This window comes from Lepidochelys kempii, chromosome 2 (genome assembly GCF_965140285.1).
Source record: "Lepidochelys kempii isolate rLepKem1 chromosome 2, rLepKem1.hap1, whole genome shotgun sequence".
Lineage (NCBI taxonomy): Eukaryota > Metazoa > Chordata > Testudines > Cheloniidae > Lepidochelys > Lepidochelys kempii.
The window spans coordinates 250,789,891-250,911,786 of NC_136381.1; the positions used below are offsets into that span (position 1 = coordinate 250,789,891).

General features: G+C 41.9%; 1 protein-coding gene across 4 annotated transcripts; it reads right to left on the reverse strand.

Annotated features, from left to right (window-relative positions):
* Positions 1-19,049: 19,049 nt before the first annotated feature.
* On the reverse strand, positions 19,050-118,051 carry DNAJB6 (DnaJ heat shock protein family (Hsp40) member B6). Of its 4 annotated transcripts, XR_012157621.2 has the most exons (11): positions 117,935-118,051; positions 94,809-94,904; positions 92,189-92,298; positions 87,421-87,480; positions 85,905-86,015; positions 75,697-75,828; positions 74,889-75,030; positions 70,955-71,025; positions 29,401-29,601; positions 27,380-27,471; positions 20,633-20,722 (listed from the first exon to the last, which is right to left on the reverse strand). XR_012157621.2 is itself a non-coding variant. In XM_073334548.1 (10 exons), the coding sequence occupies exons 2-10, from the start codon at positions 94,871-94,873 to the stop codon at positions 20,640-20,642; spliced, it is 975 nt and encodes a 324-aa protein (XP_073190649.1). In that variant the 5' UTR covers positions 94,874-94,904; positions 117,935-118,050; the 3' UTR covers positions 19,050-20,639. The 4 variants fall into 4 exon arrangements, 3 of the variants coding, with proteins under 3 accessions (XP_073190649.1, XP_073190652.1, XP_073190651.1); XM_073334548.1 differs by lacking the exon at positions 27,380-27,471 and having other exon boundaries at positions 19,050-20,722; positions 117,935-118,050; XM_073334550.2 differs by lacking the exons at positions 20,633-20,722; positions 27,380-27,471 and adding an exon at positions 21,062-21,088.
* Between the last annotated feature and the right edge of the window lie 3,845 nt (positions 118,052-121,896).

The window sequence follows — 121,896 nt, forward strand, 5'->3', positions numbered from 1 at the left end:
GAGAACCTTTCCTTATCCCAAGACTGCTTATTTTGCTTAAGAGCCTTTAGTAAGGGACCTTGTCAAAGGCTTTCTGAAAATCTAAATACACTGTATCCCCCTTGTCCACGTTTGTTTACCCCCTCAACGAATTCTAGTAGATGATTTCCCTTTACAAAAACCATGTTGACTATTTCCCAACAAATTATGACAGTTTTCAGAGTAGCAGCCATGTTAGTCTGTATCCACAAAAAGAAAAGGAGTACTTATGGCACCCTAACAAATTTATTTGAGCATAAGCTTTCGTAAGCTACAGCTCACTTCATCGGATGCATGCAGTGGAAAATACAGTGGGGAGATTTACATACACAGAGAACATGAAACAATGGGTGTTACCATACACACTGTAACAAGAGTGATGGTAACATGCATTGTTTCATGTTCTCTGTGTATATAAATCTCCCCACTATGTTTTCCACTGCATGCATCCGATGAAGTGAGCTGTAGCTCATGAAAGCTTATGCTCAGATATATTTGTTAGTCTCTAAGTTGCCACAAGTACTCCTCTTCCAAATTATGTTCATCTATGTGTCTGACAAATTTATTCTTTACGATAGTTTCGACCAATGTGCCCGGTACTGAAGTGAGGCTTACTGGCCTGTAGTTGCCAGGGTAATCTCTGGAGCCCTTTTTAAAGATTGGCATCACATTAGCTATCCTCCAGTCATTTGGTACAGAAGCTGGTTTAAATGATAGGATACAGATGGCCGTTAGTAGTCCTACAGTTTCACATTTTAGTTCCTTCAGAACTCTTGGGTGAATACCATCAGGTCCTGGAGACTTATTGCTGTTTAATTTATCAATTTGTTTCAAAACCATCTCTAATGACACCTCAATTTGGGAAAGTTCCTCAGATCTGTCACCCAAAAACAATGGCTTGGGTTTGGGAATCTCCCTCGCATCCTCAGCCATGGAACCTGATGCAAAGAATTCATTTAGTTTCTCCACAATGGCCTTACCATCCTTGAGTACTCCTTTAGCATCTCAATCATCAGTGGACCCACTGGTTGTTTAGCAGGCTTCCTGCTTCTGATTTATTAAAAAAAATTTGCTATTACTTTTGGAGTCTTTGGCTAGCTGTTCTTCAAATTCTTTTTTGGTCTTTCTAATTATATTTTTACACTTCATTTGCCAGAGTTTATGTCAGAGTTTATGTCAGAGGCTCTATTATAGTGTCTTTAAAAAGTTTCCACGTAGCTTGCAGGGATTTTACCTTTGATACTGTACCTTTTAATTTCTGTTTCACTAACCTCCTCATTTTTTGTGTAGTTTCCCTTTCAGAAATTAAATGCTACAGTGTTGGGCCGCTGTGGAGTTTTCCCCACCACAGGGATGTTAAATTTAATTATATTATGGTCACTATTACCAAGGGGTCCAGCTATAGTCACCTCTTGGACCTGATCCTGTGCTCCATTTAGGACTAAATCAAGAATTGCCTCTCCTCTTGTGGGTTCCAGGACTGGCTGCTCCAAGACACAGTCATTTAAGGTGTAAAGAAACTTTATCTCAGCATCCCTTCCTGAGATGATATGTACCCAGTTAAAATGGGGATAGTTGAAATCCCACATTATTAATTATTATTATTATTATTATTGAGTTTTTTATTTTAATAGCCTCTCTAATCTCCCTGAGCATTTCAGAGTCACTAACACCATTCTGGTCAGGTGGTCTGTAATATAGCCCTATTGCTGTATTCTTATTTTTCAAGCATGGAATTGCTATCCATAGAGATTCTATAGTACAATTTAGTTCACTTAAGATTTTTACTTCATTTGATTCTATGCTTTCTTTCACATATAGTGCCACTCTCCTCCTCCCCCGCCCTCCACATGACCTGTTCTGTCCTTCCGATATATTTTGTGCCCTGATATTACTGTGTCCCATTGATTATCCTCATTCCACCAGGTTTCTGTGATACCTATTATATCAAGATCCTCATTTAATACCAGTTCACGTATTTATATTCACCTCCAGAGGTGACTCCAGGTGCTTTACGAATGTTTAAAAACAAACAAATTCTGTTTTATAGATGAACAATCTCAAATTTACATTTGAAAGAAAACGTAAATAAATATTACCCACACAACAGCATTTAATATTAAATGACTAGAAAAGTGGCCTCTTACTTAGAAACTACATTATTGGTTTTTTTTGTTTTTTACACACACTACTGTAAGTGTACGTAATGCTTTACAGAGCATGGAAAAAAGACAAGGGATAAATTCTGCTCTCAGCTACATGCATGTAAAATCAGAGTAATTCCACTGAAGTCTATGGAGTTACTCCAAATTTAGGGTCAACTCTGCCCTGAAATGTGTGTGCCCCACCAGCATGAATAGGCGTTGTGCACAGATGTAAGAGTAACACCAACACCTAGTTCTTATTACAGTGTATTTCAGGGTAGAGGAGACAGGTGGCCCATTGGCTAGAGCACTGGCCTGGGACTCAGGAGACCTTGGTTCACTTCTCTGCCCCACCACCAGGGTAAATTGCTCTTTGTGCCTCAGTTTCCCATCTGTACATTCACGATAATGGTACTTTTAAAGAGTGTAGAGTTAAAAAACATTAAAGATTGTGAATGGCTCAGCAAATGGGGGCCACACAAATACTATAGATAGATCTCAAAGCCCTTTCCCTTTACAAAGGAGGGAAGTATCACCCCTGTGCTACAGGTGGGGAAATGGAGGTCCACTGACATACTCAGCATCACCCAGAAGGGCAGTGGCAGAGTCAGGAATAGAATCCCGAGTTCTACAATAGTGCTATACCTCAGAGGGCAGAATTTAGCCTTGAATGCAAGTGTGACTGGGGGTAGGACTGGTTGAAAAGTTTTTCAGAACAGTTAGATGGAAAATTGTGTCTGCTTTCCATGGAAAAGTTCATTTTTTCCAACCAAGTATTTCAGACAAAAATCTTTCAATTTTCAAGTTGTTGCTGAAAACTCAAATTTGCATGGAAAAATTTTGGATCAGTTCTCAGTAAGAGCAGAATTTAGCCCAGAAATGGATCACTGAGTCCTTTACACAACAGCAGCAGCATGAAGAAACCACATGGGTATGGTGAGATCCAAATATCCACATTTACTAACTATATACACACCACATGCAAGGTCAAGATACAAATATACACAGCGGCTCTGGCTGGCTTCTAAAGAACAGATCACGGTGAACAACACTGTGAACTTGCAAGGAGCCCACTGAACTCAGTGGGGGTTGATCTGCACTGAGCTCACTGTAGGATTGAGGCCTAACTCGGAAACATGCACCGCATGCACCACCATACCGTCAGCCCCACACGTTCAAGAATCGTTAGCCAGAGCTCTACCTTGTAGCATTTTATTTGCTTTCTGGTTTTTGAGCCTGTAGGGTTCATGTTTCCAAGCTTTTCTCCAGAACTATGAGGGTTAGAAACCCACTTTTTAAAAAAAATTAAAGCTGAGAACTTTCATGTAAACATGTGACTCCAGGTCTCTAAGATAAACACAGAGAGCGCACACGCGCGCAACACATCACTGTTATGAAAATTCAGACTGGCCTTTTTTGGCCAACTTGCCCTTTCACCAACGATTTTAAAAGACTGTGAGCAGCTCCTCAGATGTCACGAATGAACATTGCTCCACTGACAAGCTGAGGATCTGGTCTTGACTGTACAAACTCAGGAGAAGCTGGCTGTCCAGTAGGTCCTTTGCTGGGACAAATTCATTAGAGGATCTTCCCTGGGCCCATTCCCACTGCTGCATGAATCTCTTGCCATTGGATTGGCATCACGTTCTCACAAAGTGCATGGGGCCTGTGGTCAGACAGCTGTCAGATGGCTCTGTCATCTCTCTGTAAAGCCATCATTCCTCAGAGAAGAGGATTACCTTTTTCTGTAACTGGTGTTCTTCAAGATGTGTTGCTCATATCCATTCAACTTAGGTGTGTGTGCTTCTTGGAGTGGCATGCATATGCCACGGTATATACGGTGCTGCCGGCTCCCCCTCAGTTTCTTCTTGCTGGAAACTCCAACCGTGGAGAAGAAGGGTGGGTTGTGGACTGGACATGAGCAACACATTTTGAAGAACACCAGTTACAGAAAAAGGTAACTGTCTTTTCTTCAAGTGCTTGCTTATGTCCATTCAACTTAGGTGACTCCCAAGCAGTACACCGTGGAGATGGGTAGGAGTTTAAGGACGTGTAGATTGCAACACAGCTCTGCCAAATTCAGCGTCATCTATTGCTTGCTGAGTGATGGCATAATGGGCCGTGAACATGTGCACTGAGGACCACATCATGGCTCGACAGATGTCCTGGATCAGGAAGTGTGCTAGGAAGGCTGCTGAAGATGCCTGCGCTGTGGTCGAATGGGCTCGGACGACCGGTGGTGGAGGGACTCCCGCCAACTCATGGCGCTGCAAATGCAAGAGGTGATCCCACTAGAAATCCTCTGCGTGGACAACTGGAGACCTTTCATTCTATCAACTGTAGAGATGAGAATCTGAGTCAATTTACAGAAAGGCTTTGTCCGATTTAAGTAGAAAGCCAGGGCCCTTCTTACATCCAAAGCCTGAAGGCACCAGTCTCATCGGGCTTAGGACAGAAGACCAGAAGGAAGATGTCCTGGCTCACGTGGAAAGCGGACACCACCTTGGGAAGGAAGACCGGATAGGCCGGAGCGGGACCTTGACCTTATAGAAGACCGTGTATGGCGGTTCTGAGGTCAGGGCTCACAGCTCAGAGACTCACCTTGCTGACATCACTGCCACCAGAAAAGCTACTTTCCATGATAGGTGAAATAGAGAGCAGGAGACCAAAGGCTCAAAGGGCGGGTCCGTGAGCCTGGACAGAACCAAGTTGAGATCCCACTGAGGGACCAAATTTGTGGAAAAAGTCTCTCAAGGCCTCTGAGGAACCTGACTGTCATGTCATGGGAGAACACCATCTGTCCCTGGATTGGCGGATGAAAGGTGGAAATGGCCGCCAGATGCACCCTAATAGAGAAGTGTGCCAAACCCTGGTTCCTCAAATGAAGAAGGTAGTCTAAGAGCGACTGCACCAAAGAATGCGAAGGGGAGATGCCCCATTCGGCTGCTCCGCAGGAGAACCTTGTGCACTTCGCCAGGTACGTCTGCTGAGTCAAGGGCTTTCTACTCTCGAGGAGGACCTTCTAGACTCCTTCCAAACAGGTGCGTTCCTCAGGCTTCAGCTACGCAACATCCATGCTGTGAGGTGGAGGGAATGAGAGGTTGGGTTGCAAGAGTCGACTGTGATCCTGTGATAGCAGGTCTGGACGGTTCAGCAGGGGCCACGGAGGGACCAATGCCAGGCTCGACAGCGTCCCGAACCGGTACTGGCGAGGCCATGCCAGGGCGATCATGATAACCTGAGCCTGGTCTCTCGATTTTTGCAAGGACCTTGCTGATGAGCGGAATTGGGAGGAGTGTGTACATCATGCTTCCTGCCCACAGCAGAAGGAAGGCATCAAAGAGGGAACCCTTGCCCAGACCCCACCTGAGGCAAAACCTGTGACACCCCCTTTTCTGCCTGGTGGTGAACAAATTCACTTGGAGAACTCCTTACCTCTGGAAGATCATGCCAGCTACCTCCGGGTGGAGCATCCACTCAGGTGAGAGGCAAAATCCCTGCTTAGGTGATCTGCTAGTATGTTCTTAGTACCCGGAAGGTGAAACGCGTCTAGATGGATTTTGTGGTTGATGCAGAAGTCCCAGAGATGTAGTGCCTCTTGGCAGAGGGCCGAGGATCATTCTCCTCCTCGTCTGATGTAGAGCATTGAATCTATGTTGTCCGTCAAGACGCTGACCACTCTGCCCGACAGGTGAGGCAGGAAAACCATGCATGCCCTGTGCACTGCCCTGAGCTCTTCAACATTTATGGTGTAGCCTCATTTCCTCTGGGGACCACATACCCTGTGTCTGGAGAGCACCGAGGTGTGCCCCCTAGCCAAGGTCTGAGGCATCCGAAACCAACTCGACTGAGTGAGGAGTGCTGACAAAGGGAAGTCCTTCCAGGACTCTTCCAGGGTTGGTTCACCATCGCAACGAGGTAAGTACTGTCGCGGGGATGGTAACAACATTCTCCAGGTGGTCCCTGGTCTGGGAGTAGACCGACACCAGCCATTGCTTCAGGGGTCGCATCCGGAGCCTGGTGTGGCCCATCACATATGTGCAGGCTGCCATATGACCCATGAGGCTCAGGCAAACCCTGGCCATGGTCGGGGGAAACGCAGAGACTTTCCTGATGAGGTCCATCAGTGCCCTGAATCTCTCCAGCAGCAGGAATGCATCCGATGAAGTGAGCTATAGCTCACGAAAGCTTATGTTCAAATAAATGTGTTAGTCTCTAAGGTGCCACAAGTACTCTTTCTTTTTCCAGTAGCAGGAACATCCTGGCGCAGGTTGAGTCGAGCAACACTCCAATGAACTCTATCCTCTGTACCAGAACTAGCAGTTTTTTTGTCATTTAGCAAGTGGCTAACAGCATCGTGACATCCCTTTGGACCTAGATCTGCCTCTGACTAGCGAGTTGTTGAGGTACAGGTAGATCTGGACACCCCGACATCTGAGGTAAGCAGCCCCCACCGACATGCACTTGGTAAATACCCACAATACTGTCGCTAGGCCAAATGGGAGGACCGCATATAGATAGTGGTTGGGTCCTACCGTAAACCAGAGGAAGCGTCTGTGTCACATCGCCATCTTCAAGGGAAAGTATGCTTCTTTCAGATCAAGGGTGGCATACAAGTCTGCCGGATCCAGCGAGGCAATGATGGAGGCCAGGGAGACCATGCAGAACTTCAGCTTCGCTAGGAAGCGGTTCAAGTGTCGCAGGTCTAGGATAGGTCACAGGCTGCCATTGGCCATTGGGATTAAAAAGTAATGGAAATAGAACCCCTTGTTCCTGTACGCTGGAAGAACGATCTCCACCTCACCTAGCTGTAGTAACCCCTCTAGCCTCCTGTGCAAGGAGACTTTTGTGAGAAGGGTCCCTGAAAAGAGGGCGGGTAGGAAGAAGGGGTAGAAAGCAACTGAAGGGTGCAACCCTGCGCCACTGTACTGAGGACCCATTGGTCCAATGTTATAGATGTCCGCACAGAGAGGAAAGAAGAAAGGTGGTTGGTGGGCCGAGCTCGACTGAGAAGCCTGTTGGCGAAGACACCGCTTGTAGCCTCTGGGTTTCTTATGGAGAAGCTCCTGACGAGGGTGGCTCCCCAGCCCTGAGGCTGCTGTGGCTTGAACCATTTGTGGGAAGGGCTGGGAACATACAGGCCCAACATTTTAAGGGTCATGTAGGAGTCCCTGATGCCATGGAGTTTATTGTCCATCTGTTCCACAAACCGGGCTTGCCCATTGAACGGAAGGTATTGCATCGACTGCTCAGCCTCTGTGGACAAGCCAGAGAGGAGCAGCCAGGATGCCCAGTGCATGGCGACGGCCAAGACCATGGTTCGAGTGGCAGCATCCGACACTGCCTGGAGCGTTGCTCTGGCCGCAGTTGTGCCCTCCTCCATGATTGCTCAGAACTTCTTCCTAGAAGAAATCAGGGAGGGAGCCCTCAAACTTGGCCATGGCTTGCCACATGCTAAAGTCAAAGCGTTCCGGGAAGGCCTGATGGTTGGCCACCCTCAACTGTAGACTAGAGAATGAATAAACCTTACGCCCAAACAAGTCCAGTCTCTTGGAGTCTTAGGGGTAGCCCTGGGTTGTTCCCTGTGGTTAACCGCCTCTACCACTAGGGAGTTGGGAGCAGGGTGGGTGTACAGTTACTTGTGGCCTTTGGATGGCACAAAGTACTTGAGCTCAACCCACTTGGAGATGTGGGGGCAGCGAGGAGGGAGTTTGCCGCAGGGCATTGATGATTTTTGAGACCCCTTCATGAAGGGGCAAAGCCACCCTGGCTGGTGTCGTGGAACAGAAGACATCAAAGAGAGAGTCCCAGGGCTCCTCTAACTCCTCCACCTGAAGACCCAGGCTGGTGGCAACCCTCTTCAGTAGTTCCTCAGGAGGGAGCCCCGTTAAGGCCTTGTCTGGGGATGACAAGGAGGATGCCAGTGCCATAGGGTCCTCCACAACTATTGGTGGCCCAGTGGCTTGCTCCCCTACTCCCTTTTGGACCTGCGGGGTCCTTGCACCCAAGGCTTCATGCACCGGAGGAGGGCGGTAGAGAGAGGCAGCTGGTCTCTCCGAGGCTCCAGACACTGAGCGGGTGGCCTGGGGGGGCTGAGTGAACCCTGATGTGTTCCATGGGTACCACGGTGCCAGCCACTGTGCCTGAGGCCACAGGGCCGGTTTCAGTGCTGACAACGTAGCTGGTACCGTGGCTTGTCCCACCATCAGGAAACCTCGCTCCAAACCAGGGCTGGATCTTGAGCGGTTGCTCTTCAGGCAACCAGGACAGAGTGGAACAGTGGCTCTTCCCCGACCAATGCAGGTCACTGCACCTGGAGTCCGATCTGGAATGGGATCGTGGGGACTGGTGGCGCTTGACAGATCTGCTACAGCCTGGAGCTGGCCATCTGTGTCTCATGCTTGACGAATGGTACCGGGATGAGGAGCGGGACTGGGAGTCTGAATGGACTCGGTGCTGGTAAGTGCCCGCACCTGGTGATGCCCTCCTAGAGGGATCGGTGAGGTGCAAGGAACAGTAGCATCGATCCCTTGATGGGTCTCTGGAGCGGTACCATGGTCTTGGAAATACCAGGTGCAAGGACCAGTACTCCGGCTGGGGGGCGCATGCCTCCAGAGGTCTGTGCCCGGTAACTGGCGAGTTGCGCCTTGAGCATCTCTGCCTGTGCCCAAGGTCCAGGGACTGAATGGGGCTGCGCTGGGTCTGCCTTTCACAGTCAGATGCATGGTGGCTACGGGAAGGCAAGTGCTGGTGGGACGTCCCCCGCCAATGGGAACGGTGCTGCTGGGGTGAGGACTGTGGCGGTGTGAACGCAGGTTTACCCTGTGAAAGGGGAACCTCAGGAGCCAGTGTGGGTGGCACCGGGAGGGACATGATCTCCTGTGCCACCTGCAGGGCCTCCGGCGTGGGTGGTACCCGGAGCTGGCGGAGGCCTCTGCCACTATCCAGGGTGGCTGGCAGGGAGCAAGCTGGGCTACACTGCTCAACAGGAGCTTGAGCCCGAGATGGGCGAAGAGTTGCCCGGCCCTGGACCTTGCTCGCACCATGTCTTATCCTTTCCCTTGCGGGAGGTTGGAGACTGACCTTGCACTGTCTTCTTGGTCGGAGCCATGGATGGGAACTGGCACTAGCCAGTGGACGGTCCTGGTGGGGTGCTACGTACCAAGGTCACGGTGCTTGGTGCCGTGTCAGAGTGTTGCTGCAGTACCAGGGTCAGGACTGACTCCATAAGGAGCACTCTTAAGCGAATATCGTACTCCTTCTTAGTCCTTGGCTTGAAGGACTTGCAAATCTTGCACTTTTCACTAATGTGCCCTTTGCCCAAGCAACGCAGACAGCTGCTGTGTGGATCACTAATGGGTATGGGCCTCTTGCAGCGATCACAGGGTTTAAAGCCTTGATATGGTCTCTCACAGTATTCTTGCCAACAAGTTAAAGAAGTATGGGCTGGATGAATGGACTATAAGGTGGATAGAAAGCTGGCTAGTTAATCGGGTTCAACAGGTAGTGATCAATGGCTCCATGTCTAGTTGGGGCACTCTGCTTGATACCGGCTGCCAAGGGTCAGTCGTGGGGCCAGTTTTGTTCAGTATCTTCATTAATGATCTGGAGGATGGCGTGGGTTGCACCCTCAGCAAGTTTGCAGATGACACTGAACTGGGAGGAGAGGTAGATACACTGGAGGGTAGGGATAGGATACAGAGGGACCTAGACAAATTAGAGGATGGGACCTAAAGAAATCTGATGAGGTTCAACAAGGACAAGTGCAGAGGACGGAAGAATCCCATGCACCGCTACAGGCTGAGGACCGAGTGGCTAGGCAGCAGCTCTGCAGAAAAGGACCTAGGGCAGGGGTAGGCAACTTATGGCACGTGTGCCAAAGACGGCACACGAGCTGATTTTCAGCGGCACTCACACTGCCCCAGTCCTGGTCAATAGTCCAGGTGGCTCTGCATTTTAAATTTAATTTTAAATGAAGCTTCTTAAACATTTAAAAAACCTTATTTACTTTACATACAACAATAGTTTAGTTTTATAATAGACTTATAGAAAGAGACCTTCTAAACACTTTAAAATGTATTACTGGCATGCGAAACCTTACATTAGAGTGAATAAATGAAGACTCAACACACCACTTCTGAAAAGTTGCCGACCCCTGACCTAGGGGTTATAGTGGACAAGAAGCTGGATATGAGTCCACAGTTTGCCCTTGTTGCTAAGAAGGCCAACGGCATTTTGGCCTGTATAAGTAGGAGCATTGCTGGCGGATCGAGGGACATGATCATTCCCCTCTATTCGACATTGGTGAAGCCTCATCTGGAGTAATGTGTCCAGTTTTGGGCCCCACAATACAAGGATGTGGAAAAATTGGAAAACGTCCAGTGGAGGGCAACAAAAATGATTAGGGGGCTGGAGCACACAACTTTTGAGGAGAGGCTGAGGGAACTGGGATTCTTTAGTCTGCCGCAGAGAAGAATGAGGGGGGCTTTGATAACTGCTTTCAACTACCTGAAAGGGGGTTCCAAAGAGGATGGAGCTAGACTGTTCTCAGTGGTACCAGATGGCAAAATGACGAATAATGGTCTCAAGTTGCAGTGGGGAAGGCTTAGGTTGGATATTAGAAAAAACTTTTTCACTAGGAGGGTGGTGAAACACTGGAATGCGTTACCTAGGGAGGTGGTGGAATCTCCTTTCTTAGAAGTTTTTAAGGTCAGGCTTGACAAAGCCCTGGCTGGGATGATTTAGTTGGGGATTGGTCCTGCTTTGAGCAGGGGGTTCGCCTAGATGACCTCCTGAGGTCCCTTCCAACCCTGATATTCTATGAACGGAGCATGCTCCATCCCAAGGCAAAGTCCCATTCAGGACCTACAAAGTCTCTAACTATAGCTAAGGGCATTAATAACACTAACAGAAAACTATATACGCTATAATAAAAGAATTACCGAGTTCGTACAAACGAGAAAGCAACAGCACTAGCTGAAGCAGCAAGAGTTCCAGCATCGTCACCGGCAGCAAGGAGGAACTGAGGGTGGGGTGGGGGGCGCGGGAGACGGTCCCCTCTGGATACTGCTGAGGAAAAAGACTTCCGGCACCAGTGCAAGTGGTGAGCACACACACCTAAGTTGAAGGACATGAGCAAGCACTTGAAGAACTGGAACTTCCACCCGAAGGATTAGCAAGATCCAGGCCTAATGGCTAATTCTAGGCATTCAGTCATGCTTATGGATGTCCTTAGGTATGTGTCCCTCCTCCTCAGCCCAAACTCCTGCTACTAGGCAGGAGCATTCTTCTGGCTGGTCAGCCACACTCCCATTGATACAGGAGCAGCAGATACCCCCTGTACTCCCTTTCCTGCCCATAACTCTTGGCTTCATGGGCCATGTTGGAACAAGTCCTTAAAACTACAGATGAGGTTTATTTCTGTCATTTAAAGTTCTTTTAATAAAATCTGAATTGTAACCAAAAATGCTGCATCTGTGCTGTGCTAAACAGCTGTGCCTTCCTCTTTATCACAGGTAATGACATTATTCCAGTAAAGCGCATGCCATGATTGTAAGACACAGACAGCTATTTGTTGCTGCTCTCATACATCAAGTTCACTTTCTGAACAACAGGAAGAGTCGTTGTTTCCGGCCAGGCAGTGTCAACTGGTAAGAGGAGCCAGTCAGAGCAACTGTCATTTTTGTTTCCTAAAACAAAAAATTAAGTTTGTTCACTGAGTAGGATGAATGTTATTGATCAAGGGGAAACCAGAGATCAAAAATCAAAAGGAATTACGGAATGACGTAGGAGACACGCCACGAAAGGTCTGTCAACCCTTCTATTATCCAGGCCCTCCCCCAGCACCTCATTTTTCAGGATCTTTAGCCACCTGTCCTTATTCTCCTTAGACAGGAGTCGCAATGGGTTAATGGACTGAACTTTTCGTCTCTGGAGGGGGGAGTTCAAACTGCTGCAAAAATTAATCGAATTGTCCCCACCCCATGTCTTCATTTATCAACTCCACAGGGCATGTGGCAGGATTGGCAATTTCTACCTCAGTGAAACCTAGGGCTGGAAGAGTACGGAGTGCTGAAAATCAGCAATAGGATGTAGTAGCAGAGCTAGAGCAGGAGAAACTTGCTTCATACCTGCCTTGGTCTTGTGAAAGCGAGGGATTAATAACATGGGCGCTAGTACTGAATTCACTCACATTCAAAATAAAATATAATCTGGGCTGGAATTTGGTATACATATGCTTATTCGCCAAGTTAGCCACACACGTTTAAATGTTCAAGAAATGCATGCACAAGTGTAACCAGCTCTTTGCATATGCCATCATGGCAAATACATTGCATTGCACAAAGGCAAAACATCTTGCTGAAAGTCTCCCAGAATATCAGGGTAGAGGCAGGAATAGAGCCCAGGTCCAAAGTCGGACACTCCAGTGGGCCACACTACTTTGTACAGCCGTATGTATGGCATGCATCAGCATGTGTGCACCCTCTCTAAGCATTGTGGCCAGCAGCCATGTAAATGCAAAGCATGCCTAGAAAACTCTTTCCCGCTTTGAGTTTCTTCCACTTCCCGAACCAGACTATACGATACCAAGCCAGCTTTAGCCCTTTGGGCAACTCCTTTGATTTTCTAAATTTGACCCTAATATTTTAAATGGGGCTTTAAATTCTAAGATACGCAGGAAAAACAAATGAAGTCATACGTGGGGTAGGACATTTGAAACAGCACTGTAAAGATTAGTGCCTTCTCCTAGGGTCAAATCCTGTTCATTTTAGTCAGAGGAATAGGCATAAAGCAAGCCTTTAATAAACAGAGGCAACCTGGGCCACTTTCGGACATGCAAATGGACACATTTTAATTTGGATGACTCAGATCCTAAGAAAGGTGAATTCTAGCTGACGAGGGGCCTTTACACATGCAGATGGGAAAAGTGTGTGAGGTAGACCATTGTTAAACAATCTTTTATTTAACTTGCTAACCACGCAGAGCAAAAAATTCACTTAGTAGCATAGGAAATATCTAGTCATTTTGGCATATTTGTTTCATAACTGGGGTTGGTTGAATTGTTCCAGCTTTGTCAGCTGACGCACCACAATAAAACATGATACTAGATAGAACATGATACGAGTGAGTCAGTCACATTCCATCCCTTAATGTGACAGAACACACTGGCTGAACAATGTTTTCCTAAGCACTCATGATGGGAAAAAGGCGTTGTTCTGAGGAAAACGTCATCTTGTTGATTTGAGGGGGAAGAAAAAAAAACCAATGTCATCCACCAAAAAAAGGCCATGGTTCAGCTGTGCATTCATACATTTTTCAACCCAAAAGTCAAACCCCACCATTTTACAACCGCAACATGGAATATTAAATCTGGTGGGTTTTTTTTTTTTCCCCCGTTACATTCAGAAACCTCCCCAGAGCATTAGGCCAGTCTGCACTAGAATTGAAGCTATGCTAGGCAAAACTATATTTAAACTAGAGATGGATCAGAAGCAGAACTTCAGACTGAAACACCTTCTGAAAACTGCAGCTCTTGGAATCACCTTTGGCTTTTGGATCTGGATGCCAAATAGACAAATACTTCCGCAATTCAGGAGTGGAAATTAAGCTCAGTCTCTTGGCCCTTCCCCCTGCTTTCCATATCTTCCCCACAGACCCTTGCTTTTCTAGGAAACTAGGTCTGTAGTCTGGCCACTTCTCCTTCAGCCTCTCCAGGGGGGCTGCCAGGTGAAGCAGGCAGCCCTGAAATCCAGTGGGGCAATAGCCAACAAACACAGGGGAATGGCATGGCCAGATCACTTCAGTTAACAACTACCAATGTAGGCTGGATAAAAAGGCTACTAAATTGGCCTAATGTTCCTTGGAAGTGGCAGCACTACTGTCATTTCTGTACCCATAGCTCAACAGAAATTCAGGAAGCAATAGCAATGCTTGCTAGTTAGCATTCCAAGTATTGCCTATCTGATGAGACAGCTGCATAAATGGACATTCCAAAAGGAGGAACAAGTAACCTTTCCAAGGATTATTAGCACCTGACAGTCCCAGAGGTAGTTCTCATAGTCATAACCCTTTATTTCCTAGGATCAACCAGGCTGGCATTTTTCACATTACCTATTAAAGAATATTTACTTTGTATGCCTTGTGCTGTGACTGTCAGCACTCAAGCTGAGCAAGGAGATACTTGGCCAATACCACATGTGAGACATTTAAGGAGCCTTTAGATGCTGCAGGAGGTGATGTTCATAAATCAGTAGGTGGTGCTCCGAGTCAGCAGTGAAGGAATACCCAACATAGTGTTTTTGAGGAATGGGGGAAGTGCAAATTGTGTAATGAGGGTATCAGCTTTTGTACGAGATGTGAAAAATCAAAGCTCCTGATCATTTGTGGTTATGACGGAGTCCCATGGAGTATTTGTAAGAGTTGAGGCGTTAGCCAATGCTACAATTTCAGTCTGCTTTCTTAAATTCCCTGGAGCCCCTGTAGTTCCAGTTAGATACACCATTCTCCACTTCCCGTCTCTAATTGGTGTGGAGCATTTGTTAGTCAGTGCTGTTATTAGGTCCTGTGCTCAAATTCCAACTACAGCATTGGAAACACTACATAAATAGCCTACACGGGGGCAATACCCAGCTTACAACAGCGGGGCATGGTTCAGTGCCTCTAACTGCCCGTTTGTCATTGGAGACATGGGCAGCAAACACCCTGACAATGCAAAAGGTTCCAACCAACCCACCTTTACTGCAGGTTACTCACATTAGTGTGCACACCCGACAGCCACATCCAGCCCATTTCTGCTTCTTGTTATATAGAACTTTAGTATAGAGTGCAGCTGCTTTCAAAGGATAAAGAGCATGTTCTTTAGTAGAGACAAAGTAGGCGAGGTAATATCTTTTATTGGACCAGTTTCTGCTGGTGAGAAAGACGAGCTTTTGAGCTTATCCAGAGCTCCTCTTCAGGTCTGGGAAGGGAACTCTGTCATGGTTCTTTAGCAAAATACATATGAGTTTCTACTGAAGGAAACAAAGGATCAGAGAAATGTTATCTAGGCAGAGCTATGCTTCAGGTCGGTGTACAGCACATGTCAAATATATATTGAACCCCAAAAAACAGCTGATAAACTTGTGACTCATCAGGGGCTGCTAAAGCCAGGATCTATGTCTTGTTTGAGAGTACAAGACAGAGGGCAGGTTGTTCCCATCAAATGTCACAAAGTCCCATGTACTTCATGGGACCTAAACTATGCAGCAAGAGGCCCCACACCCCCACTCCCTTGTACTCCACTGTGGCTGGCTAGACATTCTGCATCCTCATTTAAAGTTAAAACTATTGCAGTTTTCTGAATTAAATAGGAAGATGAATATATGCAATACAATAGTCCATGTCATTTTGGATACTTTTAAATAAAGCATTTTCAGCTTTGCACATGGCAAAGATTTTCATAGTTGCACAGTCCTAGTGTAGAAATTGGCACAGGGGAAGCAAGAAGTTTTGGCAGTTGGATGGAGACAGCTGAAGCTGTTGGCAGCAACAGAGGTATGGGAGACAGTTCAGGATAAGCACATCTGGAAGAAGTTTCTTCTTAAACGATGATCAGTTAAATAATTAACGTGGACAGGGACATGTTTGCGATTAGGTTTCAGAGTCAACACTGCTCCCCTGAGAGGAATGGGGGCAGTTGGCTCATCTCAATATTGTTTCAGGATGTAATATTAAATGAGGAGAGGGTGCTAAAGTCACTGATGACCAACGGGATACCTTACAAATCTGACATTAAAAAGTTAAAGATTTCTCATAGAAAAGGGGTTAGAAGAAGAATGAGAAACTGAACTAAGCTCACACAGGACAATTGAATTTGCTGCAGTTTCAGACCTAGGTACCTACTCTTGTGCCCCTGCTGGGGACTGAGGTGCCCAATTTAAGCAGCCAAATCTAGAAATGTGAAGGCAGCTTCCTTTCCTTACCCAGTGACTCCTAAAACTAGACTGACAGGCAGCATGATTAGTGGCCTGAGAATTCCAGTAAGAGCCATGAGTGGAGCTCCCACATTGACTCATGGATGGCCTTGAGAAATCACTTAAAACTGTTTAACTCATCTGTCAGAAAAGGGGGATAATTCAATTTACCTAATCCCCACAACACCCTGTTTGGAAACTGTAAAGTGCCATTATTAGTTTGTTCTGTTTTCTGCCCCAATGCAAGAGTCAAAGAGAAGGGAAAAGAGTCAATATAGAGGAAAACATGGGAAGTAAAACTAAATTGTGCACAAAGCAATGTGATAAAAGATTAAGACTGCCTGCAGAGGATTGTGTATCAAATGATAGGAACCAAGATCTGAAATGCAGCTATCATACTCATTTAGATTATCTATTTCTCAGATTCAGGAGGATCAGACTGGAGAATTAAAGTGCAATTAGAGATGTAGAAACATGCCAGGGAGAAAAACACCGGGCATTAAATGTAATAATTAACCAAGTCTCAGACTCAGAGACCAAATGCATGCTCGAATCGGGCGGTAGGTATCCTGAAATCCATGGTGGAGGGCAGGTGGGTCACAGCAGTTATGAATTTAAGAAATAGTTTGGAAAAAGGCAATGTAGATCAATCTTCATTTTACGTTACAGGTAGGGGATATATGTTGCATGTCTTTAGGTGTCTGACTTCTCCAACAATAGCCTTTTCCATAAGAAAAATGTGAAAGTGGCATCTTTAGAAACACACAGTACATTCCGAATCCACAGAAAGGTCACAAACTCTTCCTGCAAAAGGGAAGCAAGGAGGGGAGCCTCGGTAGGGGCTTCCATGGTGACCAAATAAAACTGACTTATTTGAGTCACTGTAATGAGTCTTCACAACACTCAGCCAATTCAAACAAGTGAACGCACAGCTGAAGGCAGCAACACCGATCACCCAACACTGGAAGTTAATTTGGGAAATATGCCCCTGCCCTGTAGCAGAAACATTTGCTGAGACCGTTCTGCTAAGATCAAGTGCTGCCCAATCTCCCAACTGACCGAACATCAAGCAGCCCTTGAAGCAGAGGGTGTATTGTTGGCTGGAGTCATGGAATCCCAGTGGCCCAGCACTAGGCAAGAAAACCCCTCCCCAGGTTTAGGAAGGGCTGTGGGATGCAGCAAGTCTTTTCTACTTTGCACTTAAATGCACTCCCCTTTCCTGCACTTGAGCCTACATTTATGCTGAAGCATAGGCAAGAGCTCAGTCCTTTCAGTTTTACAGCTAACCACCAAGGGCATGCTGACACGCTCTGTACCTCGGGGGAGCGTGCTGTAGTCCCCATATTCCTCATTTACATATAAACGTGATCTTACATATAAAGCATGCCTTGTAAGGTATCAAGGGAAAGGTTACGATCTGCTGAAAGTCATTCTCTATCCATGTGTGTGTATCATTAATGCACATGAAGTTAGAGAATTGTATTTTATGGTTGTCACTAAAGCATGCTGTAAACTGGCAATGGCTCACCTGCATGAGGCCACACCAGAGGAATTGCTCAACCTTGCTTGGAGAGACTCAGCAATGCCCTCCAGACATGCCTGGACTTGTGTCCTAGTCCTACAAGCACATGGACTGAGGGAATAAAAGACAGAGTGGACACATACTGGGCCCTTTTCCTTCCCCCACCTATGCTGCAAGCAACCAAGACACTGAGAAGAATACAAGACTCCAACACAGGAGATTGGCCTAGGTTTAAGGAACAAACCTGTATATTAAGGACTGCAATATCCAGTGGGGTGAGAAAAACTCCTTTATCTAGTTGCTGCCCAGTCTAATGGGGTTGAGAGTTTAGACTGCGTACTTATATTTTCTTTTGGTAACCACTCTGACTTGTTATGCTTTGACTTAAAATCTATCTTTATAGTCAATAAATCAGTTTATTCTACCTGAAGCAGTGTGTTTGGTTTGAAGCGAGTCAGAGACTCCCCCTTGGGAGAAAGCCTGGTACATGTCAATTTCTTTGTTAAATTGACGAACTCATAAGGTTGCAGCATCCAGCGGGCATAACTGGACACTGCAAGATGGAGGTGCCTAGGATTGTGTCTGGGACCGGAGATATTGGCTAGTGTCATTCGCTTGCAACTAGCTGGGAGCAGCTTACATGCCAGAGGCTTTGCATGAACAGCCCAGGAGTGGGGGTTCTCAAAGCAGAGCAGGGTAAGACTGGCTCCCAGAGTCAAGGATTGGAGTGGCCTAGAAGATCACCGGTCCAGATAACACCAGAGGGGAATATCACACGTGCCATGCAACTTCTTAAGAAATTTCTCTCTCTCTCTCATACACCCCCACCAACCCACCCATCCTGCAGCCAGCATTTGAAAATACTCATGAAAACTTTTCTTAAATAATGATGCAGTAACTATTGTTACCTCTTCTTGTCACCCTTCTGTTACTGTAACATACACGTGTAAGCCATTAGTACTCACCATTTGAAAGAATCTCAAAGTGTGTTGTGGGGCAATTTTTCCAAAAACAAAAAAAATCCCCAAATGGAACAATCTTCAAAATCCCACAGAATAGCTGAATTCAAAGTAATCATGTGGTGTTAATATGAATGCCATGCTTACAGCAGGTGCATTTCCATCAGAATGAACTCTGCAATATTTCTAGTTTTAGCAGTATTAACTATTTTAAGTGTAGGGAATCTCTTTGGAAATGATACTCTCTAAAACTAGAATTAACACTGTGTTCCCACTGTAGCATGTACAAATATACGGTATACTGTTAATCTTTGCTAAAAAACCAATCCTTGTGGGTACTTGAACGTCTTGTGAATGTATAGCCTTCATTTTCTTTAGTACCCGATGCTTAATACAGGTATAGCAAACTGATGTCAGAACACAACTATTTTTTATAGTTAAAAATGACAAAGAATAAAGAGAATTGTCTTTATTTTTAAATATTAGTAACACCGCACAAAACAATTATGTGGTACTTAAGTGACAAACAAAAACTGTTCTCAATCTTAAATTTCAGATAAACCTAATTTAAGTACCCTAACAATCTGCATATGGTTACATTTTCCTAATGCAAGCATCATATGCTAAACCATCCAAATATTGTAGATTACCAAGATTTCTCATATTTTAACAGTCATTCTAGAACAGCAGATTTTACTTCTCTTTAGCATCTTCTTTACATCGTGTGCATTGCTACATTTTGTAAATACCAAGGTGAGTGAATTTCTCCAGGAAATTTGGGTTTCCAACAGTGCCAGGTTTAAGTCAGTTACATCACCAACATAAAAGCAAAAAGAGCAGAGACAAAAGAACAAAATGAAAACATGTCCGATAACTAGTATTCATAGGTTAGAGAGAAAAGGCAACCCACTGGCAAGGAACATGCAGGAAAGTAGTTAAGACAATAGAAAGATTCTACTTAGTGCTCAGTTAAAAGGTTAGGAGAAGCAGTGTGACATGCACATGGAACAATTATGGGAAGCAAGGAAGCAATCTTGCCAGACTCCAAATATTTCTTTTAAAGTGAGGAAAATGTTTCCAAACTTAAAAGTTTAGTCCTGCCATATAACTGATGTAAAATATACTTTCCTCATGTGTGACTGACATTCTAGATATATATTTCTGCAAAGAATTACTTGCTAGAATCATATGGAACCTGAAAACGTGTTCAGGATCTGAAATCACTCTGCAGAAATCAAGGGTAAATTTAAAGTAAATTAACATTTAGATAATTTGTCTGGAGAGACTTTGTAGAAATTGAAAATGATGAAAAATACAAGGAATGATTTCACTCAGTGACTCACCAGGAGTCTACCATGCATAATGAATCAGTATGAATATTTACAGGAGACCAGAATCACACTGGCTTTCTTAAATCACCAGATGTAACTTCAAAATGCAACATAAATGTGACAGCATATTTAAATCATCATAACAGAAATAATTTTTTCTGCCTAGGTTAGAAAAAAGTTAATGTAAAATGCAATTATGAAGTTTACATACTTATTACTAGATTGTTTCTTAAAACTAGTTTCTAAAGGCTTAGTCCTACTCTCACCGAAGTCAATGGGAAAGCTTCTATTGATTTCAATAGGAATAGGATCAAGGTTTAACTCAGATATGTTAACAGGCCTGAGGATACCAGAAGGAGTAGACCTAAAGAGACATTGTTACAACCCCTTATATCCTAGAGGAAAACACAAGACTACAGTAGATCTAGTTGCCGGGAAGGAAGAAGTAAGTGATTCTGCAAGATTTTCCAAGTTTCAAACACAATGCACCTCTAACCAAGATCAGCCTACTTTGAAGTCCCCAGTCTGACTGGCAAAAAAGCCACTCTGTGCTGCTAAAGGGTAATACAGTGCAATTTTAGTTTTAAACACAAGTCCTCTTCCTTACTAAGAGTGTATACAATCAAAATAAAATATACACAAAAAAGTGTGCTCAAATGTAACAACAACATATGGTATCATTGTAAAGGTATTGAATATCGGAGGAGTCCATTTTAGTGATTCCCTTTGGTTGGCTTCTTCTTCTTCTGTTCCTCTCTCTGCTTCTGCTTCCTCCTCTTGCTGCCTTCTTTGTGTCCTGAGGAGATATGGCTTGTAAAACACAGTTCATAATATTCAATTGACTTTTCCTTTATAAATGTACACATTCTCTGAATGGTTTAGATATTCTTTCAAGAAGACTTGGTCTAATTTGGTTTGTTTCTTTAGTTACCAGTTTCACTAAGTCTAATACAAAGCTGGAAAAAAAAAGCTTAGGTATCTTTGAAGTTTGGAAAGATGTAAAAACAATCAAAAAACTTCAAAGCCATTCAGGAAGAGCCTCAAAAATAAAGAACTTACAAAATGGACACAAAAATAAATAAACCTAGAGTATATGCAGACAGTGCTATTGCCTATTCACAGCATTTGAACTTACCATAGTACTTGCACTGTCTTCCTCATTCTAAGGATAGAAAATAATCTTGAGTAAGAACGATTTGCTATATGTTAACATTTACTGGAGCCCACTGTGTATGCCGAACATCAGTCTGTGCATGCTTCATCAGCTAAACTAGGTGGATTTATATTGTATGCCTTGTGCAAGAGAACAAGGATTAGATATCAGGACTAAGCTACTTATAAACTCAAGTAACTATCTAGCTCCACTTCAGAGGAGCATATGCAAATGAAGTCTTTGTTTTTGCAGCACCTAATATGCTTTTTCCCTGATTTCTCCATCAGGCCATGTGATCACACTGCAAGAGTGGCCCTAGCCATTGTATCAGCCAGGGTGGAAAATCTTTTGGCCCCACTTCCACCAGCCAAGAAAAAGAGGGCAGCCAGAGTGGAGCAAAAAGGCGAAGCAGTACAGCACCGCCTAGAAGTTAGTGCCTGGGATGACTGTCCTGCTTGCCTACCCCTAGAACTGTCACGGTCACACTATCCCATGCATTTAAGGGAGATGTGAAAACCAGAAGTAAGAGCTAAGTAAGTAAGTATTAACCATTGTGCTTTACAATCTCTCTTGTGGGCTCTATCCTTAAGTCCTCTTAAAAGTAAAATGCCTCTTTAAATCAATGGGAGTTTCGCCCACCTCTCAACTGCAGTACTTAAGGGAAAGTTTCCAACTTTAAGTCAGCAGAACGATACGGTATTCTTTTGGGCCAAATTCACTTCAGGAACCAGCAGACAGCTTTTGAATTTGCTGGAGTTGAACCCATTTATGCCAATGGTGAATTTGTTCCTTGGCTATTATTTCAGCTCCTACACTGTGTACAGCAGCATTATTTCATAATATATGCTTAGTAACCATAGGATTTAAGAAACTGTGCTCCTTATTTAATATTCTGCCATGTGCTATTAGCCTGGGCAAGTTAAAGAGGAAACCAGTTTTGCTATGTAAAGGATGAGAAAAAACAGCAGTGTTCTGAGTGGAACTTGTGGAGACACTGACTAAGCTTTCCCTATTCAAACGCACCATACCACCTTGATGTCCACAGATGTTGCCACTAGACACAGGTTATTGAACATGTGCTTACTACTAAGAATGAAGCACCATCAACAACACTTTGCTTCATGTATTAAAGTAGTTCACTCTGAAAATCAAGCCCCTTCACCAACTGCACTTGACCTACAATTGTAAAAACTCCTTGAGTTGCCTTATAGCTGAATGCAACAGACCAGAGGGATCTTATCTCAGAAGGGCACTAGCAGCCCTCTTAGAATAGAGGAGAGAAGACAGTGCAGAATAAGGTGGTCAGGCGAAGAATCTCCTATAAAAAAGAATCAGTTAGCAATGGGCTGAATTCACAAGATTTCCCCTTTTAGTGAGAAAAGCAAAATCAATAGCATAATTAGCCACTCCAAACTAGTCAGTTTAATGACTATGTTAGCAATGATATTCTGAAAGAACCATTACAACCTAATGATTTACATCCTTATTCTCATTTTCCCTTCACAAAAGAAGGTCAGTAATTCTGAAGGGGCTTTTACATACAGGCGACACTGATTCTACATGGCTTTTAGAAAAAAATCCTCATTCAAAAACATAGGAAGGAACCCTATATCTCTTAACCAGGATGCAGACAATCCAATATAAGTTAACTTGTTGTATATGGATACAATATGCTTCATTACGTAAATAATTGACCAAAACTAGCACTAAATGTTAGAATAGATGGGTACTAAGGAATTGAGACTGACAGCAAGATCTCTGACTAGTCTCTGGAATGATCTCTCACGGGAAACAGTGACATTTAAAACTAAACCGCCAAAACACTACAATAAGGACCATTCCTGGAAAGACAGGACTAATGGGTCTTCTCCATTTCTAAGCTTCTGTGATGAAGTCCTTCTCCCCCCGTCAAAGTGGGCCAGAGTCTCTGCTGGGATAAATCCACGTCGCTCCACGGATAGTGGTGCTATGGTCATTTGCACCGCAGAGAATCTTCCCCAAACAGGCAGAGTAACTCCTAATGAGACAAGGTGCTCAGCCCTTTAACTCTTATACAAAAAGAGTCCCACTGACCTTCTCAACTGAAGTGTATCTAGTAATCTTCAATGGGATGCAAGATTACCCCCAAAGTCAATGGAAAATGAAGTTATTTGAATGACCAAGCAGCAGAATTTAACAGCAGGCAGGCAGATTACAAATCGTGGTGAAATGACGACACTGCTGCTTCATTAGTTAATATTTGATTAATTTGAAAAATATTTGTCTCTGGAGAGTCAGAGACAGTCAGTAGCCAACAAGATGAGAAGTCACACAATCAAGATTTGGTGAAATTGGCTCAGGGTTTTTACAGTCTCTCTTCAGTCAAATAGTTTGTTTTGTGGGGGAACAAGGGGGAAGAGAGGAGAGATAAAATTCTCACATCCCGAAGTGACCATGGTACTTTTCTAAAGGTTAGGTATTGCAACACAGAGATTACACATGGATAGAGAGGCTGTAAAGGTGGTTTGTCAGAGCTTCCCAAAGCCTATTTAAAGACAGATGGCAGCCACTAACTTGGTGCTTTCTTGCTTTTGTCAACTGACAAACAGAGCCAGGTGAAGCAGTCCAGCCAATGTAACCATCAAACTGTGACCCATTTCTAGAACCTGAAACCTTGGTTACATGCCACTATCTCCTCACCTGTCCTTTCTACTTCATGCCCCACCTGTACCCACTTCTCCACAAAGCTTCCACCTAATGGAAGACTTCAAAAGACTGTGAAAGCAGTTTTATCCTTAAAACCTACTGAAGTAAAACTGAAGCTTTCTGACTTCAAACACCGCCCCCCCCCCATTCCCATCAGGGATCAATAAATCTGGCAGCCTCTTCACTGCGTCCAAGGCTGCCTCTTACTTTAGTCTTTCCAATGCTCTGGGTCCTCCATTTAAGTGGGCTTCAGAGCACACAATGTTTCTGAATCTCTAGAAGGCATGAGATAGATGTATTTAGTCTAGGGCTTCAAAGCACATCACACCCTTGAGAAGCAACAAGGAGTGATGTATGGACAGAGTGTTTACCTAAATATACTAGTGCCCTGCAGAGAGCACTACTACCCAGCTCCCCTACGGTCCTCTTCATCCTGATAGAATCAAGTGGGGGGGGGGGGGTGAAGGAGGAAAAGAGGCAAAAGTAGGAGGTGCTGAATCCTTTGCTCTGCTAAGACAGCAGAACTGTGGGATGGTGAGAGCAGCCCCATTCCCTCTCCCCTCAGCCCACAGAGAGGAGAGTATACCAAGTAGATTGGCAGCCAGCAACAAGGAACAATACACTCAGCAGGCTGGTTTCACTGCCTGTAACTAGTACAAAGTGCATCCCCTAGAGCAGCTTCTTTACCTCTTCCTGCCCCCCAACCCATTGTGGTCAGCAGAAAAGAACACATCCTGATCTTTTTACTTTGGCTTTACCACAGAGAATCTCGGGGAGGCAGGGTATGGATGTGAATCACGCTTTCCTCAGCTCCAGGTTGGCAGCATTGCTCCCTGGCTGCTGCTACAGCCTGCTTGAAGTATGGTAGCAGCTGCTCTCCTGTGTGGGCAGAGGGTGGGAAGGTTAGCCAATGGATTCAGTCACTGGCTCACTGCCTCTAGTCCCAGAGAGAGAGAGACATTTAAGTACTGCTCAGACTCTCATGAGGGTGGAATCCCTCTGCACAAAATCTCCCCATGAAGTGAAACAGCAGTGGCTCAGTTCTGCACATAGGGCTTCCTAGGCTGACATATGACTGTGTGAGGGGCAGAGGCGATTGGCCTATAAAAAGAAAATATTTTCTATTATGCTTTAAAATATATTTGATTAAGTCCAAACTCATCAAATGCTAACAAGGTGTGATTTGAAGGTTATCATTACTTTATTTTGTTCACACCTTCCTATGAGCCATTAAAGCCCTCACCTCTAATAAGTTATACCACAAACAATAATTTAGGTATGATTTGATTCAGAGAGACATTTTAACACCAGGAGGGTGTTTAACCCCCTACATAACACAGGCCATAGAATTTCACCCACTAATTCTTGCACCAAGCCAATAACTTTGTTGAGCTATAGTGTATTATTTAGGAAGACAATCTTTATTCAAAGACTTCAACTGATAGTGAATATACTTTATCCCTCGGTAAGTTGTTTCAATTGTTCACTACCCTCACTGCTCAAATGCTGCACCTTATTTGTAAGCTGAGTTTACCTAGCTTCATCCTTTGAAGTAATTTAGCATCACTTAAGTTAAACAGGCTTTTAAGCAAAAAAGCTTTAACCACCTATTTAGGCCTTCCCTTTACATTCTTAACCAAGCTACGGGTTACCTATTTTTCATAGTCAGCCTAGCAGAATTGCCATGAAAATGTAATGACCTGAACAAAAAGTCTACTTGCCTGCCTTTTGCAAAGATGATACTGCTAATGAAGAAACTCAGATTTTTTTTTTTTTTTTTTTTTTTAAACTCACCCTGGGCAAGCAGAAGCTTGCAATGCTATGCAGCTTAGGAAGCCCTACCCCCACAAGGGACTCAACATAGCGCTCCATGGGGGACAATTGTGCAGGGGATGCCACCCTCATGAAAACAAGAGAGCAGTGCCTGAAAACAGCTCCCTTTGAGCCCAGGCCAGGAGGCAGCAAGCCAGTGACTAAATCCACTGGCCAATTTTCCCACTCTCTGCCCACAGAGGAGTGCAGCTGCTACCACATCACATGCAGTCTAGCAGCGGTTAGGGAGTATTCATTCAGCTCTACCCCTGCCTTCCAAAGATTCCTGGGGTTAGGTCTCTATTCCCACCTTCTTCCCCTCCCCCACCCTCCAAAAAACCCCTCCAGCAACTCTGCTCATGCAGCTTGCCAAACATTTTTCCATCCATTGTACAGCTGAATCGAAATACCTTGGTAAATTAGAGAGTAATAAGTTGGGGGTAACATTATTTGGTGATTTTACTACTTAGTAACATAATTCATGATATTTGCAAAGAAAGAGACTGCATTGTGGATACAGTAAATTCTAGGAGCTTGACTTCTCACGTGAGGAATCCATGCCAGAATTAGATCAAGATTAGTTAAGCTAGGTTTTTTAAATGGTTTCCTTTTCAATAATGCCAGCAGATGAAAATGGGTGTTAAGTAATGAATGGATTAGGGTTTAAGATATAGGTTAATACAGGATACTTTATCACTCAAAAGGGAAAACACAAACCTTGCAGTATTAATTTATAAGTTAAGAACTTTTAATTTATATGTATTATTTACACACTATTTTTAACAATAAAACATTTAAACCACTTCACTAGGCAACTCAGCTTTTTAAAGTTCAAACTCTGATATACCTGGAGAGTATTTGGACTTCAAACAGTTCTATAACCAGAATAAGCTCATTTGATATTTGTGAGGTAAATGTGGTTTCAACATGGATTTCTGTATTCTAAAAGGCAGCTAAGCCATCTATCCACTAAAAATCATTAGTAATGTGAGAGTTAACACATTTCTATAAGAAGGCAACAAGAAGCTGATAAAAATGTGAGTGCAGATTTGTTCCATCCCAACACCTTTCACACAAACAGAACATAATTTGGGTTACAAATTGTCCCACTGAATGGGAAACTCGCACTTAATTTCTCCCAACCACACTTATCACGGATTTTTTTTTTTTTTAATTTGCAACAATCTTGCACAATGGCCACAAATCTAATCTCACTTTTGAAGCTTGTTTGAAGTTATTTGGCTTCAACAAAAATAGTTAACTAAATTATTTTACCTTAGTCTTATCTCAGGCGTTGTGCTGCAGCAGTGGTTCTTAAACTGTGGTCTGTGTCCCACTGGTGGCAACATTGTGCTAGCTTCTCCTCCTCATTTCAAAGCTGATTGATGTCAATGGTAAGACTTTCATTGACTTCAATGGGCTTTGGATCAAGCTCTAAAAGATGCCAATAGTACATTAGATAGTTTCTTAACATTTTTCCATGAGAGCAATTGATGTAGCTGCCACAGTGATGTCTGGGATCCCAGCCAGAGTGGAGATCATCTGCATAACCAAGGATGTGAGGGGCAGCAGGTGCACACAGAGTCCACTTCCTATCATAAAGGCTCATTATGCAGAGGTTTATAACCTAGCGGTAAGAAATGCATTCTTGGCTTAAACTTCAATTACAAAAAGTCTTAATGGAGAAGGGTGGGAGGTTTTTTGTGTTTTTGGAACTTTGAATCCTATCATGTAAACCTACAAACAGCTTATTGGGCAATCATGGTCTGCCAGGGGAACAAGCAGTAGCTGTAAAATACTTACAGAATGACAGTGAAGTCCTGACCCCACTGAAGTCACTGGCAAAAAACTTACTTTAATCAGTCAGGATTCCCCCCCACCCCAAGTCCTTCCATCTGTTGAATGAATATGAAAAAAGTGGCAAGGGATTATATGAGAGATGAGAAGATTCTGTAGAGCAGACAGTGACCTATAGTTACATTAGTCATGTTTAGGTCTGTGTGCACATATACTTGGGACTAACTTTAATTACAGCCTAATGGACATAGGGGTGTAAGGAGATTTGCAACTAAAAACTTTATGTAAATGGTGTTAAGGTTGCAACAAGGAAATTCAAATGTTTTGTCAGAAACTTGGATACTGCTTAGAAAATGTTCAAATCCCATTCCAGTTAGAGGAAATGGAATCTGAATTCCCTCAAAGGTCAGATCTAGGGTTTGGGAAGTCACAGCCACAGGGACAGCCACACAATTCAAATCCAGATTCATTTCAGATCTTCAGCTCCAGGGTTTGGTTCAGACTCATCCCTAGAAGAGTTTTTGCTACATCATATATACACGTTAAAAGCCCGATTCTGCAGTCCTTATGCAGGCAAAACTCCCAGGGACTACAGGATGCCAGGATCAGGAAAAGGAGGTTTCTCAAACATTCACTCATTTCTGCCGATTTCCCAATCTAAAGTAATTCTGTGTTTGACATCTCTTGGGCTGCATGCAAGACAATGTCACAAGCAGAGGATCATAGGTGGAGACACAGCAGGAGCGGAGGCACTTAAGATAGGTTTTTTGGTCCATCAGTGTTGATGAGCAGGGAAATCGGATCCATAAATAGAAATATTTCCGCCAATGTCTTGGGTATTTTTAGGGAGTCATCACCTCTTCTACTAGGCCCTATTCAAGTTCATTTGCTCCTTAAGGCAAAACTCTTGTTGAAAGCTATGGCAGTGGGCCTGCTTCAACATGGCCAAAATGAAGGGTCTTTTTCAGCAACTAAAATCTGCTGACCTTGGGTAGGCAAATCTCCAGCTAATTTTAATCGGGGTTTTGTCTTATATTGTGCCGAGGACGGCAGGGCCAGGTTCTATGCATGGCCAAGGACTTGCTATTCAGACAAACTGAAGTAGTCAAATGGATTTTGGTGTCCTAGCTACCAAACTTATTGTAGCCGTAAATATTACAGGAGGCAAGAATACAGGGGGATCTAATCAGATCTAGAATCTGATGGTGACAGGATCACATGGTCAAAATTATGGCAAAAAGTATCCCTGGCAATTGTTGGGCTTCCTTATTTACGTTTGGAGGCTGCTCAGTTCTCAGCACTAGATATCAAGATGCACAATCCATGCAAAGCACCTTTGGTATATCCATGCTACAACTGGGAGCCAGCCTCCCAGCCTGGGTAGACAGACCTGTGCTAGCTTCATTCATGAAAGCATACTAAAAATAGCAGTGTGGATGTTGCAGTGCTGATGGAGACTTAGGCTAGCCACTCAAGCTTAGACCCAGGGAGCTGGAGAGCCCGAGCCACAATGGTCACACTGCTACTTTTAGCATGCTAGTACAAGTCTACCTGGGCCAGGAGACTTGCTCCCAGCTGCACTGTAGACTTAGGCCTCAAGGAATTCCTACTTCCAGAAACAATACTCAGTTGCTGAAGTCTGGACTTATTCTCATATGGGGAAGGAAAACCAAGCAGTTTATTTAAATAAATATGAAAGCACACTGTGATTAGTTAAGGACTTCCTGGTCTTTAAAGGCAAAAGGCATGGATATTTTTTGATAGCATTACTTTTTGCTATTTCTACAGGGTCATACTCACCCCTTTTGGAGGATGTGCCCTATACAGTCAGGACATTTGTGAATTTAGACTGAATTGCGGGGCACAGCTAGTACAGAATGAAAGTCCACAAGCTGGCATTCGTTACCCGCTGGGGAGCTAGCATTAAGTCAGTATACAGCAATGCTTTCTTTCTTGGGTTTTTGATTCTCTCTTTTGACTAACTGAGTCATTTTCTATACATTTCTCATTAACCTTTATGTGCACACCTGATGTATAAAAAGGGGTCTCCAAGCTGCTTGTAACCCGAGCTCTATCTTGTTCTTCCACCTCATCGTTATGATAGGCATGTTTGGGTAAAGTGGCAGGCTTGTGGGACTTCGGGAGGCGGATATTGGTAGACTGGAAAGGTAGGGCCTGTTGTCCTCTACGGCTGCACTCCTCAGCAAGAGCTTCCTCATCTGCCACACCTGAAAAGCAGACAAGTCAAGAGAAATGAGCTGGAAGCACATCAAGGCTTTAGCTTAACCTGAAACAACTGGAAATCAGGCTGGAAGTCAGGAACACTAAGTTACACCCTGGTATTGACAGACTCAGTCTGTTGCCTTGAGCAAGCCATTTAAACTCTTCATGCCTCAGTTTCTCCATGGTAAAGACAGGGATAACATTACTCTCTACCACCGGCCCATGTTACTGTCCTCTGAGCTACTGCACAAAGTCTGGGAATGTCCCCTTCCCCCCTCCACACACAGAATCTTACTACAGTGGACCCACCCTGTCAGATTCTGGTGGACAATCAAAATACTTGAGCCCGAGCAGCAGAGCACACAAGCTGAGCCCCACTGTACTGATCAAGGGCTTTTTCCTGGTTTCCCCTGCTGCAGCTGAAAAAGCCATCCCACTACAGCTCTGATTGAGGCCTCCACAGAAGGGGTAAGCACTGCAGCAGAGAGAAGCAAAGTCTACTGCCAAGAGGGAGAGAGTCTAGTTAGGCTGACTCCAGGGATGAGAAGAGGGTGAATTTGGCTCTCAGGAAGGAAGGAAGGAGAGCTGAGACTCTGAAACCGAAGAAAGAAGTGGGAGGAAACATCAGCAGGAGGGAGGAAATAGAAGAGAAAGGGGGAAAGAGCATGCATGCGCACACTTGAGAAGAGAAGAAACATGATGGAAATAAAATGAAGAGTTCAGGAAAATACATAAGAAAAAGTCATACCACTATGGGAGTTCAAGTGAATTTGCCTTGCTGCACTAGTTGTGGCAACATCAATACAATAAAGCAGAGAAGTCAGCCCCTTCTGCTGGAGCTACCATATCAAAACAACATTAGCAGTAAAAACACTGATAGGAACACAGTACTGAGGGAGGAAAAAACCCTCAAACAGGAACAGAAGGAAAAAGGCACAGAGAAGCTAAAACCTATAATGGGAAAGAAAGCTGATGACCCGAACAACAGTTAGGAAAAATACTGAAGGAAAAGAGGGAGGTAAATAGGAGACAAAGGAGCTTTTTTTGTTTAACTTTTATTAAAAAGTTACTACTTTTTACCTGATCACTTAATATTTGATTAAATGTGGCGTTTTATATGCATCAAAACTGGCATGTCACATTCTGTAAGTTTTTTCCACACTATTTCATGCATCAGCTGCATAGGGATGGGTGTGTTGCATTAGTTAATGTCTGGAAAATACTTTGAAGATAGAAAAGCACTATGTATGCATTAAGCAATAACAGTAATCCAGGGTCAGTTGTTATCCAGTTACCTAAGCAACTCTTGTGTGCTTTAAAACAGTGCTGGGATACTTACAGGTGGAAGGATTATGCGATTATGGTTTTCTTTTTAAACTCATCGTTGCATATGGAGTATTACATTTAGGGATCAGGAAGAGGAGATGGGGTATAATTTTTTACTTCTTGCATAGGACAATTCAGCTCTCAGCCACATGGAGCAACTAAAATCCTACGTAAGTGGCAGATATGTTCATCATACTTGTATTTAAGTGACTTGCTTGCCAGCAGTTTTGAACATATACCAAGTTATAGTCAGGAGTATTATAGAGGTGGCAGAACTAATCTGTCTATGCTGTACGATGTTTTGGTTAGGCCTTGGCCTCCTTCGTAGATTTAATAGTCAAACCTCCCCCTATTTGAAAGACAAGCAAGAGGGAGACACAAAAGAGAAGCTGTGTAAAAAAAATAGCCAGGTATTTCCACATGGAGGTGCAACCTGGCTGTGCCTGTTATATTGACTTTAAGAGAACGCAATTGGCAAGCTGTTCCCTAACGTTTTACTGTGCTGTCAAGAGAAGATCCCTGGCAGTATGGCTTCACCCAACAAATTCAATGGCCTTGATCCCATGTGGAGCAGAGTACCTTCAGCTGCCTCTGCTATGGAAAGCAGCTGAGAGTGCTCTTCACTATGCAGGATCAAAGCTGATGAACAAACATTAATTCAAATCTTTAGCTTCCTGCTGGAGAAACTAGAATCCTTGTGAAGGGTTTCACGTCCACGCTATCATGTGAGATGCTGTCTATGCGGCACTTGGCACAGGCACTTTACACATGTATCAGTCTCATTACACCAGGTCTGTTAAGAGGAATCCTTTTAAAAAATGGTAAGAATAGAAAATCAAACTTAGTGGAAAAGTCCAATGTACCAATTAAGCTATCATGGCAGATCAAGGGAGTTGATTTCCTAACAAATTACTCTGCAAGCTTGGTAAGAGATTCCTCCCCTCCTACAGGAACACAGCTCTCCCTTTGATGTACATCAAAATTCTCCGGTGCACATTTATAGTTTATATCTGAAAGCAGATGCACATATTAGAAATGTGCATTAGCCATTAGTTGTAGGAGTTTTATGTTTGTACCCCTTTCAGGAAAGGCTGCTTCTTACCAGCTGAAATGAAAATGGACACTATTGTAAATACTGGGGTAAGTATTACATTACCTACCTATATGCTACACAAACATGGACAAACTGAATTCATTGAACTATTCCAGCTAGGTCTCAGTCACACCCAGAATTCCAGAGTTTTGACTTTTATTGAGCCAATATGAAGGAAGAGTTTGAAAGACCCAGAATTCAGAGTACTGTAATCTCACTACCCGAGCAGCACACTCCTCAGCATGATTTTGTGCGCAGCCTCTTACACCCTAACCCCCTATCCAGCAGTTACCCTCCCTTCTTTCTGCATGTGGGTGTGTCATACAGATACTGCAGCTCACTCCAGGAACTAGCAACAGCACTAAAAAGCGTTTAACAAAGCAGCAGAAAAGTCCAACAAGTCCTCTTGGCTCCAGGCTTATAAAATGACATTTCACACGAACAAAAAAGTTTTAAAGTAGACTAAAGTATTCTGAAAGATGCCAAATGCCCTCAACTCCCACTGAATTCACTTACATTCTCGGCAAGAGATAGGCTACAACTCTCTGGCTTCTATTGAATTCCACGGCAGATCCTCTTCCTATTAGACCTCAGTTGTACCAAGTGCTGAAGGATGCTCTTTAGTTAAAACAGTAGCCTTGCATCCCGGAAATCTGGGTTTAATCAATGTCTGTGCCAGACTGTGTGACCTTGGGCAAGTCACATACTTTGTGCCACCATTCCCCATCTGTAAAATTCTCTTTATCCTTATAATTTAGAATAAGGAATTTGGGAAGGACCATCTTCAAAGAGAACACTGCCTAGCCCTTGAAGGTCTTTGGTTAGTTCTTTTAGGTGCTATACTGTGATACAAAACATTAGGAGATTTCTCTGGTACTTATTCGAGCTAGGGAAAACTATATAGCCATGTCAAGGGCATGTGAGTATGCTACTGCAAACTGCCACAGGCCCACTGAAGCCAGCTGATTTCTCAGCCATGCCAGTTGCTGTGTACCAAAAGTTGCACACAGAAAGCTTCCTAACACCTGATCTGCCAAAATCAAGTCAGCAACACACAGGTTTCAACCTGTCTGGGGCTTATCGGAGTGATGCAGCTGCAGCTGAAGCACAAAAAGGCTTAGCGTTGCTGTGGAAAAACAATATGAGATACTTAGGCATTGTCAGCAAAGAGCAAAGCCGGTAAGGGATGTTTCCAAACTAGCTCAAGCCTCTCTCTTGCCTAGAAGGGGATGGCAATCCACACTAAAACAGAGTACAGCTCAGATATGGAATGCAGCAAAACAGCACCTGTTCTGGAAATAAAAACTTATAAATAAGCCCTGCTTACTATCCTGGATTTAAGGTTTCCTCAAGGAATTTTGATTAGTGTCTCATACATTCCCTCCAACAAAGGAGCTACACCCCTTTAGAAACTAATCTTAAACCTAGTTTAGTGAGTGCTTTATTGCAAGAAATTGCATTTTCTTACATACTGCCTAGTGTAACGATGCTGAAGGACACAATGTTAAGTAACTGCACACCACAGACATCACATAAATACTGACTTAAAACTGCTAAAGAACAAATACTACTGATGTGAAATATTTACTCTAATTAAAAAAGTAAAATATACAGTTAGCGGTCTCATTAAGCTACAAACACCACCACTCCCCTTCCCTCCCCTCCCCACCCAACCACACAAACTAAGGATCTCCACAAACTTCTGTGTTCCCTATTTCCAATACAAAAGGATTTAGCTTATCTTCCTCTGAACCTCTGGACTATACATTTCACTCCACTATACATTGAGAAAAAACACATTTTTCCGTTCCTAGATTTATGACATCTGGAAGCATTTGATGCTCCTCACAATTAGCTATACGCAATACTACTAAGTGTACAGTGCACCAAATATTGTATTGATGACTGTGTCTGTACTCCAGTTGATTACTTAAGTTTTGTATTTGTTTTCCATAGTATACCAAAACAGATTAAAGCTTACTTTGCATGTGCATGCTGTATTCTTTTCTACCTACTTCATTTTTTGCAGTTGTGGATCTTTATTTTATCTGTAAAAATTCAGACAAGTGGTGAATACAATACAATAAAAGTACTGTATAAAAACAGCCATTGCAGAACATTTAAAAAATCAATATATTTGTGTGTGTGTATATATATATATACACACACACACACATATACACACACACACACACACACGAGTGTTTTCACAAACATTCAGAAGTTATTTGTCAGCTGCAATGTTTGTACTGAATAAATGAGAGCCACAGTATCTGTGTTGTTGTGGGAAAGGGTAATCTGAAAACTGATTATATCTTAGATCCTCAGTCTACTAAATACTATCAGAAGATTAAACATGCATGTTTATTTTGTGAAAACCGATTTTGGGGGGAGGGTATGTTTATCAGTAAACGTGAAATATTTAGACCCTTGGAATCAATTACTCATTATTTGCTACCCCCTAGTCAAAATACTTTCACAGTTTAAGGCTATACAGGCTGGGATTTATATTTAGAAGCACCAAACTTCTACAACTAGAACAAGGCTCCTGGTGCTTCACATATCTGAAAAATCAGAGCCACGATAGAATGTATTTAAAACTAATCTAATTAGGGCCAAATTCTGCCTTCTGTTGCAGGCAGGTGAATATACTCATTTGGCAGAATATGGTCTTCTAATTTGTTAGATCAAGGTGCTGTGTTCTAGAAGGGAAAAAGCCTTAAGTTCATTTAAGCTATCATTAACCAGCAGAGGGCAATATTGCATATCAAAGGGAAAACTCACATCTGTCAAAGTAAAAGATAGCTGTAAAGCCTTTCATTTAATAAAAACGGTGTTTGCATCCAGTAGGTACTACACATTTAAAACAGACTCTTTCACTAAATGAACACTTTCAGTGGGGATGCCACCCAGGCACAAGCCTTCATTTGCTCCTGGAAAACCCCCTCTTCCCTTGTAATTTTCTTGAAGTGAAAGAAAAAGTACTTGGTAACCAGCAGTTCTATATGGTAGGTAATATTGTACGCAGGTGGGGCACAGTGCATTAGTAATTCCGTACCTTCACGTAGTTCATTTAAAAAATCATATTCATAAGAGTAAGGTTTTTGGAGAGCAAGAATATAAGTTTTCCTGAGTACTTCACTAAAAAGTGAGTGATTATTGCATTTTAGTCTCTTCTGCATTAAGAGGTTTGCAAACAGTTATTTTAACAGACCTTCATTTAGAAGCCAAGGTAGAATAATTTTGGTTAAGGCACAGGACTGGGAGGCATGAAACCTGGGCTTGGCTCTGCCACAGGTTTTCCCCGTGTCATTCTGGACAAGTCACTTACTCTGTGCCTCAGTTTCCCATTGTAAAAGGGGGATAGTGATACTTGCTTACCTCATGTGCATATTGTGAAATTAAGTTTATCTTCACAACGCATGTTAAGGTCCTTAGACAGAAGGGGATATGGAAGTGGCAATTATTTTATTTAAATTTTCTTTGCCCTGTGGATTGCAGTTTAGAACTAGCCCTCATTTAGTAGCCATATTCAAACAGAGAACGACTATATATTACAACCACAGGTAAGTTATACAGAATTATATAGTCTCATTTCCTAGTTGCAAGCTCTCCGCAGCTCCAATGAACATTTGAATGTTCACACAACATCCATTATAAGCCTTTTAAAGGGAGGTTAAATTCTCCTCTACATAGCTACATTTTAAGAAGGCAAGATTAGTATGGGCACTGGCTAAGCATGACTGGCCTTGAAAGCACAACTTTACTGGTACAAAGTGATGTAAATATGCAACACCTACATTGGCGGGGAAGCCTAGAAGACATTGCACCATTTATTTCCTTCTCAGTAGGAAATAATGACACCGTAAAATTATCTAAGTTGAAAGAGGAGTTTGTTCCAGTAGGGAAGGGTTAGAGAATGCTTGTTATTTTCTTACATTACCAGTAGTGTAATATCCTGTCTTGAGCAACAATAGTACAAACTGGCCTATGCACAGCCCAATGGAAGAAAAATTTATTTTTTTTGAGTATGTGAAAGTACATACCCTTATTGGGAGTACTGTTAAGAATAGGGTCACATTATGACACATGGAGACATAATGCACTAATTCACAACTAAAGTTATGCTGAGGCTCAGAAATTACGAAGTGTCATAAAAGCGTCTTAAAATTAAAAGATTAATTTTTCCCCTCGACCTTACCTAGGTTCTTCTAGTGGTGCCCAGAATATTTAAGCACCTTTGTTTAACATATATTAATGTTCCTCAAGAGCTGCTGATACAACATGACACATTAAAAAGAAAACCGTGTAGAAACAATTCTGCTTCTATTTGTTTGTAGAGATGGGGTCAAAACTGGAACTATTTATTCAAGCATTGCCCCCTGGAGACTTCACTTGTACCAGTGGGGATGAATGACCAATAAGACTTTGTAAAAGACTACCAGCTTTGCTCATCTAGTTGTGTCCTTGATTTTTAACAGTACAGAGGCACAGCTGCAGTGTAGACATACCCCACTCATTAGTGCCTCTGCTCCTGATGAGGAGATCAAGAGTCCATGACTTCACAGCAACTGCTGTGAACATTAGGGCTACAAATGAAAGAGCAGATAAACTCCTAAAGGAATAAAGCTCATTTTGCCAAAAAAAATAAAAAATAAAACACAATCTGAACTATAAAGCTTTCCAAAGTGCTGTCCGCGGCTCTTTATATTCAGTTAACAGTGGGATTTTTTGCAGCAATTAACATCTTCATTAAATAGTTTAAAGACATCCCTTGGTTAATAGGAGATTCTGCCATTCTGTTGACACTTAAGTGAACTGATCAAAAATAATTAGGAGTACACAAGATGTAATGTGGTGGATCTACAACCCTTGAGCCCTGATTGACTCAAGGTCACTAAGCACAAGATGCCACCCAATGAGAGCAGTTCTAGGAATCAATAAGCTCAATGAAACACTATGGGGCTTAGTGTTGCCCTAGAAATGTTAGTTTTCATTCACCTCTTCCTAAGGATAAAAATTGTACTTTCTGGATATTGCCATGAATGAGGAGGCACACAATGGACTCAAGTGCAGCTTCTTCTCTTAGATGGGGAGCACACACAGTTGCTCTGAGACAGGACAGAGCTTTAGCAGTATAATACCCTTGGATGCACTAAGATTTATTTGTTCAAACATCTTCCGACCCAATCTGAAATCAGCACACGTAAAAAAAAGTTAAGTTATTTCAGATAAATCTGATTACAACAGCCCCTTAGAGCAGACAACTTATTCAATGAAAAAGTTACCAAAGTAGTCCTAGATTACCGTATACAGAAAAACCCAAGTGGATAAATTGGTTCTCCTGTTCCCCGCTTGAAAGCCACTTTAAAACATATATATTTAGCAGATGAAGGCACAAGTAGAAAGCAGACCATGTGAACATTAGAGATATCCTGAAACTCGGAGACACAAAACAGTATCAAGGCCAACTTTTAAAATTTCTGATTTTGGGTGCTGAATTTAGACCAAATTCTCAGAGTTGGTGCACACCCACAGGTTCCATCAACTTCAACTGGAGTTACAAGATCCTCAGTTCTGGAAAAAAGAGCAGACCCCAGCTTTTTCTAAAATTTGGAACTCAAAGTGAACCCATCCCCCCACCCCCAAAAAAGAATTCAGAGGCCACTTTAAGTTTTGAGCATAATACTTCAAATAGAGAAATGGAAAAGTCTGTGCTCAGGGTATGCTACTGCAGACTATATTGCACAAGTTCTTTTGATTAATAATTGCTATGTTTGTTTTTTAAATTCCAGGAAATGCTAATACTGCAGCAAAGTTCAAGATGAAGAGTTATAAAATTCACTTAAGTACGTGCTCTGCAGATTTTTGCTATGCTCAACAGAAGCTAAGTTTTCATTAAATCTTTTTAGAAAAATGTAGCTCTGTGTTAGGCGGGCAATGAACGTGTCTTAAAAAAGATGCTTGAAATTTGATAGATTCATATGAAATAAACAGACATTTTAAAATCTACTGCTAAAAATGCAGTTATAGCTTCTTAGCCAAAAGGGCCTGAAATCACTCAGAAGCTATCCATGGAATGTTAGAGCAGCTGCTAAGTCTGCACCATTTCTCATGGCAGCATTTCCACAAACTGTAAAGGGTATAGCTTCAACATAGCAGTTTATCTGATAAACTACAAATGAAAGTGTGAACTTTGACTGGTCTCAGATAAACTGGTCACTTTGACCACTGTGCACAACTATGGATTTTCCTTTGGGCATAAGTAACTCCACCTTAGTGCATATATTCACTATCATTGTATTCAAGAACAGAGAACCCAAAAATAATGGTTTGCTTGCAAGAACAATGTAATAAGCCTTCCTGTCTCCATGGAGATGCTGTTCACCCTCTTTGCTCAGTGGAAAACCCTTCACACACAAAACTCTGCAAGTGCACAATTTAATCCATTTCGAGGCATTTCTCTGATGCTCAATGGTTATTAGTCTGGGTAGAGATATCAGAAGGCCTTACTGTTTCTTGACCGACGTTGTATCCAGAAGCTTGCCGTGCCCTGTCTCTCTCCATCCCTTCTACCAACAGAAGTTGGCCCAACAAAAGGTATTACTTCACCCACCCTGTCTCTCTCCAATCCCTTTTGGAATTACCGCCCTGCTTTTAACCCACACAACACAGCCATAGGAACCTATTCCTATCAGGGCCACTTTCTTCATCCACAGAAAGGGACTTCATGAAGTCCAAGCTGGATTTAGAGTGGTTAAAGCTGCTCTCTCAAGGTTACCGCCTTCTGAGGTTCTGACATGGGGACCCCAGGCACGGAATCACACCACATTAAATCCTCACCTATGCAGTAGGAATGCTGCTCAGAAACACTCCCACCTCCACCAATCTTGCGGCATGTGCAACAGATGGTGTAAATTGGGGATTTCCCATTAGAGGCATAATAATGGAACCTTAGTAGCATGGGAATTCCAACAGCAATGGACCCACACTATAGATTGGAGAAGGACTTTGACAACCACTTACGAGCCAAAGGGGGTGGGGGAAGTGACTAGAGGAATGTTACTTGTAACGGACAGGGCATGGAGAGATCGGCAGTTGTGTGAATAAAACAGTAAGTCAAGAGGAGAACAGTAGGCAATCTGGGACAACGAAAAGGAGTGGAGAGTGATGAAGCAAGCACTACTGTTCTATTTCTGTCATGGAAAGGCCATTGCTTCAGCATGGTTCAATTGCTGGGAAAGGGCAGGGCTCATGGTTTCTTGCTTAACAGAATCAAAGCAATCCTCTTCCCTTCCGGCTCTGAGAGCTGGCAATGGGCTCAGTCCTTTTATCTCTGATTTCATCCCCAGCTACTCCCATGCCAGCTCACGCTGTTCCTACAGTCCTGACTTTCTGTAATGGGATGAGGGGAATGGGAATTCCCATTCTTTCCCCTTTGCTGCCCCTCTCCCCTAATTGAGCAACGTACTCCGGTTAACTTTGCAGTAAACTCACCCCTTTCTTCACCTTATTCAGCACCACAGAATAATCCCATAGATAATCCCAAAGATAATCCCACAGATTCAAAACCACTGAGATAGTGTGTTCACCTTAATACAGGCAGCATTTTCCAGACAGCCAAACAAATGCTCCTTAAAGACTAGAATGTGCACTGTAGTTTAAACCTAACATGTGTTAACATGCACGCCACTTTCAGAATGAGAAACTATTTAGAAAAGAGCAGATACAGAAGAACACATTAAAATAAAGTTCCTATTGCTTTATATTATGAAAGTTAATCAGTATGCTGGATATGAGCTGTACAAAAAACATCGGTACTAATTTAGCATGGTACAGTACTATAAGTATGGTAAAAGTTAAGGTTCTGTTCCTGTAATGTTCTCAGTAAGCAGGTGTTAGCAGGATAAGATAAAGGTTGCCTATTTGGTTTGCCTCCAGCGTGTGTTAGGCTACTGCTCATGGGTTTTCCATCTGACAGCATTTGATAACATTGAAATAGTGCAGCCTACAGCATAGAAATGCCAGCAGATGAGTGGCAAATGATTCTGAATTTACCCTTCCACTGCCAAAGTTTACTCTCAGAGGCAAAAGCTGTGAAGCTTTTCTGCTGAAGCTTTCACAAAGGAAGAGTCTTTGGGCCTGACACCCTCAAGCAGCTCTTAAGTTTACTGTAAGCACAAAAAGCAACGAAAACTTGCATTATGAAATGTAGTGACATGATTTTGCTAGATCTTGGAGAACCACATGCAACTGTCACTCCTGTAGGAGCAGTCATAATAGGCCCCAAAGAAGCTATTTTAGCTGTCCTTGTAAAGAAGGAAGGTCTCTGAGATGGCACATTGAGAGGGAGACAATATAAATCCTCATGTCTCCAGTAAGCAAGTACAGAGACCATTCTATTGACAGGCCACTGTGCGAGTTTAAGGGCTTGTCTACACTGATCCAGAGGGTATTGGGCAGTGATCAATCCAGTTGTGGGGGAAGGGGATGTTGATTTATCACATCTAGTATAGACGCGATACATCAACTGCTGAGCACTCTCCCGTCCACTCCGGTACTCCACTAGAACAAGGAGCGCAAGGTTGATAGTGCAGAGGATGAAAATATCAGTGTATCTCAAAGAAAGTCTGGAATACACACCTATACACACTTAAAACTTCCTTCACTAAACAAGGCCACTCCACTGGAGAAGCAGATTGCATCATGGAACGGGCCACCCAAGTATCCTGAGAGCCCCTGCATCGATACAGAAAAAATACACCATTGAACACACACCCCTAATTGTCACCTACTACCCTCTACCAAAACCTATACAGGATATCAAACAATGACCACCCAGTCATGAGGGGGAACCATATCCTGAAAGACACCTCTCCCAAACCTGCAAACAACCCCCCAACTGCACCAAGATCATCAGAAACAAACTCCCCACAGACCAGGACACCACTCAAAGCAGCACCAGACCCTGTCAGACATATCTTTATTGCTATGATTAATACCCTCCACAACATGGATTTTCAAGATCCATGAGTCCTACACATCCTTAACACAATGTGTGGTGTACCTCATCCACTGGATCATAGAATATCAGGGTTGGAAGGGACCCCAGGTGGTCATCTAGTCCAACCCCCTGCTCGAAGCAGGACCAATTCCCAGTTAAATCATCCCAGCCAGGGCTTTGTCAAGCCTGACCTTAAAAACTTCTAAGGAAGGAGATTCTACCACCTCCCTAGGTAACGCATTCCAGTGTTTCACCACCCTCTTAGTGAAAAAGTTTTTCCTAATATCCAATCTAAACCTCCCCCACTGCAACTTGAGACCATTACTCCTCGTTCTGTCATCTGCTACCATTGAGAACAGTCTAGAGCCATCCTCTTTGGAACCCCCTTTCAGGTAGTTGAAAGCAGCTATCAAATCCCCCCTCATTCTTCTCTTCTGCAGGCTAAACAATCCCAGCTCCCTCAGCCTCCCCTCATAACTCATGTGTTCCAGTCCCCTAATCATTTTTGTTGCCCTTCGCTGGACTCTCTCCAATTTATCCACATCCTTCTTGTAGTGTGGGGCCCAAAACTGGACACAGTACTCCAGATGAGGCCTCACCAATGTCGAATAGAGGGGAACGATCACATCCCTCGATCTGCTCGCTATGCCCCTACTTATACATCCCAAAATACCCTTGGCCTTCTTGGCAACAAGGGCACACTGCTGACTCATATCCAGCTTCTCGTCCACTGTCACCCCTAGGTCCTTTTCCGCAGAACTGCTGCCTAGCCATTCGGTCCCTAGTCTGTAGCTGTGCATTGGGTTCTTCCGTCCTAAGTGCAGGACCCTGCACTTATCCTTATTGAACCTCATCAGATTTCTTTTGGCCCAATCCTCCAATTTGTCTAGGTCCTTCTGTATCCTATCCCTCCCCTCCAGCATATCTACCACTCCTCCCAGTTTAGTATCATCCGCAAATTTGCTGAGAGTGCAAACCATCCTCCAGATCATTTATGAAGATATTGAACAAAACCGGCCCCAGGACCGACCCTTGGGGCACTCCACTTGATACCGGCTGCCAACTAGACATGGAGCCATTGATCACTACCCGTTGAGCCCGACAATCTAGCCAGCTTTCTACCCACCTTATAGTGCATTCATCCAGCCCATACTTCCTTAACTTGCTGACAAGAACACTGTGGGAGACGGTGTCAAAAGCTTTGCTAAAGTCAAGAAACAATACATCCACTGCTTTCCCTTCATCCACAGAACCAGTAATCTCATCATAAAAGGTGATTAGATTAGTCAGGCATGACCTTCCCTTGGTGAATCCATGCTGGCTGTTCCTGATCACTTTCCTCTCATGCAAGTGCTTCAGGATTGATTCTTTGAGGACCTGCTCCATGATTTTTCCAGGGACTGAGGTGAGGCTGACTGGCCTGTAGTTCCCAGGATCCTCCTTCTTCCCTTTTTTAAAGATTGGCACTACATTAGCCTTTTTCCAGTCATCCGGGACTTCCCCGGTTCGCCACGAGTTTTCAAAGATAATGGCCAATGGCTCTGCAATCACAGCCACCAATTCCTTCAGCACTCTCGGATGCAACTCGTCCGGCCCCATGGACTTGTGCACGTCCAGCTTTTCTAAATAGTCCCTAACCACCTCTATCTCCACAGAGGGCTGGCCATCTCTTCCCCATTTTGTGATGCCCAGCGCAGCAGTCTGGGAGCTGACCTTGTTAGTGAAAACAGAGGCAAAAAAAGCATTGAGTACATTAGCTTTTTCCACATCCTCTGTCACTAGGTTGCCTCCCTCATTCAGTAAGGGGCCCACACATTCCTTGGCTTTCTTCTTGTTGCCAACATACCTGAAGAAACCCTTCTTGTTACTCTTAATATCTCTGGCTAGCTGCAGCTCCAGGTGCGATTTGGCCCTCCTGATATCATTCCTACATGCCCGAGCAATATTTTTATACTCTTCCCTGGTCATATGTCCAACCTTCCACTTCTTGTAAGCTTCTTTTTTATGTTTAAGATCCGCTAGGATTTCACCATTAAGCCAAGCTGGTCGCCTGCCATATTTACTATTCTTTCGACTCATCGGGATGGTTTGTCCCTGTAACCTCAACAGGGATTCCTTGAAATACAGCCAGCTCTCCTGGACTCCTTTCCCCTTCAAGTTAGTCCCCCAGGGGATCCTGGCCATCCGTTCCCTGAGGGAGTCGAAGTCTGCTTTCCTGAAGTCCAGGGCCCGTATCCTGCTGCTTACCTTTCTTCCCTGCGTCAGGATCCTGAACTCAACCAACTCATGGTCACTGCCTCCCAGATTCCCATCCATTTTTGCTTCCCCCACTAATTCTACCCTGTTTGTGAGCAGCAGGTCAAGAAAAGCGCCCCCCCCTAGTTGGCTCCTCTAGCACTTGCGCCAGGAAATTGTCCCCTACGCTTTCCAAAAACTTCCTGGATTGTCTATGCACCGCTGTATTGCTCTCCCAGCAGATATCAGGAAAATTAAAGTCACCCATAAGAATCAGGGCATGCGATCTAGTAGCTTCCGTGAGCTGCCGGAAGAAAGCCTCATCTACCTCATCCCCCTGGTCCGGTGGTCTATAGCAGACTCCCACCACTACATCACTCTTGTTGCTCACACTTCTAAACTTAATCCAGACACACTCAGGCTTTTCTGCAGTTTCGTACCGGAGCTCTGAGCAGTCATACTGCTCCCTTACATACAGTGCTACTCCCCCACCTTTTCTGCCCTGGATCAACTGCCCCAACAACTATGTGGATGAAATCAGTCATTACACTTTAGAACGAAAGTAACAAATGACAAAACACTCCGTCATGTGGGAGAACATGTCACAAAATGGTCATTTCATATCCCAACTCTCAGTCCTTGTCCTCAAAGGAAACCTGCACAACACCCTCAAAAGAGGAGCTTGGGAATTTAAAATCATAATTCTGCTGGAAACTAAAAAAAACGTGGACTTGAGACCCCAGTTTTGTGGTTGATTACAACAATTTGTAACATTTTACTTCCTGCTCACTCTTAATTGCCCACTTCATTTTAAATAGTCTTCTACAGTATGTGTGAATCCTTTATTCTTAACCCGTCCCACCCTGTATTTAGCTTGGACACCCTAGTTACCTTGTCCAGATCTGAAGAAGAACAACTCTGATAAGCCTGAAAGCTTGTCCCTTCCACCAGCAGAAGTTGGTCCAATAAAAGATCTCGCCTACCTTGTGTCTCATATGCTGCGACCAAAGCAGCTACAACATTGCACGCTCTACAATAAAGCCTTTAGAATGGTTTAACACAATCCTTTAGGACATTTTTAGTCGAGTTTTTCTGCTCCTCTGCGGCTGTCTAACAGGAAAGAGTGAACCAGCCTAACAGCAACACCAAACACAGGAGTTCCTCCCTCCATTTTGCTTTATGATTTAATGGCACATGTATTTCAGGTCACAGTTCTGAGTCTTTATTTTCTGTCTCTTACAACTCAGTGGATAAGATCTACTGTTCAAGTAGTTCATGCGGATGTTGATCAGCTCGCTTGTGTCCAATTTGCGGCTAATACTTGTTTCTGTATCACTCAGAATTTAACTGATGTGTTGGACAAACAGGAACTTTGAGTTAACATGAACAGAACAGAGGTCCTCTAATTCAGTACAGTGCCTCATCTGTGTTTCCACTTTCTTCATGGCAGGCTTTGATTCACCACTCCTATACTAGTTAGAGGTCATACTGGAAATGGTGGTACTTTCCCAGGCTCTGTCAACAAATCATACTCCATCCACATGACACTAAAATGCCATGCCACTCAGGAGAGGTGCAGATGTATATATTAATTGAGCTGTTCTTGCATGCTTCCTCCCCCAGCAGTGAAACAGCTGACACTAACATTTAAATAGTTATTAGGCTTCAGAATTGACACCTGGTGACACCCCCACATGCAGTTCACACCTCTCAGCTATTTCAGGCAGCCTGCTGGTCTGCAGGCTCAGGAATACCCCTCTACAACCATGCAGGCTGAAGAATTTTCTAAAATTGAAATCTTAGGTTTGGGAGCACAAGGGCTATAAGAATTCAAAAACACTAAATGTCGCCAGACACTATAATCTCTACACATCCTCTACAAACTTTTCAAAACTATAGTTTCTCACAATTCTCCATTATCCACACTACTCATGCATCCTATTACTGACTCAATAGCTGCAAGACAAATGCCAGTCTCCTAATTTCATGAGCCAACTGCTGTATATTTCCTTCACATCGAGATTCACTCTTGGTCACGTTCCTTTCCTTTATCTGTACTTTCAAAAGAGCGCTTGCACAGATACATTGTAAGATTAAAATAAAGAACTTCAGGAGAAGCAAAAAGGCTATACATAAACACAAAATATTCCTTAGCCGGCCTAGAGGAGAGCTCCTGGCTTTGCGCCCCTCCCCTCCAAGAGAGGGCCAGATCAATGATTTTCAGATCTAGGATTAAAGCCTGTTGACTTCAAATTAGTTATAAAATATCTTTCACTCAGGAGATTAAACTGGTGTTCTACTTCTATCAAGGTATATATTTATACCAGCCTGACTGTTTTTAAAGTTAAAACATAGAGAAAGTGTCTTACTTAAAACTGTCTTGGAGACAGAAAATGACAATTGCACTAAGTAAAGCCACCCACATAAATAAAGTGACAGCCTGTAATCTACGAAATTTACTTTTCAACTGATAGCAACAAAGGAAATTTGTGTTATAAGAGATGATTTTAGAGCACAGTTATTTTCAGATTCTTAAGAGGTAGTGAAATAAACTTTGATTAAAAACAAAAAGCACCCAGTGATAGCTTTAACTTAGATAAGAACTTTATGATTAGCTTCACGAAAGTGTGATGAATACTGGGTTTTAGAGTAATCTGTTTTGCCAACACTAGCACAGTAAGCTGGCAAATGCCTTAATTTTTTATTTCAGTAAATTGGCTCTTAAATCAGCTGACACCTTATGGAAAGCTTGGAGAAGCAAAGAATTATACTTGCATGTTTTCAAATTCTGTATGTATTGACCCTGCTTATTGCAAACTAACAGTCTTCCAAGTTCAATAACTATTGTCATTTCAGCTTTCCTTATCTCTATGTTGAGCTTTCATCATGATGCTGCATTAACAATTGTACACATTTAAGAACAAAATACAGCCCACTTTTCACTCCCGGTTTATCGGATCTGATGCAATTTCCCTGCTAACCCAGAGGATGTGCTCCTGAGTCACCCAACCCATACTTGAATTTCTCCCAATCCCCATTTTAAGTCACTAAGGAGAACCAATTCTAGCCCCACCACCTACAAAATCAGATGTTCATGTCTCCTGAACATCCTCTCTTCAAGTGCAATTTAACCTCTAATCTCCATGCATCAACATCTTCTCTAATTCCAGTATAGAAAAACACTTGCTTTAAAAAAAAGTAAATAATTGTTTGGACCCCCACAAAAAAAATATCACATACCACCATCCTTTCAGGCAAGTGATTTTATGTTTAGGCTTCAAAGCAAGACCACCACCACCACGGCACATGAACGTGTTTATACCAGTATGATATACAACTTTTGTATAAGAAAAGTCTTCCTCCAGCCAACTGTAAAGAACTTCTGACCCATAAGTGTTCCAATTCTGGTGGATAGTTTCCTTGGTAGACTCTTCCTCTAATCGAATCCTCTAACTCGAGCATCTTGTAGGGTAGAACACATTATTTCCTTTCTTAAAGAAAACTAATTCCACAGCTTGTCATAGGCAACTACCAGGAAGAAAGACATTTTCATCTCACTTAAGAGAAAAATACTTCGAAGTCTTCAGGGGTAACTGCAGAACAAAGTTACTAAGATTTGCACAGTGTAGCAAAACTTGAATTATCACACAAAAATTGTGCACCTAATAGCCAGGAAGAGAAAAGAGTAGCAGGAATTCATTCTTAAGTCAGCTAAAAATAAAGAAAAGGAGTACTTGTGGCACCTTAGAGACTAACAAATTTATTTGAGCATAAGCTTTCATGAGCTACACAGCTCACTTCATCAGATGCATTCAGTGAAAAATACAGTGGGGAGATTTATATACATAGAGAACATAAAACAATAGGTGTTACCATACACACAGTTACCAGAGTGATCACTTAAGGTGAGCTATTACCAGAAGGGGAGTGAGGGGGGGAGGGGGAGGAGACACCTTTTATAGTGATAATCAAGGTGGGCCATTTCCAGCAGTTGACAAGAACGTCTGAGGAACAGTGGGAGGTTGGGGGGATAAACATGGGGAAATAGTTTTACTTTGTGTAATGACACAACCGCTCCCAGTCTCTGTTCAAGCCTAAGTTCATTGTATGAAGTTTGCAAATTAATTCCAATTCAGCAGTCTCTCGTTAGAGTCTGTTTTTGAAGTTTTTTTGTTGATGTATTGCCACTTTTAGGTCTGTAATCGAGTGACCAGAGAGATTGAAGTGTTCTCCAACTGGTTTTTGGATGTTATAATTCTTGATGTCTGATTTGCGTCCATTTATTCTTTTACGTAGAGACTGTCCAGTTTGACCAATGTACATGGCAGAGGGGCATTGCTGGCACATGGCATATATCACATTGGTAGATGTGCAGGTGAACGAGCCTCTGATAGGGTGGCTGATGTTATTAGGCCCTGTGATGGTGTTCCCTGAATAGATATGTAGACACAGTTGGCAACGGGCTTTGTTGCAAGGATAGGTTCTTGGGTTAGTGGCTCTGTTGTGTGGTTGCTGGTGAGTATTTGCTTCAGGTTGGGGGGCTGTCTGTAAGCAAGCACTGTCCTGTTTCCCAAGATCTGTGAGAGTGATGGGTTGTCCTTCAGGATAGGTTGTAGATCCTTGATGCATTGCAGAGGTTTTAGTTGGGGGTTGAAGGTGACTGCTAGTGGCGTTCTATTATTTTCTTTGTTGGGCCTGTTCTGCAATAGGTGACTTCTGGGTACTCTTCTGGCTCTGTCAATCGGTTTCTTCACTTCAGCAGGTGGGTACTGTAGTTGTAAGAATGCTTGATAGAGATCTTGTACGTGTTTGTCTCTGTCTGAGGGGTTGGAGCAAATGCGGTTGTATCGTAGAGCTTGGCTGTAGACAATGGATCATGTGGTGTGGTCTGGATGAAAGCTGGAGGCATGTAGGTAGGAACAGTGGTCAGTAGGTTGCCGGTATAGGGTGGTGTTTATGTGACCATCGCTTATTAGCACCGTAGTGTCCAGGAAATGGATCTCTTGTGTGGACTGGGCCAGGCTGAGGTTGATAGTGGGATGGAAATTGTTGAAATCATGGTGGAATTCCTCAAGGGCTTCTTTTCCATGGGTCCAGATGATGAAGAGGTCCAACAAGAGACTGCTGAATTGGAATTAATTTGCAAACTGGATACAATGAACTTAGGCTTGAACAGAGACTGGGAGCGGATAAGTCATTACACAAAGTAAAACTATTTCCCCATGTTTATCCCCCCCCCCCCCCCCAACAACCCCCCACTGTTCCTCAGACCTTGTCAACTGCTGGAAATGGCCCACCTTGATTATCACTACAAAAGGTGTCTCCCCCCCACTCCGACCCCGCTCCGCTCTCCTGCTGGTAATAGCTCACCTTAAGTGATCACTCTGGTTACAGGTGTGTATGGTAACACCCATTGTTTCATGTTCTCTATGTATATAAATCTCCCAACTGTATTTTCCACTGAATGCATCCGACGAAGTGAGCTGTAGCTCACGAAAGCTTATGCTCAAATAAACTTGTTAGTCTCTAAGGTGCCACAGGTACTCCTTTTCCTTTTGCGAATACAGACTAACAGGGCTGCTACTCTGAAACCTAAAAATAAAAGGTTGATAGAAATATGCTCTGGGGCAGTTAAAGCAAGATTAACTATAGAAACCACGCGTCAGAACCACATCTCCATTGATTCTGCTTGTATTCTCTTCAGTAATGGAGAGTAAAGGATCGGGAAATCAGGAGGACATTGATTTGACATCTCAGTGCTTGCACGTGTCACTCATTCATTTCAAACCTCTGTAAAGTCAAACTGGTACTGTACATACACTGGGTGTTTCTGCCAGAGTAGCTATATTGGTATAAAAATTCCCCAAGTGCAGACAAGCCCATAAGAAAAATAGTTTTAGATTAAGAAGTGCCTCAGAATCCTCTTTCAATTTTGAAGGTTTTCTGATTATATTTTCTTTAATTATGAAAATGTCTCTTCCGTATTGCTCTGCAAGACTCCTCCCTCACCCTCACACACAAGGAGAAACTGACTAAACAAAGAAATGGTCTAGAAATGTTGTCTAATACAGAAAAACTGAAATTTCTTTAATGTATCCATTTATTTGCCACAGAAGTTTACCTGCTAGTGTGTGATTTTCAAACACTAAGAGAGTGACTAGCAAAAGGAGTTTACTGTAAAGCCAGCAATCCATGAAAATATTTATCTTAAGATCTTTTCGGAACATTTTTCTTATACAGAAGTGGAAGTAGCAGCATTGTAGTTGAATTCTTAAGTCAGACACTAATGTTAGTGAAGTGTATCAAAGATTACAGTGATGTTCTTTAAGCAGATGTGTTTAGTGTATGGATTTTTTTATATGCATAGTTGTATCCATAATGTTGTACTGTATTATGGCGGTCATTTGTAGGAAAGCATATTTGCAACATGCTGTTAAAAAAAGGGCAAGCAGTTGCCCCTCAGGGTTAGTTACTTATGGAAACACTAATTTGAACAAGATTCTGGAGTACTGCCTACAGAGAGTCACACCTGGGCATCTCTATAATGGAAAAAACCTATGCAGGCAATTAACTCAGAACCAGTTCCAAGCAAGTTTTTTTGTTTTTTTAAGAAGGTTATTTTTTGAAAGGTGTGATCCAAATTTGATGCATGTGAACTGAACTGGACGAAGGTAGACAGATATTCAGGCCTAACAGGCGGAGCCAAGCAATGCCTATATATCCCCCGATTTATGGAACTGAAAATTAAAGAATGCCATGATTCTCTATTAACTCCATCCAAGTTTCTTTCATGAGCAGAGCCTCAGAAGCTTAATCTGATCATTGGGTGGAAAGGAACAAACAAATAGCGATAACAAGATTTGTCCAGCCATTCATAGTGACGCTTGATAGTCAAAAGACACTTGAAATGAACCAAGTAAGTTCAAACCAAATCCTTTGCCTTAAATCAAAAACTGCCAAAGATTCTCCAGAGCAAAATGGAAAGCACAGAATCTCTCTCTAAAAGGGAATTTAGAAATATCTTTGAAAGAGCAAGTGTTTAGTTTGTGGGAAATCTTTCAGCTCTACAATCCTGGGGTCATAGTTTTATATGTTTATTGTGGTTTACAGTTAAAAATTGATAAAAAACGTTGGAATGAGAACCAGTCACACTGTCCAGCATCTCAGCTAAAGTGTCAGAAAGGACACCTGCAATAAAGCTAAGCAATTCTTGAGAGTCCTGTTTGATAATACTGAGACATCAAGGAAAGAGCTGCTAGTGTCTTGCAGATGAACTCCTTCACGTTGCCACAGTGCCAGATCTCTATTTCATAGGCCCAAGATGACTTTTGACAATACTTTAGCTCTGACTGAATAGTCTTTATTTAAGTCATAATTTACAGAAACTCCTCAAAGAAAGCCTTTGAAACTGAGCACTGCAAATCCTTTCTACTTTTTCATTTCTCAGCCATCTCCAACTTAAGCTAAAAAAAGATTCTCATCCATTTTTGTTGCCCATGGCATTTAATCACTATTTTTGCATCAATGAACTGTTCTGCGCACGCCAATACACTAGGGTGACCAGATGTCCCAATTTTATAGGGACAGTCCTGACATTCGGGGCTTTCTTATATAGGCATCTATTACCCTCCCACCCCCCTCCCGATTTTTCACTCTACCTGGTCACCCTACAATAAGCTAGCTAAAAGCTCAATCTGGAGATACAAAGGGCTATCATTTTTCAGATGTCAGCTCTGTAAACAGATAAATTACCATAATATACATACCAGGAAGGCAGTTTTTTGTGTGTGCACACCTTGAGCACAAGTCATAACAGGAACAAGTGGGGTTTAGGAACCAGAGTGGTGTTAATTCCCTCAGTTTCCTTCTTTTGTGAAAAGATATTTAATTCTTTCAACTATTATGATCAATGCAAAACAATTTTTACCCATTATCATTTTCTCTGGCGTGACTACAGCAGAACTGATACTTGCATTCTGGCAGCAAATGCCCAGTCAGGATGAGCATATTACCCAGACTCCTCCCAGAGCAATAACTGATAATGCTTCAATGTGCTAGGTTATACTGCCTATCCTAGGCTACACACCTAGCCAGGATACACACAACTGGTGGAGAAGTGGTGCCAGGCCACGGAAAAGCAGGTAAGAACAAATGTAGTTTTCTATGGAAGGTCTGCACTAGTACAGATTCTGCGTTTGATCAGCATTCAAGGGACTGCACAATTCCTTTCCACCCACTCCTATCCCACCATCCACACTTGCATCACGTCTCATCAGATTGTACACTGTGGGGGAAGGACTGCTGTAGGCCTGGGACTTCGCTCCCCCCATACTAAACTGGCTTTGACTAGCCTTGGGTGAAACTCCGGGATTTCACCACTAAAATTAAGAAAAACGCTCCACTGCTGCTAAGGCACCCCCACCTCAGGAACGCCCCTAACAGAAGTTATAACACCCAGGGCTGTTAAGTAGACACCTACCTGCTGGGAAGTTTAAGGATACAAAGAGACCCAACAAACAATAAAATAGATAAGATAAGCTCTGACCAGCGAATTTATGCTGACCATCTGCACAAACAAAGGCAGTCATAAATAAGTTACAATTTGGGCAGGAGAGATAACATGTAAAAAAGATTTTAGCAGGGAGGAGGAAACAGGTGCCAGTACAGGATAGGTAACAAAATTTAACCAAGGGGTATTGAATAATATGATAGCTTTAATAAATCTGGAGATGGTTTGTTTTTCCATTTACATTATATAGCTAAAACAAAGTGCTTTGGGAACCATTTCCAGACTGCAGTTCATCATCAAGCTGCTGGAATTCTGTCCCTGCTGCATGTCATGGTCATGCAGAGGCACTGCTCCCCAGACGAGTGGATCCTTACTGGCCATCAGGTGAAGTTTGTATACTGGGAGTAGTAAGCATAAGACATATGTATTCTGTGCGTGTTGCTAATAAATAGATGTTTAGAGCACAGCTGTGTCAGGCTTTTTCACTGGGAAAAGATCCTGCAGACCTGTAGAGTCTTGAGCCCCATGGGAAAGGGCGGTTACTTAAACTGACCAGGTTTTTCCATGAGCCCTGTGGGTAAAGGTGCTTTACAATCCAAGCCCTTGGTAGGGAAAGGGTGGGGATACCTGATCATGATCAGAGGCTGGGGACTACGCAATTATAAATATTGCCAGTGTCTAGGCTGAAGTGAAGAAGGGATTGAGAAGGAAAAAGTGAACATTTTACCAAGAACTGTAGATTTGCCATCACTGGCAATTTTTTAAATCACGTTGAGATTCTCCGCCCCCAAAAAAGATATTCCAGTTCAAACAGGAATTCAGGAAGTCTTATGGCCTTTGTTATGCAGGTCAGACTAGACCACCACAGTGGTCCTTCTGGCTTTAACAACTATGAACAGAGTGACAGAGAAACTGGGGGAATGGAGAGAGAAGAAAGAAAAGTCCCTAGACAGGACTAAACAAGGAGTACGAGGATTGTGCACATACTCAAACTTCTTTGGTGTTAAAAGAGGATCTCTCAAGGAGGGTGGGGAGAGAATAGGTTATTTACTTCATTAATTCCATGGATGACTCCTGAAATAAGGTTCTCATGCAGAGAGAAGAAAGCGAACATGGGGCAACATCCTCCCTTTCAGGGTTCTCTCTGCATGTTTGTGGGAAACACTGTCCTCCACTAGGAGCCCTGAAGCATGATGAGCACATGCCTATTTTGATCCTGCTTCTGCGGTCAACTGGCTGCAGCAGCCTTGTGTGGAGGTAGTCTGGGCCTGCAATAAAAGAATGGCAAGAGGTTGGCAATCCGGTCCCCTCCTCCATTCTCTTGCCTTACACTTTCCTAAGGTTTCCCTCTTTTGTTCCATACCATTTCTCTGGTCTAGGCCAGACCAAAGGTCACTAAACCTAGGAGACATGGCTGCTTTGTCAAGAAAAAAAACAGGTTGGAGAAGCAGTACAACTGGGAACAATTTCTTCATTTGAATTGGTCACCAGATGCCTGAATGACAGGTGAAAGTGACAGTGGCATCCACGTGATGAAATTATATTAAAATAAATATGGAGCTAGAAGAGCCTAAGTTATGTAGACAGGATTTTCAAGAATGGATTTCTATTTTTAGGTATCTGAAAAAGTGGCCCAATTTTTAAAGGTGCTGAACACCCAGCAGCTCCTATTGAATTCCTGTGTCAATCTAGACATTGAAATGGACATGTGTTACTTAACACACACACAGAATAACCACAACTGACTAATTTTTTTAGGACACATCATACAACAGGTTGTGCACCAATATATTATAGTGGACTTTCTAAACCCTCTTAGAGAAATAAGTATCAGTCAGATTTAATATGCAATTGGAATCTATGCTTGAAATAAAAAGTTTTGCACAATTTCTCCTGATTTGTCCTATTTCTGGATGAAACTTCATTCACATATGAAAAAGGTCAATTATTGTCATTGTCTGGAAACCAGGATGAGGAGTAAGAAAATTGATTTAGTATTGGTAGACCTTTAGAAGCATCTAAAAATGCTACTTTAGAATCCCTCTTAATTGCAGAAAGATGTGCCGGGGTTTAAGTATATTTACAAATGCGAAATGCATCTAATTTACATGACCCATACCTAAAAGTTGTCCTCTAGCTCATTTTAGCCCGAGTTACAGAAAAAGTTGTACTAGATTCATATAGTCAATGTTTTGACCTTAAAGCAGATTCAAAACAATATGAACAGAGAAAACTGACAATACTGGGTATCTTGCATATGCCCGTTACTCTTTGCCACATCCTGGAGTCTGTACTACAAAAGAAGAATACTAAATGTTCTCAGTTTAGTTGTTTCCCCCTATCTAAGTTTGCAGAGAATTAGGTCAGAACCTGGGTACTAACATCAGGGTGACATTCCTGAAAGAAAGGCTTGATCAAAACAAACATTGTAAAGAATGTTTTGTTATAGAATTGCTGTTAACCATAATCTAAACATTTAAAACAATCTTGTGTTAACACATTATCACAACCAGAGCAGGTGCATATTGCAAATTTTTACAGCACATAGCGCTATAATTTTATGTATATGCCTACCTCAGTTCTACCACTAATGGATGACGAAAGTCACCATTAATGAATGCCTCCCTGGGATTATCTTCTATCCAGAAATAGAAAATTAGTGCAGAGTTAAATACTGCATAATTATTGCAGACCCCCAAAAAAGATTGAATTAAATTCTCTCTATGCATACACCACTTATATACTGGGTAAATTAAAGACTACAGCCCAAGAACAAAGTAGTGTTAATATCTGAAGCTTCTATCTCAATCTAAAAAAGTTAAGAGTTTATTTTAGTCCCTTTGAAGTTAGGAGACTAGCCAGAAACACCAAGATAATTAATGTAAAACTGAAAAAGTTATGCCCCACATTGCGTGGGTGTTCTATATCCTACATATAAATTGTATTTCAAATCACTTAAATTGGCTGTTTGCCATTAACAGGCCCATACTTGACACTTAAGACAGTAGCAATTTACGGAATTTTCTTACCACGCCTAGAAAAACTAGCAATGAACTTAGATCTGGAGTCAGATGCTAATCACTTAACAGTTAAAATCTGCTATTTACGTACATAGCTGAGAGATGTAAGACAAAACAATACTTCTGAAATGACCTTTTAGGTCTGAAAATTTTGTCCAGAAAGGAAAAAATACAATACACTGAACATTTGAGCACCCAGCCACAGTGATTTAGTGTAATAAAATATTACCATCATAGATGCAATCTTATATAAGCTTTCCAGGGACAAAGCACATATGTGGAGACAGTAACTCTTCAAGTAGCAAACAAAGTGCAAACTTTTTTTTAAATGGGAAGGCTTAAACAAACATCCTCACATTTAAATATAATCACCCTTCCATCTGATTTTTTAATTTATAGTAACAAACACCTAAGATTACTGTAATCTAGAAAACACCGATGAAGTGAGCTGTAGCTCACGAAAGCTCATGCTCAAATAAACTGGTTAGTCTCTAAGGTGCCACAAGTCCTCCTTTTCTTTTTGCGAATACAGACTAACACGGCTGTTACTCTGAAACCTAAGTTTATTTAGTGCACTTCACAACACTTTGATTAGTCTCATTTTCTTTCACTTCTTTGTGAAAGAGCCATACTTGCAAAAGGAAACATCTAGATAAGAAAATGTGATTGTAAAGACCACAAATTATGTTAAAGGGATTCAGGGACAAACAGCACCTAAGAACTTTTAAGTCCCATTAAAAGGTTGACTGTACTTGATTATATCGTTTTGATTAGTACTTTCAAGATGGCTCAAAGTCAATAAGAAACTCAAACCTGCTGCTCTAAACATGCAGTGCTTTGGAAACGTGATCTTAACAGTCATGGACAGCACTGAACACAGACAGCATTTAAGTAACATTTCAAAAACTTAGTAGTGAGTCTAACACCTTAACAGAAGCTTAGCTACCTTTAGCTCTCCAGTTCTAAACCTAGTTCAAGCCCCACTACTTGTCATTTTCTAGATGAAGTGTTGCTTGTTATGCAATCAAAGACTGACAGAAGATGAATTCGTCAATGTATACTACAGCTGTGCGGAGGATGAAAATTTTTGCCAAGAATTTGGGGATTTCAAGATTTGTTTTCATTCCAGTTTTAAATGAAACCGGAACATTTCTAAAATCACCATGAAAGAAAACGCAACAAAAAAAATAATTTCAGATTTATCAAAGTATCTCATTTCAACAAAGTCTATATTCAACATATTATATAAAACACAACATTTAAAAAAAATCAAAGAAAAGTAGTTTCAAAATGAAGTCAAATTGTTTCATCCCAAAAATGCAAAAAAGGGACATTTCAACACTCACAACTTGTTCCCTGTTCTCCCCCCTCCACCCCCAACAAAATTTCTGTGAAAGAGATACCATTTCCCAAAGTGTTTCAATTTGGGCAAAACGGTATTTTCTGCCAAAAAATTTTTGACTTTTTCTGACCATCTAAGATACATTTCAATAAACCTGCATTAAATAAAAATGACCAACTGTCCTTAAAAAGCTGGGTCACCAGTTCTGAATCACTGGGAAGCGTATGCACATTTCGTATTGATAAAAATTATTGAAATCTCTAAAAATTGTTAACATAGTTAAGTAATGCAATTGGTATAATGTATTCTCTTTCCCGCAATGTAGACACACTTTTATACTGGAAGAACTGCTTCCACACATGGGAGTTATACCACTTTAACTATAACAGTATAGTTAAGCAGTACAACTTGTGTTTAGACAAGGCCTTATGAATAAATTTAAAGATCTGATTAATGAAGTGTGGATAATATACTACGTCTGAGGAAACTTATGGTAGAAACTTAAGGTAGAAAGGTTGTATTAGTGTTCCCCTAGGCTTTAAAGGTAGTATTTGTTCCAAAAAAGTGAGGAACCTGCACAGAAATTATTTCTTCAGATTGTACTGCAAAATTCCTGTGGTTTCAAAGGTTTAAGGTTAAACACTTTCTGGAAGAAAAAAATAAGTAAATATGTACATGACTGGCTGAGTGATTGTTCTTAGGCCTTGTCTACTCACAAGCTTGTACTGGTTTAGCTAAATGAATGTGTTTTTAAAAACAAGCCTTTAAAGTAGCGCAAAGCCCTGTGGTAAGATAGGTAGGATCAGAGACTAAAACGGGGAAAAAAAGTTAAATACTTAGACAAGTTGGATGTCTTCAAGTCACCAGGGCCTGATGAAATACATCCTAGAATACTCAAGGAGCTGATTGAGGAGATCTGAGCCATTAGCGATTATTTTTGAAAAGTCATGGAAGATGGGAGAGATTCCAGAAGATTGGAAAAGGGCAAATATAGTGCCAGTCTATAAAAAGGGAACTCAGGACAACCCCAGGAATTACAGAGGAGCCAGCTTAACTTGTGTACCCGGAAAGATAATGGAGAAAATAATTAAGCAATCAACTTGCAAACATCTAGACGATAAGATAAGTAACAGTCAGCATGGATTTGTCAATAACAAATTTTGTCAAACCAACCTGATAGCTTTCTTTGACAGGATAACAAGCCTTGTGGATAAGGGGGGGGAAGTGGTGGATATGGTATATCTTGTATCTTTAATAAAGCTTTTGATACCGTCTCACGACCATCTCAAACAAATGAGGGAAATGCAACCTAGATGGAGCTACTATAAGGTGGGAGCATAACTGGAAAACTATTCCAAGAGAGTAGTTATCAGTAGTTCAGAGTCCTGCTGGAAGGGCATAATGAGTGGGGTTCTGCAAGGATCAGTTCTCAGTTCAGTTCTGTTCAATATCTTTATCAATGATTTAGATAATGGCATAGAGAGTACACACTTATAAAGTTTGCGGACGATATCAAGCTGGGAGGGGTTGCAAGTGCTTTGGAGGATAGCATTAATTCAAAATGACCTAGACAAACTGGAGAAATGGTCTGAAGGAAATAGGATGAAATTCAATAAGGACAAATGCAAAGTACACCACTTCGGAATGAACAATCAGTTGCTCACATACAAAATGGAGAATGACTGCCTAGGAAGGAGCACTGTGGAAAGATCTGAGGGTGAGAGTAGACCACAAGCTAAATATGTGTAACACTGTTGCAAAAAAAGTGATCGTTCTGGGATGTATTAGCAGGAATGTTGTGAGCAGGACACAAGAAACAAAATTTTCTGCTCTACTCCGCGCTGATTAGGCCTCAACTGGAGTATTCTGTCCAGTTTTGGGTGCCACATTTCAGGAAGGATGTGGACAAATTGGAGAAAGTCCAGAGAAGAGCAACAAAAATGATTAAAGGACTAGAAAACATGACCTATGAGGGAAAATTGACAAAATTGGGTTTGTTTAGTCTGGAAAAGAGAAGACTAAACAAAAGGGGACATAACCGTTTTCAAGTACATAAAACACTGTTACAAGGAGGAGGGAGAAAAATTGTTCTTAACCACTGAGGACAGAACAAGAAGCAATGGGCTTCAATTGCAGCAAGGGAGGTTTAGGTTGGACATCAGGAAAATCTTCCTGACAGGATGGTTAAGCACTAGAATAAATTGCATAGGGAGGCTGTCAAATCTCCATCATCAGAGGTTTTTAAAAGCAGGTTAGCCAAACACCTGTCAAGGATGGTCTAGATCAGTGGTTCCCAAACTTTAACAGTCCGTGAACCCCTTTCACTAAATTGTGAAATCTCATGAACCCCCCCTAAAAATGAGTATTTCCAGGGATTTAAGTTTAAATTTCCTCCACACTCCGCAAGGCTCCTGCTGCTGGACCCTGATGACTGCCCCAGTCAACTGAGCTCGGGCTGCAGGTCCTGCTGACCGCTGGGGCTCGGGCTGCCAGCCCCAACTGCCCGGGCCTGCTCTCCCTGGGGCCTCAAGCTGTCTGCCCTGCAGCCGGGTCCCACCTGCTGCCTCCACTGCCCAGGGGCTTCTGGCTGCCATTAGAGAAATTCTTCTGGTGAACCCCCTGTAACATTCTGAGAACCCCAGTTTGGGAACCACTGGTCTAGATAATACTTTGTCGTGCCATGAGTGCAGGGGACTGGACAAGATGACCTCTCGAGGTCCCTTCCAGTCCTATGATTCTAAGGTAAAAACCAAAATTAAGCGTCTACATAGATGAGTCTCATGAAGACAATCCTGGGAGAGACAGATATAAGAAAAAGGAAGTTATATTTCTGTAATCTTAGAAATATAAAATCCTACCAAATGTGATTAAAATAATTTGGGACAGGCTATTTAATTGTAACAGCACAAAACTTAAGGTAAGCATTCAAAGCTTTATTAGAGAAAGCTTTAAGACGTACACACACGAAGGCAGTATCCAAATTAAAATAAATATATATCAAGTGCAACCTCCCAGTCATGATCCTTTTTCTACCACAAAAGCACCACTTGGCAATAGATCTCTTCACCTCAGGAGTAGTAATGTTATCTTTTCACCCTCTGTAGCTGCAGGGTGCTCCATTGAGGGCCGAGATACAAAGAATACAAGGGCATCAGGTTCTATGAAAACTTCTTACAACTACCTTCAAGGTCCTAGGTATACCGCTGGTCCCTTATCACCATTTAGAGTTTTCTCCACTTCAGCAATACCAACAACCGCAATGTTTTGTTTGTCCACTGACAAGGAATGGTTGCTTACCTTACAATAAGTGTGGTTCAAGATGTGTTATCCACATAGATTCCACTTTTGGTGCACATGCGCCTCATGCATGCAAGATCAGATCTTTTTCCATTAGGGTTGCATTTGTACTCTAGAGGTCCCCTTGCCCCACCACACACACACACACACACCCCTTAGGGCAGAGAGGGAGGAACAGTCCCAATCATCCCTCAGTTTCTTCACACTTACAGAATCCTAGAGGGGTAGGACTCCATAGTAGCAGAAAAGCAGGAGAGGCCACGGAATGCATGTGGACAACACAGCTGAAAAAAAATCAGTTCCTGTAAAGTAAGTAGCCATTCTGTTCTTTGAGAAATTGTCCACATGGATTCCTCTTGGTGACTAACACACACTTATGTTTCTTGGGTTCTAGGAGTTATACTTACAACAGTGACTTCAGGGTGGCGCTGCCAGAACAGGCATCTGATCTGGAAGCCTCTACCAAAGAAGAGTGCCAAATGTGTGGACCGAGCTCCACGGAACTGCCTTACAAGTTTCAGAATTAGGGATTTTAGCTCAGACAGCCTCTGCTGCCTATCTGAAAGTGGAATGACTGGCTAGATGGATCTAACTGTTAACTCATAACATGTTCCTATACATTTGGAAACACACTGATAATTTTTAATATTGCTTGACCCTTTGCTGATAGTGCTAAGGCAATGAACATATTAGGCCAAGTTCCTGATTTGGAACTGTTAAAAGATAGTAAGGGAACTGCCAAACAATTTAAAGTGTATGAAGTTTATATTCTCCTGGGGTTGAATGAGGCATGGGGAAGAAAACTGGGAAATAAGTTGGTTCCTACAGAACACTGAAATAAGTTTGGGAAGAAAATTTAGATGAGGCTTGAGTGTAAACCTCATCTAATAAAACTCTATATAAGGGGACCCGTCCCTGAGCACCTCACTCTCCCTTACCCTTTAAGGTAATCAAATGACTAAAAAGGTATCCTTCACTGAGATGGTATAAGAAACAGGTTGCTAAGGGCTCAAAGGGAAGATCTATTGAAGTCCCAAGAGCGAAGGGGGCTCCTAAACTAGGGGAAAACCGATAAGGCACTTAAGGAATCTAGCGAGTAGGGGGGGAAAAAATAGTGTGGCCCTGATAGGAAAGTAACGTGCAGATATTGATGCTAGATGGACCCCTATGAATAGAAAGTGCAAATTGTTTTAAGTCTAGTAAATAGCCAGTTTTGCTGAATTGAATGCTGTAAAGGGAGAAAACAGATGCTGAGATGCCAAGCTGTAAAGGTATGACTCAACTAGACTTTTTGCTTTGGAGAAAAATATTCTGAACTTCAGCTGAACTGCTTCTCTCTATGGCTATCAGCAAACCAGCATCCAAATGTAACAAAGCTGCATGTGTAGGATATGGCTATCATTCTCAGACTGTCAGGCAAAGTAATCAGAACTGTGTTGAGCCACCAGATTCAAACACCTAAACTGCCTGGCCCAAGCCAGGACTACTGTTACCATTGATCCAGCATCTTGCCTCAGTTTCCTCAGGACTCTTAGAGTCATGAGGACTGGAGGGGTCGGGGGGTGGGTCGGGTCGGGAAGGCATACATAAGTCCCAGTGTCCAGGGATGAGAAAAGCATGAGGGACAGCCTGGAGTGGAACCCACTTTGCAGTAGAACATGACATTTCTTGTTCTGGTCTGTGGCAATCTCCACTTGCAAATGATGCTCTACAACACTGGGTTCTCAGTCAGCACCTGGGGGTTGCCCAAGAACTGTAGTGTGAAGTGATCCGCTAATATGTTCTGAACACCTGTAAAATGTGGGGCCAACAGTGTAATCCAGTGACAGATACAGCTAGTCCAGAGCCAAATGGCCTCCTGACAGAGTAGAGATGACCTAGCTCCTCCTTGTCTATAGACATAATGCATAGCTATGGTGTTTGTCAGCACCTGACATAAGGGCACCTCTTTAAATGCTCCAAGATGCAGAGAGTTAGCTTCTTGCTTCAACAGTATCTCATACGGGGTCCCTGAAGAGAAACAGAAACTGTATGCAATACACCTGTTGCTGACAATCTCTTGGTCCCACTTGTCCACAGCGATTCTAGCCCATGTTCCCCCCAAAAAGGCCATTGCTAAATACGATAAATAGGATAGAGATACTCCAAATGTTATACCAGGCTCTGAACTCTGGCAAGAAGCCTGCTATCAAGTGAGTCATAGCAAAGAAAGAGGTCATGGGTTATCTGCACTGGACCTTTGCTTCTCCTTCAGTGGCTCCAATTCCCTCCGAGTTGTAAAAGTATAAAGGAGAGGATGCTGACTGAAGGAGGTTTGTAGTCTGATGTGCTGTCTCCTTTGGTCTGGTGCATATAAGATCAGAGAAGTGGCTCTTAAGTCCTCATGAGTCGAGGGCCTCACCTGTATTTGAATTGATCACAAGTCCTCAAATGGAAGGTCCGTCTCATGGTTTGCATTCCCCTTAGTATTCCCCATGACTGGAGCCAGGAGGATCTTCACATCTCCATTGATGTGGCCATGGTGCAGGTGATTGTATGAAATGTATCCAAAGCAGCCAGCAAGGAATCCCCAGCTATCAGATGGCCTTCCAGCATGATGGATTTTAATTCTTCCATGCTCCTGCATGAGTCGTTCCATAAATAAACATGTCCCAGAGGAGAGTCATTTTGCCAGAAGCACCTGAAAGCTGGCAATGTTCCTCCTGAGACTGGCAGAGTAGACCTTTCTGCCAAACATTTAAAGTAGTTTTATTTAACAAAATTCAAATGTTGTTCTTGTACTCTAATCCCAGTTTCCACCCAAATGCACTACAACACAAATCCTGACCTGGAGAAAAAAAGAAAAGTACACCTCTATCCCGATATAACACAACCCAATATAACATGAATTCGGATATAATGCAGTAAAGCAGCGCTCCGGGGGGGCAGGGCTGCAGGCTCTGGTGGACCAAAGCAAGTTCAATGTAACACAGTTTCACATATAACGTGGTAATATTTTTTGGCTCCCGAGGACAGCGTTATATCGGGATAGAGGTGTATTCACTACTTTCAAAATAAAGATTAAAATTAAGAATCTCAAGAAGTGTAAGCTATATAATTAAATGTATATCAATACTTCACACTAAATTTAGCATAATCCTTCTGGTTCACAGAAAGACAATGAATGGTGGCAAAACACCATGTTTTAATGGTTATATCAGCCAGTGAGAATGAACCTCTTTAGGAAAAAGTACAAAATGACTAAAACCAACTAAAACTAAAAATGGCTAAAAAGACTAAAACCAGTTCTTTAAATTCAGGTTTCCTGCTAGCTGATTTAAATCTGTTTTAATCATGATCTAGATCAATTTAAAAATCAATCCACCTTGCTGCAAAGCCACTATTCTCATTTAAATCCCATATGAAACCCAGTTTCCCGTTCACAACATCCATAACTACAGAGATGTCCACTCTTAAAAAGCTGCAGTGATGCAGCTACTGTGCTTCAGGCCTGGTCTACACTGCATGGTTAGGGCAATGCAAGGCAGCTCACATCGCCCTAGCTCCGGATGTGTGACCACTTAGGCCTGGTCTACACTAAGTCTATCTAAGTTACGCTAATTAAGTTACAGAACTTAAGTTGACCGTTTAGATCGACTTCCAGCAGTGTCTACACCACACTGTTGGTGGGAGACACTCCCTTTGACTTATCACATCTTCACCAGACCCACTAAAAAAAAAAAAATTATGCTCGCTGCATCCATCGCAGCAGTGCCGATTTAGCCCATAGTGAAGACAAGCCCTCAAATTTGAGTCCCGCCAACAAGTGTCCCGCTACACCGACTTAATAACACAACCTTCCTGACTGGCAGACAGTCAAAGCTGATGCAGTGAGGTCAGCACAGTGAGTTTAGACACCACATTACTGACATCGACTGTCACTGGCCTCCATGCGCTGTCCCACAACGTCCCACACTGACTGCTCTGGTCACGGTTGTGTACACTGCTGCCCAGGGGTGAGGTAGACAGGAAGCTGCCCTTCCTCTTTAAAGCTCCACGAAATTTCTTTTCCAGCTTGGCGAGCACACATGGCAGTTCTCCCGTTGAGTGTAGCTCCCCAGCTGACCAGGCTGGCTACACGCTGCAGACGTGCTCCTGCCTGGAGAACACAGGAGATATTGGATCTCCTGGGCCTGAGGGGAGAAGAGGCTGTACAGGCACAGTGCCAATCCAGCCATAGAAATGTGGACATCTGAGCAGATTGCATGGGGTATGCAGAAGGGCTACAAGAGGGATCAGCAGTAGTGTTGCATGAAAGCCATGGAGCTACAGCAGGCGTACCAGAAAGCCAGCAAGGCCAACAATTGATCTGGTGGAGAGCTGCTAGGGGGATCCAGCTATGCAGTGAGGCAGGATGTGTTTTTGTTTCCACTGCCGTCCCGCCAGCAGAGCACGACTGAGTCTGACATAGGACAAGGAGCCTCTGGTAAGTATGTAGTTTGCTTTGAAATTATACGGATGGAACTCCCAAAGTAGCAGCTCATCTGTTGATTTGCTCCTTTTCACTTGTGCTAGAAGCAGCAATGGAACTGCTAAGAGAGACAGCGTTCCTATCCACTTTTCATTCCCCTCTAGAATTAGGCAGAGCAGTTTATGTCCACCAGGATGTTCTATGAATCCTCCATAGAGATCTCAAATGAAACTTTCGTGGAGGTACTCTGCAATCCTCTGCCGAAGGTTTCTGTGGAGGGTTGCTTCTTTCTTCTGCCACAGCAGGACACTTTCCTACACCACTCACTAAACTACTTCAGCAGGCACTATTGCAGGACACAGGCTAGCAGCACACAGTCACAGGTGTCATTGGGATGCCAACAGCAGCCTGTGTTACCCTCAGGAGTGAGATATCAGCTAAAATCATCACTGCCTGTGGAAAACTGTGCCAGTATTCAGTTTCCACAGAGAAACTGCCACTCGCTTCTCAACTGTCAGCATGGCTGATTTTGTTGTCCTTGAGCTGGAGCAAGTTCAGCACACAGATCCAGAAATGTGGCCTTGTCCATTCGAAAGTTCTGCAGCCACTGCTTGTCATCCCAAACCTGCATGACAACGTGCTCCCACCAGTCTGTGCTTCTTTCTTGGGCACAGATGCAGTGCTCTACCATCTCTAGCTGCTCCATGAATGCCACCAACAAACCTTGGATTGTTTAGATTACTACGGTATGTAGAAAGAATCTCCAGTGAATCATCATGTTCCCCATGGCTCCTCGTGCAGCTCTGCAAATACTGCAAGATTGCATGCCCTGCGCTTGCAATGCTCATGACAATAGTGCAGAGCTGTGCAGGCTCCGAGCTTCTGTCAGATATAGCAGACAGCAAGGTTTGTGCAGATTTTGAAAAGGTGCAAAAATACTGTGGTATACAGATAGAATTACAGGATGGAGAACACTGTGGACCCCATGCTCCCAGTCATCCCTATGTGACTCATTTTGGCCCCATCAGGCATTGCAAAAACTTCCCAAAACATCCTGCACTGGACAGTAGTGATTTACAGTCAGATACCTACCCACAGGTGTACTGCACATCAATACAAGCACTCCTGGTGAGGACGCGTACCACCACCAAAGAGCAAAGCGTGCACATGCACAAGCAATGTACTAACTACAATGGCTGTATGCTGACATAAAACTTAGGCAGACAATTTTGTAGTCGAGACATTGCCACAGTGAAGACACTAGCTTTGCTGACAGGAAAGCTTCTCACATTGGCACAGGTAATCCACCTTCCCGAGAGGTGGTAGCTAGGGCAAAAGGAAGAAGCCCTCCATCACAGTGCTGTCTACGCTGGCAGTTCGATGCAGTTATATTGACCTCTCAATGGACTTTCCCCATCCCTAAGCGACATAGTTATACTGATATAAGTTGCTGGTGTAGACTAATCCTAAATCTTCTATTTATCTTTGTCCATTTTGTCCATCCTTTGGATGAGCTGTCTCTCTGCACTCCCACCCACCAGCCCTTGCCTTTTTAGACTGGTACTGCCTCAGGAATGGGACAGAGTCTTCCTCTGTGTGAGGAAACCAGAAGCACATTTTGAGCACTACCGCATTCTAAGGGCTGGTCTACACTGGGGAGGGGGGTGGTGGGAAGAGGGATCAATATAAGTTATGCGACTTCAGCTACGTGAAAACATCACTGAAGTTGACGTAATTAAATCTACTTACCACAGTGTCTCGACGGGACAGCGTCTCCTGTCGATTCCCCTTGCACTCCTCTTTGAGGTGGAGTACCAGAGTCAACACTAGAACGATTGATTTATTGCATCTACACTAGACATGATAATCGACCCCCGCTGGATCAATCGCTGCCTATCGATCCAGCCAGTAATGTAGACAAGCCCTAAATATAATAAAAATAGCACAGCAGAGAAGGCAGAAATATTCCCTTTGTATAGGGAAGGCAGATAACAGAGCAAAGCAACTGTAAAAAGGTGCCAAACTCAAAAGAAGTGCATTGAGGCAATTTGATCTGTCATTCCCTTTTATTACAAATGGGAGAGTTTTACTAAATCCAAGTTCAGAACAAACAATAAATCCCACTGTAATTAGAAGCCTGAAGATATAATTTATCTTATGTGGACAACCTCACATAATGCATGTGCACTGTACAGGCCTTAACAGTCCAAAGTCTAAGATCTTTCTGGGTCTTAGCAATAAAGCAATACAAGTCCCTATTTGCAAGTAATCTTTAAGAGAAACCCATTTTCTCAAGTTGCTTAATATTATTTGAAGGATTTGGGTGAGCCAAGAGAACTGAATGAGGGGGTGAAAACCTTTTACTTGTAGTCACTTCAAACCCAGGGATAAGAAGGAAGCTATATGGTTGGTAGTCTAGGAAGTGAATTTTTGTCACAATTCAGTTCCGAAGTAAACAAGTCTTGGACAGAATGGGTAGATTCAACTGTTTTTCCCTTAAAAAGGGATAAGCCTTAAAGTTAGGGTTGCAGCTGGCTGGCAGGATAACTAATACCTATAGTGCATCCATATTGTGCAATTTTTTTATTATTTTTTATTATTATTATTAAAGCAGCAGTGCTAAGCATTGATGCAAGAGGTGTGTCTTCCCAATACTCAATCTGGGTAAAAAGAAAAGGAGTACTTGTGGCACCTTAAGACTAACCAATTTATTTGAGCAATCTGGGTAATTATTCTTCCATTTAAGTGGAAGTTTTACCACCGTCAATGGAAGCATAGCTAGGCCAGTGCTGAGTGCTTTTGAAAATGCCATCCTATATTTTAAAATAAACCTTAACTACAAGCGTAATACAACCCTGGTATAACCATTTTACTTGGATTAGTCTTGAAAGTGGTATTATGCCTACGTTGATGAAAAAACTGAAGCAGAGATGTGAATCCACTCACTATGACAACAGGACACAGGCAGACTTAGAGACTCAAGTCTCCAAACCTGCTTGACCAAAGCTGCTTCCCACAGACAATACCACACACAGAAGCACAACTATACACAAACACTAAGAAGCATCACTTTTACATAAAACCCACTGTGCTTAGCCAGGCAGACACAAATAGGAAAGTCGAATATGAGCATGAACACAGACAGGAAGGTGTCAAGCTATTACTGACTTTACTTTTGATTGAATTTTATGAAGTTAAAGTTTCATGTCAGTAGCTTTGCAAACAGTGACAATTTATTGTTACTGTAGGACACGACAAACTGCAGCAGGGACAAGTTTTTCTGAAACATGCTAGACATCAATCCCATGGTAAAATGATATTTCATCTATTGACTAGACAAAACAATTCAATTCAGAGTTATAACTGCAGCCCACACACTATGTTATACAACATATGTGCAGAGATGTGTCATTTACACCATATAGCTCAGTGTGTTTTAGATTCCTTATGGATTACAAATTAAGACTGACTACCTCAGTAAACACATTTCAAAGATTAACAAAATAGTATGTTGCCACCTAAATACATTCAGACAAAACCAAAATCATTAGTTTATGAAGCAGTTTGTGACTGTGTCCTACTGAAAGCTGGATAATCCAACCCCCCACATATTATATAGTATAACATGCAGTACTTAAATTATTGCCCTGTAAAGAAGAATTATCTAGGTTTTGCACAGAAGGGGCTGAGATGTTTCACCAAATAAAAGCATTAGTAGAATACTATATGCTACCGATACACTGAAAAGTATGAAAGTCCAGATCACAGAAAGGATAGTAGTCCTAGAAACCACCTCTAATTTTTCTAAATCTGAAGGAAGCTTTTTTTTTTTAATCTTAGTATATGTCCTGCCCTGCTTTTTCAGATGTCCAATATTTAGCATTTTATTCTCCATCTGCACGAAATTTCTTACTTTTAGGCAAAAAGCTTTAAGAGGACAAGTTTCCATTTAGTCCCATTTTACTCTACATATTTGATAAAGCATTGTACAGATATTTGCTGGAACTGAAAAAGTTTACCAGTTACTAGAAATTTTTCTATTGGCCATGCGGAAGGGAAAGCTAATGAGGCTTTAAATTTGGTGCCCGAAGTAACCCTTCACTCCTAAGGAGCAGGTCTTGCATGAAAAGAATGTATAAGTAAGAAAAGTGATGCAAAGTTCTTAAATGCACTCTAATAAAAGTGGGTTTTCAACAGAGCACAAAATAGTCATGTATTTCTGTATTACAGTAGCGAGACAATTCTAACACAGTAAGGCTACCAGAGACATGCAGTCATAGGGTCTCAGGCACAGAAGCCTAACTTATACCCTTGTGTCGCAGGTGCACAATGGATCTATATGGGGGAGGAAGGGGTGGAGGTCAGGATTTGATTTTTATATCCAGAATGAACAGCAAGTGACAATTAAAGAGTGAGGAGTATGACTTTATTCTGAAACGGCACTCTGCATGTTGAAACAATGTGGAGCCTTAAAGTCTTTACACCACTATACATGGAAGTGGGATTGCCAGTCAAGTAATAGAGCCGGGACCAAATCAAAAACAGTTATTTGGTTCAAGGGTCAACTCCCTCAGATGACTGTGTGTAGGTTTTTATTTTTTAACTACTGTGCAGGTCTTTTACCGATTGACTAATTAGAGTGATTGGACCAACTGGCCAGCTTTTGTGGGGGTAGTATTCTCTTTTTACTTGAGGAGTGCAATGTTGCCATGTTTCATAACCGCACGGAGCCTACCACTGAAAACATCAACTATGGAAATCTGAAGGCAGAGAAAGCACCATCCAGACTGGGTCGTAAGTGAAGTCACCATGTTAAGCTCTCACTATGCAATTTACAACTCAGCTTATGCCAAACAGCTAAATGAAGAGCCACATGTATTTCATAGGTAGGAGTTATAACACACTGAAGTCATGCCAGTAGAAGGGGGGTGTGTGTTGTGGCTAACATTTTCAGACCTAATTACAAATGTATTTCAAACCATTAAGTAACTTCTTGTTTTTCTGTTTAGTCATCTTTTGGGCAACAAGTGCAAGAGAGGAAAACTGACAAGGAAAATGTAGAGTTGCTAGATTACATTTTTAAAGTATATGCCAAGACCTTGTCATAGAAGCTCAAAACTTACATACCTTTTGATCTCCCAACCTTAAAGTATAACTTTTATATTTCATTCCTTCTCCTACCCTCTTTAATTGTTTGACTATAAAATTGAGGGGGAGAAAATTTTAAAATTTTGTAACCTCAGTGTTTAACCTCACTGCAGTCACCAACAATTAATACAATTTGTTAGGTTATCTGTTCTTGGTTTAAGTTGAATCAGTTATCCTGAAGAATAGTTTGCCAATTTTTTCCATCTACTTCCTGAACTTTAATTCTCAGACATTCATTAGTGTAACATCACAGACCGTATTCTCTGGAAAGGATTAACTGATCACTTCAAAACCATACACTGAGGTCTTACATAAGGTTATATAACATATCTGGAAGTTAAACTAGGCTAAATAATTCACAGTAGGCCAGATGTTCAGCGCTAGCTGCATGCATAAAACTGCACATGCATCACTTCTACATAAATACCCAGTGCACAAAATACCTGATGAAAGAGCATAAATATCTACTGTGTAAAGCAGGCATAGAGGACCCTTGCAAACCATTGCTTTTGCCTAGCTTTGAAAAATCTACAGATTTTCTACAAATCTACAAATTAGTACTTTGCCTCACTCCCCATTCCATTAATGTAAGAAGCACTTTTCTGCATTTTTAATGTTGGTTAGTAAGTGTGTAAACCAATGGTACTCAAGTCTATGCAGCTGAAGACACCGCATTAATAGCAGGTTTATATAGTTACTCACTTCCTTGACAACTTAGTTTTGAAGATGCTGACATTTATGAATCACAGTTACTCTTCCTTTTACATCAATGCCAGAACATTAGAAAACACTGCTAATATAGATATTTGGGGTTTGCTTTTCATTTACTGACAGATATAGATAATTTTGTGGAAGTCTATCTACAGATGGGCATGTTGCCCCATATAGGAAGAAAAGGACTTTTAATGCAGTGTTTTCAGAGATATTGTATACTTGTGTTCAACATCTTAGTTACAAGACAATGCAGAATATTACTTTCGGACAAGTTGAAATGTATACATTGGGGGGAAAGTGACAGTTATCCAGCCAGTTCTGGGGAAAACACCCTATAGATAGATACTTCACATATAGGTTTGGAAAAGAAACTACAAGCCATGTTTTCAGTCATATTGAAGAAAACATTTGCAAAGAAAAGCCCCTTGGCCTGAAGCTTGAAGGAAGCAGGTGTTGAAAAGCAAAATATGGTTCCCCACTTGCCCAAATCACACAGACACAAGAAGGCTACAAATGCCATCCATGAAAGAATGCACCACAAACATCAGCATTTATTCATTTTGAATTTAGCAATTGACAAAAGACCCAGCTCACCAGCTTTACTTTTTCTTGTTTTCCTAGGCTTAAACATTACATATTTAAACATTGTCAGAACTTACTAAGTTGTTGGCATTCATGCACAACTAGAAAACATCCTTAATTTATTTAAACCAGAAATGCATTACTAGGAACGTATTAACATCTTTCACTACTAAATATTAAAAAAAAGTTGAAATTATTGAAAAGTTCATCCTTGAAATGTTAATTTCACAGCAGACAAACTACTAGTTGGCTCACATTTCAAACAAAATGGGAAAAGCAAGATTCATGCTAGTGGTTAGTGTACATTTTGCCTAGCACTACTGAAGGATCACGGCTAACCTTGGATCATGTTTAATAAAAAGCAAAGTGCATACAGAAATTTACAACAATTTAAGGACAAAAAATGGTCCTACTGATGTGGTCCCAACAATTAACTCAAAAGTCTATGACAAATACCATGAGCTCCGATGAGCTGTTTATAAATACTTTAGATTAAGTACAGATACTGAAAGAGTTCGTTTGAAATCTTCAAAAAAAATGTTCCTGTTACTCCTCAAATGGTGCTTGTTATAGCTTAAAATTTCTGTTAACACGTGCGTTGAATTACTTGTTATCCAAGCGTAGCAGCTGCTCCTTACCATTTACTGTTAATGACTTTAACTGGCCATCTTCTTCAACTTCCACTCTCTCTTGTCCATTCTCAACAATTCTGTAAGACAAAAATTCATTTAATCATAGTTTTAAAGCATTTTCAATATGATCAAAGTACACCACACATGTAGATATTTAGGAAATGAAATACATTGCCAAGTCTAGGGCCAAAGCTTGGCTGATGCAACTGCAGTAAGTGAGTGAGCACATTCAACAGTGGAGAAGCCACAACAATTAGCGTCTTCTTTCCCACCCCACTGAAAAGCCTTTCTGGAAGTGACTCCTAGTCACTGCAGCTGAAGTGGCACTCTATTCTCCATAATCACAGATCTCCTCTTAGGCTGAAGTTCTCATCTCTTTCCTTTTCTCCCCACCCTCCCATTCAAAAAGCATCATATGCAATTTTAGTTTTGAGTTTCAGTTAAAAGTAGTAGTTAGGAACTGTGGCAGTTCAGGCTGACAGATGTGTTCAGCATAGTGTGTTTTATGGTGTATATTTTCCCCACAATATTACACTGATATGTTTTAGTTAAGCAGGATGAATCACCACAGAGAACATGTGCAACAGCACCAAAATAGTGCTACACAGCATGTGCTTAACAGGGCCAAGTTAAGGTTCACAAGCAGGATTAACTTTTGCATCTCTTAAATGGTTTTCACCAGGCAATCTTGACAATGCATGTAGGGTTTACCTCCCCTCGTTAAAATGTTTAATGTGCAATTCTGGGTTTGCAAAGCAGTCCATTTTATTCCCTTGTCACTGAATTATAATTGCTTGTTCAAAGCACAAACGTAAGCCATATTTAGGGCTGGTCTGTATTACATATTGTCCATAAGTAACCTGTGTTTAGAGTACAGAAATATGTAGAAGCTTTTCACTTCATAAATCAATTGATAGAATTCTGTTTTGATGATCAGACAGAGGAAGGATCTACCCAGTGAAGAATCAGAGACAATAGTTGCTGTGGTCTGTAGGAAGTTTGATGAACAGGCAGATGCGCTCTGATCAGTCAACATTGAGAAAGAGCAGGTAGTTGTCTTTGGAGAGAACAATGTTTGCTTGGGTTTTTTTCTTTAAATTATATAACTATACCCAAATTTCAGAGAGAAAGTAAGTAGTAGTAGTGGCCAGGAACTCCTCCTCGCTTGGTCACAAGATGGTAGTCTTCTTTCAAAAATATACTATTATCGTCATCATTCAAACATCACCCCTTTTCTCAGAGTGCTAGTTATGTTGAGCACAGTACATCTGTGTTCTGTATGTTGCACTGGCTTCTTATCGGCTTTGGGGAGCAATTCAGTCTTATTTCTACTAAACTTAAAGATAGAGATCCTGTCCATCCTGCACCTTAACATTTGTAACAAGTTTGCGGCCTGGGTTGTTCTAAGCATTGTTTGTTACATGTAGAGAGTTACCACTTTGTTAACCACCACCTCAGCTAACAGCATTTTGCTCCTAGACTGAAACAATTGTCTTCTGCTCTATTGAAATTCTTCCACATGGGTTTGCCAGGGCTTGATTTTGCTAACTTGCAGGGCATGATGCAAGGCCTATCTGGTTACCCAGGCCTTGTCTAAGCATCATTTTGAATGCAAACTGTAGCTCAATGACTAAGGAAAGACTGCAGTTTCTGTGTCATGGTATTTGACACTGGATAAATACCAAAAAACATTGGTGTTTTCTGGCACTGTCACTAACTCACTTTAATTACAAAAATTGTCAAGAGGTTTGTTCTAAGGGACACCTCTCCAGTTAACTTATACAGTAGAACCTTGCATTTTTGCTAGTTTACAGATTGCATAATTCAAAGAAAAACCTAGAGGTCTCGCTCCACTTCTTAAAGATTTAGTACGTGGTATTAGTAGAGTCCATTGGGCTGAGACCTCATAAGTACTAAGAACACTTCAGTTTGACAACTGTCAATTACATTTGTGATGCATATCCTTAATTTATTGCATGGTATTTTGTCACTACTTCATATTTGCAGCGGGTTTCCCCAAGGACTGGTGTAAAATAGTGAGGAGAGGTTCTGATGTGTGTAGTGTTTGAACATTCACTCACCAGTAGTGAGCAATATGTTTTTCCTGGTGGAGAACCTTAACTCCTGCTCTTAGCTTACCTGACAGATAAGACAAGACTATCTGCACTTCAAATCCATATGGTCAGTAGGGACACTGAAAAGTTCACTTTCACTGATGTTGCTTGGGAAGCCTACTGGATGGGAGGGTCAACTCAAAACAGAGGCTGGGGAAAGTTGGAGCATAGCTTAGACCATCTGCTACGCTTCTCATGCTACTTACAACCAGAAAGCTGGGGTTGGAGCAGAACAGTGGCCTCCCAATCCCCAATCAGTAGCTCCACCGGTGAAGGGAAAGCAAGAGCATACGCCTTTTCTCTTCCAGCAGCCTAGAGAGGAGGGCTTCAGTTTTCAGACGCTTACTAGCTAAAAGCCAATACTAAAAGATGCATCACCCCTGAGCAAGTTCCATTGATAGCAGCATTTTGGGAATCCCAGTATCCACTCCCTGCCCAGCAGCTGACAGGTGGCTAAGCTTCTCAGCAGGTATACCCAAGCATAAAAAGAGATCACATATATTCAGGATATAAAGGGGAAATAAAAGAATTAATGTTGTAACATGGCCTACAGCCCTCAGGCCTGTAAGATATTTAGCTTAGCCAAACAAGGCCTCAGGACTAAAGACACACTTGACATAAAGCAACTAACCAGTAAGTGACCTAGATCAAAATTTGTCACAAGATAGCAATGACCCTACATCACAAGGTATCATAAGATTGTTCCATTGCTGCTAAACTTTCTGCTATTTAGGAAATATATATTGTAATGAACTGGTGAAAGCTGGTTATAATATTTTTTTGGATTTTGAAGCCATTTCAGTGTGCTAGCCGCAAGTTATGGTGACTCAGTAATGTAAATATTAATAGAATAAGGAAAATTAACAAACGGTCCCATTTTTCATAGGCTATTCCAAAAGGTAGTGGGAGATGGAAGTTCAAATGAGGAAAAGGGGTGGAAACCTTCATAAATATGCATGAACCCCTGTGGGCATCAGCCTAACACATTATAAAAACTGTATTCTAATCTACATGCCTTGGATGACACCCACTGGTGATAACAATGACAATGAAGATGAGTATATTGACCAACTCTGTGGGGATCCCTGTAGAAGATGTGAGTGATGCCAGTCACAGGGCTAAATACATTACACTCTATCTGCTGTTGTATTTCAGTGTTTGTGGGATTACCTATCTGTTTAGTAGATTTGCTAATAAAAAGGGACTTGTGATAAACTTCAGTTGTTTGTCCTGCACGCCTCAGGTCTCATTTTAACAACACTGGTAGTCTTTCTGATGCTGTAGCTATTCAAAAAACTGAACCCTTAACTACTGTGAAAGAAAAGAAGTTAATCAATACACCAATCCATCAATTAGGCTACACAGGATGCTGCTGCTAAGGGTTTTCCCCCACTTTTGAATAAACTCTTGGCTACAGGGCATTAGGTACTTTTTGCCCAACCTCTGCATCCTTACACATACTGTAGCAGGGAACCATCCTGTAAAGGCAGGGAAAGAAAAGAGAATCAAATAGGTCTATCATTACAATTCACACAGAATTGGATATCTAAGTTATTACATTTTGGGAAACCAAAACAGTAAGGGTAAAGAAAGTTATCATCAGAAAAATATTGACAAATTCTATTACAACAACTTGCATGGTACCAAGTATCAGATGGGTAGCTGTGTTAGTCTGTATCCACAAAAACAACGAGGAGTCTGGTGCCACCTTAAAGACTAACAGATTTATTTGGGGACGAAAGCTTATGCCCAAATCTGCTAGTCTTTAAAGGTGCCACCGGACTCCTCATTTTTGTTACAACATTTATCTTGTTTATATCACTTACCTCTTTGTAGTAATTTTTCTGCCATTAACTATTTTAGTAGAAGTTGATACTGATTTGAAGCTACCCATCCCACCGCCACCAAATGACGTAGAGGAGAATGAAGTAAGGCCCCCATGTCCCAGTGAACCAAATGAAGTAAAACCTGGGGGGAAGACATAGTAAGTATTTGACTAAAGCACTGTAAACATAATTTCATCAGAAACTGTTTAACAACTTTTACTTTAGGAAGGTCTTCTGGACCATCAAATTTTGATCTATTAATTCTAGCTCCCCAATTTCAAATACCAAAGTTACTCAATTTCAGAGCTGCTAGGTAATGGTTACTCCCACTGAGTTCAAGTGGAGTTGCAAAAACTAGGCCTTTAGCATTCAACTAGGCTCCAATAATTGAGAGCACTTGGAGTTCATAATCTTGTTTAAAGGCGCACACTATTGCAGTCCCTTTTTTGGAGACCTCAAGAACACTGAACACACCCCCTGGTAAGGCAAGTAACACTGATCTAGAAACTGATGTACTGAGAGGTTAAGACTTGTCCAGTGTAATGGTGTCAGTAAAAGACCAAAAAGCAGAATAGAGTCAATTTCTTTTTAACAGGGCTTACACTCTCTTTTCATGAGATTTTAGCTATATCAAATAATACTCTACAATACCACAGCTCTATTTAAACTAGGGGACTCTACAGGTAGATGTAACAGGACTCAGTGTTGTATGAGATTTTTTAACTGCATTGTACCAATTTACTGTTCCAGAGAAACTCCCTCTCTAGCAATATTAAATTTGGCTTGAAGTTTGCTTTAGAATATTTACCTGTATCAAATGAAGAAAAGCCACTCCCAAATGCAGGAAATCCACTAAATGCAGAGAAAAATGGCCCACCACCTCTGTTTCTGTTCCCACGTTGACCTCGTCTGTTTCCAAATAAGTCATCAAAAGGATCTTCTACAAACAAAAACCAGGTTTTAATACAGGAGGTTGAAGTGATCAGTTTTATTCAGTAGTTCCTATATTTAATAAGTATGGGGACTTCTAGTAAAGAAGGAAGTTTCTTGCACCTTCCTCTGAAGCATCTGGTACTAGACACTGTCTGACAGAATCTCTGAGCACAGATTTGATTCAGTATAGCAATTCTGTGTTCCTTTGATACCTGTAAGAGACCAATATTACTCTCACACACCCCCAACTCTTTTTGGTCTCCAGAACTTTAAGTACTATTATTAAAGTAATGGCATGCTGAGAATGAAGTCCTGCTTCCTTAGTGCTGTGCCAGTTTGCAAATGACAAGTAATCAGGGGGAACATGCAGAAATTCACTTTTCAGCAGAGAAATGTGTTCCACACCAGTTATGCTATATAATCAAACCTTATCATTTATACAATAGCTATGTATGTTCATATATGCACACAAAAAAAAAATCCATGTTTTATACCAAATTCATGTAGGTTAGATACCAAATTCACGTAGGTTAGATACCAAATTCACATCAGTTAACATCTGGGTAATTAAGAACTTGTCTCCTCACATGGCCATTAACTATAAAACACACTTTGCTTTAATTGTGCTATCAAGAAATGAGGAGTTCTTTTGGTTCCAAGAGGCAACTATCTGTTTGCTATTCATCAGAATGTCAAACATCTGAAATTACAACAAGAGAAGCCCTTCTCTCCGTAGAACACCTTGTCTGTCAAGCTGCGTTTTGGGGCTTAAACTTAATATTTGTTGATGTGATTAAGTCTGATTCAACCCCTAAATATTCAAGACTTCTTGTATAATTTCATTCAAGGTTTATCCGAAAACCACGCCCACCACGACTCTGCTTAGGACAGGCTCAACGTATGTTAGTGTTCCGTTAAGACTGAAATTTAAAGGGTACTGGAAACAGGGAATTAAAATAGTCATAATACAACTTTAAGTGATCTGCAAATGTTTTAGTTTAAGTTAACTAGTTGGAGGGTTAGATGCTTAAGAGGAAATTCGGACGATAAGAACTTTATGGGAAGAAAAAAAAAAACAGCTGAAGGCAGTGCTTAATTTGTAATGAAAGAGGTCCTGGGGCTCAAGCAATTTTTATTTTTTCTTTCATAACTGGTGTAAAAAGCCCAGAGGTGCTGGGGCTATGAACTGCCAAATCTCAAGGTGCTGGGACTCGCACAAATTAACTTCAAAATGTCCTTCAGCCAGTGTTTAAACTCAAAAGCCTATAGCTGGATTTAAAAAAAATAAACTGGCAGGCCACTGGTTCTATTCCCTGGCACAAATATGATTTTTTTATGGTTATAAAACACTGGTCAGAGACTAATAAGTAAATATGGAATACCTATATGGAAGTTATTACTTCATAGAAAGTTATAGAAGAGGTGTCCAGATAAAAGGGAAATTCCACTAGAATATTACAAATAAGGAAACTGAAGTTTGAGTTTTACATCATACTAGCATAACATCAGCATTTTGCAGGACCATGATTTACACAACACAATGTACCATTAAGGTGGAGATCTTTAATGCTGAACGTATGCTATTTTGGATTTCAGTTACCATTGCAGCAGAACTTTACAAGATCCTATATTACACAGCACAGGACACTGGCAACATTTACAAAATATTTTACAAATATGAGTTATCTACAGAACAACAGTTTTAGGCAAGTTAGCCTGACCTGTGATGAAATGTTGTTGAAAAATGTAATGTTGCAAAAACAATAGTTTAAAAGTGAAATGTAAGAAGTTATTTTCCAACATACGAGGTCTGTAATAGCATTTATATTTTCTTCAACTATAGAATTCTCCAATTCTAAAACCAATCTCAGTGTGATGTTGCAGAGAATGGAAGATATTCTCATGCAGGATAAGAGTTAAGCATATACTTAAGTCCCATTGAAGGCAATATCTAAAGTTAAACACGTCTTTGCTTTCCTGAATCTGGGCCACTGTCATTTTCAGTGAATTGAAAATGATCACTGTACCAATTAGAATTCCAAGTTGATTTTAAATGAAGATCAGAAACCAAGAGCAGGTTCTCTCCCTCCCCCAGTTCCCACCTAGGCTGGAAGCCAGATTACTGAGAGCTAGTGAAATGACTACATTACAAGTTTAAAAAAAAAGAAGAAGAAGATGATGAACTGAAAGGAAATGGCATTTTTAGCCACAGTTTAAACCTCTGTTTGGTTTGCTTACACTTACTTAACATGAATGACAAAATTAACACATTTTGAATAAAGGAAGCCTTTGTTGGAGAGCGCCAATACTCTTACCCCCATCAAATATGATGTTAAGAACTCACAATAATCCCTTATAACTCTCACTGGTCCTCCCACAAAACCAAGGAATACAGACCAGACTATAAATTTGGAATTGTTTTTCTCCCCCAAAAAGCTTTCAGCTTCTCTTTTCCCATCAAAAATCCCAAAGATTTGTAACAACCTCAATGTTTAAAAAGAAAGAAATCCTTTGTAGGTTACCTTTAACACTATATGTGCGTTAGCAAATCTGACAAACTCTTGGAAATATTAAATTCTAACAATATTTTTATGCCAAGTCTTCATACTCCTGGAGTAGTAATTTCAAAGACTAGCATATGCGAGTCTTACTCCAGCATATTAGCTAGCAAATAAAGCCACTGCAGTTAACAGTGCTATAGTCCAATTTATTCCTGCTAGTTAGAGAATGACTCACTAGTGAGTTATGAAGGTCATTCACTCATGCATACAAGTGATCTATATTATATTACTGCCCACTATTATGCTTTCTATTTATAGTCCAGTTTATCTTCAGTTACCTGGCATTAAAATAAAAAAAGAAAAACACACTCATGTCAAAGCTATACTATATATTTTTATAATCCACTGCATCACTGGCCACTTACAGGTGACCTGTGTCAGACCCATTATCTCCTTATCCTGGTCACAACAGCAACACAAGCTAGGAGGAGCATGAAGGAGATGGACTATGGAAGTCTCCAGGCTCTTGCTATCACTACTCATGATACAGGGGCTTACCCTACATTTAAATTATATCAGCAAAGCTGTGTCAGTCAGGGTGTGAAAATAAAACCAAAGCCACCCCACCATACACTCAGTTGACAGAGCTACACCAATAAACCCCAGTGTAGACAGAGTTATATTGACAGAACAATGCTTCAACAGATGTAGCTAACACTGTCAAGAAAGGTGGTGTTCTGACCCCAAAAGAAGAAACTCCTTCTGCCAGCACAGGTTGCACCTATGCTAGGGGGCTATGCCAACTTAGGCTTCATAAGATAGCTGTAGATTTAGACTCCGGGTGTTTCCCCCCGTCCACGTCCCTGCCTGCTTCCATTGCTGCAACCCTGAAGCTACCCAGACCTCATTCCCCATATTTAATGCTTAGTCCTCCACTTTAAACCCTGTAGATTACACCATGCACACTTCACCAGTGCCTTACTCTCACTTAATTTTAGGTGCCACCCAAAAGACACATTACAGTCTAACACACAGAACAAGCATATTTGTAAAAAATGGAACTTGACATGCTTATGATCACGTTGCACATAATATTGCCTTTCCCTGCTCAATCTTAATTGTTTTCTTAGAATTGCAAGCTCAGAGACTTGTTTCCTTTGCTTTTGTACAGAACCTATACATGCTTCCATAACATACTGATTGTTGGCTGTAATCAGCATCAAGCTACTGAAATTCAACTATTTTGGAATTCAAAGACAGTTATTTAATGTATGTATACATAAGTTGTGGACAGATGTAATTTTATCTTGGTTTCAGACAGTAGTATAGATCAGGGGAGCACCGAGTTATGTACAAGCCCCTCCCCTCATATGTACAATCTAGGTTTTATAGTTCTCCTAAAAAATAAAAAATTTACTGAGATTATATTAGTCATTGGGAAAGAAAGAGTCAACCTGGCTTTTGTAAGGGGAAATTATGCTTCACCAATCTATTAGAATTCACTAAGGGAGTCAAGAAGCACGTGGACAGTGTGGTCTGGTTGATATAATGTACGTGGAATTTCAGAAAGCCTTTGGTGCGGGACTTTGTCAAAAGCGCTGAAGCAAAGTGAACAGTCATGGGATAAGAGGGAAGGATCTCTCATGGAACTGATTAAGAGATATTCCTACTTTTGTTTCCTAAATTATCAATTTTCACAATGGAAAGGGGTAAACAGTTAGGTTCCCCAAGGACCTGTACTGTTCAACCTATTCATAAATGATCTGGAAAAGGGGTTGAACAGTAAGGTGGCAAAATTTGCACATGATACAGTGACTGGAGTGTTACTAGACAATCTCACTGAACAGGGCGACTAGGCAATGAAAATGGCAGATGAAATTCAATGTGGATAAATAGAAAGTAATGTATACTGGAGAAAAGTCCCAGCTATACATACAAAATGGCAGGGTCTAAGTTAGCTGTTGCTGCTCGAGAAAGAAATCCAACTCATTGTGGATAGTTTGGGGCAGGGGGAGGTGGGAATCTACTCAATGTGCAGAGGCACTCAAAAAACCTAACAATGTTAGGAACCATTAGGAAAGGGATAGATATTTTTTCTTACTATCATAATGCCACTATATAAAACCATGGTACAACCAGATCTTGAATACTATATGCAGTTCCAGTCACCTCATCAAAAAAAATTTGAACTGGAAAAATACAGAGAAGGACAACAAAAATTAGGAATATACAACAGCTTCCAAACAAGAAATTAAAAAACAGGAACATTTCAGCTTAGAAGAGAGGCCTGGGAGAGGTCTATAAAATCATGAATGGTGTTGAGAAAAACAAAAAGTGTTATTTATCCCTTCATATAACACAAGAACTAGGGGTCACCCAATGAAATTAAAACAAACCAAAGTACCTCACACAATGCGGTCAACCCACAGACCTCCTTGCCCATAGGATTTGAAAACCAAAAGCACAAGTGGGTTCAGAAAATAAATTAGATATCTTTGTGGACGATAGGCTCATCAATGGCAATTAGCCAAGATAGTCAAGGACACAATCACCATGTTCTTGGGTGTCCCTAAACCTCTGACTGCTGGAAGCTGGGACCAGATGACAGGAGTGGATCACTTAATCAACTGCCCTGTTTTGGCCATTCCCTCTGAAGCACCTTGTACTGGCCACTGTTAAAAGACAGGCTATTGGGCTACACCAGGGGTCCTCAAACTGTGGGTCACGACCCCAAAGTGGGTTGTGACCCCATTTTAATGAGGTCACCAGGGCTGGTATTAGACTTGCTGCGGCCCAGGCCTGAGACCGAAGCCCAAGGGCTTCAGCCCTGGGCAGCTGGGCTACGGTTACTTGCCTCCTGCTGAGGGCAGAAGTGCTTGGGCTTCAGCTTTGAACCCCCCCACCCAGGGTGGTGGGGCCATGGGCAGGCTCGGGCTCCAGTCCCCATTCCCGGGGATGTGTAGTAATTTCTGTTGTCAGAAGAGGGTCACAATTTGTTCTCTCAATTATTTGTTCTTGTTCACAACTTTCTGAGTAGTAAGCATAGGTGCTCAAATACTTACCCCGGTGGGGGGGACGGACCTAGCCTAACCAGAAGAGGGCAAAATTTTTCAGCCAAAACACTACTCTAAATATGCAGATCCCAGTTGACCAAGTCATTTTATGCATGTGTGTTGATTCTGGTCAACTACTTTAAAAAAAAAAAAGGGGCGGGGGGGCAAATATTTTTCTTTTTGGGCTAGTACCTAGGAACCTACCAACATTTAGGCAGAATGGTGGTACCTCCCTCCCCCACTTTTCACTCAGTAACCCAGTAGTTAGAGCACTCACCTAAGATAAGAGACATGGGCCTGAGTCCCTTCTCCAGAGCAGGTACTTGAATCTGGAAATGTGGGAGGCCCAGTTTCAAATCCCTACTCTGGAGAAGGGACTTGAGCTCAGGTCTCCCACCCTCAGATAAGTGCCCTAAACCACTGGTTTACTGAATAAAAAGTGGGGGAGCAACACCACCATCCCACCTAAATTTTGGAGTTAGGCTCTTGAGTCCCCTTGTGAATATAAACCTTTGATTCCAAACCAAAATGAAGCATTCTGAATGGAACAAAAAACATTGTTTCACCAAACTGAACTATGGAAATTTTGATTCATTGAAATTTCTGGGGTGGGGGTGGGGGTGGGTGTTGTTTGAACTACCATTGACAGGGGGAGAGGGGGAAATCAGTTATTCACTGCTGTAACGCTGAATCTAATGATAGCTTACTACAGTGCCTCACATGAGGAGCCCTGCCAAGTTGCAAAATTAGATTTAAATCTATAAACGTCATCTTCCGTTGTTGAAATTAACAGACAATAGCTCATCATTGTGTGCAGTGTTGTTACCCTGTTGGTATATTAGAGAGACAAGGTGGCTGAGGTAATCTTTTATTGGACCAACTTCTGTTGGTGAAAGCAAGCTACAGAGCTCTTCTTCAGGTCTCACATATTGCTTCACCCACCTTGTGTCTATAATAGACCACAAAAGTATTTTACAGTAGTAAAAAAAATACTGTAAAAGTTTAAGTTAAAAGGAAAAAACCTTGATATTGTAGTTCTTTCAAAACGCATTGTAGCTTGGAAGTTTAATGTTAAAACCACATACACACACCTTGGCAATGGTGTATGTGTCACAAGAAAAAAAAATTCTGTAAGCAGACGGTGCCTTAAGTCACTCATAAGAGCCAAGAAAAATACATATTGTACATAGGTGTTAAAGTGGCCTCAGTTGGCGAAGCAGGGAAGACCACAGATATAGTTCTGTAGACCATCCCATCCCTAGTGTTGCACATGCTTGGAAATGGTTCCTCAGTGTTCTCTCATACACCACCACATCTAGTTTTGCTTCTATCAAATGTATTTTTTACGTTCTTCTGCTGTGTTCAGCTGTCACTATAGGTCTTCCATCAACTAAAACCTCATCCTTTTCCATTCCTGTAATTTTAAGTTGAACACTACATAGGTGTATGAAAGATTAAGCTAGGTTGACAGAAGAGGCCAATTTATTTCACAGACTTTATGCAGAGTCTACCAAAACATACTTCCGGGTACAAGATAGTCTTTGAATACCTTGTGATTGTATACTACCTACCCCAACCTGAGAAACACAGCTGTTTCACACTTATCTGCAAATGGCTGTTTTCCTACCTGAAAAGTATTCAAAACTACTTTTGATTTTTCTGAACCTCAAATCTTCACCTTCTTATATGCAGAACCCAATTGCTGGTTGTAAGTTTAGCCACAAGTATTCAGATTTTTACAAACACTGAGTTAATCTTTTGTGGGTCTTGTTGTGATTGAGAGCTGAAGAACAAACTGAATCCAGAGTGTTGATAGTGAAAATATTTGTTACACTTCTTCCCACAATCCATCTTAGTAAAGAAACAACGTAAACAGGAATCAAAACACTCTTTTAAAAATAAAGTTTATTGTTTTAACTAAGAGCTCTTCAGCAGGGCTCCTCCTCCCATTCTCCAGAGGCTTCCCCCTCTGATCTTCTACTAGGCTCCTCCCCTCCACTCTTCTAATCCTACACTGACATCCCTCCTCCAATATTTCATCAAATTCTTCCTCTGCCTATCCGACACCAAGTTCTTCCTCCAGCCCCTCTGCCGATCCGCCACTGGATTCTTCTTCCAGCCCCTCTGCTGATTCCTCTGCCATTCCTCCACTATATTCTTCCTCCACAAACCCTTCCTTTGATCCTCCATTAGACTCCTCAGGCAGCCAACTGATGACCACTGAGTAGGAATCTAAAGAAACATGCCCACTGCAATTAGTAAGTTAGTTCACCATTCTTAGCTACTTTGTCACTTACCAATATATTATGTCAATGAAGTTGCATGTCACCTTAAAAATTTAAGTCACTGTACCTATAAACTTCTTCCTCCTTTATAAGTGGCCCCATTATCTGGCCACTTAAATAGGAAAGCGGCAATAATAAATGACTTCTATATGCTAACAAAATGGTTTAATATTTGTATTGAACAGTTGTTCAAATTATGGATGCTTTGTTTTAGAAGCTGATCACTAAAATGAAGATCCCATGTGTTTAAGCATTTTTACTTTGTTATTTTTCTATATATTACACTGAAATGAAATAGTCTGAGTGCAGGGATGCACTCAGGTATTGTTTCATATTCTCTGTGTGTATATAAAGTCTGCTGCAGTTTCCACGGTATGCATCCGATGAAGTGAGCTGTAGCTCACGAAAGCTCATGCTCAAATAAATTGGTTAGTCTCTAAGGTGCCACAAGTACTCCTTTTCTTTTTAGGGATGCTGCAGTTAGTCATATGATTCCTTGAACTCAGTTTATGTTTAACTACTTAATTTCATACTCACAACAGTTGAGAAATAAATAACCACACCACTCATCAGTACCCAACTTGGAAGTAACTCCCTTTGCTCCTGGATCATTTTTAAGTGTTGCCAGTACTAAAGCTGTCATCCTCAGCTTCACTCCTTCACTAGAAGCAGAACACACTTCCTACCCAGAAATGGAGGAAGGGGAATCTAAAGAGCAATTAAAAAAACTGGGGAGGCGGGGAGGAGGCTAGCTTCTGAATAGGAAACTAAAATCTTCTGACTCCTTTCCCTTTCCTCTTCATTTCTCCCCCACCTAAGCCTTTTTTTCTTCCTGCAGGTCAATGGGGCTCATCTCCAAAAGAACTGAAATTTGTTTTTTTCCATTATCAACACGGAGAGAATCCAAGCCTCTCTTCCGCCTTAAAAAGTAAGGTAAAAGAAATACAATTAAATACATTAAAAAAAAAACAAAAAACAAAACATTTCCCTCTTCTTTAAAGCATTAGAAAACAAGCTTCCCCCCTTTCCCAGGATTTCTTCATATTTGCATGTTTTGGTAGACTCGGCACAATCTCTGGGAAATAAATTGGCCTCCTCTGTCAATCTAGCTTGATCTTTCATATTCTTACATAATGTTGGCATATATGTAAACAGAAAGGCATGGGGAGAGGAAGGAAAAATGGGTTCTGATTAAGATTGTGAAAAGATGTTGGTGCATACGTGTTAGTTTATGGGAAGCTTCACTGCTCTCGAAACAAATTCATGGTACAAATCTCTCCCGCTGCACACTCAACCTGAACTGTACATGTGTATAGTGAACATGTAGTAGACAAGCTTCCTCTGACCCACTAATGAATTTTTTCAAAGATTCCTAGGATAGGACAATGATTTGTGCTCCTTTCCCATTCAGGAGTTAATCATAAAAGTCACCTACTGTTTGCAGTAGTGTTGCATTAATTCCTCTTCAGCTCTATGGAATAACCAGGAGGTCTCATTTCACATGTCTTGTCTTTAAACAGGCAGAGAATTCTTCTTGCAATCCTCAAGATGTTACTCCTTCTGGTTCCTTTAGGCAGTTCCAGGAGTGAAAGGCTGAACACAGCATGTGTTCCTTTTGTGGATCAAAAGGGGAAACCAGCTGCACTTGCAGAGATTGAATAAGATCCATAGCAGTTTTGCTGAGATCTTTTGTATGGCCGAGGGTGCCTTCACAAGCGCACAGTTCATTGACATGATGCTGGCAAGCATAAAGTATTTTTTAAACGGCTTTGTTTGCAAACAATTATTTATTTTCTTTAACTCCATGGTAGCCAGAGGCTTCGGAAGCTATTGCTTATGCTTTTTCTTTTGGTGGTGGTGGTGGTGTCATTTTTTCTGACTGTCATGCAGCGCCAGACTTGGGAAGAAAGTGTTTTTATGCCATACAGACAGCAACCCACATTTACTAAAGCAGAACTGTTGTGTGTGATTTATTAGTTTCTTCTTTTAGAAAGACGATAGCAAACCTGATATACTATTTGTAAACAAACAGACCTTGACAGAGCAAAAACTGACCACAAAACCCTACATGCAACAGCAAAAAACAAGGAGGGAGACAGGTGAAAAAAAGACTTTTTAAAACATCCAAGAGATCAGTTATAATTTTCACTCCAGTGAAAGTCAAATTATACACATCTGTTATGTAGAGATGAATTTTAGCCACTACTCTGATGCACCACTACCCCCCAAAAGCTGCTGACTTACCAAAGAAGTCAAATGAGAAGGGGTCCCTTCCACCAAAAAACTCACTAAAGACATCTTCTGGGTTACGGAATGTAAATCCATATTCAAATGGGCTGTCAAAATGACTTACACCTGCAGAAAAAGAAGTCACATTTCACAACTCTTCACACTACAGAAGCACAAAATATTTGAGTTGTATGTATAAGCTGTATATGTTTCTATGTTTTCTAACACACAGAATTCTAGTTTTTCACAATAGTTCATTTCTGGCTCATTGGATAGATTCTCAATATATTCTTCACACCACATTTAATACTGTTGAGTGAGACTTTCATGTTAAAATTCTCACATTCTGCTAAAAAGATCTACTGTATCTAGAATTACTGTAATCAGTTTTTCTACAGCAAAGGATGTTTCCATCTTTTACTAATTGGACAGTCAAAGAGGTCATCTGTAGTTTATTAAACAAAGTTTCAATTTCTCCCCTTCTTCCCCTCCCGTCACTTTCCAGATATCCCTAAAGTTACTTTTATCATTTATGTTCTTCTGCAGGTTTCTAGACATCAATATTTATTTCTCATTATCCTTAAAGGAACACATCTGACTAAAAATTAAAAGTCTTATTGTCGGCGTTTAGAAAAAAAATCAAAGCTCTCTGTTGGTGTTGAAGTCTGGTGCATCTTTACTTGTGAATCAGTATAATCTTGTGATGGCTTATTTGATAGTCTCACCTGCCAGCTTTTGATTTAGGTCAGTGGTTTTCAACCTTCGTTCTTGTGCAGACCCTTTGGAAACCTTAGTCTGCAGACCCCCAGGGGCCTGGCGAACAGGTTGAAAAATCACTGATTTATATTACACAAAGAATCTCTGACTTACAGTTGGCAAATACAAGCTAAAATTAGACACTTCAGTTGTTAAGACTATACTTATGATTGTAGACTCTCCCAGAATTTGGGAAGAGTTTCTCCTCTGATTTATTGTTTGACTACCTGATAGTCTTTCAAAAAGACGACTTAATTATTTTTTTTTTAAAACAAACATGACCAAGTAAAAATGAAATTTTCAGTTTCTGCTTTGCAGGTTAATGTCACATTTGTTTAAAAAGCAACAGATAACGAAGACATTTTAGAAAAATTGTAGTCTCTTCTTTTGGTCTTATGTTTTATAAAAACTTTTCAAAATTTAAATGTTGGGCCAAGTTAGAGTCTAACTTGCTTTTCCTCACTTACTTTGACTATACAGACTAATTCCTGTTACATGTTTAAAATATTGTTTTGGACTAGATAGGCAAATTCACTGGCTGGAACTAGTCCTATCAGGGTCATGTCAAGTTGCTACTCTATGGTTATGTGCTAACACAACATCCCCAGTGGCTCCGTTTCTACATAATTTAATTACATTTAAGAATATTTTAGCTCTTATGGCTATAAAAGCTTTTCAGAGCATGAACCAATCTGTAACTAAAATGAGTCTGCAGAGTGGAACAGTTAAAATCATTCAGATGATATGGAAGAAAAAACATGCCAAGTTTACATACCTCCACCTCCTTCATTTAAACCTTCTTTTCCATATTTGTCATAGATGTCACGTTTTTTAGCTACAAAAAAAGTTAATTACATCAGTTAAGCTGCATTTGGAAGCAGGAGAAATGCAGTATGCATCACTAATGTACTCAGTTGAATTTTATCACAGAAAGTTTATTTAAGCCATGTTTGTTACAGAAAATGCAGAGTACAAATATTTTGCTAATCATCAAAGCACCACGGGTGAAGAAAAAACTGTTCTTAAGTGTCAATAATTTAGTTCTAGTAGCTACTAATAAGGTGTCATGTTCACCATCCTGTTTCACGATTTCCATTGAGAGATGCTTTAATATGCTGAAAGGTAGCTCTTTTTTGGAAGGAAGCCTATGGTCTTCATGTTTGTATATTCAGCAAAATAACTAAAGGCATTGTGACAAAACTGGTAAGAGACTTTGTCACTGTGATATCAGATTGTGGGAAGGCATTTTTCAAAGACTGCTAGGTATGGATGCAGGATGGAAAAGAGCATAAGTCAAGGAGGGGCCATTTAACACACACACAAAAAGCTGATGAATTATTTGCTTGCCATATTCCAGAGTCCACAGATATGCAACTTCATTGTTACTAGTCTTTTCCCAGGGCAATTTTTTTTTTTTTTTTTGAGTGTGGGGGAGGAGAGAAGTAAATCAAGTCTGCATTATAAAAGTTCAGGCTGCTGTCTCAGTAATCAAAGTTCAGAGTGAAGAGTTCTGCCAGGTAGAACACCGGGCTTTTTGCTCCAGCAGCTCAGACACTATTCTGGAAGTGAAAGCAAGAGACTTGCCGGAGCATTTGACAAAACTAGACACAGTCTGATCCAACACCTATTGTAGTCTTCTCATTGGACTTTAATGGGAGTCTGATCAGGAACTTCAGGACTGTGTTTTTTCCCTGAAGACAATCACTTTTAACAGTTAACATATTGGGACACTATAAAGAATTTAGTAAGACATCATATCTAAAAGGGATTGTGCCTAGTCTATAGGCACCAGCCACCATTCACAATCCAAGTCCAAGACAAAATTATCTCTTGGATATTGAAAGCTCTATGAATTCCTTCTGGCTTCAGGTGCTTCACAAGTTTGTACATTACCTGCAACACTACCTTTCAATAGAGTGATTTCCTGAAGAAAAAAAAACTGAGTCTTTTAAATAGCTTGTTAAAAGAGGGAAAGACGACCAATGAAACAAGAAGCTGGGCAACCTAGAAAAAAGCAGCAGGCAAGAGACAGGAAGTCCTGCATGTGGGCTGGCAGAACAGAAGGTTTATTTTGAGAACTTCATGTTCTTGAAACTACAGGCACAGTGTCTACCAGTCAAATATTCTTTGCATAGATAATCCTTAACAGAACTACTCTTGCCAAAACCCATCTCTGTTCAAAATTGTAATGACAAAATGAATAAAATTATAGGAGAACTGATTGCATCTCATAGAAGCACAGAATCTCAGGGTTGGAAGGGACCTCAGGAGGTCATCTAGTCCAGGAGTCTCAAACATGTGGCCCGCGGAGCTTTTTGCTGCGGCCCGCTAAGCTCCCCTCACCTGCCGCCCCCCCCCCAGCACGCCTCATCCCCGTTCCTCTACCTACCTCCAAGCACTTCCAGGTGCCAAACAGCTGTTTGGCAGCACTTAGGGGTTTCCAGGGGGGAGGAGCAGGGAGCCACATGCTCAGGGGAGGAGGCGGAGAAAAGGTGGGGATTTGGGGCAGGGGTTGGAATAGGGGCAGGGAGGGGGCGGAGTTGGGGTGGGGACTTTGGGGAAGGGTTGGGAAGAGGCAGGGCAGAGCAGTGTCAGTGATGCAGCCCTCAGGCCAATGTATTAGTCTTCATGCGGCCCTCCTGGTAATTTGAGTTTGAGATCCCTGATCTAGTCCAACCCCCTGCTCAAAAGCAGGGCCAATCTCCAACTAAATCAAAAATCTCCAACCGCTCTCCTGGGTTAAATTAGCCACGTTGAATCAAAGCTACAGTACCTGATGTGTGGATCTCAACAGTATGATTTGCGCAGACTGGTTATGAAAAATAACCAAGTTTTATATGCTACATTACACTGAAATAATCATCTTAGTGCAACATGGGAATAGTTGTACCAGATCAGACCAGATGTCCATCTGGTCCATTATCCTGTCCCTAACAACGATCAGAGGCAAATGTTTCACAGGAAGGTGCAAAAAACCTAGAGGATGACATTTATGGAATAAGTTGCCCACAGAGAAAGTTTCCGCCTAGCCCTTATAAATTAGACACCAGAAACCAAAACAGGAGGCAGGGTGAACAAGTCTGTAGCCTACCAAACCAGGCCCTATTTTGAGAGGCAGAGTAGACAAAGGATGGTGCTGCTCTAGCAGAACTTTTCCCATAGTCACTTGCAACAAGTGACATTCACAAAGACATTTCTGGGGAGGAGGTGGTGTTACTCCTCTATTAACCTGAACATTGGAGAGAAGGACAGGTCCATCAATGGCTAGTAGCCAGGATGGGCAAGGATGGTGTCCCTAGCCTCTGTTTCCCAGAAGCTGGGAATGGGCGACAGGGGATGGATCACTTGATGATTACCTGTTCTGTTCATTCCCTCTGAAGCACCTGGCACGGGCCACTGCTGGAAGACAGGATACTGGGCTAGATGGACCTACGATCTGACCCAGTATGGCCATTCTTATGTAAAGCAGACAAGCATATGGAAAAAATGGGAGACGTTTCTATATTGTAGGTCTTATACAAATAGTTAAGTTAAGGCTACCAGCAGGAATGAACTTCCTATGACCAACCCATGTGCAATGAATCTGTCTGGCAGGATTAATGCATATGGAAAACGTCAGTGGTTCCCAAACTTGTTCCGTCGCTTAGGTGCGGAAAGCCCCTGGCCGGCTGGGCCAGTTTGTTTACCTGTCGCGTTTGCGGGTTTGCACGATCGCGGCTCCCAGTGGCTGCGGTTCGCTGCTCCAGGGCAATGGGAGCTGCTGGAAGCGAACCGCAGCCACTGGGAGCCACGATCGCCCGAACCCGCAGACGCGGCAGGTAAACAAACCGGCCCGGCCCGCCAGGGGCTTTCCGCGCACAAGCGGCGGAACAAGTTTGGAAACCACTGGAATAGGTGAAGGGGGAAATGCCCAATTGTACCAGTTTACTTTTTTGGGAAGCAGAGAAGGGAGAAGAGTGAAAAAATGTCAAAGGATGAACTAGATTAGTAGGGGAAATGTTCGATGCTTTTAAATACATACACACAAAAAGATAGCTGATAAAGATCTTCCATGGTATAACATCCAGATATACATGCTATTTCTCATCTTTATTAGTATTTTTTAAAACACTTTAAAAAAAAAGGTTAACGGCTCCAGTCAGTTATCTGAGGATAACTGGTTTTTAAGGTCAGGCTTGACAAAGCCCTGGCTGGGATGATTTAATTGGGTATGGGTCCTGTTTTTGAGCAGGGGGTTGGACTAGATGACCTCCTGAGGTCCCTTCCAACCCTGATATTCTAGGATTCTATGATATAGAATATAAAAGATGCACAAACCCTTTGGTTTATGGTTCAGATTAGCTGCTGACAATGCTCTGACAAAAAAAGAGATGCTTCCTTCCAAGTCAAGAATTTACGTTGAAGGGAACGAAAGTGACCTCTTGCTTATAGTAGCTCATACTATACAATTTTGATTCTGACCAATTCTAAGTAAATGATTCCTACAAGAGGTTAATCAGTACAATATTAAAACTGATTAGAATTTAAGGCTCCCAACCCCCATACTAAGTAGTTTCTGACAATTCTAAATACTCTAAGTCTTGTCAGCACTCTTATTATGGACCCCAAAACAAAGCAAGACAACTGTGGAATTTCAGCAACTGCTACACTAAGTTTATAAAGTTAACTTTATAAAGACAAGTTAGACATAAATACACCACCCACACATTCTTTCAAGTTTCTTATTGTGACAAACCACTTGCCAGTGAGCCCTTCTTGGATTCTTCCATGTACATTACCCACCATGCTAGGTGGGAAGGCTACATAATCTGTTTAGGAGATTGCCTCATGATGTATCACCTCTCCCACAAAATTTTGAAAGCTACAAAATCCTTAAAAAGGATACCGCCCTTCTGACAGTGTATTAGAAATTAAATGATGTTATATTTAGAGAGAGTTACCCTATTGCTCGTTTTGACTACTGCAAGGAGAGGAAGGGAGGCTTTTGGTGTTCAGCTCTCTCTCTCTATATATCTATGAGACAGAGACACCACTACCATGATCAGTTGCTGCACACAGCTGGCTAGTTGGTAAAGAAAAATATTTGGACTAGTTATCCCAATTAATAGATCATGAATTAGAAAAAATGTAGAACCAAGTGGTGAGAAGAAACTTCTAGGGGTTTAGAAGGAAGTATGACCACCATGGCTAATTGATTCCAAGGATATATTTCTCTAAATTCCATGCTTTCAAATCTTTATGAACTCCTGTAGAGAATTCATTCTTAAATCACAGGTCTCTGTAGACTCAGGATTTAACATGTAGGCTTAAACTGTTATATCAACTCAAAGTATTTCTTATGTCACGGAATTTCTCCTCACCTCCCCCCCATTCCAGCACCGCACTGTACAACTACTTCCACTTCTTTCGAAGAGCACCACAAAAAAAGGGCCATTTGTGGACCAATTTAAGAAAACCCCTTTAAAGCACGATGCTTCAACATTTCCACTACAGCTCCATAACCAAAGATTACCTGCTGCCAAGATCCCTTTTAAGACACTTACCATCTGACAAAACCTCATATGCTTCAGCTACTTGTTTGAATCGCCTCTCAGCTTCTTCTTTGTTGTCTGGATTTTTATCGGGGTGCCACTTTAAAGCTAGTTTGCGGTACCTAAAATAAAAAGGGAAGATAAATCATGCTCTATTTCAGTAAACTGCACTCATAAGCACCAGACAGATATACACAAGAAATACAGGTGTCAAAATGGAAATTATGAATTAGGACACTTAGTTGCTCAAATCTTATTTGTAGACCTATTTCAAGAAATTTTGCTGATAACACAGATAAGTAACTTAAGCCGTCAGGGTACCCTCCAGTTTTGCTAAAGAAATATTTTACTGGGAATCAATTACTCCTGGGTGCTGCTGACTGATGGAGTTTAGCTGCAAACAGGCCTCCTTTAGCTGCTTCTGTGATTCCCTCTGTTCTCTCAGTAGCCTTGCTACATCTGAGTGGATTGGCTGCTGACAATCTGGTTTTCAGAAGCAATTCTTGCAAGGGAAGTTAGCCCTACCTCCTCCTCTGCCAAAGACTGAGTGGAGAACTGGGTTGGCATGTAGGAAGGTGGAAGTAGGGAGGGTACAAAGAAACCTCTTTGCCCAACCCTGTAGATCTGGAGGCCACAGACTTGCTGCTGCATGCTCTCCGCAGAGTTCTAACAAACATCCAAGTAGGATTTAATGCTATACCGTAGTAGCAACTCTTTCCGTGTTTATAAGCAATTAGTGTGTTTTTGGTGGACAGACAACACCTGGAGGAACTACGTTGAAAGATTTGGAGGCTACACCATATGCACAATTCCTAGCCGGAGGAGAGGACCCCAAGAAGAATAATTTAGTGTAAAGCAGTTTTACAGTCTTGTGCCCCATAGTATTTAAGTGTACAGATTATATCTGGGGTAGTTTTATGATCGAACAGGAGCATAAGCTTGAATGTTCGAGTTAAGTAGTTATCCATACAGGTATGCATGCCAAATTAAAGCTCTGATCCACTATCAGGGTTTGATCAGCATAAACCTTCTATACTAGGCTGTGGCAGGAAACTGATACAGCATGTACAAGTTACTGGAAACTAGAAATGTTGCATAATATTTAGCAGCCCATGAAAGGCAGATGTTCCACAAGGAAAGCTTCCTCCCAGTTGTTTCTGAAAAAAGCAATTGGAAACTAAGATGTGTTACTCATTCACTTTAGCATTGCTGCCAGACAGCTACTTTACAGCTGCAAGCAATGCACAAAAGTCTAAATTAAAAGGTGTATCTGATTGCTCTAAAAAATTTCCTAATTTAAATGTGTTCACCTTTTCATTAGTAGATGTTCAATCCATTAAGTCAAAGCATGGAAAACAGATCTCATCCAATAAAACTGGAGAGTTAATTTCCAAAGAAATTGCTTCATATACTTTTTTTTTTTTTTAAAATAGAGGAGACTTCATCTTGGTTTGAGGCATTCTGAATATTTTGCAGTGGGAAGGAAATGGAGTCAGAACAACTTCAGCTGATTCACACAGCAGATGTTGCCACTACCTGTGCTATTTCAGGAGGGAGCACTTCTAGGTACCATGCAGTTAGAGTACTTCACAGCTTCTTCAGCCTAACAGCTCAATGTTATTCTTGCCCCATTCAGTGCTCTGTGGAAATCACCTTTAATAGTATTTGAAATCATTACTCCACATTTTGAAGAGGTATCTACTAACTGATTTACAATGATAATCTGAAGCCAGTTAAAAACCTAGTATAAAAGGAAGTTGCATATAGCAGGGTAAGCCAATTCTCAAATGGTGGACCATGGTATACTTCCAGGAAGTCCTCAGTCTGGACACAGTGAAATTCTGAAAATTCCAGAACCTTAAGGGTTTCTAGAAGCTTTTTGCCCAAAATCTAAAAAACAGGCTCCTCTCCACACGCGTGAATGGCTGCATCAGGTCTTTTATTTGTGTTTGTTCCAATCTGATCAAGTTTGGAAGTGGCATCAGACAGTGGACAGATAGTGCATACAGAGAAGTGCAGCATCAGAATGCAAAACGCCTGAGGCAGCGGGTGTTTGCAGGAAGCAAGAGGAGATTTGGTACTGGTAAACATGCAGTCTACACCAAGGGAGAGAAAAGAAAATTGATGAGAGGCCGAAGCCAAGGAAGCATGAGGGAGCCAAGAAAGGTTCTAACCTGAAATGATCTACAATAGGAGGATTAGAATCTACAGAGTTAAGTAATTTAGTCTAAATGAGACAAAATTGGCATTGTACACTAGAATGAAGAGCTGATGATCTAATCTAGTGCATTTTATGTAGACCGCCTCCTTCATTTCATAAAACCTTATCTGAAAGTGACTGATAAAAAAGTGTATCTTTTTTTAAAAAAGAGCTTGGGATCAATTTTTAGAATGGTTAATGTGCTTTATTAGGAAACAAAAGTACCTTATGAAACGTTTCTCCTGACATGTACACATAAAATGAAAGATGGATTTTCTGGAGCACTGCTGATCTCACTAATAATGAAACTTTTCTGAATTACTAATTACCAATACCAATAGAATGGAAATTTGATATCTAGAGATCAAGTGTATACATTTATTTATGAGAAGGTGTGCAAGATTTGACTTGAACAAAGAAAATGGTACTTACGCTTTTTTAATGTCTTCTGGTGAGGCATGCCTATGCACTCCTAGAACATCATAATAATCCACCATGTTTTAACAGTTGTCTTGTTAACAGCAAGTCCTGCAATTACAAGAACCTATTACTAAATGGGTACAGTACTACTACTGAGTAACGTGACATCTCTCCCTTTACATGATTTAATAGAAGGGATTTTTTTTTTTAATCCAAACATTTCCTACAAACAGTAGTACAAGGAGGACTAGTCTGTTCCTATGTTGATAGAAAATAAGAAAAGTTATACGGATGCAATTTGGTTTTAGGTTCTCCAATTCCATCATTTAGGCAGGTATCCTACATTGAACTAGACAGGGAGTTAAGTCATTTCTCATTAGTGGATATGAAGTACTGACAGTATGTAACTGGACAGTAATATATTTTCTTGCATGCTAAAATTTGTCAAGATCTATTGCTAATGCGGACACTTTTTACGCAGTACGTCTATAGTGACAGGCCATTAGGAAGTCTGGCTACCCTATATTTCCGTAGCACCTTCTTCATACTAGAGTACTGCTGCCATTGTAAGGCCTTGTTTACACTACCAGGGTAAGTTGACTTAAGTTACACCACTCCAGCTATGTTAATAACATAGCTGGAGTAGATGTAGCTTAGGTTGACTTATTGCTATGTCCACACTGTGCTGCATCAACAGGAGATGCTCTCCTGTCTACTTGCCTTACTCCTCTCATTCGGGTGGAGTACTGGAGGCGACCAGAGTCGCTCTCTGGTTGATTTAGCAGGTCTTCACTAGACCGCTGCTGCTGCAGCAGCATTGATCCCTGGTATGTGTAGATAAGTCTCCCTTCCAGGAGAGCATGCAGAACACATAGTTGCCTCAGAAGCCTGCAATGCTGCCAAGTTTTTTTGTTTTTGTTTTTTTTAAAAACTAAAGGAACTAGACGGGTGCAATTTCTAGTAGCCATTCATAAGATCCCAAGGAAGCTTCAGAATGGTATTCTTAAAAAAAAAAAAAAAGGACACAGTCGTAAGTCACTTGAGAACCAATTCAGAAAGTTAATTATCTTAAGAACATATATATCCAAACCCAGCCATAAAGTTACTACAGACAACATTGGTCTATAAAGCATTATTAAATTCAGTTTGCTAGTCATTCCTCTCTTTTATTAGGAAAATTATAGCCAAATGAGAAGGACCCACTAGTCTGGCTCAAATCTAGAAGATGAATCAGCCAACATGAACACAAGATTAAGGTTATTAAGAGTAAAATACCCAAATGGAGTTTATTTTAAGATTAAGATTAGATGTATAATAGCCAAATAAATAGTTAAGCATCTTATGGTATGTAATTTTAGTGAACACCATTTTGACTTATTTAGCCTAGAGCAATAGTCTTGGCCAGTTTAAAAAAAGGCCATGATGTTTTTGGTCACTATTAAGAGACAGAAATATAATATTAGAGGGAGTTCATGTAAATAAGCTGAATGGTCTCTGGAGTATATGGAATCCTGCCAGAGACCTCAGCTAGCTTTTACCTCCTTGTTTTATTCTGTAAATAATTTCCATTCCTTTCAGCATTAAAACTACCCCTGCTTATTCCTCCACTTTAAGTTTTCCAGTCATCTCTGAACCCAATTGTTCTAGTTCTGGTATTTTTTTTAAAAAAAAGTTTTAAATCCTGAATGACAATTCAATGGAACATCAAGCCAACATTTAAGAAATCATGAAATACAAAGTCACTCAAGTTAAATGGCAAAACTTCATTAACGCAGAGTAAAGGTTACTCAGTGATAGCTCTTGCCCTTCCAGAACGCTGAGTTCAGCAAAACTAAAATATCTGAAAACCAGAACAGAGTTACGGTAAACATCCATACAACTGTAACTCTGTCATCTGGAGCTGGCAACAGCCGCTGGATATTATCTGCGTTCATTCCAGCTACATTTACTGTGTTACGTGTAACTATACTGAATGGTGGAGGAATGAGTTGGAGTAGTTTGGGGGCAACTGTGACAGTGATATGAGGAGATCTGGGTTTGAGTCGTCCCACCAACCAACCTGTATGCGTTACCAAAGGAAAAGAGTACATATGTACCTTGAGGTTCCAGTCTACATCATTTGTATCCTGTACAATTCTGTATTGAGAGTAGTCTGTGGATTTAATGATGGGTGGGGAAAGAATAACTAAGTGTTCTCCTCTGTTGAGGTATGAAGGGGCTGTAAGAGGATATGAAGTGGTTGTTAAAATAGAACAATGCAGAATTCTATCAGCAGAGCAAGCTCAGGTGTTTCTATAGAGAAACTGCAGGCACTGTCTATTACAATGAAGCGGAAAAAGTGTATGTGATATGAACATATTGGAGCACTGCTCAAAGAGGACAAAGTCAAGGCTGTGTGGGTGCTTATCTTACCTCTATTTCCTGGTTTTCAGATGTTTTAGTTTCACTGAACTTTATGTTAAAATATACTTTCAGCCTCCTTTATTATGGACAGTGGCCAAAGGTTACTTGCTTGCAATAGGAGTCCAGATGTGACTATGTCTAAGACAGAGATGGACAAACTACAGCCCGGGGGCCACATGCAGCCTATGGGACTGTCCTGCCCAGCCCCTGAGCTCCTGGCCCTTGAGGCTCACCCCTGGTGGTCAGGGGTCAGGAAACAGGGGGAGTGGGGTGGGGTTCCGGGGGGCCTGTCAGGGGGCGGGGGTGTGGATAGGTTAGGGCAGTCATGGGACAGGGAGCGGGGGCAGGGAGGTTGTATAGGGGGTGGGATCCCCGGGGAGTGAGGCGGGGGGTGGAACCAGCTTCATGCCTTCCTAAACTGTATCAGTGAGATCGCCGGGACCACTACTGGTTCACGGACCAGTCGTTGAGAAATACGGCTCTAGTATACAGCACTAAAAGCATACTGTTCCACAATCATGACAATCCCAGAATATATAAATCAAGAAGTGAAAAATCCAGTGATAGTCGAGGCAGGAAACTTTTCTCTGAGCACAAGTGATTGTCACTGTAACAAAAGCTAAATGACGTGAAAGCCAACCCATCAATGATGAGACAGCCTGCATGAGGAAGATCTGTTGCAAAATCCACCCTTGGAGATAAAAGGCATGTGTTACTGAAAGAGTCAGCTTTTGAACAAGAAAAAAAAACCCTATAATCCACCAGTTGAGAAAAATCTGACATCTCCACATCCCTTTTGATGTAGGCTTGCAAAATGGTCATGGAAACTTACCAGCCAAAGCAAAAAGCCAATCTTTGCATTCTACCATGATGTAGACCTACTGATATTTTATTTTTCCTTTAGAACAAAAAGGTTACTTGCCCATGATAAAGTAGAATTTGCAAGGATGTTTAAGTAATTGTTCTGAACACCTGGGATTGTTTCATGTTTGAACTTTCAAATGAATTAGAAAAGAGTTGTCACAGATCAAGTTATCTTTTGTTTGAGATGGCACTGTACACAGTTTGTCCTTGTCTACGTTTGCACTTGAATGTTCCGCATTCAGTTCAGCTGCACCCAGTCATGGGTCCATTTTCCCAAGGTAAATACTAATATTCAAAATAGACCTGTTGCTAATTCATTATTTGCTCCAAACAAGTAGTTTGTGGATTAGGGATGTAAGGAAGTAGACACACAGAGGGCCACCAATGGCCATGAGTATTTCATGTTCCTCTATATGGGTATTTATACAGCCCCCATGACCATAGGTGGACGTATCCCTGTCCACAACACTCTTGTAAGGCAAGGAAGCTAATCCCCATTGTACAGATGGAAATGAAAGCATAACAATTAAGTGACTTGCTCAAAAGAGTCACAGGAAGTCCACATTAGAGCAGAAAATTTGAGCCAGATGTCCAGAGTCCCAGTCTAGTGCCTCAAACACAAGGGCATCCTTTCTCCTGTACATATGGCTTCAAACAGTAAAATTAAATAATCCTTTTTTCCTACTTCATTTGCTTGATGGTAAATTGGCAGGAATAGGGCATCCTGCAGAAGAATTCAGAAGTGTGGAAAGGAGGAAACAATAGAGCGGGAGAGAAAAAGAAAATTGAAGAACATGATTCTTTATTAGCTACTGCACATTAGGTTAACAGCCAGAAGTCACTCCTTAAGTGTGCAGAAGATGGGCTTCCACCTTAAGTGCCTGGGATGGGAAGCTCTGGTGGTGTCTAGCCAGAGACGAAAACTCCTTTTACCATCTCTCCCTTAACCTTGGTTTTAAAACTTAGAAAATTCAACCCAAAAGACAATGTTCTGCACCCCTCCTATGTTGAGCACATTATAACTGCAGGATTAAGTACTCAGTCAAAATATGTATTGCTAGGTTTTGACACATTTGTTACAATAGCACCCAGATGCTCCGATCAGGATCATGGCATCTTTTTATTAGGAGTTGTACTGAATACAAAAGACAGTTCCTGCCCTGAAGAGCTTTCAGTCTTTACTTGCATTATGACATTCTATTTCTCCAAGAGGCTACGTGCCTAAAAGTTGTGAGTCTATTACTGTGACCTGGTCTACACTTCAATCAGATCAACCTAGCTATGTTCATCAGGGCTGTGCAAAATGCCACATCCTGAAACACACAGCTAGGTCAACCTAACTCCCACTGTAAACACAGCTAAGTCAATGCAAGGATTCATCTGTTAACCTAGCTATCTTGTCTACACTTAAAATGTTGAAGTGATACAGCTGTACCACTGTAATGCTTCAGGAGCCAGTCGGTGTAGGCAATCCACCTCCACAACAGGCAGTAGTTGGTCGATGGAAGAATTCTTCCATTGACACAGCACTGTCTACACAGGGATGTAGGTCAGCTTAATAATGCCACTCGGAGGTGTGGATTTTTCCACACACCTGACCAATGCAATTAAACCAACCTAATTTTCTAGTACAGACCAGGCCTCAGAGAGGTAGATTAACTACATTCTGTCAATTCAAACATCTACACTACAGTGGCATAGCTGCTGCAGCGCCTGTAGTGTAGACATTCTTATGTCTGACATAGTCCATAAGAGTCAGATACATAAAGACTACTAGTGAAAGTTTGCCGGCATATATGGGCCACCTACAGTTAACTTCATTATTAACTGAATCATCACTTGAACTGCACCCAAGTACTGACTGAAGAGAAGAAAATCGATAGTGAATGGATACTAGACATTAAATACACACCACAGAGAACCAAGTATAAATTAAACTGATTCTTTGTGAAATCAGTGGAGAATGTAAAGTTACGCGATATATATATAATTATATTTTCTATAGCCCTAAATATGCATATATTAGTGTAGTTGCACTGTAAATATTTTATGCTCAAGAAAGAAAAATCAAAGTTACCATACCCAACTTAATGTTGATGTGTCCTCTCTTTAGAGTGTTTAGCTGTACAACTAACATTATCTTTGTTTTTTTGTATGGCATATGTAATTAATTTATAGGAAAGCCAAACAGGGATTAGCTTTTAAAAGGATTTTGCTAGTTTGTACAGCATAATATAAAGATAAAATGACTAAGTTACCATATTTTATTCACACTTGTTTAGAGCAATGCTATTTAAAATAGCCAAGGTATGAAACCATATGAGGTGAGCATGTGACAAAATGAATTAAAGAACCTGTTCAGTAGTTAGTCCTGTTTATAGTTTGAAAAAAGTTATCAGAATTGCAGCAAATGTATGAAAGATTTAAAGTGCTAGTGAAACTGCATTTTCAAAATGAAGTCACCTATTGTTCACAAGTTTAGCAAGTATGGAACAGATTTTACTTCAACTTCTCAGTTGTCACAACTGTCAAAAGAAAAAACAGCACAAACTTTCAGCCTAAGTACGAAGTTCCAAGCTACTGTGACCCTAAATAAAGTCTGCTGTCCGTGGGGCCAAGTGAATGAAATTGCATATTACAAAGGAGGATGGAGCACCATTAAAGTAAAAATGGGCAGGGTGAAGTGATTTGAACCACCACTTTTCATCTTGTTTTGCAATTTACTTCACTCATTTTCCTAGAGAAAAGTTGATTCTCACTGGCTGGCATAATCTGGTATTTTTTCTAACCAGAAGGATGCACTCTACACACATTTATTTAAGCAATTACACAGCTTTACATACACATCTTCAGATTGTTTACATTTTTATTACACAGAAAATGCTGAATGATGCATTTCTTATTTACTAAATAATCTGCATGTGACACTGTCAAGCTGCATTTGGATGGAAGTTGAATTAAAATGCACGAAGACACCACTTTACAATTTGATTTAACTAATATTAAAAGTTACTTTTATTGTGCTGGCCACAAAAAGTTAGAAATGGTTTGCATTTAAAACGGATTTAAAAGTATTATCTGTAATTAATCAAGCTAATTGTTCCCAGTCATCATATCCTTTGAGATTTTAGAACTAGAAGATCTAATCCTTTTAAATCTAAACATTATTCACAGATTGAACAGATTTTCAACTTCCTATCAGTTTCTCAACTTTGAATGAGCAATTAGTCACTGAACTGAACTAGCTGAATAAACTAAGAAAGTAAGTTCTCTTTATACCTGCAGAAAAGACTACGCTGCAAAAAGCTGGTTTAGCACTTCAGACTATTCCAGGTGACTGGCCAGTGACTTCCACTAGTTCAGTGGTGAAATTTAGGCCTTAATATAGGTTGCCATACTTCCCAATGTTTAGAAGCCATTTAAGATTTATACCTAAAATCCAATTTTAAAGGGGTTGTTTAAAATTCTTATCCACCCTGACAATGGGTTATGTTATTTAACATGTAGAAACTAAAATTGAAAGTACATTTGAGTATCTCAGAAATGGTTCACATGCTTTACTAGAAAAGGAGTACTTGTGGCACCTTAGAGTAACACATTTATTTGAGCATAAGCTTTCATGAGCTACAGTGCACTTCATCAGATATGCCAGTACATCTAACTAGAGTTCTAAAGTCCTCGTAATCATCTTCTTACAGAAAGGATCTACAGCAGAAGTAACAAAAGCAATCCTAACTAATGACTGCTCTGTCCTACAGTAGTCATAACTCCAGTCTAAGACTATACAATCTAGAAATAGGCATCATAGGGAAAACAAGAAAAGCAGGTTGATTGTGTGACAAGCTAGGTCAAAGGATTCTATGATTAACTTATATCAGTGGGAATCGTGCCTTTCAGAGAACAGCTGACCTTTCCTAGAAATAGGAACTAGTCCCCATTTTTAAAAACACAGATTTAACTTAAGTTTCATTTGTCATTGGCTGGTAATGACTATTGGAAGTCCCCTCAAGGAGCAACTATGGTTCATCAGTAAATTGAACAAGTTCTAGAAGTAAACTACAACTGAGAAAAATTTCTCCACCTTTATTTCTTTTGTACTATCTTCAATCATGTTAGCTCAATTGACTGACGTAACATGACTGAAAAAAATCCTTTGTCCGATCATGCATCCAATGAAGTAAGCTGTAGCTCACGAAAGCGTATGCTCAAATAAATTTGTTAAGTCTCTAAGGTGCCACAAGTACTCCTTTTCTTTTTGAAAAAAAATCCTGTTTAAGATGCCGGCTAACGAATCTGAAGTTGAGTTAGCTGGTTCCCCTCAAGACTAAAACGCAGCCAGTGAGGTTAAGGTAACTTGAGTGAGCTAACAACTGAAATGCACCACCTTTCTGCTTGTCAAGAAAGGCCCTATGAGGGGGTTACTGAAAGGCCATGAACTGCCTGAAATTGTGGGAACAGGAGTATCAATACCATGCTTAGTACTGCCCCAGATATTGTTAACCTAAAATGCAGCTACTTTGTTTTGGGCTATGTTTGTTTCAGAGAAATCTTTAGGGGATTTAGTAATATCCCAGGGACGTTAGGGGGTGTTTTTATTTTAATATATTTAGTGTTGGCTGTAGAAAAGCCTACAAAAAACTTCATATAATTGACATTTTCCCAGTGGTACATTTCCATCAAGACAGAGGCCCTGTGTTAAGCACAGCTGGGTCTACAATTTCCCAGAGAACTGGGAAGTCTGTCCTTTTATTAGAACATTTAATGTATGTCTAACACTTACGGCAGCATGTACAGAAACTGCACACCCAGCTAGCACGGGTATAAATAGCAGTGGAGACAGTGAGTCATGGATTAGGCAAGTAGAGTGCCCTACAGTGCCTGAACCCCCTAGAGAGTACACCCTACACAGCACCTCAGACATGTACACTGCTATTTGTAGTGCTGTTGTATCCCACTGCCTTGCCGGAGCCTTTCCTCACTGCATGTAGCTACACATCAGCAACAACTGTGGACACAGCCTGCCTTTCACAGCAGCATATAGCTACATGTGTAGTGCCTGTACTCTGTACATTTCTCGCCACCTAAGATTTACAGCAAAGACCTGTGAGGCTTCGTCTTTAACGTAACCTACTTGTTTTGTAACTACAAATTGTCTTGTCTTCACTGGGATTTCACCTCAAGTTAGCTAACTGGAGTTAAGGATACATTTTTTTTCCTTGGGAAGACAGCTATAATGATGCTGAAGAGGAACAGATATGTCTGGGGGTCTGGTTTATAAGAGTGAAAGTTTATAAAAAATATTTTGTCAGCTGGAAGTGTAGATTAAGTTCCCAAGGCTTCTGGCGTTTAACACAGTAAAGCAGGTTTAATTAGAATGCTTGTAAATCCAGAGTAAAGGGTAGGAATTTTTTTTCCCCACCTTTTAATGTGGAAAAGGCCTAAGGGGAAAGTTCTTAGGCAGTAGCTCTTTATCTATGGGTAGATCTTGGTTCCAAAGAAGTGTGCATGAGGTCCTATATCCACTATTTTAACTTCATGCATCTGTTTTGTAAAGACTGCAATTTAAGCTTTTTATTAACCCCCCAATTCAGCAGCTTACTCAGCCCAGTACTGACAGGAGCAGGGAATAGAGCCTCCAAGCTAGCTAATTAAAGATTATAGGTGAAACTTTGTTAGTTCTCTTTTTGTGGGCTGCACATTTCTTAATATGTGACCCTGTCAGTCTGAGTCATAACTGGAATGGAGAGTGTGAGAGAGACCAGAGTCCAGTCAATGCATCAAGGGGCAAGCAAACTGCTGGTCCATATACCCTTTCCAATTAACCTTCCCATATATGGTTGTTTGGATGCCAAAGCAGGTAAACAAACCTAATATTGTTGCTTCACTAAAAAAATGGCTGAATGAGTTGACTGCCCTTTACAGAAGGAGCCTGGGTGTGAAAAATGCCCTCCATACTATCATGCTAGGTCAAGAAAAAGCAGAGGAATCGCTGTATAGCTCAATTCTCAGGTGCAGAAGAGACCCACAACTCAGACAAAATCCATTTGAATGCATTTTCAGCTAGCATGAATCCAGATGTTTTTATTTCAGTAGCATCCACAATATGGTAGGTGTTGTCTACATAGTTAGGAAGAGACAACACCTTGAAATCAGCACATAATTCCTCCTAATACACTTTACCCAGAAGTGCTGTTGAAAAACTAACCGAACCAACAGACCTCCCACCCTAGAAACGATGTTGAGGATTCACCTTTAGATACCTAAATATCCAAGTGGACCCCTAACCTTCCAAACATATACACCTCTACCCAGATATAACACAGTCCTTGGGACCAAAAAAAAAAAAAAAAAAAAAAAAAGTCTTACTCTCTTATAGGTGAGACTGCATTATATCGGGGTAGGGAGAGGAACTGCTCCCCGCCCCAGCTCACTTCCACTCTGCCTCCTTCTCTGAGCATGCCAATGCCACTCTGCTTCTCCCTCCCTCCCAGGCTTGCTGCACCAATCAGCTGTTTGGCACAGGAAGCCTGGAAGGAAGGGAGGGAGGGGGAGAAAAAAAAGAAGCGGAGCAGCAGCGGCACGCTCGCTCGTGGGAGGAGGCGGAGCAGAGGTGAGCTGGGGCGGGGGGGCTGCAGTAAGGGGGGAGGGCACAGAGGAACTGCTTGCGGTAACACGAATTTGGATATAACATGGTAAAGCAGCCCCGCTCCCCAGAGCGCTGCTTTACCATGTTCTATCTGAATTCGCGTTATATTGGACTGCATTATATTGGGATAGAGGTGTAGTGTAAGTGAAAGTTTACAACTACACATTTGCCAAATAAACTAATGAAAGCTGCTCCTGCACTGATGCTAGGCCACAGGAATGCAGCAGAAAAAACTTTTCTAAAGATTTATCCAACTAGTGACATGTTGCTTAAATGTTGCTATCGTCTTCAGAAATCAATTATGTGTTAACTCTTTGTGACCAATGGTCACGTATGCAGATTAAACTGTAGACTGGGATATCTTAAAATACAAAAAGAAAAGGAGTACTTGTGGCACCTTAGAGGCTAACCAATTTATTTGAGCATGAGCTTTCGTGAGCTACAGCTCACTTCATCGGATGCATGCCGTGGAAACTGCAGCAGATATTATATACACACAGAGATCGTGAAACAATACCTCCTCCCACCCCACCGTAACAGCAGGACAGTGGGGTGGGAGGAGATATTGTTTCACGATCTCTGTGTGTATATAATATCTGCTGCAGTTTCCACGGCATGCATCCGATGAAGTGAGCTGTAGCTCACGAAAGCTCATGCTCAAATAAATTGGTTAGTCTCTAAGGTGCTACAAGTCCTCCTTTTCTTTTTGCGAATACAGACTAACACGGCTGTTACTCTGAAACTTAAAATACAAGAAATTTCAATGCTATCTGACCACTTAGCTTGAAGAGATACTACCCCTAACATAGGTTAACACACATACATCTGTGAAACTCAGCTTCAGATTCACATGGGAAGAAAAATAATCAATTTTAAAGTAAGGTTATTAAACATGAACATCAAAAAGAATTGAATACCTAGACCAGGGGTGGCCAACCTGTGGCTCCGGAGCCACATGCGGCTCTTCAGAAGTTAATATGCAGCTCCTTGTGTAGGCAACGACTCTGGGGCTAGAGCTACAGGTGCCAACTTTCCAGTGTGCCGGGGTGCTCACTGCTCAACCCCTGGCTCTGCCACAGGCCCTACCCCACTCCACCCCTTCTGACCACCACTCCTGAGCCTGCTGTGCCCTCACTCCTTCGCCTTCGGGAGGTACATGGCGGGAGGGGGAGACACTGATTGGCAGGGCTGCCTGTGGGTGGGAGGAGCGCGATACTGACATATTAGACTGGCTTTTTGGAAATGTACATTGGTAAATTCTGGCTCCTTCTCAGGCTCAGGTTGGCCATCACCAGCCTAGACACAAACTAAACCAAAGTTATGTCTATGTGACTTGTGTCATTCAGAGGTGTGAATATTCCACCTGCGAGTGACATAAGTGCTTGTGTGCACAGTGCTATGTCAGCAGGAGAGCTTCTCCCATAGAGCATAGACAGTGGATCCCAAAGTTTTTAGGTCATGCTCCCCCCCAACCTGTAATGGAATCTGTCCATGCTCCCCTGAGCTGTGCTGAAGTCAGAGCTGAGGGCTGGGGCTGCAGGCAAGATCAGAGCAGAGCTGGGGGGGTAGTATGGGACTGTGTGGCACTCCTTCCCCACCCCCTGAAACATTCTTCCTTGCCCCCTAGGGGGCACACCCCACAGTTTGGGGACCACTGGCATAGAGAGTCTTCACTAAAGGCACTGCTGCATCAGTGCAGTGGTGCTGCTGATGTGCTCGATATACAGATGTGGCCCAAGTCAAAACGAACTAAAAGAAACTTTTGGATGTATATTTACTTCTACTTTTACACAAGTTTCTCTTCCATACAACATAGCTCTGTCCAAAAAATAAAAATAGCAACATATTTGAGTAAATAAATGTGTGGAATAAGCTCAACAGGATGATTACATGCCTTCTAATTCTGCTTCTCTAAAATAAGGCCAACTTTGCTGTACTCTCATTTTCAGAGCAAGATGCTCAAAGGAGGCCCCAAATGAAAATGAGTACAAGACTATACTGGCAGCAACTGCAGGCCACAGCCAACAGTGAGAACAGGAAAGCATGTGGTAAAATACACAAATCCGTAGAAGGTATTACAACTAAGAAAAACTACATAAAAATCAGCCAACTGAAAAGTGAGAAGAAATGAGACAGGAGTGAAATCCTCTACCCCGGAACCAAGGATAACAGAGGGAAATTCTGGAAAGGCACAGTAATGCAGAGCCCACACCTCAAATACTCTTGGCTATTATTCTACCCATTAAATTACTTCTTATCCATAAGCTAGCTAAATCAGAGCCTCTATGGCCAGTTTTATAAAGTTCAGGTTTCGTTTATATGAAGCAGACAGCTGTTGATCAATCATATTTAACTCATGTGATTAACTCAAAAAAATTTGTGATTAATTGCAGTTTTAATCCTACTGTTAAACAATAGGATACCAATGGAAATTTATTAAATATTTTTGGATTTTTTTCTACATTTTCAAATATATTGATTTTATTACAACAGAACACAAAGTGTACACTGCTCACTTATTTTTGATTAAAAATTTGCAGTGTAAAAATTATAAACAAGAGAAATAGTATTTTTCAATTCACCTCATACAAGTACTGTAGTGCGATCTCTATCGTGAAAGTGCAATTTACAAATGTAGATTTTGTTACAAGTCCACTCAGTCCTACTTGTCTTAGCAATTGGCTGAGCAAGAAACAACTTTGTTTACATTTACAAGAGATAGTTCTGCATCCTTCTCACCTATTGGGGACACTGTAAATAAGAACAGGCGTTCGCATTGGACTTTTGTAGCCAGCATTACAAGGTATTTACATGCCAGATATGCTAAACATTCATATGCCCCTTCATGCTTCGGCCACCAACCCAGAGGACATGCTCCCATGCTGACGACGCTTTTTTTTTTTTAAAACAAGAGTTAGTTAAATTTGAACTCGGCAGGGGGGAGGGGTGGGGGAGAGGATTGTATTCATCCGGCTCTGTTTTACCTGCATTCTGCTATATATTTCATGTTATAGATATCTCAGGTGATGAATCATCACGTTTAACACCACTTTCACAGCAAATCTGACAAAAACACAAAGAAGGTACCAATGTGAAATTTCTAAACCCAAGGTTTAAGAATATGAAGTGCCTTCCAAAATTTGAGGCGGACAAAGTGTGGACCACGCTCTTGGAAGTCTTAAAAGACCAACGCTCCGATGCAGAAACTACAGAACCGGAACCACCAAAAAAGAAAGTCAACCTTCTGATCGTGACATCTGACTCAGAGGATGAAAATGAACGTGCATCAGCCCACACCGCTTTGGATCCTCTGGAATGGTGGTTGAAGCATGAAGAGACATTTAGAGCAGCTGGCATGTAAATATCTTGCAATGCTGGCTACAACAGTGCCATGCGAACACCTGTTCTCACTTTCAGGTGACATTGTGAACACGAAGCAGATAGCTTGGTTACATTTGCAGGAGATAAAATGCTTGTTTGTCTGAGCGACTGGCTAAACCAGAAATAGGACTGAGTGGACTTGTAGGCTCTAAAGTTTTACATTATTTTATTTTTGAATGCAGGGGGGTTTTTTTGTACATATTCTACATTTGTAAGTTCCACTTTCATGATAAAGAGACTGCGCTATAGTACATGAAAAATACTATTTTCTTTGTTTTTTATAGTGCAAATATTTGTAATCAGAAAAACAAAGTGAGCACTGTACACTTTGTATTCTGTATTGTAACTGAAATCAATATATTTGAAAATGTAGAAAACATCCAAAAATATTTATCTAAATGTTATTCTATTATTGTTTAACAGTTCAATTAATTTTTTTTAATACACAAATGCTGGGGGGGGAGAAACTATTTTGATGCAAACATTTTTTTTCCCACCAGAGAAACCCCCAAAACAACAAAACTTAACTTATTGTTAACGTTATGCAGCTTTTTTAACCAATGCAATATTTTTGTATTATCCACGCCCCCCCCCCCCCACAAAAAAAACACAACAGGTAAGCCAAACATCCAGGCCAACCACAACTCACAGGATCCAGTGAGCAGTTTCTCTGGCAAATTGTAAGAAGATCAGTAGACAGAAGGGGCTCCTGTCCTGGGACAGCTACTACTGCCACTTGACAGACACCTTCACTTGAACTTAAGCTCCTTCAGACAGGGGGGCCATCTTTTTGCTGAGTTTGTACAATGCCTTGCACAATGGGGTGCTGGTCCCTGACTAGTGCTCATAAGCACTATGGTAATACAAAGTTAATGTTATTAAAATCCTCACTTCCCTTTTCCCTGCATTGCCCCATTACTGTTAGGAACTGGGACTTCTTGGGAATTGGGATTGAAGTGTGACACTGCACTCCATATTCTTCACAATGATATTTGATGTGATTATGACATAGTTATGATGTATTTTATGCAAGTCATGTGAGAGGTCATTGGGAAGTTTATGATTTGCTGAATGATTATCCTATTTGCATGCATGGATCATTTTTGTATCTGCAATTATGAATATTGACTGTATCTATTTCACATGTAGCTATTTTTGGGCAACGCCCACTAGGCAAAGGCTCTCAGTCTAGAATGGGTCCTTCCCAGCCAGCCATCAAGTTAATCAGCCATGAGAGAGAACAATAGGCGTCAGGGGAAGCTTATCTCCAGCTGGGGAGCCTTCCTGAGGATGCTACAGACAGCCTCCAATAATGGCTGCTGTTACACAACAGGGACATGTGACCAGATCACCTGGTGTTGGACTTCACCTTGGGAGGTTTATTTTTCCACTGACTTGCGTGAGAACCAAGCTTTGAAACAGTGTTCCCACCATGTGCAAAAGCTATAAAAGGCAGGGGAGTGACATCATCTGGGTTCTTCAATGACTCCCCTCCCAAGGAGGCTCCTGGAAACACCTGAGGAACAAAGACTGAACTAGGAGGAAGTGCTAGACCCAGGCTAAAGGGATTTTTAGCTTGTGAATGGAACACCTGGGGATTCCAAGCCGTAAGCAAGTGCAGCTTGCCCCTTAAGAATCTGCAGTCTGCTTGTATCATTACTTAGCGTGAGAATTTGCTATTCATATCCCATCTATGTTGTATATTAAGCTTAGTTTGCAGTTTGTTTATTTGCAGGTAATCTGCTTTGATCAGTTTGCTATCCCTTATAATCAGTTAAAATCTTCTATAGTTAATACAATTGTTTCTGCTTTATCTAAAACCAGTTTGTGGGAGTCATAACTCAGGGCAGAAAGCGGTTGTATATTACTCTCCACACTGAGGGAGGGGGCGAATTTCATGAGCTTATACTGGACAGTTCCCTATGCAGCTCAATATTGTATAATTTTGGGTTTATACTCCACAGAGGGTGCGTGCCTTAGGAACTGGGAGGTGCCCTAGCTGAAGCCTTACCATGCAGGGGCTGGTTAAAAAGCCTGCATGCGTGTACTGCAGCTAGGTGTGTCCTACCTGTGTGCGTGCTGGTGTAAGTACAGGCTGGAGCCTGGAGAGGGCTTGGCAGCTTGTCACAGCAGTACAGTGTCAAGGTTCCTTCCCCACTCTGAACTCTAGGGTACAGATGTGGGGACTTGCATGAACCCCCCCCAAGCTTATTCTTACCAGCTTAGGTTAAAAACTTCAAGGTACAAACTTTGCCTTGTCCTTGAACCCTATGCTGCCACCACCAAGCATGTTAAACAAAGAACAGGGAAAGAGCCCACTTGGAGACGTCTTCCCCCAAAATCCCCCCAAATCCTACACCCCCTTTCCTGGGGAAGCCTTGACAAAAATCCTCACCAATTTGCATAGGTGAACACAGACCCAAACCCTTGGATCTTAAGAACAATGAAAAAGCAATCAGGTTCTTAAGAGAGAATTTTAATTAAAGAAAAAGTAAAAGAATCACCTTTGTAAAATCAGGATGGTAAATACCTTACAGGGTAATCAGATTCAAAACAGAGCAAAACCTTAAGTTACAAAAAAGACACAAAAAACAGGAATATACATTCCATTCAGCACAGCTTATTTACCAGCTATTTAAACAAAAGGAAATCTAACGCTGTCATAAATATAAAGGGAAGGGTAAACCCCTTTAAAATCCCTCCTGGCCAGAGGAAAACTCCTCTCACCTGTAAAGGGTTAAGAAGCTAAAGGTAACCTTGCTGGCACCTGACCAAAATGACCAATGAGGAGACAAGATACTTTCAAAAGCTGGGAGGAGGAAGAGAAACAAAGGGTCTGTGTGTCTGTCTACATGCTGCTTTTGCCGGGGATAGACCAGGAATAGAGTCTTAGAACTTTTAGTAAGTAATCTAGCTAGGTATGTGTTAGATTAGGATTTCTTTAAATGGCTGAGAAAAGGATTGTGCTGAATAGAATAACTATTTCTGTCTGTGTATCTTTTTTGTAACTTAAGGTTTTGCCTAGAGGGATTCTCTGTGCTTTGAATCTAATTACCCTGTAAGGTATCTACCATCCTGACTTTACAGAGGGGATTTGTTTACTTTTATTTACTCCTATTTCTATTAAAAGTCTTCTTGTAAGAAAACTGAATGCTTTTTCATTGTTCTCAAATCCAAGGGTTTGGGTCTGTGGTCACCTATGCAAATTGGTGAGGTTTTTTACCAAACCTTGTCCAGGAAGTGGGGTGCAAGGTTTTGGGAAGTATTTGGGGGGAAAGATGTTTCCAAACAGCTCGTAACCAGTATTTGTTTGGTGGTGGTAGCGGCCAATCCAAGGGTAAAGGGTGGAATATTTTGTACCTTGGGGAAGTTTTGACCTAAGCTGGTAAAGATAAGCTTAGGAGGTTTTCATGCAGGTCCCCCAATCTGTACCCTAGCATTCAGAGTGGGGGAGGAACCTTGACAAACGCATTTCTAGATTACTTACTAACAAGTTCTAATACTTCATTCCTGTTCTGTTCCCGGCAAAAGCATCACACACAGACAGACCCTTTTTTTTTTGCCCCCTCCAGCTTTGAAAGTATCTTGTCTCCTCATTGGTCATTTTGGTCAAGCGCCAGTGAGGTTAAGGGGTTTTGCCTCAGGCCAGGAGGGATTTTATAGTTCTGTATAGAGAAAGGTGGTTACCCTTCCCTTTATATTTATGACAACAGTGTAAAAGGGAGTCCAGCCTGGTGGGTCAAGGGGGCTCAGTGGTACCCCAGTTCCAGGTGGCACCCCAGGGGGAACCCATCATAGGGAGAGTTGAACTTGATGTCTCCTCTCTGTGCACATTCCATCTACATCCCTGTTGCTGATAGAGCGTGGTGGGTGGAGAAAGTGAGAAAGGTACAGTTACAGCCAAAGTTAACTAAGCAGCAGAAAGTACAGTTTTTACATCTGGTGAACTGTGATGTCATGCTCAGAACTCCCAGAACTGTGAGCCACCGTTTTATCACTCCGACTTAGCAAGAGTGAGAGCACTGACATAACAGCCTGTCTGCCTTGCCAGCAAACTCTTCAAGACTCTGTCAGTCTAAACTTTGCCTATCAGGTAACAAATCAGTGAATCAGAGTTCCCAAGTTCACTCGAGATATCTCCCTGCAGTACACAGTCCATCTCACTGGATACTCAGAAATTAGGTGCTCTGCCTCCAAAAAGGCAGAGCACGCATCTGTTAGGTTAGCTGAAGACTTGCCCTTTACACCGAGATGGTTTTGTAACAATCAAGAATAAATGTATGAACAGATTTAAAAGTGATTCTAAACAAGGAGAAAAGACAGATATGGTTACAAACAAGACAAGTTCTCTAGCAATTAACACTAGCAATTAATTTTAGCAAGTTACAATCTCTGTCTAAGCAGATATGTTACTTTACTCCTGGGGGAATTCTGCGCCACTGCATGCATAATTCATGGGCCGCACATTTTGTGTTTCCCCGCAGAAAACTTCTAGCTGAAAGATATGCAGTTCCACCTATCGCCCACCAGAGGGTGCTGTGGCACTAGAACAGAGCAGCTGCTCCTGGCCAGCCCGATACCATATGGAAGAGAAAGAGCCTGCAGTGCCTTCGTCACAGCGCCTGTCAGGCCAGATCAGGAGACAGGGGATATGGAGAAACAGACAGCATGGGGCACATGGGGCTGCTGAGGGGTCACATACAGGGGTTCATAAGGGCTAGTAGGGGAGGACAGAGTTGGGCAGGGCCACATGGGGAAGGGGATGCAGGGCCACATGGGGGTGGAAGGAAACAGAGACGGGGGTGCAGGGACACATGTGCCTGACTGAATGGGAGAAGCTAGGAATCAGCCAGGGTCTGCATGGGGGAAGCTCCCTAACAATCCCTCCCGGCTCCCCCAGAAATCTGTTCCATACTTTTCCCACCCATACCCAAGAGCCCTCCAACTTCAGACCCAGGTTCCTTCCCAGCAATTTACTTTCCTCTCCCTCAGCTTATCCACTCCCCCGGATTCCCCCAAGCCTTTGCCCTGCTTCTGAGGGGTTCCGAAAATACGGTTCTGTACTGTAGTTTAAATGAATTACTCAGAGTTCTGTATTAATATGCCTAGTAAGGAATTTGTCAAAAAACATTTCATGAATCTTTTGTTGTCTGTATTGTTACAGACATACTTGCTGACAGGCATTTTGAAATAAATTACCAAAATAACTGAAACTGGAGTGACTGTACTATTACTTTGACGAATAAAATATGCAGAATTTGAAAATATTGTGCACAGAATTTTTTTCCTGCAGAATTCCCCCAGGAGTATTACTTACATCAAGTTACCAGGCCACCAGATATGGGGATCCCATATTCACAGAATCAGAGGGTGCTTTATTCCCCAACCAATAGTTAACTAGAAGGTCTTTTTACTCCCTTTATATTTTCCTAATTCCATTGTCTTTGCCTCAAGAACCAGGAAGACCTTCTGGGGGCACAAACTTTAGTGTGTCCCCTGGCATACCAGATATAAAAGAAAAAGTTTAACATGTTTTGCATTTAAAATGAACTGATTTATTAAACTATGGTAGTATTATCTGTAGTTAGTGAACTGAGGTGACTGTATGTAGATTTGGGCCACGGTGACTGGAAACAAAGGTATTTAGGCTCTTAACTTTTGCTGAATTCAGTGGAAGCCAGACTAAATACTTCTGAGGACACCATGTCTGTCAAATATTTAAAAACTAGCAGAGTTCATCCTCTTGCACCTAGTTTTTATTATTTCTAAATTAGAAGAGGAAGACTAGCTTTCCTGCTTTTTCAACTTCCAATTGGTTTCTTAACTTTGTATGAGCCATTGAACTGAACTAGTTGAATAAACTGAAAAGAAAATATTCTCTATGCACCAGCAAAAAAAGCAACTGGTTTTAGGCCTTCAACGGACTCGGATTCCAGGTGTTTAACCAATGACTTCCACAAGTTGTGGTTTGACTTCGATTTTTTTTTTATTTTGTTTAAATGATTTCAATATGTTAAGTTTGGGGACTTAACATAGACTGTCCATTTCCAATTTAATTTGGAATAGATGTTTTAAAAACCCTGTATTAAAATTTAAAATATTCTGAAGTGTTATCCACGATGGAAGGCAGCATTGGAAAACAATTAACTTGTGGAAACCAAAAGTAACTGAGGCAGAAAAATACGTTATGCTGAATAAAGGCAATTACTTGTGTGCGAAGCTGGTTGAAATTGATTTTTTGATTAAAATAACTGAAACTGTTTGTTTGAAGAAAATGGTTTTGAATTTTTAGGATTTTCCTTCTCTCCTTTTCTCTGCATTTGTTCATATTTTACTTCCCTTCCTTCCCCCCACCCCACTGCAAGTGGGAATTTCCCCACTATGACTAAATAAAACATTTCAAACTTTCAAAGAAAGTTATTTCTTCCAGAGTTTTTTTTAAAAGATATTGTTTGATGAAATTTGGGTGGGGGGGGGGGTTGGCTTTTTTTTTGAGAAAATTGACCTTGGGTTTATTTTTGATGTATTATAGTGCTCTGAAATTATGCTAATTTATGTGTGATGTTTTGATTTTGCTGTAACTAGTTGTTTAGCTACTGGAAGTCAAAAGCCCTGCTGTTCTCACTTCTAGATTTCATGTTTTCACAGGACATTAGTGGTAACAATTTTCTTGTGGCAACATATAAACAATTCCACGGTCCACTAACAAACTGAATTCAGTCTCAGAAACTGGAAAGAGGATTTAAACAAAAAATTATGTAAAGATCTGATAAGAAGGGCTCTGTGGTCATAGCCAGAGCTAATACAAGGACTATCTATAGGGCTCAAATGAATTCTATTAACTAACTTATAAAGCCAACCTTTGTGGAATTTGTTCATTTTTTGTTCTGCGCATTTTAAAAAAAAAACAAGTGTCCTGGTAAGCATATTTGCCCATTGCCTTACACATACTTCAGCTGACTATTTAGTCAGCCCAGTAAGGTAACACAACTACAGTTTAACTTAACTGCCAAGTTCTTACACCTCCCCATCTGGAATCAAACACCTTTTCTAACTGGAGTTACACGATACCTCATATCCCAAAACCTGAAGAATCCAGACCCATATGATTATGCACCCCTCACAAGTACACAGCAATAACTGCCAAAGGACCATATAATCAGAGAATGGAACTAGCAGAGCCCAAGGCCATTTCAATCATTCAAACTAGGCTAAAGCCATGTTTTTTTTTTATGATATTCTATATACAAGACCACAGTGGATTTGATTTAAATCACTAGTCAAGCAGATAATTTAATCATGGATTTCTACATAAAAGTGCATTCTTGTGGGCTGTAACCTTAATACATATTCTTCACAACTCGAGATAGATGTAAGTTTCATTTTTAGAAGGTACACACTGTACATTTTTGAAGTGGTTTATTTTGAAAACTTTTCAAATTAGTTTTACAGCTATATCAGAAAATGAATGACTGTTTGGTTATTTCATTTACCAAAGGTAATAGAAGCAGATATTTATGAAGTCACTGGGAGGTGAATTATCATTAATATTTGGAGGATTTTCTTGCCATGATGTATTAGGAGGAGACCACCACCAGACAGACATTTAAATTGTTTTATTTAACTAAAAAACAAACAATGTTAAGTATTCTGGAATTTTTTCTTCGATAGCAAATATATAATATTTTAACTAAACAAGCATATGAATTTTTGAATTTAGTTCAACATTCAAGTTTAAAATCAGGTTTGTTTTCGTTAAAAAATTGTTTAAAATAGTTAAATGAAATATTAAAAAAATGAAATTGTCAGCCAGTTCAACACGAGAAACTTAAAATATTGGTTTTTGCAGCTAATTCAGTCATCTTCACCTTCATTTTCCTGTTTGTTTATACTCCTGTTTCACTTTTGTTCCTACTGCCCGTCTCTCCCTTCTCACACTTATCTTCAGACTTCTTCTTGTCCAGATCTATTCCACCCCCAACAATCTTCTATTCATTGAACTTTTTGAAACTTTACACTTTGAGAGAGAGGTAAGGGATTGACTCCGTGTACGCAAATTTGCAAAGGGACAATAGGGTTGAGGTCTGTTATTTCTCACCTTTATATATTATTTATTTTAAAACAGCATATTATCTCTGGAAACACAAATCCAGTCTGAGAACTACAAAACTAAGCATCTCTGACGGTATCTGCTAGACTGAGCACCACTGGACAGATGGAAAGATTAACGTTAATAATCTATACAGAAGCCCCTGGAATCCCATAAAACTGGGTCCCTAAATCCATGAACTACTGGAACTCATTTACAAAACTTTTCTTAAACATTACATGAATATATAGTCTCATACTATAGGATTAGAACTTCTAATCCCTATTCCACGAGGAGATATCTTTGAGCTATCATGTATCTTAATTAAAACTACCTTTAGGTAGGTTTTCCCCCTCTCAAAAAGGAAAATAGTTTTTTCCCCGATTTAAATAAAAAACTGGATTTATTTTTATGTTTTTAAATAAATCACTGATTTTTATCCACCCTGCACAAGACTGACAACTAAATTGCTATGCCAGGTCACAAGCTTGACCATATACATTTAAAACCTTGTTATAAAAATTTAGCTTCTATAATGTCATCTTGGCCCCCTAAGAACAATGTTCTATGCTAAACACTCCAATTTCTATCTATGGTTATAAAGTTACTAGTTAAAACATATTGAGAAAGGGCTTCAATGATCTTAATGTCTCAAAGAATTTGTTCCATGTTCTTCCTGCCTCAAAGAGGAAACCAGTTTTGCAGACAACTTCAAATCACATTAGTTGTGACCACCCTGAAGCTAGTTTAAAGTTTTATTGTCAGCAGGAAGACCAGAGACTCCACTTGCCCACTCACTACCATCCCAGAAATCCTACAAATAGTGATGACATGAACCATCTGCCTCACCTTCACAGGGACACTGTGCGTGGGAAACTTGGCAACATCATATACAAAACATCCAAGGGCCCCTCGGCTTTGCAAACACACTAGGCTGCTACCATTGCCCTTACTTACTGAAGAAGGGAACTCACAGGTGCGTGGAAGTTTTACTGCAAACAACTAAAGTACAAGAACTCCAGTGGTACCATGGGGCTCTGTGGCCGCTTCCCTCGCTTGCTTTTTAAGGAAAAACTAGCGCCCAGAGCCACCCCCAAAAACGTGAAGCGGACTCAGAGCGAAGAGGCGGCTACACACCGGCCTGGGGAGTCACCTCTTCGGTACCTGCGAGCGTACCGGGGTGCTCGGAGCTCCCTCGCCACCCCACCCCCGCGCAGCGTTAGACTCCCCGGAAGTGTGGCGCGATCTGAGTTTGCCTCATTGCGAGGCACCAACACGGGCCTTGTCCTCGCTCAGCGCTGCGGCGTATCTCCCCGGCACCCAGCTGCCGGTCGGAGTAACCGAGCCGCCGGGGCCCTCCCCAAGGCAGGGAGCGTATCGCCGCATCCGCTCCCTTCCCACCGCGACCGACGCCCGGGTCGCGCTCCACGCCAGTCCCGCCGCACCCCGGAGCTGGGGTCAGGGCTCACCACAGGCCCGCCCAGAACCGGGGCCCGGCCCCCAGAAGCGCCCCCACAGCGGCTCGGGCGCAGACAGCAGCGGTGGCCCCCGCTCACCCCGCCCCCGCTCTGCCGCCAGCGGGAGATGGGGGGGAAGCTCCATCACCAACAACACTGTCGCGGAGGGCGAGAGCCTGCCTCGTATTACCCCCCACCCCCCAGGTCCGGTCCGGTCCGGTCCGGTCCCGCCATCGCCACCCCGGCGGGAACAGCATAAACCGCCCCCGCACCCCTCCCCCGCGAGCCCCTGGCTCACCCTGCCCAGGCCTGCACGGCGGACGCGCTCCCGTCTCTCCCAGCAGCAGCGATTGCACCAGCTTTGGCCGGCCACGCACAAACAGAAATTGCGTCGCTCTCCGGAACGTCACTTCCGCTAACGCCCCCTATTTCCGGAAGTTTCTGGAACGACCTCGCCCTCTTCCTTCGAAGCGGAAGAGTGTGTGGGGGGGGGGGCTGACAGGGAGCGCGAGCTGCGGCGCCACCTGCTGGCTGTTGGCGGCGCGCTGCGGGGCTGGGGTGCGGCGGGTGGCCTCGCGGCCGACTGGGGAGCCGGTGCGGGAGGGGAGGCATGGGCGAGGCCGTCACGGCAGGTCGCAGCGCCCCCCGCGCGTCTCCAGCCCGTTATGGGCCCTGTCAAGGTTCCTCCCCCACTCTGAACTCTAGGGTACAGATGTGGGGACCTGCATGAAAAACCTCCTAAGCTTATCTTTACCAGCTTAGGTCAAAACTTCCCCAAGGTACAAAATATTCCCCCCGTTGTCCTTGGACTGGCCGCTACCACCACCAAACTAATACTGGTTACTGGGAAAGAGCTGTTTGGACACGTCCTTCCCCCCAAAATACTTCCCAAAACCCTGCACCCCACTTCCTGGACAAGGTTTGGTAAAAAGCCTCACCAATTTGCCTAGGTGACTACAGACCCAGACCCTTGGATCTTAAGAACAATGAACAATCCTCCCAACACTTGCACTCCCCCTTTCCTGGGAAATGTTGGATAAAAAGCCTCACCAATTTGCATAGGTGACCACAGACCCAAACCCTTGGATCTGAGAACAATGAAAAAGCATTCAGTGTTTTACAAGAAGACTTTTAATAAAAAATAGAAGTAAATAGAAATAAAGAAATCCCCCCTGTAAAATCAGGATGGTAGATATCTTACAGGGTAATTAGATTCAAAAACATAGAGAACCCCTCTAGGCAAAACCTTAAGTTACAAAAAAGATACACAGACAGAAATAGTTATTCTATTCAGCACAATTCTTTTCTCAGCCATTTAAAGAAATCATAATCTAACACATACCTAGCTAGATTACTTACTAAAAGTTCTAAGACTCCATTCCTGTTCTGTCCCCGGCCAAAACGACTACAGACAGACACAGACCCTTTGTTTCTCTCCCTCCTCCCAGCTTTTGAAAGTATCTTGTCTCCTCATTGGTCATTTTGGTCAGGTGCCAGCGAGGTTACCTTTAGCTTCTTAACCCTTTACAGGTGAGAGGAGCTTTCCCCTGGCCAGGAGGGATTTCAAAGGGGTTTACCCTTCCCTTTATATTTATGACAGGCCCCCACCCCGAGGGCATGAGCCATGGACCGAGGTGACCCTCGGGGGGAAGAGGGGGAGGGAGTCACACGCCCCCGGGGGCACCCAGCCACAGGGCGGCCACCCCAAGAGATGGCGGTAGCCCAGTGCCAGGCTGGCCCCGTCGCGGGGTGGAGACCTGAAGGCATCCGAGCTACCCTGGGCCTGGGTGACCTGTGCTGAGTCCCATGGGGCAGCCCCCAGGGCCGCTGGGCCAAGATGGATTGCACCTTGCCGACCTCGGCAGCCACAGGCCACAGTCAGATCCCCAGGGGCCTGGGCAACACTGTGGCTGCCCTAGGGTGACCAGGTAGCAAGTGTGAAAAATTGGGACGGAGTGGGGGGTAATAGGAGCCTATATAAAACAAAGCCCCAAATATTGGGCCTGTCCCTGTAACATCGGGACATCTGGTCACGCTAGGCTGCCCATATCTCAATGACTGAAAAAAACCCTGGGTGTCCTGGTATATAATCGGCTGGATGTGCCCTCCTACTGCAAGGCTGTGACCAATTGGACTAATGCCATCCTGAGATGTATAATCATGGGTAGGGGTTGCCATGCCACTTTTCTAATGGCTGTTAGACCCCGGAGTTGGCGGCCCTGCCCCCTGTCCCACCTCTTCCCCCAAGGCTCCACCCCTTGCCCCATTCTCTACCTCATCCCCACAAGGCCTCACCCCTGTTGCTCTCTCTTCCCTCCCTCCCGCCCCCAGTTGTCACCTCTCAGGTATATCTGCCCACACATCCTGGGTAGTAAGCACAATTTGCATACACATGGGGGTAGGGAGAGGTTCATTTACAGGCACTCATTTGAACTTCTCCATTTCCACACACACAGTGGGTGGTTTGCTTCATTAGCACACTAGTTCTGGGAGGAGAGGAAGGGAGCTCTTCCTTTTGCATGAACAGCGGGGGTGAAAGGGAAACACCCCCCCCCGCATTTGAATGCATATCCAGATTGGGGGAGAGACTCCCCTTATTTGCACTAGTACATAAGAAGAAAGTCCCATCCACGTGCGCACACAGTGGGAGTGTTGAAGGAAAAAAAAAACAGGTGCTCCCCCATTTGCAGCACATCCACCTGAGAGAGGAGAGAAGGGGAGCACCTCCCCCCCCATTTGTTGCACACCTATCTAGTTCCCATGTCCCACCAAACTTTCTGAACTTTCCCCAGGTGGGAAGTCCGGAGTTGGTGGGGCAGGCAGTGGTCCGGGCTATGTTTGGCTGGGCTCTGTCCCCGATCTCACAAGGGTGGTGAGTGTTCGCTGAGTAAGCGTCTCTCAGCGGGTTAAATTCAAATTAGCAGCAAGCGGTTTCCACAGATTAAAAAAAAACAGACATCAGGGTTTATAAAATGGCACCCAGACACACAAACCAAAACCTGGACTGTCTGGGTGAAAACCAGATGGGTGCCAACCCTAATCATGGGAATCTTGAGTAGGAGAAGAGAGGTTATTTTACCTCTGTATTTGGCAATGGTGTGACCTTTGGTGGAATACAATGCCTGGTTGTGGTGCCCACAATTCAAGAAGACTGTAGATAAATTTGACCGGTTTCAGAAAAGAGCCCCAAGAATGATTAAAGGATTAGAAAATGTGCCTTATAGTGATAGACCCCAATCTCTTTAGCTTTGCAAAGAGAAGGCGAAGGGGTGACTTGATCACAGTCTGTAAGTAACTACATAGGGAACAAATATTTGCTAATTGGCTCTTCGGTCAAGTGGAGAAAGGTATAATATGACCCAATAGCTGGAAGTTGAAGCTGGACAACTTCAGACTAGAAATAAGATGTACATTTTTAACAGGGAGGGTAATTAACCATTGAAACAATTTGCTAATGGTTATGGTGGATTCTCCATCTCAGGCAATATTTAGGTTGCGATTGAATGGTTTTCAAAAAGATATGCTCTAGGAATTATTTTGGAGAAGTTCTAGAATCTATGTAATACAGAAGAGCAGACTAGATGATCACAGTGGTTGCACTGGTCTTGGGATCTATGAAATCTCTGATTTAAACTGTAAGAGCCTGCTGTCTATCTAACTCATGGTTGATACTTCACATAATTTTATTGCAAGTCTCACACCTGTTAGTGTTTTTCTTTTTCTTTCTTCTGATGTGATCTCTGAAAGTTGTGAGGAAAAGCTTGAAAAGGTGAACCTGAAGTCTCAGAAACTGGAAGGCAAATGAAAAGAACCCCAAATTTTTTTTTAAATCTCTTAATTTTTAAACCAGTCAAAATTTTTTAGAGGCATGATTTATGGTTTTTGAACTACTGTCTATCCCGGTTCTTATGTGGTCCTTATCACCATCATATCTGAGTGTGTAACTTGTGACATTATCATTCTGAGCATTGTTTCTTGTTCACAAAAGATTAATTCTTTCTAGCTATTGTGCTTGCTGGTTTCAGAGGATACTGCTCACTGTAAATTCTCGAGGCAAACCCCAGACCAGCATGGTCTGATCTGAGAACAAGATCAGTTATTTCCCTCTCCAGAAGTTTTTATAGAGTCAGGTGCGGGCTTTCAAAGGGGCCAAACAGAGTTAGATGCCCACTGTGCAGTGAATTTCTATGGGGACTATTAACTCCCTTAATCCTTTTAGAAAATCCCAGCGTCAGTAGAGAAAGTACATTAATTCATTTC

Coding starts and splice junctions, on each gene's coding strand:
- DNAJB6 (XM_073334548.1), bottom strand. CDS start 94,873: ATGGTGGATTATTATGATGTTCTAGGAGTGCATAGGCATGCCTCACCA. Junction 71,026..74,888: donor AGAAAAATTACTACAAAGAG/GTAAGTGATATA, acceptor TTTGTCTTACAG/AATTGTTGAGAATGGACAAG. Junction 29,602..70,954: donor AAAGTCATTAACAGTAAATG/GTAAGGAGCAGC, acceptor TCTGCTTTTCAG/GTGTGGCAGATGAGGAAGCT.